This window comes from Phyllostomus discolor, chromosome 9 (genome assembly GCF_004126475.2).
Source record: "Phyllostomus discolor isolate MPI-MPIP mPhyDis1 chromosome 9, mPhyDis1.pri.v3, whole genome shotgun sequence".
Taxonomy (NCBI): domain Eukaryota; kingdom Metazoa; phylum Chordata; class Mammalia; order Chiroptera; family Phyllostomidae; genus Phyllostomus; species Phyllostomus discolor.
In genome coordinates this window covers 267,607-380,448 of record NC_040911.2, presented here as the reverse complement: position 1 = coordinate 380,448, position 112,842 = coordinate 267,607, and the positions used below count along the sequence as shown (strand labels likewise).

At 69.0% G+C, this 112,842-nt stretch overlaps 1 protein-coding gene across 1 annotated transcript; it reads left to right on the top strand.

Moving 5' to 3' along the window:
- Positions 1-4,298: 4,298 nt before the first annotated feature.
- On the top strand, positions 4,299-75,735 carry NFATC1 (nuclear factor of activated T cells 1). The gene is given in 11 exon segments (XM_028524080.2): positions 4,299-4,649; positions 12,116-13,208; positions 23,352-23,511; positions 27,895-28,097; positions 29,104-29,276; positions 30,144-30,284; positions 37,047-37,102; positions 41,120-41,252; positions 49,035-49,397; positions 49,400-49,741; positions 74,762-75,735. Coding segments are annotated over 11 exon segments (2,802 nt in total). The 5' UTR covers positions 4,299-4,561; the 3' UTR covers positions 74,812-75,735.
- The last annotated feature ends 37,107 nt before the right edge of the window (positions 75,736-112,842 follow it).

The following is a 112,842-nucleotide window of genomic DNA, read 5'->3' as shown; positions in this document are numbered from 1 at the left end:
GGCGTGATGTCACGGCAGGGAGGGGGCTCGGGAGCGGCTGGGCGGCGGGAGGCGGGGGAGGTGTTTTCCAGCTTTAAAAAGGCAGGAGGCAGAGCGCGGCCCTGCGTCAGAGTCAGAGCGAGACTTTGAGACTCCCGAGTCTCGGCGAGGGATCCGCCGCCGGCGCGGGCGCACGCCTCCGACCCCGCCACCGCCCCCCGCCACCCCACGCGGGCCCGGCCGCAGCCGTGCCGCCACGCGCGCGCACACGCCCCTCGATGACATTTCTCCGGGGAGCAAGACGCTGAGCCCGGGCAGCGCGCGTCCGCCGGGGAGTCTGCCGCCCCGGAGCCCGACCCCGGCGGTGCCCGCTCCTCCTCCTGCTCCGCGCCGCCGCGGCCGCGTGGATGCCAAGTACCAGTTTTCCAGCCCCTTCCAAGTTTCCACTCGGCGCTCCGGCTGCAGTCTTCGGGAGGGAAGAAACTTTGGGGCCCGCGCCGCCCGCCGGCGGCACCATGAAGTCGGCGGAGGAAGGTAAGCCGGCGGCCACCGCCCCCCTCGCTGCCCCCCAGTTCTGGCCCCCGCGCCCCCAGCCCCCAGCCCACCCGCCACCGCCACGGCCACCGCCTCCCGGGCGCCTGTGCCGCCCGCACGCCCCGGGGGTCCGACCCCAGGACAGCCCAGCTGGCCCCCGGCGTGTGCGCGCGGGGAGGGCGCGTGTCCCCAGCGCGCTGCACAGATTGGGAAGCGGTGTCCCCCTGGTGTTTCCCCGGAGAAGCCCTGATTTCGAGCGCGGCGTCTTGCCAATAGGTGTCTCCTCTCCTCTAGCGCTGAGCGCGCGCGCCCGGCCTTCGCGGGTGCAGCCCCGCGGTGAGTCCCGGCGGTAAAAACTCAGCCCGAAAGCGGACGGTTCGGGGGCTCGGGGAGGTCGGGCGGTCAGAACCACAGAGGACACTTTGGGAGGAAGTGATGTTTGGGAGAGGACCAGGGACGGCCTGGTTTCCAGCGCTGTGGGGCCGGGCCGCCCAGTGGCTTCGAAGACCCGTCAGCGAGGTGTGGGGCCGCGCTCCCCCAGGAGCGCTCTCTCCGGGCACAGGCCCCCAAATCCGCCCCCTCGTCGCTGATCTAGCTCAGGGCTGGCTGGCGCGGGCGATCAGAATTGCTGTCCGAACGCAGCCCCTGACCCTAGCCGTTTTTAATCCTGTAGACACAAGAGTTCCACCGTAGGAAGTGTTTCAGGACAGTTTGGAAAGTGACCCCCGGGTTTCCGGCTGCTTGCTTACAGCCACAGGGTGGCCTGGTGTGGGCTCTGGAGCCGGGCGATGGCGACTCCCCTGCTGACAGCTCCCCACCCTCCGTGGGGCAGTCCCCTGTGTCCCTTAGGAGACCCAGTGTGCCCAAAGCAGCAGGGGCCTCCCCCGGGGAGGCTCCCTCAGGTGTCCGGGGGCCCAGGGACAGGGTGGCCACCAGCCCCTGGAGGCGCCGAGGTGGCCAGCGACACCTTTCCCGAGGCCCCGTCCCACGGAGGCGGTTTCTCCAGATTACTCTGAGAGCGCGGGCGAACCTGCCCGTGTGTCGGGAGCGCTCACACTGTAGAAGGGCGGACATCCTCCGGCAAGCGCTAGAGAGTACAGGCTGCCGTTTCCTGCCTGGTCCCGCCAGTGCCAGGCCTCGGAGCGGCAGCTCCTGCAGCCCGCGGGCCCCGGGCGGGCGCCTCCAGCCGCAGCTCGGCCGCCTGCTCAGCGGGGGCCGGGGGGCCGGGCCTGGCGCCTCCTGCCGTCTCGGGCACAGCCTGAGTCAAGGAAGACGTAGCCAGTGCTTGTTGCCATTTCATCTCCATCTAGAAAAGGTTAAGGTGTGAACGTCAGGAAGTGTTGACAGAGCCAGCTCTTGCTATTAAAAATGTCTTTAAAAATGGTTGAGGTTTTGACTGTCATCCCTTGGACACTGATTTCGAAGTCCCCCCCCCCCCCCCACCACATTTCTTATCACCGCTTCTTGTTCAAACCACAGGCCTCTCAGAGTTGAGATTTTTGCACTTGGGCCGTCAGGGGTCGAGCTGCACCGAAGGCTCTCGCCCCGACGAGAGGAAAACCCGTCGACGGGGCGGTGCTCAGCTCTCCTGCTTCCTCCCCGAGAGAGAGGCGGCGGAGAGCGAGCGCCCGTGCCCTTTGACTAAACAAACATCGGTGTTATTTTGTGAGGAGCACGGAGTGAGGCCAGCCAGAACGTGTGAGCTAATCCTCCCTGCAGACAGGCCCTCCGTCCGACCGTCTGAGGCGGGGTCCCCCCTCCCCCCCATAGGCCAGGGCCCCTGCTGCTGCTGCTGAGGGCTGGGGACATCTGTCCTTCCGTCCTGGAGGCAGGCCCCCCACAGCCTGCGGTGCCACCTCCGAGCCGTCCCCGAGTCCAACAAGCGTCTGGGTGGAAGGCCGCGAGGCACTGGTGTTCCGGGTGCCCCGGCGGGCGCCGGGTGCCGGTCCTCGGCCTGCAGGACGCGGAGAAATGCAGGCCTGTAGGTAGCCGCCCACCCACCCGTTCAGAGGTTGCTCCACACGGAATGCCCCCCGGCTCCCGGAGCAGAACAAAGCCGCCCTGTTCTCCCGCCCCTCCGCTTCTCGGCCTTGCTTCCTCATCCAGCGGAGCAGGGCGCTGCCACCCCTCTGGGTCACCCTCAGGGCCGGGGTGCAGCCCCGGGGAAGCGCCACACTGAACGGGACGTCCCATCCACCCCGGAGTGTGTGCTGAATTGGCAGACGGCCCCCCCTTTCACAAGAGGGAAGCCTCGGGGTGGGTGCAGGCAAGAGGAGTGCTTGGAAACGCTGCCCTGCCCTCCGGTCGCCTGGGTTGGGGATCTGAAAGTGGGTGGGGACCAGCTCCTCCGCCAGAAGCGCGGCCCTGGGCCCTGCAGCCCGCGGGGCCCGGGGACCTGGGGGGACGAGGCGGGCACCGGGGCCAGCCCGCCCTCGCCCGGACGGTGGAGCAGGAAGGTTGAGTCTGAACAGGCGATCGGGACTGTTAGCCGTGTGTCGGTTTTTTGTGGAGGTGAAAAGGTACCTGAAGTTGAAAAAAACCCCGAAGAGAGACAAAATGAGATGTTCCCTTCTCGACAGAGCACAGGACTTCCATCTGCCTGAAGGTCAGCAGAAACAGCAAACTGAAACGAAACAACCCTCCGACGCACGTCGCAAACCGAGAACTATTATTAGAAACCAAATCAGGCCAAAGTGAACTATAGTTTATCGCCGGAGAAAGCCAGCCCTTTGCAAGGGTCACGGGAGACTCACGTTGGGGGTGCGGGAGGGGTCACGCGACTAGCGGGGGTCTCATCTTCCGGAAAGAGCAATGGGGGGCGGGGGGGGGCAGAGGCCCGTCGGGGCGGAAGGGTGGGCCATTAGCAACAGAATTGCGGGCGGGACCTGGCCCCGCCCCTTCTGTCCCCCGACTCCCCCAGCGCGTGCCCCCTGCACCGGAGCCTTCGCCACCGTCCCCGCGGGTGCCGATGCTGGCTCTCCGCGGGGCCAGGACGCTGGGGGCGGTGCGCACGAGCAGCTGGAGGAAGACCGAAGGCGACTGCCGCTGCCCCGGGCTGGCCCGCGGTGCTAGATGCCGGCGGCCCGCGCTGCTCTGCGCCTGCCCGGGGTTCAAGTCCCGGGCCTCCCGCTCCCGCCGCGGAGAGGGGGCTGTTCTGCGCGCACAGGAGCGGGCAGTGCTCTTAGGAGGCTGGGGGTCGGCAGGGAGGTGTGACCGAGGAGAAGAACCGCCCCAGAGGCTCGGGCCCGGGAGTCAGACGCCACCACCGGAGGCGAGGAGGCCGGGGGGCCGGCGCACACGGGGGCTGGGGCGCGAGGGGCGCCGCCGCAGGAGAGCTCCCGGGGCCCCTGCACTTCCTTTCGGTGCCGCCCTGAGCCTCGGGGCCGACGGTGGGGGGCGCTGGGGGTCCAGCCGGGTGGGTCCGGCCTCGTGGGAGAGGAGGGGGGTGGTGGTCGCGCTTTAACAGTCGCAAAGCCGCGGGCGGTCAGTGAGCCCGCCGCCAGTGTCCGGTCACTCCGGGCACGGGCACTGCTCTCCGCGCCGCTTGACGTGACGGAGGAGTCGGCGGGGCCGTGGGAGTCCCGGGAGGAACCGTGTTCCCCGCGCACGTGGACACTGTGGGGGTCTCGCCCGCGGATGGGGCGCCGGGGCGGGGCCGCGAGCGACAGGCGTGCGCTCCGGCTCCGGAGTTTATTTAAAACTCGGGACGCAGCCGCGGAGTCTTGTTTGTGTGAACCCGGAAACGCGGGGGAGGGGCCGGAGCGCGGGCGGGGGAGGGGCGGCCGGAGTCACGTTACCGGGACGGGCCGAGCGCAGGGCGCAGCGAGCCGGGCGGCGACCACAGGTGCCCGCGGCCGGGACCCTGCCCAGCCCGGCCGCCCCCCGCACTCGGGCCCCAGACCCGACCCCGGACCGCGGCCCTGACCCTGGACCTCCGACCCTGGCAGTGACCCCCGATCCCGGACCCGGATCCCGGACCGGCTCCGATCCTGGACCCCGATCCCAGACCCTGGACCCTGACCCCGGACTCCGGACCGGCCCCTCCGTCATGACGGGGCCGGAGGACCAGGAGTTCGACTTTGATTTCCTTTTCGAATTTAACCAGAGCAACGAGGGCGTCCCTGGCGTGGCCCCAGGTGGGTCCCCGCGCGCCGGGGTCAGAGGTGCAAAGGTCCCAGGTGCAGGGGGGGTGCACTGTCCCGGGGTGCAGGGTCCCGGGGTGCAGGGGTCAGAGGCAGAGTGTCCAGGGGCACAAGTCCCTCTGGTGCAGGAGTCCAGGGTAGAGGGTCCAGGGGCTGGGGGGGGTTGGGGGGTGGGAGGAGCCAGCCTGGGTCCCAAGCAGCCCCTCCCCTCCTCTCTGCCCAGGAACACCCCCAGGGGTGCCCCCGGCCCCACCCCCACCCAGGTCAGGTCAAGGCAGCACCCGCAGCATCCCCACCTCCCATGCCCTGCACCCTGGCACAGCCGGTAGAAAGCAGGTCAAGTTCAATGGCCAGTGGGTGGGGAAGCCCCTGTGAGGCCCTGGTGCCGCCGCTTGGGCTCTGGCCAAAGTCACACTCGTGCTGGCCCTGGAGCCTTCCTGCGTGGGGCCTCTGGCTCCAGGCAGCCGCTGCCCGGCCCCGGCCAGGGGACAGGAGTGTCCGAGGCCTGGCGTGAGCAGAGCCTGGGGACCGGGTGAGTGGCCACTGCCAGAGGCCAGGGGAGCCGGGGAGCCCCCCGACCTGTCCCCGCTGGGCCCTGGGGCCTCAGGCTCCTGGCTCCCCTCCCCCGCCCCCCAGAGCACAGTTAGAGTGGAAGTCGCCCGGCCTGGGGGGTGGGGCAGGGCCTTCCCTTCCTTTCGTTTTCTCTGTGGAAGCGAAGGGACCCTGCCCCTCCTCACCCCGAGCAGCAGCTCGTGAGCAAGAGCAGAGCCGCCGAGAAGCCCCGGCCAGGCCGCCTGGGGCGCGGCGGGGGGCGGTGGGAGGAGGTGCCAGGGGCCCCTGCGGTCCCCTTGCTTTCCGTGGGTCCTCGGGGTGCCGCTCCCTGCCCCCCCCCACCCGCGCCCACGTGGCGGCGAGGCGCTGGGGCCGCACACCGCGCACTTGGCACCGGCAGCCGCCGTCCCTGCAACAACTGTATAATATTTTCCATGCCGTGCACGGCTCCCCTCCTGAAGGCCTGAGCGCCCTGGTCGCTGAGAAATGAAGTGAAGCAGACGTCCCGCCCAGGCCCTGGCTGCCCGGCCTCCTCGCCCGCCCTCCCCGGCCGCCGCCTCTCCTCCTCGGCCGCGGGTTTCCAGGCCCCGGCAGCCGCGGGCCCGGCCGATGAGGGCGGGCGAGAGGTGAGGCCTCGCCTGTCCTGCCGAGCCTGGCGGCCTGTGGGCCGTGGGCCGCTCCGTGGGCGCGTCCTGGGCTCGCTCCTCTTCGGCTCCCGGTTCCCGCAGCCGGGGTCGCTGGGGGGCAGGAGCCAGTGCCCGCTGCCGCCGGCCTGTCCGCCGTGCCGACGAGCAGGAGGTCACGGTCGGCGTCGCACGGGCCCAGCCGCGTGCGTCCCTCCCCGTCCCTCCGAGGTGGCCGGTGACCGTCCGCCCGCCCGCTGCACCGTGCACCGTGGCCCACGGGAGGGTGTCCTGGTTCCTCCCGAGTTTGGGCGATTGTGAGGGAAGTCCTCCCCTCTCGTTCTTGCTAGTTTTTACGTTACGTGGGTTAGTTGTTAGATCACCACTTGGTAGGTTGCATTACTGCGTTCCAGCTCCCCTGCTGTGAGAGAGGCCTCGGCAGCCCCCGGGCTGAGCCTGGGTGTGACGGGGGCTGGGGGCGGGGTTGGGGGGGCGACACTGAGATCCCCCCCCGGGAGCTGGGACTCGGAGCTCTCCGGCCCCTGCGGGCGCAGCGCCGGGCTCTCGGCCGCCGGACAGGGCAGCCCGGCCGTGGGCACCGGTGGCTGCCTCGGTCACACCTTCTGACTTGAGAACGTGTTGTCCAGGGTGGGCTGGTCCCCGGGGGACAGGGCTAGGGCAGCCCGGGCCCACCCTGTCACATGGGAGGCCGCCTCCTGCTTCCACTCAGTGTCCCTTTAAGGGAGGGGCTGGGCCCGGGGTTCCCTGAGGGCTCAGCAGGTGCAGACACGGAGCGGGCCCTTGCTGGGAGGGAGAGGAGAGCGTTCCAGGCCGCTGTGCTCTGGGCAGCAGGCGGGTCCTCCGCACCGGCCTTCCCGTCCGCGGCCCCAGCGCCCTCGGCGGCGGCCGGCTGGGCTGGGCGGCTCTGCTCTCGGCTCAGGAAATAGCTGTGGCTGTCAGCTGGGAGGCGGGCGTGGCCCAGCTTCCCGCCAGGGCTCCTGTTTGCTCCCTTATTTTGGCCGGCCCACCGCTGCCAATTCTGTCGCCCCGGCAACTCGGGAGGAACTCGGGCCAGGCCTCCGGGTCTGGCTGGAGTCTCCCTGGCCGGCCGGCCGGCCACCTCCGGCCCAGTGCGGCCCTGTCTGCGCCCCTCCCTGCACAGGGCTGCCTGCCGTGGCTCCGTGCGGAAGGGGCGTCGTCGCTGGAGGCGGTTTCGTTCTCGGGGCGTCCTCCGCGGCGGCGGCGAGGGGGGGGCGTGAGGAGCCCCGGGCCCCCCCCCCCCCCCACACATGAGCAGGCCGGCCCTGCAGCAGACGCCGGGCGGGGATCCTGGCCTGGGATCACTGTCCCCCCCCAGCCCCCGCCCGGGGAGGCCTGGGGAAGTGGGGGGCACTGGCCAGGGGGCCGGGGGCCCGGACCTTCGACGGGGCAGGGCAGGAACCTGTGTCTTTAAGGGAGTGTCCCCACCGCAACTCTCGGGGACGGCCCCAGCGGGGACAGCTGCCCGCGTGCAGGGAGTTTCGGTTCTGGGCCGAGCTTGTCCCAGGGAGGCCAGAGCGAGGGGTGGACGGCTCCACGGTGTCAGCGCCTTAGCAACGGGGACCGAGGGGCGCGGGCCCGGCTGGGTGGCCGGGGGACCCTGAGAGGGCCGCCCGGCCCCGCCCACGGGACGTTCTCCCGCGTGTGTGCCTCGGCGCCGGCCTCTCTGCCGGCCCTTGCGGAGCCTCCTGCCGTGGAGTCGGCCGGGCCAGCGAGGCCCCCAGGGACGGCCTCCGCCCGTCGCCCTGCAGCCCCCACGCCCTCAGGGGGCGGCTCGGGCGGCAGCACAGGGACAGGTTCCAGCTCAGGCCTGCGGCTCCGGCGCGTTTGGGTTTCACTCTGCTTCGCTTGCACTGCCTGCAGGGCCGGGGGCTGGCCGGGCGTCCGGGAGGTTGGGGCCTGGCGGTCACTCAGTGCAGTTCTATTTCTAGCCGCGTGTCCTGCGCCTCGGCCCCAGCAACGCCGGCAGGGACGGGCCTCCCAACGGGAAGCAGACGTCGGCCGGCCGGTCCCGGAGTTTGGGGCGGGGCGAGGGGCTGGGTCGGGGGTCTGGTCGGAGACGCCCGCTTGGGGGACACGCAGCCCCCGAGGGTGCGGACCCCGAGCTGTCGGGCCGGCCCCTGTGGCCGCCACTGCTGCGGGGGGGCGGGGGTGACCCCGACACGGGACTGGGGTCCTGGGCATCCGAACAACCCGGCCGCCGCTGACGTGGACAGGAAGCACGTGGACGGGTTTGGGGGCTGGTCCCGAGGGAAGGCAGTGGAGGCCGGGCTCTGAAACGAAGGGTCTCTCGGGAGGAGACGGAGCGGCCGGGACGGCTCGTCTGCTCCTGGAACTTGCTGAGCGCGGGGCTTGGGGCCGGGCCCCCCTGCGCCCTGCACTGGGCCCGAGTTTGCGCCCAGGGGCTCCCTGCACGGTGAAGGGGGGGTGGTCGCCGGAGAACCGGCCGGTGGGGCGGGGGCGGCAGGCACGGGCGGGAGCCGCAGCCGCCGCAGGGAGCCGACCTGAGCAAGCTCTCCCCGGCGTCTGCTCGGGCGCCTGCCGCCCGGCGCTCACCTGCCTTGTAATTCAATGACCCCTCCTGGGCGGGCGGCCAGGTGCCGAGCGCGGCAGCAGAACATGGCCCTGATGGGTGTCGTCTGCAGTGGCTCCCGGTGCGACGGGGTGAGCCCGACCGTCTTGGGGTCCTTAGGAGAGTGGCCGACAGCGTCCTCACCCCGTGTCCGTGGGGTCCCTTGGAACAGTCAGATAATTCAGATGCGGCTGCGGCGTCGGGTGGTAGTGACCCCGAGAGCCGTGGCGTGGGGGGGGGGGGGGGGGGGTGTGGCCCCGGCAGGCGGGGCTTCCATCCTGTCTCGACGCGGTTCAGGCTGCGGGGGGGGGGGTGCTTCCTTCCAAATTCGCCCGACGGAGGAGAGCCGGGCGTAGGTGCGCCTGGTTTCCCAAGAAGGCTTCCGGGGCTTCTCGTCCTCATCCGCAAACGCCGGGTTCACAGAGGCCCCTCCTGGAACGTTCCGGTTCTCCGTGGACCCCGAGCTCACACAGAGACGCGTCACCCCCCCCCCGCCGCCCCTCCCCCACCTGCCCGTTCACCCGGAAGCTTCCAAGGGGCGCAGTCCTGTGGGGGGCCCCCGGGTTCCCTCTGCTGGCGGCCGGTGCAGGGGTGCGGACGCATCCTCACGGGGGCCACGCCGGCCTGCGGTGGGCCGAGTGTCCTTCCCCCTGCCTGACGGTCACGGAGCAGCCACCTTTGTGCCGCCCCGAAGCTGCTTTGAAGGCGCCCGCGAGGCTGACGCGGCCCCCGCTGGACCTGCCCCCGACACCCCGGGCTGGAATGTGTGTTTCTCGGTTCTGGGACTCGCCTCCCGGCCGCCGGACGGTGGTGCAGCCGCGCCCTCGGCGGCATCTCTTAGGACAAGTCACGGACACGCATGACAACGTTCTCCGCGTCGGGCGGGAAGCGCAGGGGCCTGCCCTCCTCCTCGGCCCCCCGACCTGGGGGCGGGCCGGCTCTGCGTGACGCCCACGCTTCCTGTTTCCGTCATCCCACGGGCCACGTCCCGAGACGGGATTTCTCTCTGACGAGAAGATCCGTTTTCTGTAAACTGTCAGGTCCTCGCTGCGGCTTCCCAGACTCCCGCGCTGCCAACAAGCCGAGGGGCCGGCGTGGGTGGGCGTGCGCGTGGGGCCCGTTCTCACTTTCTCACGTTCCCACGGCGGCCCCCCCCCCCCCCCCCTTCCCTCCGGGGGCGGGGGCCCTTGTCCCCGCCACGGGGACAGCGTCACCGGTCTGGGCGGAGAGACGCCCGTGAGGGTGGCCCGAGGCTGGGGCCCACACGTCCCGTCAGGACGGGTCCCGGGCGAGGCTGCTGGTCGAGGCCCGACCCCGGGTTCCTGCCCTGGTGGGCTGCCGACAGCGACCCCGATCACCACCGGCCCCGGGGGTCTGCGCTCACACCTGCCGGCGGCGGGCACTCGGGTGTCCTCGCTCAGCCGGCAGAGCAGGTGGGACAGGTGGGGGCGTGTGGGGCGGGCCCCGGAGAGGCCGTCTGAGCCCACACGTAGGCTCGTGCACACGGACTTGCACGCGGCTCTGAGGGGTTGTCGTCTCCCGAGGCCGCCTGCAGCCCCCCCCCCCCCCCCCCCCCCCCCGCTGTGGAAGACACGCAGGGTGGCGCCTGGTCCCCCCGGGCTGAGCAGGGTCTCCATCCAGTGCATCCAGGGTCCTGGGCCCGCTGGGCACCCTCACATGCGGGCCTGCCCTCCCTCCCGCCCACAGGCACCCTGGGTCCTGGCCGGGCACCCGGGAAGCAGTGCCCTCACGCCCCCTCCTCCCCGGGGCACCTGACCACCGGGAAGTGCCCGTCCAGGGTTACTAACTTCCTGTTTGATTTCTGCAAGCAGCATAACGAAATTTTGTTTCATTTTTTGAAAGGTTTTATTTATTTATTTTTAGAGAGGGGGGAAGGGAGGGAGAGAAACATCAATGTGCGGTTGCTTCACACGCCCCCTTCTGGGGACCTGGCCCACAACCCAGGCCTGTGCCCTGACTGGGAATCAAACCGGCGACCCTTTGGTTCGCAGGCCAGCACTCAATCCACTGGGCCACACCAGCCAGGGCCAGGTTTTAACACCCAACTTTGGTGTTTTTGAGTAGAAAGTGTCGGCACGGGCAGGCGTTGCCTCGCCCTGGTCCCTGCCTCCTGCCCGCAGACGGGGCGGGGGGGGGGGGGGGGCGCACCCTTCCCTGCCTGGCTGTGCCCCGGTCCCTCCGGCTCCTGGGGAGCCAACCGGGAGACCGGCCCCAGAGATGGCGAGGGCCAGGGGTTTGCAGGACAGTGTCCCGTGGCCGCTTGGCCGCAGCAGCCCAGTGGGCACGCGGCCACCCGAGCGGGAGGCGTCCCTGCCGCCCCGGGGTCTGACTCAGCCTCAGCGTCGTTTTCCCTTCCTCGTCACGGCCCCGGGTCCCCCGGGGGCTTTCTGGGAGCTGGCACCGCCGGGGAGCATCTGGAGCGGCTCCCCGCTCTCTGCAGAGGCCGCCAGCGACGCCCGGGGGGCGGGCTGTGGGCTGTCCCCGGGCCTGGGCCTGGCCCTGGGCAGCAGGGGACGGCGTTGTCCCCGGGGCACAGATGACAGAGACCCGGGCGACCTCCCGCGCGGCTGACCGCGCCTCCGGCAGCGAGCAAGGAGGCCGTGCCCCCGCCCGTCCGGGGCCTCACACCCGTTTCTGGGAGGAAGGGCCACGGTGCAGGCCGGCCCTCTGCGGCCCGGGACGCTCTGGCCTGCACCCCCGGACGCCCCGGGGCCGTGCCTGACACCGAGAGCCCTCCCCGGCCGGCGCCGCCACGGGCCGGGGTCGGGTTTCCCCGCGTGGGTCTCCATTACGTGGCGACCTGGATAGCGGCGGGTCAGACAGCAGCTCCGCACCGGGGGTCACGGCGAGCCTTTTGCACCTGCAAACCCAGGGTGTGGCTTTCCTGACACAGCGGCTAATTACACCAGTAACGATTTTTTAACAAAGGCCGCACCGAGGTGGTAATGAGCATTTAACGATCCCTCAGTCCCGCCGCCGAGCCCCAGACGGCCGTGTCGCTCCGTGGGGGGTGGGGGGGCGTCTGCCCTGCGTCACCAGGTCACCCGAGCGGTTTCCGGGGGGGGGGGATCCGCGTCGGCGCCCACCCGGAGCTCGGGGCCCTGTGTCCGTAGCCGGTGGGCGGGGTGGGCGGGCTGGGGCGGTCAGTCTGTGGGCGCCTCTTCCCCAGTCCCGGTCCCTGCACCTGAGCCCGCCCCCCCCCCCCCCCCCCCGTCTGTCAAACAAGGGGACGCCTCTCGGGGCCGGCGCAGAGCCCGGCTCTGGGGGCTGTGAACCACAGCCAAGGGGGGCGGGCAAAGACCCCCCTCCCCCCCGCGCTCGGGGAGCCAAGGCCGGAGATGGGGGCGAGTGTGGAGGGGGGACCGGAACTGGGGAGGGTGGCTCCGGGATCCGGGGGGGGGGGGCAGGAGGGCGGCCCCTGTGCTCGGAGAGCAGGTGGGCCCGGGGGGGGTGGGCGGTGGGCAGCGGTGAGCACCCTCACGGGAGAGGCTGCATGCCGGAGAGAGAGGGGGAGGGTCCTGCAGCCTCCAGGCCTGACAGGGTGGGCTGTGGCTCCGGGTCCCTGGGGGCAGCAGGGGGGCGAGCACAGGGGCGGGGGGGGTTCGCGTGGCTGCTGAACGGCCCCTCACACCCATCTCCTTTCCCCCCCCCAGAGCACTACGGCTACACGACCTCCACCCTCAGCCCAGGCCTGTCCCTGCCCTCAGCGCACCCGGCCCTGCCCGGCCCCTGCCATGACCTGCAGGCGCCGGCCCCGGGCGTCCCGGCCGCGGCGGGCCACCCCTCGGGGTACGGGGCCCTGCTGGACGGCGGGCCCTCCGGCTACTTCCTGCCTCCCGGCCACGCCCGGCCCAACGGCGCCCCGGCCCTGGAGAGCCCGCGCATCGAGATCACGTCCTACTTGGGGCTGCACCACGGCGGCGGCCCCTTCTTCCAGGACGTGGACGCGGAGGACGTCCTGCCAGGCCCCAAGCGGCCCCCGGCCACGGCCACGCTGAGCCTGCCCGGCCTGGAGGCCTACCGGGACCCCTCGTGCCTGAGCCCAGCCAGCAGCCTGTCCTCCCGCAGCTGCAACTCCGAGGCCTCGTCCTACGAGTCCAACTACTCCTTCCCCTACGCCTCCCCCCAGACGTCGCCCTGGCAGTCGCCCTGCGTGTCCCCCAAGGCCACGGACCCCGAGGAGGCCTTCCCCCGCGGCCTGGGGGCCTGCGGCCTGCTGGGCTCCCCCCGGCACTCGCCGTCCGCCTCGCCCCGCACCAGCGTGACCGAGGAGAGCTGGCTGGGCGCCCGCGGCTCGCGGCCCTCCTCCCCCAGCAACAAGCGGAAGTACGGCCTCAACGGGCGGCAGCCGTCCTGCTCGCCCCACCCCTCGCCCACGCCGTCCCCGCACGGCTCACCCCGCGTCAGCGTCACGGACGACACCTGGCTGGGCAGCGCCACGCAGTACACCAGCTCCGCCATCGTGGCCGCCATCAACGCCCTGAGCACGGACGGCGGCCTGGACCTGGGCGACGGCGTGCCCGTCAAGGCCCGCAGGACGGCCCCCGACCCCGCGCCCTCCGTGGCCCTCAAGGTGGAGCCGGCGGGCGAGGAGCTGGGTGCCACGCCGCCCCCCTCGGACTTCCCGCCCGAGGAGTTCCCGCCCTTCCAGCACATCCGCAGGGGCGCCTTCTGCGACCAGTACCTGGCCGTGCCGCAGCACCCGTACCCCTGGGCCCGGCCCCGGTCCCCCGCGGCCTACACCAGGTGAGCTCGGGGGGAGGGCGAGGCCGGGGTCGGCGTGCGGGGGCCCCCGCTGGCCTCTCCCGCTGCCGGGTTTGGGGGGGGGGTCCCTCGTGTGTAGTAGCACTGTCCCGCCACCTCTGCCCCCCACGCCCTGCGGCCCGCCGGCCACTGGGGTCGCCTCCGCAGGGGTGGGGCCGGGGGACACAGCCCACAGACGCGTGCGCTCAGCCTTGTGTTGCTTCGTGGGGCCCGAGGGTCCCCGTGCCGGTTGTTTTCGCTGCCTCCCCGCCCCTCCCCCTCCCTGGCTAATTGCTGCCAGCGCGGCTGCAGATGGGGCCTCGGCTCAGCAGACCCCCCGGGGACCCCGGCCGCTCCCCCGGCGCCCACGCTGTGTGGAGAACAGCTCAGCCGCCTGCTCCCCGGAGCCAGGCCGGTCCCCGCGGTCTGGTGGCAGGGAGCTTGCGCACGCTCCCAGCCCCGAGTCTCGGGTTGTTGACTTTTCTTCTCAACGGTGTATGGGGCTGCCGGGGCCCCTCCGGGGCCGCCGTCTCAGCCCGGCGCTTTTATTTTTAACCGAACAGCCCTCCACCACAGGCGGGTCGCCGCCAACCTGGGCAGCGTGCTTTCCGCTGCAGGACCGCGGAGGGGCGGGCGGGACGGCGTCCATGCAGGCCTCCCGCACACACGGCGCCACGGGGCACAGGGCTGTGGCCGCCGCCTGCGTGGCCTGCGTGCGGTTCGGGAGACTCGGGCCCCGCGGGGGCGTCTGTGGACAGCAGGGTCACTCACAGGGGACCCTTGGCTCGCTCGGCTGGGGACCGCCGTGGCCCACAGCTGGAGCCCGGGGTGGGGGGGCAGGAGCTGAGCTCTTGGCACCCAGGGACCCAGCTGCGCCTCTGCACCCTTTTCTCTCTCTTCCCTTTGTAAACGGTTTTATTCCGTTAGAGAGGGAGGGAGGGAGAGAGAGAGGGAGACAAACATCGACTGGTTCTTTCTCACACACCCCCAACCGGGGAGCAAACCCACAACCCCCTCACGTGCCCCGACCGGGAATTGAACCCGTGACCTTTCGCTCTGCGGGACGACACCCCGCCCACGGAGCCCCGCCGGCCAGGGCGCCGCGGCCCATCCGGGGTCCAGGGTGAAGAGCCAGTGTGCGGCCCGAGCGCCTCGAAAGCCACCAGCTGGCGATCGTCCTTAGGACTCAGTCCAGACACCGAGAGCCAGCCAGACCGGCTGCTGGTTTTTCTCGACCCGGGGAGGGTGCATCCCCACTTTTCACCATTTAAGTGTCTGCCTTCGGCCCTGTGGTCAGAGGCCGGCGTTTCCAAAGGTGTCACCAGATGGGCCTGGAACCTGGGGCGCAGTCACCCCCGTGGGAACTTGGGAGACCCACCTGGGGGCACTCCCAGCAGACTTCCCCCGTGGGCAGCGGGCCCCACCGTCACCCCAGCTTGTCCGAGGTCGTCCTACCGTGCTGGCTCTGGCCAGGCGTCCCCTGTGATGGCCCCTGGCTGCCCTGCGTCAGGGCCCCCGCGCCTGAGCGAGCCCACACGGAGCCGCGCACTGAGGCCGGGGGTCCGCACCCCGGGGACAGGGGCGGCCCACCTCCCCCATCAAGGCTCCCTGGTGTTTCTGGCCGGGGGTGGGGGGGCATCCGCAGGACCAGGCCTGCCTCTAACTCCTGGTCAGAGAGCAGGCCCCCCCCCCGGCCCGTCTGTGGGGGCTTTGGCGGTCACTCCGCGGCCACCTGCCTGCTCGTTATCTCCGGGCCGCAGGGCCGAGCGCGGCGTGACGCCCGCATTCCTGCGCGCCGACGCAGACAAAGCCCCGGGAAGGCGCCCAGCTGCCCTCCGCGGGGTCCAGGCTGACCTTTCCCCCCGGCCGGCCCCACACCCAAGGTGTTTCCTGCCCACGTGCTTCCACGGGGTCCCGTCGGCCACGGCCCGGGGGCAGCGGGGCCGCGGGGGAGCCGGCGGGGAGGTTGTTTTGCCCTGGAGGGAGGGCGAGCAGGTTTCCTTCCTGAGAGAGGGGCCAGCGCGGGGACGTCAGCAGGACCCCCCGGGCAGCACCGCCTGCCCGGTCTCCGCCCACGGCGGGGCCTGCTGGGAGCAAACCTGCCCCCCCCCCCCCCCCCCGGGCCGCTGTGCGGGCCACGCCGGTCCCTCAGGAGGAGGAGCTCCAGTGATGGGCGTGTCCGAGGCGTACGCCGGGGCATCTGTTCCCCGCTGGGGTCTCCCCCTCCCCATGGCGCTGACGGCCCCCCCTGGCCCCCAGGTTGTCCGGACGCCACGGACGTCCTGCCACGGTGGACCAGACCGTGGAGGAGTGGAGTCTGGTCGCGTCTCACCATCTTGGCGGAGCTCACGCTCACCTCAGGGCTCACCAGGGCTCCTGTCCTTGAAGCTCATAAGGCGCAGACACCGTGGGTGGGGGGGGCTCGTGCGTGAGCCCCGCCGTGAAAAACCCAGAACCCCCGTGTCCGGGTCGGGCCGCCAGCCCCTCGCCGCGGTGCTGACGGTGCCGGCAGCGTCCGCAGACCCAGCGAGTTCCGGGGCCGAGTGGGGGACGGGCGGCCGCCGGGGGCCGGGGGGGCGGGAGGGTTCCACGCCCACGGCAGCGACACGCACCCACATGCACTCGCTTCCAGGCGCCCGTTGGCGGCGGCGCCTGCAGCAGGTGCCACGTTAACCTAAAGGACGGGAGGTTCGCGCACCTGTGGGCCGGTCGGGCGGCACCGACGGGACTGAGCGTCCGTCACCGTGCCGGCACCCCGGGGTGTGGGCACCTTCCCCTCCTCCCAGATCAGGGCGGTGGGACGCCCCGGCTCCGGGGGCGCTGGCGTCTGGGCTGACTGCGCCCCTCAGAGGCTCCCCCTGCGCCCGCCCGGAGAGCGGCAGCCGGGTGAGGAGCGGACGGAGGAGGGACCGAGTTCTCAGGGGCGGGAGGAGCTGGCGGAGCAGCTTTCCCCCGGAGCCCAGGGGCCCAGGGGCCCGAGGGCTGCATTCCCAAGGCCGTGAATTTCGGGCTCTTTGCCTCCTTTGGGTTTCCGCATGTGACGTTGACGACTTGATAACAGTTGTCACTTGGGGGTGTGCAGAAGCATTAGCTCCCGAAACCCATAGAACTGCCAGTCCGGTGGCCTCTGTGGCACATCTGAATGTGTCAGGTTCACCCTAACTCGGAGCGAGGGTGGGTAAACCTGCAGGCGGGCCACCCGTCCAGCCGGCAGGTCACCCAGGAATGTCACCACCGGGAGCCCGGGGGGGGGGGGGGGTCGCAGGAGGCAGCCGGCTGCCTCTGCAGGGGGGGCCCTGGGCACACGCTGGAGTCTGCCCGGCCGGCGGGGACAGGCCAGCCCGGAGTCAGAGCCCCGTGCGGGCGGCGCCGGGACTGCCTGGCCCAGAGCTGCCCCTCGTGGGGCCCCGGCCGCCAGCACCCCCGGCAGGGTCTCTGCCTGCAGGGGCACCTCCGGGGGCAGTCAGGGCCCCAGCGCAGCGCCCCCCTGAGACCCAGAGACGAACCTCGGCCACAGCCTGTCAGGGGGGGCACACACTGGAGTCCGTGGGCAGGAGCTGGGGCGGCCGCCGGCGCCCAGGGTGCGGGAGCCGCGTGGCCCCTGGGCTCGAGGCCGCAGACGGCGGAGCTGGGCCTCCTGGCCCCTTTCGGCGGCTCCCGGCCGGCCACCACGGTGGGGCTGGCCACAGCCCTTTGTCCGAAACACCCCCACTCCTGCAGTTTCTCTGGTTCCACAGACTCCACTGCTGACCCTCAGCGGCGTCTGCCGCCCCGGCCTCTGACCGGAGGGCCTAGCCGGACGGCCGGTCACAGCTGGGACTGGGAGGGGCCGCGTGGGCGGGGCTGCTGCGGCGCCCACCTTCCCAGGGGTGCCCTCGTCTCTCCTTCTGTGGGTCCCGTGGGTGAGTGTCCGCTGTGGGAGGAGGAGGCCCGGATCTTCTGCGTGCTGGTCAGGATGAAACGCCCGGAGTCCTGGTGGCTTTGTGCTCAGGTCTTGAAGCGACGCCGTGGAGGTCGGAACCGTGGCCTCACGGCACAGGGCGACCCCAGCGCCAGACCAGGTGCAGCCGCGAGGCCTGGACGGCCGGCTCCTGTCCGCCGAGGGGGTGCGGGCAGCGGTGGTGCTCCGGCTGGTCCCCCGCCCGGGCACCTTTGGGTGTCCAGTCCCGGCAGCTCCCAGACTGCCCAGAGCCTGCGGGAGGGTGTGCGTCCAAGTGTGGCACGGCAGGCCCTGCACGGACCCTCCCCGGGGGCAGAGGGCGGGAGGGCCTTTTCCTGCCTCGGCTGCGTTGCACCCCGGGGCGACGTGGGCCATCGGCCTGGGGACACCAGGCGGCCCTGCCTGGACGGCTGAACTTTGACCCGGAGGCCGCCAAGGTCGCGCTCACACGGCCTCTCGGGCGGTCCGTGGGACGTGTGGGCCGGTGCTCCCGGTTCCCGAGCAGAGGGCTTCCGTGAACGCCGGGGTGCGCTTTGCCGTTTCATTGGTGCGTCTAAGGTGCCGTCTGGGCTCTGGGCAGACAGGCTCGAGTCACTGGCTTTCGGTCCAGACGGTGATGAGATCTCCCGGGGGGTGGGGTGGGGGCCAGGCTGCTCTGTGCTGAGGCCACCCCACCGAGGGGTGCAGGGGGCAGACCCAGGTCCCAGGAGTGGTCACTGCTCCGAGGGAGGGAAGGGCGGGCCCTCCCGCGGCTGCGCTGGCCTGGCACCCCGAGGACACGGGCGTCCGGGCAGGTCTCAGCCCCGAGGCCACCTGCAGACGCTGGCCCCCGACGGAGGGAGGGGCCGGCTCCGGTCAGTGGGGAGGGGTGCCAGTCCTGGGGCCGCTGGCCACACCGGGTCAAGAGGCGGTGCCTGTGGGCAGCACTCAGGGTTCAGAGGGCAGCGGCTGACCTCTCCGACCTCTCCTGACCTCTCCGACCTCTCCTGACCTCTCCGACCGCGTTGCTGAAAGGCCCGCGGAGGTGGACGGCTGAGGTCTCCTCTCCTCGGGGCCGGGCCCCCTGCACACTCAGCTGCTCCTCCCACAACCCGACGACCCACCTCCGGTGCCGGGCGCCCAGGGAGTGGCCGTGCCCTGGGGGAGGCTCCGAGCCGGCGGAAACGCCCGGCTTCCTCCCGAGAAGGGGGGCGCCCTGCACCGACCCCCGTGCCTCCGGGGCAGCGAGCGGTCGCTGGCAGCAGGCTCCTGAGGTGCCCGGGGTGTCTCGGACGACGCAGACTCTGCCCCCGTCACGGGGGGGTCCGCGCAGAAGCAACCCGGGACCACCTGCCGTGCTGCTCCCCGTGGGGTCCACACCCGCGGGCCTCCCTCCCTCCCTCCCTCCCTCCCCACAGTGGGCACGGGCGGGGCAGGCCCCCTCGGCCTTCGAGGCGCGGCCCCCCGAGTGTCGGAGCGGAGACCAGGCAGCGTCTCCCCGAGTCGGACAGCCCCTCCCCCCCCCCACGTCGGCAGCTCCAGTCCCAGGCAGACGGAGCCCCAGCAGGGGAGCAGTTGGCACCCCCAGACCCGTGTCTGGGACGCGCCCCCTGCCCTGTGGGGAGTGTCTGAGGTCACTAGAGGTGCCAGCTTCCGGCGGGAAGAGCCCTGCCCGCGGGTGTCCTCGGGGCCTGGAGTCCGAGGCTGACGACCTCCTTTAACTTAGAAAATCGAGACAACACGCAGCAAGGACTGGGAGGCCTCCGGCTGCCGCCCTGTGGACCAGTCGGCGGTCCCTCCCTCCCTCCCTCCCGCGGGTCCGACTCCTCCCCCCACCCTGGGGTGCGTCCCGCCGAGGCCAGGGCTGTGGCTGCAGCTGCCACGGCGGCATCAGCACCGACAGAGGCCTTCCCGTGTCCTCCGCCTGGCAGAGACACGCGGCTGCAGCGCTGAGACGGCTCAGCTCCGGGGGGGGGGGGCGGGGCGGGGGGGACTGCGCCCGGACGCCCAGACCGCCCGGCCCCGGGGCCCCTGCCACGCCAGGGGAACTCGCACCCACGGGGGCGCCTCTGGGGTCTCCGCGGCAGCTCCGCCGGCGGGGTGGCCCCCGAGAAAGTCAGTGGCAGGTGACGGGTCGATGGGGTCTTTGCGGGGACGGGGGCCGCGGAAGGGCGCTGGGACCCGCGGGCGCCGCCCGTCTCGGAGCCGGGCCCCCGGACCCGACGGTCACCCTGCCGGGGCCGCCTCTCGGGGAGTTCGCCGCCAGTGGTCGTGTGGGGAGTGCTCTCCGCTGGGGGCTTCCAGAAACACGCGTGAACAGGACGGGCTGCGTGTCTTCCTCGCACACGTGGGGCTGTTCCCGCTGTGGGACACGCGTGTGGCTGCGGGCCCCCCCACCCCGGCCCCAGCCCGCGTGTGGCGTGTGCGGACGCCGTGCCGCCTTGCCCTGAACACGCAGTGGGTCTTCGACGACAGGGCTCGTGTTTGGAACTGGGGGCCCCTCGCCGTCCCATCGGACGCTGACGAGCGACTTACAAAGTGACCGCTCCGGTCGCCGGGCCAGCCCGCGGTCTTGTGCTGGGGCTCGCTGCCTCCCGGCTGCTGACCCCCACGGTTGTCCCCGAGGAGGCCTGGTGCATCCCCCGGACCCCGAGGGCCCCCCTCCCCCACGACCTGCTCTCCTCCCCCCACGCCCGAGCCCTCCCCAGACCGGTGCTGATCAGGGGGCGGGGGGGAGGGGGAGGGTTGCTGGGGCTGGGGCTTCCTGTCGTGGCGAGTGTCCCCGAGAGGCAGGGCCAGTGGTGTCTGCACGGTCACTGACAAAACGGCCTGAAGGGATTTTCAGTTTTAAATCGAGACACTTGGTCGAAGGTCCGGCCTGGGCCCCTCTGCCCCTGGGCCCCCGTCGCCTTGGGGTGCCACGGGAGGGGGCACCGCCGGCCCAGGGGCCCCGAGAGGCGCTGGACGGCTCGTGGGCCGGGAGCATCACGGTCAGCAGGGAGCTGTCACCCGGGGCAGCTGGGTCTGGAGTTCCGGGGACACCTGCAGGTCCCAGGATTTCCCCTGTGGGCGGTGGTGTGCCTGAGCGTCCGGGTCCCCGGGCTGGTGGGGGCGCAGGGGGCGGAGCTGAGGACGCCGCTGCGGGGACCGTGGGGGGTCTCCACGGTGCAGGACGGCGGGCGTCTCCTGGCCAGACGCCCGCACCCGGGCGGCTGGCGGTGGGGGATGGGCCGGCCGTGGGGAGAGGTGTGGCCCCAGGTGTGGGAGCCGCCGGACCCGGAGGGAGGAAGACCCCCCCCCAGCGTTCTGAGACGGGATCGCCGTGCGTGGGTGGTCTCGCTGCTGCAAACCGCGTTACAGAGAGTCCTCCCCCCCTTCCCACGAGAGGAACACGCGGACGCTCGCTGGAAAGCGCGAGGGCCGTGCTCGTGGGAAAGGGCGGTGCGGCCGGCCTGAGGGCAGGGGACTCGGAGGGGGAGGGCACATCTCCCCCCCCCCCCCGGTGCCTCGCCCACGGGCAGCGAGTGGCTCGCTCAGCTCGGGTGGTCACCTGCGGCGACCCCAGCGAGGAGGGCGGGGCCGGCCAGGGCCCCGGCAGACAGGACGGCCCAGCCAGGCTGCTGGCGCTGGTGTCGGAGCTCCGGCCGCCGGGGACAGTGGGGGAGGGGCGGGGGGGCCGCCAGGCACTCAGCCTTGAGCGGTGGGGCCGCGGGGCCGCGGGCCTCCCCAGGAGGCAGTGACAGTGTCACAGTGGGGCGTGCGCTGACCCTGGAGTACCAGGCCCAACAGCGGCGTTGACGATGTCTGTTTTGCGAGAATTCCACGTTCCCCCCGGCTGGTGTGACTCAGAGGGCTGGGCAGCGGCCTGCAAACCAGAAGGTCGTAGGTTCAAGTCCCCGCCAGGGTGCAGGCCTGGGCTGTGGGTTTGCACACAGGAGGCGATTGTGGGTGTTTCTCTCCCTCTCTTCACCCTCTTTCCCTTCTCGCTAAAAGCAATGAGCGTGTCCCCGAGTGAGGGTTTGGGGAAAGAAAAGAATTTCAAGTTGACAGAACGTGGCAGAGAGATCTGTGGGGCTCTCTGCAGAGCCCTGATACCGACCCCGTGGACTCCCGGGCTGGACACGGGCACCGGGCTGCCCCTGGTGCGGGGAGTGGACACAGGTGCCCGGGACGCCTGTGTCCCCGGCTTCGAGACCCTGACCCATTGCCCAGCAGCCAGCTGGGGGGGCAGCCGTCACCCTCATTTCACAAACAAGACGCCTCGGTGAGCTGTTGGGAGGCAGGGGGGGTGGGGAGGGAACGTGGAGTCCCTGGGAGCCGCCCGGCACTGGTCCAGAGCAGGCTGCCCGTGGGGGCTCGCAGGGACGGCCCTCTGGCCACTGCCCTTCCTGGGGGCCCTGCACCCACAACTGTCCCCACGGACGGGTCCTCCCTGCGTGGGCGCCCCGTGATGCTTCACAGGCCTGCCCCCACATGACCCTCACGAGACCGCGTCCCCTGTTCGGGACATCGTCCGGTGTCACGTCACACACAACCGTCGAGGCCAGGGAGGCGGGACTGCTGATCCCCACGGTGGACTCCGTGAGGGTCTGTGACGGTCCCTCCAGAGACCCCACCGGGTGGGCCGTCTGCCGGGCGGGGCCAGCCCCCCCGCCCCCCCCGCCCCTGCACAGGGCAGGAAGTCAGGGCGCCTGGAGTCCAGAGGTTTTCCGGCGTGTTCCTGCAGGTGCTGTGGACACATTTACTCATGTTTAGGGTTCACGTGTGACAGGTATCCCCTGGGGGGGGTGTCCCCAGCACCAGCTGCCCGTGCTCCTCGGGGAGGCTATGACTCTGCCCGAGGAAATGACCGGAAGGACGGCCAGGGTCTCTCCTGGACGTGCAGGTCCCGGGGACCGGCCTCCGCGGTGAGTCCAGCGAGGGGTCCTGGTCGGCCATCCAGGCGGCCGCTGAGAGCCTGTGGGTGCTGTCCCCCCGCCCAGACAACGTGCCCAGACGCCCAAAGCTCGGTCTTTACACTTGAAAGAGCCCCCGCCCCGGGTCACGTGCCCCCTTGAGCCGAGAGGCGCCCCCACGGACAGGCCAGCACCGGCGGAGACGCCCCCAGCCCTGCAGACTCGAGGAGCGAGTGGGTGTGCGGACACGCCGTCGTCACCTCGGTCCGTGCAGCTCGGTGACCCCCCGTGCACACTCGGCCACCGGCCGCGCCCGTGACTCCGGACGACTCCAGGGCAGCTGCAGCTGAGTCCGGGCGCCGCCCGCACTGCTCCCCACGCGGGGCCGTCACTCACAGGGCGGTCGCGGGCGGGACGTGCGTCTGGAGCCGGGCAGAGTGGGCGCTGGGCGAGGCCTGTCCCGGGCCCCCCGCCCCCCCCCCCCAGCTGTGAGAGCCGTCCTGCGTCCTGAACGGTGGCCCCCAGTCTCGCACTGCTGCTGAGAATGATGTCCGTCCTTCCATCTGTCCGTCCATCTGTTTGTGGGGGTCCGGTTGGCGTCTGCGGTTGCCGGCTGTACCTGCAGGCAGACTGCAGGTGTGGCCCCCATTGGCTTTGCCAGGCCCAGGCCCAGGCGCAGTGGGGGGCTCGGCGGTGGGGGCCAGGCCTGGGCCGACGTGGCTGTCTGGGCTCAGGACCCGAAGCACCTTTTGTAGGCTCGGCAGGACCCCGGGGCCCCACGGCCCAGCCCCACGTGGCCTCAGTGTCCTCCTGGGGGGGACCGGCTGCCCGTGTCCTGTCCCGGGCCGGGGGCTCCGAGGACACGCGTCACACTGTCCACTCCCGCTGGCCGGGGCCCAAACGTGCCGAGTCACCGCTGAGCGACACTAAGCAACCAGCTCCCAGACCGGCCCGCGGGCTCCACGGTGGTTTCCCTCCTCCTGCGGCGGGCGGGTCCTCCCCTCGGCCGGAGCGAATCTCGGACCTCGGGGCTGGGCCGCGGGGTCTCGGACCAGCGCGTGCCCGTGACAGGCGGGGGGTTCGGTCGGTCACACAGGCCTGTCGGGAAGGCAGGACGCCGCGGGGAGGCCGGCCGCCGGCAACGTCTCCGTCTTGTTCAGGAGGCTCGTGGCAGAGACTGGCCGCGCCGTGGCAGAGCCAGTGACTTGTGTCGGGGGGGAGGGGGGCCCAGGTGACGGGAAGTCGGGCCCTAAGCTGGTGGAGGTGGGGGCGGGCCGCACCCCGGAGCGAGTGGAGGGCACTGTGCCCCTAACCCCGTGCCATCTCTTGCAGCCCGACTCTGCCCGCCCTGGACTGGCAGCTGCCGTCGCGCTCGGGGCCCTACGAGCTGAGGATCGAGGTGCAGCCCAAGTCCCACCACCGGGCCCACTACGAGACCGAGGGCAGCCGGGGCGCCGTGAAGGCGTCGGCAGGGGGCCACCCCAGCGTGCAGGTACGGGCGGGCGCGGCTGGGCCGGGGGGGGGGGGGGGGGGGGCGGCCTCCTCCTTCCTGCTTCGATTACACCGCCGTCTCCCGACGGCTGAGCTCGCGCTCTGTGACCCCAGCTCTCTTCCCGGCCGCCCGGGGCTGGGGTGGGCGCGCCGGGCGCTCTGGTGTCTGCGGCTCTCGGTCGGCCGTCCTCGCCGTGCCTGAGGCTTGTGTCGAAGTGGGAACTTTTCTCCGTGAAACGCTGCTTCCGGGGGGGCAGACGGCGCCTGGACGCCGAGCCTGGGGACCGTCCCTGTGGCCTGGCCACGGCGGGGAGGACGGAGCGGGTGCTGTTGCTGACCGGTGTCTGTTCCCCTGGGGTGGGGTGGGGGGCGGCTGTGACTTGCAGCGTGTGAGGGGCGGGCTGCTGAGCGTCCTCTGTCCAGGCGGATGCTGTCCCCACGTCCCCAGCCCCATGTCCTCCTGAGCGGCTGCGTTTGACTCAGAAAACGTGGGGAGGGGGAGGTGAGGACCGTGGAGACGCCTGGGCCGGCCGCCGTGAGGACCCAGGTCGCGGCCGGTGCGCTGGGGCGGTGCCTGCACCTCGTTGTAGACTGGGCCCCGTGTCCTAGGAGGGAGAACTTACATGTGACCTTGACATAAAAAGCGTTTATTCTGAGGACCTTTCCGGCAACAAAGCCGCAGAAAGAGGCTGGTGGGACCCAGGGCAGGAGCTCCCCCGGTCCCCACCGCAGGCGGAGCCCTGTGGAACGGGGTCCCCGGCCGCCTCTGCCCCACGTCTGCTCAGAGCTGCCCCAGCCCTGCCGGCCAGGACCCAGGGTGGGCAGGGAGAGCCCTCTGTCCCTCGGGCCGGTGCCCCTGGGTTGTTTGTCCTGAGGCTCCTCGGCGGGCGGGGTGCGGGCCTCGGCCTCTCTGACAGCGCGGCACCCCGGAGCTGGCCGTGTCTCCTGGGCCTCACGGCCGCAGCTCTGCCCAAGGCCGGGTGGGCAGCGCGGGGCACGGACCCCTTCGGAGGAACCACGGAGCTGGAGGCAGCGTTTGGAGCATCTTGGACACCCGTCCTTGGGAGCCACTTCAGTGGGAGCGGCAGCAAGTGGGAGGGGCTGGCTTTGCACTGAAGCAGAAGGAACCCCCCACCCCCCAGCCCCGTCCCCAGACGGAGGACATCGGGTCACCTGCCAGCCACCTCGTCGGCCAGAAACCGCCCACCGGGGCCCCCACCCCTGCGGCCGGGTGCGCTCCCCTCCTCCGCTCGGGCCCCAGGCCAGCCCCTGGGAGGTTGAGGCGTGGGGCTGTGTCCTCGTCGGCCAGTGGACGGCAGTCAGATGGTCGCAGGACTCTTGCAGCCGTGAGACGGATGGAAACAGGACGCTCTGCGGCCCTGACGGCGCGGTGACCGCTGACTCCAGGCCCCCGGCTGCGCCCTCCAGTCCCTCGGACCCGGGTGCGTCCCTGCACCTGGGCCGGCCGCGGTTCTGCTTGGAGCCTCCATCCCCACGGAGCTCGAAGAGGTGCCCACGGACCCAGGAGCTTCCGCTGCTACACGCATGCTGTTCTCTGGGCATGCCCAGCGGCTCCGGCTTCCTCCCACGATTCCCAGCGCTCGTCAGGGGAGGGGGGGAGCCTGCCCCCCCCCCGCCCCCACTCTCCTGCAGGAGGTGACACCCAAGCGCCGGGGCTCGGGGACGTGGTCCTTTCTCTAGCCCCGTGTCGGTCAGCGGGGCCGGCGTCCGGGGGCATCCAGGACCCTTCCCAGACTCTCGGAGTCACCACCGGTCCTGGGGGGGGCGTTCTGGGATGTCTGGGGGTGTCCCCTCCGTCCCCCACCCAGGAGCAGGGCCACCTGGCCGGCCCCCGGTGCCCAGTGGGGACAGCAGGCTGGGCCTGGGCCCCGGGAGGGGCTCTGGGGGAGGGGCGATTTCCACCCCCTCCTCCGGGACAGGGAAGGGGAGGACCCCCACCTCCCCCCCAGGGAGACGTGGGCGCCCGGACCTGTCCCAGCACTTCCACTAATAAACCTGAGAACCGCGTGCCTGGGGGCCCAGGTCTCCTGCCGACGGCGGGGGGGGGGGGGGCAGGGGGCTGACGGGCCACCGGGTCCCCAGTGTTCACACCGTCCTCTGCTCTGTGTCCCCGGGACCCCATCTCCATCACCCTCCTCCGCTGCCTCTGTCCCCGGAGCGCCACTCCCCTGTGCACCTGCTGGGTGGGCGTCTGGGGAGCCTGTCTGGCAAGTCCCGTGTCCCTGCCCTGGGGGGGCACCGGGAGCCCCCTGGGGACGCCGCTGCTGCTGTCCGACCCAGGGGTCAAAGGGTTAAGCTCTGTTTACCACGTCACCAAAGTCGCTCTCTCGATAGCATCTCGCCCGCCACCCAGGCGGCCGCACGTGAATAATTGAAGGGCCACAGAAACACGACACACGGCCCGGGCCGCGTCTGTTCCCGAGCTGCGTGTCCGCCTGCGTCCTGGGCGGTGACCCCCGTCTGTCCACAGGGGGAGACCCTCTGTGGGACCCGGGCCCCCGCCCAGGGCGCCATCCCGGTGGGAGGAAGGGCGGCCGGCACAGTTGTGGGGGCCTCTGTCCCCACGGAGCAGGACAGACACGTTCCCGTCACACGAGACGCCGGGGCCGAAGCCACAGGGCGACCATGCCAGGAGGCAGCACACGCTCTGTCAGGTGGCAGGGGCCGGCCTCCAGGGTCCGGCTGTCACCGCTTTCAGTGGGCAGGGATTAGCGTTTCCCGGGTGGGCCTCGGCCACCTGGCCTCCGAGCTCTGCTCTTCCTCGTCTCCCAGACCGCCCGGCCTCCGTCTTGGCTGCCTCAGGGACCGCGCCGCACAGTGGGTCCGCAGGAGCACGTGGCGCCGGCCCAACCATGCGGCACCGGCCCGAGCACTTGCCCCGGGAGCCAGCGCACCCTGGTTCACAGGTGGCCACTGTGCCCGTCGATGTGCAGCCAGCAGCCGCTCAGGCCCTAACCCCACCGCTCCCTGCACAGGCGCCCACACAGCGCAGACCCCCTCTGAGCTCCCCCGGGGGCGGGGACACGCGGGGCAGGAGGTGGAGCCACGCTCTGAGCAGGGTTCTCCCCAGTGGAGTCGCCCTGGGCGTCGGTGAGGGACGCGGAGTTTACACCTGGGCCGAACGCTGACTCTCTCTCTGTGCCGACGCCGTGCGGGGACTTCCTGACTGAGTGTGTGTGTGTGTGTGTGTGTGTGAGTGAGTGCACGTGTGCTTGCACCAACTCAGGATGGCTGGTTGGACACAGATCCGCCATGTCACATGTCACACATGGATGTGTACACACATGTTCCTGGGGCATGTGTTTGCACACGTGGGTATGTGGGGCGTGCGTGGGGGGGTATGTGTGCTCACGCGTGTGCATGTGAGCGCGTGTGGGAGCTCAGCTGGAGCCTGAGCCCTGGGCTGACTTGGCCCCGACCGCGGCCGGGCCCGCGCCGTGGGTGCTGAGCCCAGCACAGGAGCTAAAAACAAGCATCCGAGCGCGGGGAGCACTCCGCGGCGCGTCCTGGGGACGGGATGGTGCAGGGTGCTGGGCGAAGGGCGGCCGCCGCTGTGACAGGCGGCTTCACAAATGTCATCCTGACAGAGGCTGCCGTGTGCCGCAGGCAGAAAACCGCGCAGTGCGGCACGGAGCATTCAAATCACTTTCCTTAAAACGAACTGCACGCGTTAAATAATGGATGTTCACCTCCCGGGCCGAACCTCACGCGTTCCGACTGTCACTGAGGTGGCGTGTTGGTGAACGGCTGGCGTGGTGCCCGCAGTCCGGCGCTTCCCACACACCGTCTGACCGTCTGCACGGAGGGGCCCGGGGGGCCAACTTGGGGTTCCCAAACCGCCTGATCCGGCGCGGCCCACAGGCCGGCCTCCCGACCCCGGAACCCATCTGGGCCACCACACGAGACGAGGTTTTGGCCGAAGAGCCGTTCGTGGTGCATGTTCTTGCACCGAACCTCACAGAACCCCACACGGAACGGCAGCGCTTGCCTCTCAGTCAGTCCCTGGTCTGACGCCCGCGTTTCCCGTCGCAGAGCACCGGCCCAGTCCAGCGTGGGGCCCCGTTTCCCGGCGAGTTCGCCCAGCCCCCAGCCAGGGCGCGGGAAGGGAGGCCCAGGCCGTGGTTGCAGCCCCGCGTGCGTGTGCACGGGCGTGTGCACTTGCGCAAGGGGCACATGTGTGCATGGGTGTGCATGCATGTGCTGGAACACAGGCACCGAGTGCCCGGGGCTCGGGGGTCCGGCGGCCTCTCCAGGCTCCTGGTGTCGTTGACTCTCAGAAGCAGGGGCTGGAGTGGGGGGAAGGAGGCGGCCCCGGGTTTTCCCCCCCGGGCCGCCTGGTGCTGAGCGGCTCCCCTCCCCCCAGCTCCACGGCTACCTGGAGAACGAGCCCCTCACGCTGCAGCTGTTCATCGGCACCGCGGACGACCGGCTGCTGCGGCCGCACGCCTTCTACCAGGTGCACCGCATCACGGGCAAGACGGTGTCCACCACCAGCCACGAGGCCGTCCTGTCCAACACCAAGGTCCTGGAGATCCCGCTGCTGCCGGAGAACAACATGCGTGCCATGTAAGCCGCCCCCCGGCCCGGCGCCCAGCGCGCTGCCCCCGCAGGGCCCTCCCCCACCGTGCGGCGCTCGCCCCCCGCCCCCAGACGGGACAGCGTATCGGAGGGAGGGACGGTGCCCGTGTAGACGGTGGGCGGGTGGCGAGGACACGGCGTCGGGTCCCGTCTCTCTGAGCCCCGCCGTGCCGTGGGCTCTGGCTCCGGCCCCCTCGCTTGGAGCTGAGTTCCTGGTGCACGGGCCGTCCACACGGGTGTGCTGAGCCCTTGAACTTGACTGGCGCACGCTGTGGGGGTCGCACCCGAGCTGTGCTGGCTGCGGAGAAAGAGAACAGCCGTCCCGCGGGGTCTGCGTGCTGTCGGGGCCCTGGGGGCGTGTGTGGGAGTAGGACCAGCCGGGCCGCACTCCGTGGGACTCGGGGTGGGACTTGGGCGACTTCAGACCTGCCCGTGGAAGGAGAGGAGAGCCCTCTCCCCACGTGGGCCTTTCCCAGTTTGGGGGGATTCACGCACCTCCGAGCGCACGCTCAGCCCTTGGGTTTGCTTGGAGCTGCCGTCAGCTCCCCAGGGACCGTCCAGCCGGGGGTCGGGGGGCCCGGCCGGCGGCGTTGCCTGCGTTGGCTGGGAGCACCCGGCTGCCCCACGTCCGACCGCAGGCCTTCCTGAGAGGAAGAGTGTGGGCTTCCACCCGGCGGGCGGGCTGTCCGCGGCCTGCGCTGCACAAGGCTAGGGTTAGGGCAGCTACACAAAAGTGTAGGGGGCTGCAGAAGGTTCCAGATGGTGAGCTGAGGGGTGGGGCCGCTGCCAGGACCCTGAATAAAGGAGCCACTGGGAGCGCGGCGGACGCTGGGCTCCCAGGCGGGTGGTGGCTCAGGGCTGTGGCCCGTGTCCCCCTCGGCTGGCCGTGCGGCGGCTGGGGAGGGCCTGGGTGGGTGGCAGAGGCGAGGGGGGTGGGCTGTCGGCACGGCAGACAAACCGCCCCCCCCCCCCCCCCCCCCGCTCTGTCCCGCAGCATCGACTGCGCCGGCATCCTGAAGCTCCGGAACTCGGACATCGAGCTGCGCAAGGGGGAGACGGACATCGGCCGCAAGAACACGCGTGTGAGGCTGGTCTTCCGGGTGCACATCCCGCAGCCCGGCGGCCGCACGCTGTCGCTGCAGGTGGCCTCCAACCCCATCGAGTGCTGTGAGTGCCCGCGGCGGCCTCGGTGGGACTGGGCACTGACCGGGCGGGGGTAGAAGTGGAAGGAAGCCGCCCGAGAAGCCCAGGCGTCGGCAGGGGTCACGCCCGCTCCTGTCCCCTCCCCGTTTGGGGACGATGGGGGGGTGTCGCCTGCAAGCCCAGTGCGCCCCGACATTCCTGGTGGGCCAGGTCTCCCGTGGGGCCGGGTCCTCTCCCTTGCAATGAACGTGCTAGTTGCTGTTGGCCGAGGGGGCACCCGCACCCCACAGCCTCTGCCCCGGCCGAGGGCGGGACCCCACACGGGGTCTGTTGGGGTTCCCCCCCCACCAGGAGGCTCTGCAGGCCCAGCCGCTGTCAGAACCGGTCCTTACCCAACAGCCCCTCCTGCTCCCGCCCCCCCGAGTGACCCCGCCCACCCCAGGTGCGGAGTCTCACCTGTCCTCGGGGCTCACCTGTCACCTGTCCCAGCAGGAGTTTGCGTCCTTCGCTGCGACTCCCTGACTCAGGGCCTCCCCCCGCCCTTTCTCGGTGACGCTGGCCCGGCCACGCTGTCCCTGCTCTCCGCCCCGCGTCACCCCGCGCTCTGCCTTGCAGCGCCTGCCCCGCACCCTGTGTCCTTTCTGCAACACAGTCTCCTCAGTGGGCGTGGCGGAGCAGGGGTGGGGGACCCTCGGGACTCTGTGAGGACCCCGGGGCGTGGCTTCTGCCCCTCAGACAGGGTGGCCACTCCCTGAAGCGGGAGGTGCGAGGGCACGCTGTCCCGTCAGGGGTCTCGCCCTGCACGCCGGTCCCCGGGGGGCTGGCTGTCTCGGGGGGAACCAGGGCCGGGAGGTGGTGGGCTCTGCCTCACTGGCCGGCCTGTCCCTGCAGCCCAGCGGTCAGCCCAGGAGCTGCCCCTGGTGGAGAAGCAGAGTGTGGCCAGCTGCCCCGTGCTGGGCGGGAAGAGGATGGTGCTGTCCGGCCACAACTTCCTGCAGGACTCCAAGGTCATCTTCGTGGAGAAAGCGCCAGGTACTGCCCCGGAGACTGCCACCTTGTCATCTCCCGTCTGGGGCACTGCGGGGAGGGTCCTGGGGGCCGAGGCGGGTGGTCTGCGTGTGGGTCCGTGTGTGCCGGGCTCGGGTGGGCCGTGCAGCTGGGGTCACGTGCTTGTGCCCATGCAGGGCTGATCTCGGGAGTGGCCGGGCATACCCTCGAACGCTGCTGCTGCTGTCAGAGGGGCTGCAGCCAGGGGCCGCCTCACAGCCCTGGCCGTGCCCTGGGGTGCCGTGCGGCCTGTGCCCCGGCCGGGCAGGGCACCTCCGGCGTCCACCAGCTCTCTCTGGGAGTCAGACCCCAGGAGACTCCAGGGGGTCCAGGAGCAGAGCGGCCGCAGGCCCCCATAGTGGGACCCGTGCTCAGGTCCATAGGCCTTTCCACGCACCCACCCCCCCCCCGTCAGGTCAGTGCCCACACAGGGCACCTCTCTGGCTGTGGCCAGTGGCCCCCGGGGCCCCCGCCTTCCTGTGCCTGAGCCCGTGCCAACTGTCTGTGCCGGCCAGTGTGGGCCAGTGTGGGCCTGTGTGCGGTGCTGGAAGAGGGGGCTGTGGGCGAGGCCGCGGTGGGAGCTCGGCGAAGACCGTCTGCCCCTGGCATGTGGGGAGCTGGGCGGCGAGCCGGGCGTGCAGGGCGGGCGGGGCAGCGCCGTGGCCCCTGACAGTGACCGGAGCCGCCTGCGCCTGAGGCGGGGCCAGCGGGGCCTGCGGGCCCCCCCCCCCCCCCGCCCGTGGGTGGCCCGGTTCTCCTTTGTCCCGCGCCCCGCCTGGCATTCTCCCGAGCGCCGGGGCAGGACTCGGGCTAATCGCCGGAACGGCGGGGGCATTCAGCCTCCACAATGGGCCTTGATTTCGCGCCGTCCGCCGGAGAACTAAGTGCTTCAATCAGAGTGGGCCGGAGAGTCCCTCCCAGGCACCGGGGTCGGCCTGTGTAGTAATCACGCACGCAATCGGGAAACGCGCCCTCAACCACGGAGGTGGGGCGGCCAGGACGGGAGTTAGAGTTTCCGGAACGCCCTTCTGTGGGGGACGCTAATGTTGAAAGGACTGACCTTTCCCGCCGCAGACGTGCAGGCGTGTGCGGCCGAGGCAGAGCGCGGGGCGGTGAGACCGCACACGGAAGCGCCTCACGGAGGGGCGGGCGGGGGGGCGGCTTCCTCGCCGTGGCCTGCCGGAGGTCGCCGTGCCGCCTCGTGTTGGGGACTGAGGCCTCCCCCCCACCCCCCGAGGGTCTCTGCTGGCCGCGGGAGCCCCGAGCGCTCCTGCTCCCTGCGGCCGCCGGGTGGGCTCGCCGGAGCCCCTTGGAGGTCGGCCACCTGCCCTCCATGCGGGGAGCTCCGCTCAGGACTGTCCAGCGGTCCTCACCCGGGGGCCCCGGGGGCTGCCCTGGATGAGAGCCAGGCTCCTGCTTCACCAGCGTGGGGGGGGGGGCGTCCTCACCACCCCCCTCCCCCGTCTCCTGCAGCAGCTGGGTGCCCATGCGAAGGCGAAAGGCAAACAAGCGGGCGGCCAGCAGACGTGACTTAAACACTCTGCACCTGGGACGTGTGGAAGCAGACGTGGCGGTCACACCTCCGACACGCCGGCGGCCCGTGCGCCCTCACACGTCTGTGCACGTCCTGTGTCTGTCCCGTGTGTGCAGATGGGCCCGGAGTCCACGTTTCTTTCCCGGCTCTGGGTGGGGGCGCCCTGCCCCCTCCCCGCCCCGTCCCCATGCTCCCGGCCGAGTTTCTGGAGGGGCCGCCGAGCCCCGCAGATGAAAACAGGGTGCGCCCCCGGCGCCCGGCAAGGTCGCTCGGCCCGTTGTGCCAAGGCCTGGAAACTGCTGCTGGGGTGGCCGGGCCGTGTGAGCGGTCAACACTGGCTGCCCGTGTGGCTGGCACCGGCATGGGAGCCTCGCCGAGTGGCTCCCACTGGCGTCCCCCCACCCGGGGCGTCCTCCGACCCCGGCAGGGTGGCCCGGCACCCGCAGGGACCCGGGCAGCAGACAGCCCCCTGGCTCCGCCCCTGCTCTGGGGGGTGGGGGGCGGTTCCCTCCGCCCCCAGGGACTCGCCGCAGCCAGTGTCGCTCCCGGGACGGAGTGCCCGGCGCGGTGACGGCGAGGACCCTGACGGAGGACCCCAGGGCCCCCCTGGCGGATGCTGCTCGGACCCCAGGGTCAGCGAGGGGCCGTGGGGACCTCGAGAGAAGTGTCCGGAAGGGGGCGGAGGGCCCGCCCTGGGGCTGCTGCCGCCCTCGCTGGCCCCAGCCGCACGGAGAGCCCCCGCCCGCCCCCTGGGGCCCACCCTCGTCGTCACGCCGCTGCGGCTGCCTGTGGGGAGGCCGGGGCGCGTCCCCAGCGGCGCAGCAGTGCCCCCGAGTGCAAGGAGCGCGGGCGTCACCGTGGGGGCGAGCGCGTGGGGAGGGTGTGCCGTGTGCGGGACAGCCACACGCCGGCGGAGAGGGTGCGTCCGCGGCGGCCAGGTCTCCTGCAGACGTGGCGAGACGTGGCGCCGGCCCAGGCCGGGCCGAGGGCGGCGCGAGGAGGTGCCGTCCTGTCAGGTGTGAGCTGGCGCGGCCCAGGCCTGCGGGTGGCGTCCTGGCCACGGGCACACGTGTGTGGGGGGGCGAGGCCTCGTTGTCGTCTGGGATGCCCGGACCTGCAGGGCCGGCTTGGAGGGAGCCGTGTGTGCCGGGCGCGTGAGATGCGTGTGTGGGTGTGCACGGCTGTGCGTCAGGGCTTGTGAGTGTGAGTGGGCGGGTGAGGGTGTGTGTGTGTGTGTGTGTGTGTGTGTGTGTGAGGACCCCCCACCTCACCGCTTCCCCCTGGGCTACGGCCCTGTGCCCCGGCCTCGCTGTGTGGGCAGTGACCCCTGGCGGCCTGGGTGCGCTCCCCGCCCCCGCCCCCGCCTGGCCTGCTCCTGGCTGGGCCCCGGCCCACTCGGGTCGTGTTTCGCCCGCCCGGGTCATCCAGCTGGCGCTCGGGCGGCGATGACGCAGTCGGGCCGGGGCCTGCCCCTCCTGGGCCTGTCCCGGGCGGGGGCTGGGCAGAGGCTGGGTCTGCATCCTGGCCGTGCGGCCCCTGAAGGACTCGGGGAAACTCCCAGGCCGGTGCCGCGGCTCCCTCGCCGGAAGTCCCGGCTTGGGTGCGGGAGGGGCCCTCTCCTCCCAGACTCTCCTGACGCTGACCCGGGAGAGGGGCAGGCGGCGTCCGTGACCCCGACCGCTGTGGCACCGGGCCTGCCCCCCCATAGCCCGGGCGGGTGCTGCCTGCTGGGACCGCTCCTGCGGCCTGGGTGGGCTCCCGGGGCGAGGGCGTGGGCGGCAGAAACCTGCCTGGGGCTGTTCTGGAGTCTCGCTCGCTTCCAGGGGTGAGAGGCGCAGGGAGCCAGGCCGAGTCCCCCGCGGGCCTCGTCCGTGGTTCCAAGTGAGAGACGGCCTGACAGCTCCAAGGCACCGCCTCCCAGCCGTCTCTTTCTCAGAGGAGGAGCATGCCCGGGGGGGCCGTGCCTGTGGGTCCCAGACCCCTGCTCCCCGGCCCGGTGGCACTCAGGGTCGTGGAGGCCCCGGGGAGGGTCCTCACCCAGCGGGAGGGGCGTGGCTTCAGCCCCACCGAGGGGCCCTCCCTCCCGTAGGGCTGTCCTGTGGGGTCCCGGGCTGGCCTCCAAGGCCGGGTCTGGGAGGGGCGTGGGTGGTGCCGCTGCTGGCCTGGCAGGTGGGCTCAGGGAGGTCTCTGTGCTCTGCGGGCCCTCCCCCAGGGCACGGGGACAGGAGCGCAGGACACCGGTGGCTGGTGCCACTGGCCTGGGGGTGGCGGGAGGGCCTTTCCCCAGGCACCCGCTGGGGTTCCGAGAGCCAGACCAGAGGCCTGGACACTTCCTGGGGTGGACTGTCACGAGCCCTCTCCCCGGGGGCACAGCCTGCCCATCATTCCTTCTGATTTGCCCCAAACCACAGGGCTCTTCCTCGGGGTTCTGCCCCAAGGAAACTCCAGAAGGTGGGTCCTGGCTCCTCCAGGGTGGGGAGGGTCAGTGGGCCCCTGGCTTCCGGTGGGGGGCCCAGCTGGGCACCTGGCCTTCAGCATCTCTCGTCTCCGGGGGTTTCCACAACCCGTGGCCATGCGCCCCGCTGTCCTGCAGGAGGACGTACTTTCCACCGCGGCTCTGAGACACCCTGGCCCTGGGTCCCCGCCGCTCCCGTCTGCACTCCGCGTGGGGGTCACTTGGGGCTCTGCCAGCCTGGCACGGGTTCCAGACCATGTCTGCCACCCCCAGCGAGGGGGCGCAGCCCTGTGGGCAGAACCCATGTGAGAACTGTGCCCTGCGGGGGGGGGGGGGCAGCGCCCCACGGAACGGCGCCGCGTGTCCCAAGTCAGTGGGTGGGTGTTGGGGTGGCGTCCGCTGTCTGTCGTGCTCGGTGCCACCGTGAGCACCGGCGCCCACGTTTCCGTGTGGACAGGCGCATCCCTTCCCGGGCACGGTCCTGGGGCTGCAGCACGTCAGGCCGGGCGTGAGCTTCCGGCCTCGCTCCGTGACGAGGTGACCGCCTGTGTGCTCTTCACACGGCCGCCTTCCCGGGCAGCCAGCTGCTCGGTGACCGTGTGGGGCCCACTCAGCCACACGGGCTGCGCTCGCCGCGTGCCCTGCGTGCAGGCCACACGCGTTGCCTCACAGGCCCCGAGAACAAGTCCGGCGGGCCACCCGGCGGAGGCGGCGTGCCCGTGGCCGAGGGCCTGAGTGGCCTGGGTCCCTGGGAGCGGGTGTCACGCCAGCTAAACCCAGGACTCTCTCTGCCCCGGGCGCTGGGTCGTCTCCGTGCTGGCTCTGCCGCTGGCTGCGTGACGCTCACGGCTCTCCAGTCCTCGCCAGACTCGCGGCATCTTCCCGGCTCGGCCGAACGCCAGTCTCGTGGCCCCAGGAGAAGGCCGGGCCGGGGTCCCAGGACGTTCCGGGGAGGAGGCTGGGGGGGCCCCCCCGCTCAGCCGGGCAGCCGGGGGTGCGGGACAGCCCGCCTGCCGGCCGGGAGGAGGCCGCTCCAGCCCACAGGCCGCCCTGGGAGCCTCCTGGCGGGTGTGGCGGGGAAGCCTTTCCGATGACTCACGCTGCAGGGAATTCCCTAATGACTGGGAATATTTTTACTTCTGGGCTTGTGCGCAGCTTCCTCCCGCAGCCCCTGATAAGGCGGGACACAAAGGCCCATTCAGGCCGGCTTCCCTTCCCAGCGGAGCCGCCGCCGCGCGCACACCCAGGCCTGGCCGGCTCTGCCGGGAGGGCGGTGGGGCTGGGCGTGGAAGTGGGAGCCCAGCCCTGTGGCTCGTTTCCTAAGAGCTCGCGCGCAATTAGCCATCTGCAGCCGGCTCGGTCCTGCCTCCCCCGAACAATGGCCTGTGTAAACAGACACCGTGTTTGAAAGGCAGCGGCTGGTTCAGGACCAGCCCCACCTCATCCTAAACCCCTGGGGCTGTGGATCAGGCACAGGCGGGGAGGTGGAAAGTGGCCCAGAGCCCTGGGCGGGCGGGCAGGAAGGCAGGCGGGCACGGGGCCCGGGGGCCCGGCCGGGAAAGGCGCGTGCACGTCGGGGGTCCCGGGAGCAGGGCTGGGACGTCTCTGGGAGTCCCGCTGTGCCAGCGCGCACTGCCACCCGAGGGACCCGCGTGCGCAGAGGCTGCACCGGGGCGGCCACCCCTTCCTGAAAGCGACGTGCGCGCTGACCCCTGGGCCCCGTCCTGTCCACCAGCGGGTCGCAGGCACCGGGCGGGTGCCCCCAGGGGCTGGGGCCGCCCGTGTGCCCGTGACTCATGACTCATGCTTCCTCTGCGTCTCCCCCTCCGCCCTGCCCCGCAGGTGTGGGGAGGGAGGAATCGGAGAGTCTGTCTGATGTGCTCCTACGTCAGGATCTGAAACGCACGTTTCTTCCTTGAAAACAAACCATAAGTGGAAACTGATGCTGGTGGAAGAGGCGGCTTGAGCGGCGGCAAAGGGGCGGGGCCTCTGGGGGCGTCAGCAGCTCAGAGTCGCTACACGGCCCGCCCACAGGGGCTGCCCGGGGTCCCGCGGCGGGGGGGGGGGGGGGGTGGGGGGGGCCGGCCCAGGCACATAGCCTGTCCACCGCCCCTTCAGGAGGAAACCCCTTATTTTCTATAAACACGTGACCGCGCCCACTGGGTAAGGTCAAACATGCCGAGGGTTTTGCATTTCTGTGTCCTGACGTGGCAAAGGCAGGACTTGCACGTCTGCCCCTAGGACCCTGGCTCCGGGGGTCCTGCTCACTGGGGTAACCCCACCCCCCAGAGGCGAGAGGGCTCGGCAGGCTCAAGGCTGCGCTGCACCCCAGAGCTGGAGCTGGAGGCAGACAGCCGGCACGCAGCCTGGCTCCAGGTCCGAGGAAGCTCCCGCGGTCCTCCGGGGCTCGCGCTCCCTGTAGATGGTGTGTGGAAGCCCTCCCCTGGCTGATTTGAGGGGCGACTCTGGGCAGGGGGTGATTTCTGGGGGGGCCACTGGCCACGAGGCTGCGTCCCACAGACCCAGGTCTTCAGGCTCCACCGGGGTCGCTGCGCCCAAGTTTGGGCGTGAGCCCCCGGCTCCTCCCCTCCAGGCCTGGCGTCTGCTCTCCAGGGCGCAGGGGCCGGGACCCCTGCTGTTGCTGGGTCGCCGCCAGGCAGGGCTGGGCCCCCCACCCAGAGGCTGCGTGGTGGGGGACGCGCTCCCTCGGGCCCCACCCCAGAGTGACTAACGCATGTCCCGCGCCCCTCTCTCCTAGACGGCCACCACATCTGGGAGATGGAGGCGAAGACCGACCGGGACCTGTGCAAGCCGGTGAGTGCCTTGCCGACGTGCTCACGTGGGCGCCGGGCGCGTCCCGGGCTCGCCTTGCCAGAGCCGGTTCCCGCGGAGGCGTCCTTGCAGAGGGACCAATAGGAGAGCAGGGAGGACGAGCACGCGCAGGGGGGAGGGGCGCTGGCGCCGCACCGCGTGCCCCGGAGGCCCTGAGCGGAGGCGGCGCAGGGCGGCCGCGGGGGCCCCGGGCTCCGCGGGGCTTTGACCTCCTCCCCACACGCGTGCGGCAGCTCCCGGCCCCGCGGGCAGGACAGGGGCGCACACGTGCCCCTGGCCCTCCGCCGTCATCGCCCCCGGGGGCCCCCCACACGGCCCGCTGCCCCCCAGGGAGGCCGCCGCTCTGAGCGGCGAGTGGGCGCCGTGCCTGCCCGGGCACGCGGGTGGCGCGGTTCACCTGCGCCCTGGCACAGACGCCTCGCCTGTCCTCCCGAGAACACCCACCGCTCGGCAGGCTTGTCCTCAGCGTGAAATGGCTGCCAGGTGTCCCTCCCATGTGCCGGGTAGCCGGCGGGCCGGGGTCCGGGGGACTCGTGCTGGGGGGGGAGGGGGCGGGGCCGCCCACCTGGGCCTCAGGCCGCGGGAGGCCACACTCAGGCCTTTTTGGTGCCTAGGAAATAGTGACTGTTTCTCTGACCGGTTGGTTATTCGTGGAGAGGGTTTCTCGTCTGAAACCTCGGAGCTCTCACTGGTCCTCAGCCTGGGCTGCCTTTTTCCTCGGTCCCTGCGCTGGGGGTCTGCGAGTCCTGGTTTCAGGAGAGCTCCTGCCGCCCAGGGAGCTCGGTCTGTGTCCCCTGGCGGCCGGCGCTCAGCTCAAAGTGGCGGCCAGCGGCTGCGGTGAGGGCGTGTCTTCCACGCGGTCCCGGAGCAGCGGCCGGAGCCTCGGCCGCCGGGACGCACGCAGCGGCCGCCACGGGCTGGAGGAGGACGCCCACATTCCTCCGACGCCTTAGCGCGCTCCCCGGGGTGGGGGGCGGCAGGACGCCCTCCCCCGAAGGGACTGTGCGGGACGCGGGGGGCACTGCTCAGCGCAGGCACGCTGGCGCTCGGCCCTCGAACGTCGCCCGTCCCAGAAACTGTTGGAGAAGCAGTTTGTTCGAAACCCGAATCTGCTGTGTCTGCCGTCCGAGGGAGACGTGACTCACGCAGGGTTTTCGGGGAGAGAATCGAGACTCGGAGTTGCGTCCGACGCCCGAGATGTTGTTCCGTAGCCACTCGGTCAGAAAGCGAATTGTGGGAGAACCGAGCTTGGACTGCGCTTAATTTGGGGAGCTCCCTGTGGGTCCTGCTCGGTGCCACTCTGTGAGCAGCAGACCTGGACGGTGGGCTCGGCTGAAGCGCTCTGGGTGGCCGCTGGCCGCCCCGTGGTGGGGGTCCCCGTGTCACGACAAGGGGGTCTCACAGCAGTCACGGAGGCGGCGCCACACTGGCGGCTGCTGCTGTGGCTTTGCCGGCACGAAGCATCTTCCCCTGTGACTCAACTGCCTCTTGCACGCCCCACCCACGAAGCGGAGCCTCCCGAGGGCTGTGGGAGGGAGTGGGCCCGCCCGGCCCCAGGGCGGACAGTGTCGGAGTGCTGAGTCCGGGGACTCGCACGTGCTGGCCGGGCTCTGGCAGCTCCCTCCTGCCCGCGCTGGCCAAGGAGCCTGAGGACCGGCTAGGAGCCCGGGGCAGCTCCGCTTCCAGACAGGGGACGCCTGGCCCAGCAGGACCACGAGCTGCAGAGGCGGCGCGGGTGGGCGTGTCAAGAGCAGACGCCTGGCGGCTGCAGAGGCCACCCTGACCCAGCGTGCCCCGCCCCCTCCTCCCGACGCCCCGCCCCCTCCTCCCGACGCCCCGCCCCCTCGCTGCGCCTCCTCCAGCCCCCTCGGCCCCCAGCCGGCCGGCCCGCCCACCCCAGCGGAGACCCGCAGCGTCGTCTCCTAGCGAAGTAAGCCCCGCCCACTTTGCGGGATCAGGTGTTGTGTCGCGGAGGTTTCTTTCCCACGCTGAGTAGTCAGTCGCCTCTGCTGCGGGCGTGTAGCAGGTCACGGGGGTTGGGAAGAATGTTTTCCACGACCCCACCCCCGTCTCCTAAACGCCGGCTGCCTTCGAGACTCTCTCTAACCGGGAGAAGAATGCCTCGCTCCCTGCGGCCATCGGTGTGCGTGTGCACGCACGCACCTCTGCACGCTCCCACGCGCACGCACGCACGCGTTGTCGTGTGTGTGTTTTCAGACGGCGGGGCTGTCTGCGGTTCCTCCGTTCAGACGACGGCTGCTCGTCCAGCGAGCCGCGTGCCGCACGCGCCCCGAGGGCCACGGGTCCCACCCGGTTCTGTCACGGCCTCGCCGCCCTCCGCCGTGGGTCTCGGCCCCGGTGCTTTTCGGAAATGGGCCCGGAGCGTCGAATGGCTCCAAGGGCCCCCATGCCCCTCCCGCTTCTCCCCTTCCCTTCTGCTCTCAGCCTGCAGAGAGCCCTCCCCGCCCCCACCCCGACTTCTCCTGCCGCCCTCTGCGGAGGCCCCACGCCCCCTGCCCGTCCCCCTTCAACACGCGTGAGCCCTCGGGGACAGACCCTGAGGGGCGTCTCTGTCCCGGTCTCGACTTGCTGGGACCCGTGGGAGGCCTGGACTCCGGCGGGCCGGGGCCGGGCTGCAGGTGCCCGCGAGGACTCACTCGGTCAAGGGCCCAGTTCTCGGCCTACGCTGCCTGCCCGGCCCCTCTGGCTCGGGGCTGTTTTTGGTGAAGGGGCGGCAGGCTCGGGCGGGAGACGGGTGCTTTTGTTGCTCCTTCTCAGGGACCGGAGTTTTTAACAGGGCACGAGCACGTAGCCCAGAGCCCGCATGGCCCCGGGTGCCCCCCCCCCCCCGCCCCGCCCCGCACCGCACTGCACCCCCAGCGCAGGCCTCTGGGCCGCAGTCCCTCTGCCTGCGGCAGCGGCAGGAGGAGGCTCAGCCTGGACTGGTCTCGTTTTCCCGTGCAGGGTTCTCGAGGTTCCGTTGTTAGCGCGGCCCAATCAATTTTGCTATTAATCTGGGGAACAAGCTACAATTACTTGAACAGAAAAAGTGATACAATGGATTTTTCTTACACATTTTCCCTGCTCGTTAACTGAAATACAGGACAGAAACGGAAGGAACTTTTTGGGTGTGAAATGTTCCCCCACGCCCCGAAATCCAGAGCAGCTCCCCCCTCCCCCCTGGGCGCTGGCGTGCAGAGCGCATGGCGCCGGACTATTGGGGCCCCCTGGGGCAGCTCACTGTCTGGGGATGTGGGTGCACAACCCCCTCCCCCCACCACACCACATGGCTTCTGCGACCTGCTGTATCGTGTCTGCCCTTGAAAGAGCAGGATGTTGTGGAACTGTGGCTGATTTTTATTTCAAAACACAGAAAGGTGACAGCAGCCCCCAAAACACCTCGTTCCGTGTCAGGCTGCACCTCCCGACGCTGCCAAGCGCCCCGCTGTCCATCTTCCGCAGGGGCGGGTGTCTGGGCACCCGTGACAGGCTCCGGGTCACTGTCGTCACACCCCTGTCCCCAGAGACCTGTCTCCAGGAAGCACCTGCCCTGGGTCTGCATCGCCGGTCACCTGGGCAGGTGCTCCTGGCTCCAGGGACACGTCGGCGCGTGGGGTGGGTGGGAGGTTGTTTTCGCAGGCCCCAGGTCCGCGGCCGGAGGGGGACGGAGCACTGGGGGCCGGCTGCCGCGCAGCCAGTCCGCGCTCGGCGTCTGCGCTGGCTTCTCTCTGTGCCGAGTAGGTGGCTTCTCAGGCGAAGCCCCAGCCTGCTTCCCGTCACACTCCCCTCGGATCCCCCGCCAGCTCCGTCAGGAACCCGCTTCCCCGTAAGCCCCCGTGTGACCGGCAGGCCAGCGGCACACGCGTGTGCCCGTTCACGGGTCGGCTGTGGGGCGCCGTCCCCCCCACGGACGGACACGCTGCGGTGCGACCGCTCTGCCCGCGCGGAGCGCTGACCGACCCCCCCCCCCCCCCCCCCCCGTCTGCCCTCCCACTGCAGCACTCGCTGGTGGTCGAGATCCCGCCGTTCCGCAACCAGAGGGTGGCCAGCCCCGTCCAGGTCAGCTTCTACGTGTGCAACGGGAAGAGGAAGCGCAGCCAGTACCAGCCCTTCACCTACCTGCCCGCCAACGGTAACGCTCTCTTTCTGACCTTGCACGCCGCCGGCGAGCGGGGGGGCTGCCTGTTCTGAGAGACGCGGGCGGGGTGCGGCTGCCGCCGCCGGGAACCCCCGCGGCCGCCGCGCGCCTCTCGGCTGTGCCCCCTTCCTGTTAGCAAGACGTGTCCCCGGTTCCTTAAAAAGGAAACAAACCAGCGACCCTTCCGGAGTATTTTCCTTTATTCCTGGGGGGGGGGGGGGCGGCGTGCTGGGCGACGACTGAACATTTCGCCGGCTGCTTGCAAATGCGTCGCAGCCGGGGGGCGGGGGGGCGCGGGGGGCCGCCCCGTCTTCCGGGCTGAGTGTGCCGCGTGCGCGCGTGTAAATTCTGTGGGTGTTTAAGTCAAGGAGCAAATGGCTGTAATTACTCTGCAGGTCCCTTTAGAAATGAGCCCTTGCTGTTCAGCCTGAAGGCTGCTGCCCGGTGGGGTCGTTAACCCGCATTGATGGCTTCCCGAGCTCCTGCTAGACCCTGCGGGACGTCCCTCCTCGGGTGGGGCATGGCCCCGTGACCCTCAGGCCTCCAGGCCCCAGTGCCCCGCCGGCCGTGCCCTCCTCCTGCTCACTTACACAAATCAGTTTACGCGTCAGCTCCTCAGGCTGTTTTCTTAGAGAAAACATTGTTTATGTTTCCACCCGCCCCGGCACTAGTGGAAAGGGAGGGTGTGTGTGCCGAGCTGCGGCCGCGGTGCCCCGTCCACCGGTCCCTGGAGGCCGGGTTGTGTCCACGGCGGACGGCTGCCCACCCGCCCTGGGTTTGACTGCGTTTCGTGGAAGCTCCTCTCGGGAAAACGGCGTCTTCACGTTCCGGCCTTTGTCCTGCGAGCACTGAGCGAAGAGGGGACTTGTGCCCCAGAGCTAAGCGCAAAGGCCGCCGCCGCCGCCGCCGGGCGGTGCCGTGAAACGCCGACTGCGGAAGGTTCCCGTTTGCTCTGGGTGTGAACCGTCGCTCGCGGTAGCCTGGACCGCGGGGAGCTCTGGAATGTCGGTGTCGCTGTCCAACAGGACGGGCCGTCTCCGGGGCAGCCCCGGGCCGTGCCCCCGAAGGCTTGGAAGAGACGGCGTGCCCGCCGGGAGCTCGCGGGAGCAGGGCCCGGGAGGCGTGTGCGTCCCGCGCTCCACGGCTTCGGGGGTCTCGGCCGCACGGACGCCGCCAGTCCTGTCGTTCTGGGCTGAGGGGCAACAGCTCTGGAAAAGGAAGCATTCGGTCTTTTTTTGTGAAAATGTAACGATTGTCTCCTGATTAAACTTTAAGCATGGCTGACTGAGTATCGGAAGTTTTACAGAAAACCTAAGCCTTGTAAGGAACAGTTTCTTTGTAAAGACATGCAGAAAGGACCTCCGCGGGCCCTGCTCTGAGCTCGCCAGCACCCAGCGCCACTCACACACCGGTGTCAGGGGAGGGGCTGTGGGACGGCGCATCTGTGACAGTGGGGGGAACCGAGGCCCGGCCACCCAGTCTTGCAGCCTCCCGCCCTCAGGGTCCGAGCTGCCTCTGCCCGGCACCCACGGGAGCCCCAGTCCACCAGCACCTCATCTCCATGCCGGGGAGTCGCCCCACCCGGCCCCTCACGCTGGGTGGCACCCCAGTGTCACCCCAGGGCCCGTCCGAGTGACCCACTGGGCTCTCCGTGGCCTGGGCTTCCCGAGTCTTCCGGCAGCATGAGCCCGGCCTCCTCCGTCTCCCCTCCACTGAGTGTCTTGAGATGCGCCCCGGCCGCACGGACCCCGAGGTGCCCACACCGCCCGGCTTCCTGGGCAGGGGCAAGGGGGCCGAGCTCCGTGGGGCTGTCACCGCTCCACACGCCCCCAGCCTGTGCGCTCTCCGAGAGCAGGGACCTCCGCCCGCGTCAAGACGCCGCTCCTGAGTTGGGGGGCCGTCCTCGGGGGGTTTTCGAGAGAAGTAAACGGACGACTGATGAACTGGAGCTCGAGTGGCAGTTCCGGTTGCCGTTTCCCTCGCCACGCACTCGAGCGGGTGCCAGCCCCTGCACCTCGCATCCCGAGCGTCCCCTCACTTAGAGTGCCCCCCACCCAGCTGCATCAGGCCCCCACCCCGACCCCGATTGCCCCTCCCGAGTGCCACAGCCTGTGGACAGGCTCCGTGGTTGGTGTCGGGCGTGACGTCACCGGGGAAGGCCCGCCCCCCCCCCCCCCCCCCCCCCGGCTTCAAGGTCCGCTGGTCCGTCCCCCCTTCCCTCTTGGACGTCAGCTGTGACGGGGCACCACCCCCTCCCGGTCTGGGGGCGCGTGGCCGCGTGCCGGGGGCAGAAACCTGCCTGGGGGGGGGGGTTGCTATGCTTGTACAGAGGGGCAGGCTCTTTCTAAAACGTGCTGTTGAAATGTACTCAACGGTGGAAATAAACCCATTGAACCCTACCTGTGAAGTTCATTTCCGGGGGCAAACTGGTGAGGGCACGCCTCACTCCGGGATCCCTTCAAAGTTGGGGTGAAGGAGACGGCGCGGCTCCAGCCTCCAGGAGGGGGCCTTCGAGAAGGGCCCAGCTCTCACACAGACGCGCTCTCGGGGGGGGGGGGGGGCCTCCCCCCAGCCGGCCGCTGGGTGGGTGTTTCGGGGGCTGGGAGCCCAGGGTGCAGGTGTCTGCCTGTCAGCAAAGGGCCGAGCAGGGCCCACACCTTCCTCACTTCCCGTCCCAGCTCCAGCGTCACCCTCTGGTGACCGCGGGCGAACCTACAGGCCGTAGCCCCTGGGGTGACGCCCGCCTCGACCCCCACCCCCACCCCCACCCCCCCACGCTCAGCTGGCAGGCTGCTGGGGTCAGTGGCGTGGCTGGTCCCCTAGACATTCTGGAACCTTCTTCCCGAGGAGCGAGCTGGCGTTGGGGGTGGGGCCGGCACCCGGCGGAGCATGCTCCGTCTTTGCTGTCTCTTCCCGCCCAAGCCCCCCAGGGCCGAGGGGCTGTTCTTGCTAAATTCCCGGCCGTACTGGCTCCCCTGCCATCCTGCCGTGAAACGAGGCACCCGCGTTTTCATCTCTTCCCACACTGAACCCTCGCGGCACAGAGGGTCCCGGGCACCCGGCGATGCCCCAGGAGGGGAGTGAGTCCCGGCACCGGCCCCCGGGGGCGTGAGGTCCAGGGCGGGCCAGGGCGTGGCAGGGACCGGGGTGGGGAGCCTGCATCTCCACTTGGGGTTCCCTCCACTCGCCTGGGCAGCAGCCGGTTGGACCCTCTGTCTTGGGGTCCGAGGCAGGGCTGGGGGAGCCCCCCGTGTTAAAAGAGGGGAACTGGGACCCGTACCCGAGGGGCTGCCCTGGCCGGAGGGTTGGCCTGCTGACCCCGCACACCCCCGAGCCCGTCCAGGGAGTGGGTCGGAGGCCTGTGCCCAGAGCCCGGGTGGGGGGTGCTCCACACCCAGGGCTCCGTCACAGAACCCAGGCTGCAGCAGCTCCGAGGGGCCTTGGGGGGGGTCTGGTTTAGAGACCGGAGGGCCGCCCCAGACAGAGGGCGTCGGAGGGAGGCCCCAGGCTGGCGTGGACAGGCCCTGACCCAGCTCAGCCTGTCCTGGCGGGGCGGCCCGTCTCCTGGGGAGCCCGTCCCGCGACACCTGCACGGGGCGGGGCGGGGGGGGGTCGAGTCACCGTCACGGCTGCAGGGAGTGTCGTCCCGCCGGCGCTGGGGCCCCGCGCGTCTCCTGGGCCCGGGACCGGAGCCGCAGCCCCGGGCGCGCAGCTGCTTGGAAGTGTGAATCATGCTCCTTCCCACGCGGCGCTGCACTCGCTGGGCGAAACCCGGCCGGTGTGTGTTCTGGCCCGTGTGCCCTGTTTGGGCCCCGGTCTCCCTCTGACTAGTTGGGCCACAGGCGGGGCCCCACGTCACCTGGACCTGGAGAAGCCCGGACGGTGCGCACCTGCGGCCAGGCAGCTGGCACCCCGCCGGGAGGCGCTGGGCCCCGAGGGCGCCCCCCGCCCACCCAGGGGGGGAGGTCCCCCCACCCCGAGCCCCAGGAGTCCCCGGGAGTCCCTGCCGCCTTTGCCAGTCCCCTTATCTCAGACAAGTCCTGCCCCGAGGTGCGCGCCCGGTGTTTGTGCCGCTGGTAAAACTCAGGCTCCCGCGTTTGCCACAAACAGGAGACAGCCTGCTCTTTGTTCCCGGCGTTCAGAACAAAACCCCTTTTGTCCGGGGCTGCCGAGGGGACCTGGTAAAGTGATTCATGCCGAAACAGTCGCGGCCACTCGGAAACGTGCACGTGCAGTGATCGGGGGCGGGAGGGGGGTGGGGTGCAGGGGCCTGCGCCCCGTCCTTGTCCCCGGGTCCCCTTCCGACCTGGTGAGCGGCCGTCCCTGCAGAGGGACGCAGCGGGGACGGGCCGCACGGCACGCCCACTGTCCCCCGCTCAGGGCGCCGCAGCCCCAGGTCGGGGCTGGCAGGGTGGGGACCCCCTCGGGCGCCAGACGCCCCATCTTCGCTGCACGGCCCTGCAGCACATGCACAGTGAGGTCTCCCTCCTGGGTGGGGCCTGGCTGCCCCGGTGGAGGGTGGGCCGGAACCCAGGCCCGTGGTGGGGTTTGGGGGCTGCCCCTAAGCGAGGGGATGGGGCGGCTCCGGGGGCGGGCGGCGCTCCAGCTCCCTGTGCCCGGGCTGCAGGGTGACGGGCATGTTGGTGCTGGCCTGTCCCCCTGTGGCCCAAGGAAGGCGGCCAGTCCATGTGCTCGACAGTCAGTTGGCAGCAAAGGAGGGGAGCCGTGCTCAGCCTGGTGGCCCTCAGGCCGCGGACGGGCGGGCCACCCCGCGTGACGGGTCTCACCCCACGGCCCTTGAGCCCTCGGGAGCAGCCCTGCCCACTCTTGTCATGCAGGGCCTCCCCGGCTGCCCCGTCCAGTTCCTCGATGGAAACAGCCCGTGGTGGCCATTGGCAGGTTCGCCAAGCCCCTGGGGGAGGGGCAGGGTGGCTGTCAGCTGCTGGCCCTGCACCCGGGGCCCCAGGGTGCCTGCTCCACCCCGAGGGTGAGCACTGGGAGGCTCCAGTGGGGTGTGGGCGGGTGGCCAGGGTGGCCGGGCCCCGGTCGGTGGGCCCTGAGGACGGGCCTGGAGCCCCCCACGCGCACACAGAGCTGACCCCAGGGAGTCGGGGGGCCCTGCTCTGGGCACAGAGGCTGTCTGGGGTGGGGCTGCCTCCTTGGAGGATGCCCCCCACCCACCCCTGCCCTGCGAGGCCTGGAATGTTCCAGAACGCTGTTGGGCCCACGTTCTGACGTTGCAGTGGCTGAGAAGACCCCGCTGCCCAGCTCCTGGAGACACCAGTCCCCTCGTTGGGACGGACACCCCCCAGGGCTGGGGGCGGGGGGGGCTCTGATGTCACCGGTCCCAGGACAGAGACCGAGGCACCTTCAGCCAGACGCTGGTGTCAGATGTGCCGCGAGCTTCAGCGCCCCCCGAGGGCCGCGGAGTGCGGCCCGGGAGGGAGGCAGGGGCGGCCTCCTGGTTGGGTCCCCACGCGCTCTGCCCGGTGGGGGGCCCCGCAGGTTGTGTGTGGAGGCTCGGCCAGAAGGAGCCAGTGCCGTGGGCTCTGACAGGCCACGGACGACGCCGTGGCCACCGAGCAGACAGCCGCCCCCCCACCGTGCTCACCTGCCGGGGCCCGGCAGTCCCGGGTCCGGCTTGACAGCCCGGCGGTCGCACACACTGCGGGCGCTGCCGGGCGGCTCGCTGGGGCCGCCCCCGTGGCACCGCTGTCGGGAGCAGAGGAGGTGGGAGGTGGGAGGAGCCCAGGGGACGCGTCCCGGGAGACTCGGTGGCCCTGGTGCCGGCGGCGGGGACTCAGTGGGGGGCCCTCGAGGGCGTTACGTTCGGGTGTTGCCGGTCGGCGCGGGACTCGGCCGGACCCGCGAGGAAGTCACCCGTCGCCGCTCCGGACGCCCGCGTGTCTCGGGGCGGGGGGGGGGGGGGGGGGGGGGCCCTTCCAGCGGGGGACCTTGGCCCCCCCCCGACCACGTGTCTGGGGCCGTTTTAGCAACTGCCCCTCGCCCCCCCCGCGCCCCCCCCCCCAGTGCAGGGTCTCAGGGTCGTTCCGGGAGTCATGACCTGCCGACCGCAGGGGCCGTCCTGAAGGCGACACCGGCCGGCGGGGGGTGGGGGGGACCACGCTGCACGGTGTGGGCTGTCGGCCTGCGGCCCAGCCCTTCGAGGTGCGGGAGCCGGCACGGCCCCCCGACACCGGGCTCTCGGGCGGGCGGGCAGGCGGGCTGCAGCTGCTTCCCATTAGCTGTGAGGACGTCATGCGGTCTTGGCAGCCGGGCCAGCGCCTCCGCTGCCGTCTGTGGATGTGGGACGCGTGGCCGGGAGCTGCAGCCGCGAGGGCGCTCGGGCCCCGCAGGGGCGGGGGGCCCCCAGCTGGGGGGGGTGCTGTTGGAGAGTTAGGGGGGAGACCTTGGGGGGGCTTTCTGAGGAGCCCCCGGATGAAGCCGTGCGTCCTGTCCGCACACGCTCGGGGACACGGGGCCCACGGACACGCCGAGCCCCCGGGGGCCTGGGCCGCGGCACCGGTGGGCCAGCACAGGCTTCCGGACTCGCACGTGCCCCTCCGGAGCCGCGCCCTCCCCCCGGGACGCGCAGCCGCTGGCCCCAGGGGGACCTGCCGCACTGGCCCCAGCGAGACGGGCACAGAACTGACGACACCCCGGGGACGCCCGCCCTCCCCTCCCGCCTGCAGCTCCCGCACCCCCGCCCCCGCCCAGCCAGGGCAGCGCAGACGGCACCTCTGGGGTGGGGGACGCCCCCTCCTCCAGCACCCAGCAGGCGGGTTGGGCCCCGGAGGCGGGTGGCAGCACGCAGTCGCACCGCAGCCGTCGGCGCTGGCAGGGCCTCCGTCGTGGGTCTGTGTGCCGCCGTGGCTGTGCTCGGAATGGTGGCCCTGGCCACCGAGGCCACCCCGTGATGGGCAGCAGGGGCACGAGGTGCCAGCAAGAGAAGGGCACCGAGGAGCGGGCAAGGGCGGGAGGGGCCCGGGGTGCAGACGCAGCCGGGTGGACGCGGCCCACGGGTGACGCCCACTGGTGCAGGACCCGGCGCTGCGGGACCCTCCCCTCCTCCTCCTCCTCCTCCGCCGGCCGCCTGCCTGCGTCCATGGGGGGCCCCTTGCAGGCTCCGCCTGCCTCCCAGGGAGGGCGGACGACAGGGTGGACTCGGGACTGTCCCGCCCGCACGGGGCGGTGGGTCCCTGCCGCCCTCCGGGAGCGAAACCTGGAGGGCGGGAAGGGGAGGTGGTGTTTCCGTTCCTCGTGCTGACGGCGCCCCTCCGGCCGCCGCCGCCGCCGCGGGTCCCTGCCGCCGCCGGGGTTCACTGCCCCCCGAGCGCCCCCCCCCCCCCCCCCCCGCCCAGTCCCGGAACTCGCCGGCCGCCCAGTCACGTACCCAACAGGCGCCGGCCAGTAGCGCACAGAGGCCGCCGTGCGTCCAAGTGCACGTTCTCGCTTTGGCTGCTGCAAACCCGCGGGCCCTGGGGTCCGGGGCTTCCACTGCCGCCTGCAGCTGGACTTTTACGGCACATCGGAGCCGCGGCAGGCTCCAAGGAAAACAGCGCTCGCGGCGGCGTCGGGAGCAGCTGCGGCCCGTGGAGCCGGTGACTCACGCTGCCTCTTTAATTGGGTGGGGGAGCTGGGGGGCGGGGGGGGGGGGGACCCGGGGACCCGGTCAGGACGCCAGTTGTTTTCGGGGGAGGGTGTCCTGGCCCCGGCGCGCCCCTCGGAGGCGTGCTGACCTGACCTCTCCACCCCCCCCCCCCCCCCCCCCCGCAGTCCCGGTCGTGAAGACAGAGCCCGCCGATGACTACGAGCCGGCCCTGACCTGTGGACCCCTGGGCCAAGGCCTGAGCCCGCTGAGCCCGCTGCCGAAGCCCACCTTCAGCCGGCCGCTGGCCCTGCCCCCCGACCCGGGGTCCTGCCTCGGGGCCGGCTTCCCGCCGTGCCCCCAGAGAGGCGCCCTGGTGCCGCCGCCGCCGCCGCCCAGCGCCAGCCCAACGCTGCAGGACCTGTCCTCGGCCGCCTACGGCACAGGCGTGGCCAGCCCCGGCCACGGCCCCCTCGGACTTCAGCGGCCAGCTGGAGGGCTCCTCGCCGGCCCGGAGGCGCCGAGGCCCGCGGGCGCGCACCCCGGCTCCCCCAGCAGCCGCCCCCCGCCCTGCTGCAGCCACAGGTGAGTCCACAGCTGAGCAGCAGCCGTCCCCTGGAGGGCCGGCCGGCACTCTGTCCCCACAGCCCCGCGTCCACACCGCCGCCCGGCGCCCAAGAGCCGCCCTGTCTGCAGCCCCGCAGCCCAGCCCGCCCACCGGGGATGGGCCACCAGCAGCCCCACCTGCCGAAGGTTCCGGAGACGGAGTCCGCCGCCGCCGCCGGCCCTCTGCCGCTGCCCGAGGTGCGTGAGGACAGTAATCAGGGTCTGGCCCCCACCCCCGTGTCGGTCAAGCGAGAGCCTCAGGAGTTGGACCAGCTGTACCTGGACGACGGTGAGTGCCCGCGGCCGCAGGCGCGCGCCGGGCCCGGCGCGGGGCGAGTGCGCGGAGGAGGGGCGTGCGGACCCACTCGGCGGGCAGTGTCCACGGCGGGGCCCGTGGCGCTGCTCCGTCACCTGGGCCACCAGTGCGGCCTGTGCCCATGGCCGTTGACCCGCAGGGAACACCGTCCTGGTGGCTGCAGCCGAACCTCAGACGGCCGACGTGCGGCCAGAGCCAGTGCCGACCGCAGGCCAAGGGCGAGTGGAGCCCCCTGAGGATGGGACCGCCTGCCCCGGGGGCCGGGCAGCCAGGCCTCCAGTGGGGCTGCTCTGGCGAATGGCGTCTGAGGGGCAGAGTGGCCGCAGAGGTGGCTTCTGAGCCTGGGCAGCCGCGCAAGGGGGCCGAGTGCCAGTGAGGGTCTTGCCAGGGGCTTGGGGAGGGGACGGGGCGGCCCTGCAGCCCCACTGGCACGCGGCTCTCACTGCGGAGCCGCCCAGGGTGGCTGGGGAGGCCCGTGCCCTCGGCCCCTCAGGGGGTCCTCACCACGTGGGAGGCGGCGCCAGGCCCGTGGCCGCAGGAAGGACAAGGGCAGCCGTGGCCCTCCCCCCCTCCCCCCTCCCCGTCCCCCTTCCCGGCGGACGCCGGGCTCCAGTCCCGGAGGCCCCACCTCCCAACGCTGCTGACACACCTGCACCCTGTGTCTGCCCCCCTCCCCCGCCTCTCACCTGCCTGGTGGCAGGCGGTGTGTGCGGGTCATCTGGCCTCCGTTCCCCCAGAGACTCTGCTCGTGCGCCCTGGGACTCGGGTCCCCCGCTCAGCACCCCACGTGGCCTCGTCACTCCCCGCCCTCCTGCCTGCAGGCCCCACAGGTGGCCCTGGACCCCCGAGCAGAGGCCCCTCCCCCCACGGGTCCCCTTGTGGTCCCCGCCCGAGACCGGCAACGCTTCCCGGTCGCAGCCCATGCGCGCCCACAGGTGTTCGTTTTGGGGTCGGTATTGGGACCAAGCCCAAGGCTGTCCCGGACAGCCCCAGGCACGTGTCTCCAAGTATGTTTACACACCCCTACACACACACACACACACACACGACACGTGACACGCTGGGGCTTGTTCCTCAGGGCGCCGCCGGCCTGCCCCCGTGGAGAGACCTAACCCCGCCCGGCCCTGCAGAGCTGGTGCTGGTGCGGACGCTGACCGGCCCGGCCCCGGCCCCGCTGGGCCGCCCTTCCCCAGACCCAGGGAGGGCGGCGGGCGCACGGCCGTGTCCCTGGGGCGCAGCTGCACACCCGTGGGGCCGCCCCCAGTGGGGCGCCAGGCCGGAGCGGGCCCGCACGCAGGCCCACTGACGCCGCCCCGTCCTGCAGCGGGAGCCGCACCGCGTCTGGCCCGGGCGCCGTCCCCGTGGGGAAAGCAGATCGAGTGCTGCCTGCAGCCGGAGGGGACACGTCTCCCCGCCCCCACCACAGGCGTCAGGGCGGAGGGCCCCCGCTCTCCCTGGCACCTCCGGGCTGCTGTCGGGTTTGCTGTCGTGCGGCTGGAGGGAGGCTGGTGGCTGCCTGCTGGGAAGTCGGGGCTCACGCAGGGGCCTTGATGCCCGATCTTGGGGTGCCGAGCTCGACTTCTCAGAACCTGGGGCTGCCCCCCTCCCCGAACTCTGAGGGCGGGTGTGGGCAGGCTTGCACTGTGGTTCCTTGCCGTGGACGGTCCGGGAGAGGGGCAGCGGGGCTGGGCGGGGGGGGCTCGGCGGCTTCCGTGAGGGTTGCCCGGGCAGTCGGCGCTGTAACCGGGTGCTTAGCTGGCCCCCCACCTGCTAAGGCTCCGCGTCCCTGAGGTGTCTGAACACCAGCCCCTCCCACGGGGACAGCGGATCATCCGGCTGGTTCTGGGTGGAGGCGGGTTTTTTCCCGAAGCCGCTCGACCCGTCGGTGAACTTCAGCTTGAAAGTGTCCTGTGGGTCAACAGCATCCACGAGGGTCAGGCTCTCGATTCCCACTTCCTCAGCGCGGGGTCCACGAGAGGCCGTTTTTGGAAGATGAGTTTCCCAGACCCGGTGTCACGCGAGACGCAGGTTCTTCTGAGGAGTCACCAGAGCTGCGGCGCCGGAGGCTCCCGTGGGTCGCCGCTGCCACTGCCCTCCCGCGGAGCGAGGGCCCCTCTCAGCCCCGTGCACACACACACGAGCCACTGGTCAGGTGTCCCTCACATGTGCACACGCACACGTGCCACTGGTCAGGTGTCCCTTGCATGTGCATGCCCTGGAAGCATGTCCTAGTGTGTCACCCACAGCGGAGTGCCTTCCGGAACCTCTGTCACCGGACCGTGCTGGGCCGAGACGGACCCCTCCCCCCCCTCCGGCTTCGCGAGCGGAGCCGCGGCTCCCGAGGTGCTGGCGTGTCTGCCGCCCGGCCCCTGTTGTCACCTCGCCACCCGCCCCCGCCGCCCACAATCGGCCCTTTCACTCCTCCGGGAGCCCCGGGGGTTCCAGAGGCTCGATGTCATTAAAACAACACGCAGGTGGGCCCCGCGCCTGGGCCTCGAGCCCCCGCCCCCCTTCCCGAGCTCCGGCTGCTCGGGGGACGACAAAAGGCTCCCCTCACGGAAAGTCTGACTCAGCTGGCGCGGCGCCCGGCTCAGAGGCCACACGCTCCCGGCGGCGAGTGGAAGGCCCGTGCTGGGCGCGGCGAGCACGCGGCTGCGAGGACGTGGGGGGCACACTGCCGCGAGGCGCGGAGCCGAGGGAGCCCGGCCACACGGGGGTCCACCGGGTCCGGCCCGAGTGCGCATGGACGTCTGCACAGCCCCCGCGCCACCCAGAGACGGGCGAAGGGGGGCGGCCGTCAGCACAGGGAGACCCCGCAGGGGGCAGTCCGGGCAGGCGCCGGCCCGGCACGGCTGGCTGTGGGGGGGGCTGGACCCCACCCAGCCCCCCGTCCCGGCGCTGCAAACCTCGAGTGGCCACAGCAGGGCCCCTGCAGGCCTGTGCCCCGATGTCCGGGTGTCTGCACGGAGACCTGGAGCCGAGCTCCCAGGGGTCGGACACGCGTGCAGACACATGTGCAAACACGGGCTTGAACGTGTCCGTGTTTACCCAGGGAAACCTCACGGTCACTGGGCGCCGCCGGCCAGCGGGAGGACGGACGGCCCTGCTCTCCTGGCAGAGGCTGTGCCGAGCGCGGCTCTCCGCGGCGTCTGGGCAGGTGTGTGCGTGCTGGGAGCCCGTCCCCGTGCCCGGGGCAGCGGCCGGTGCTGGGGGAGGAGGGGGGGGAGGGGCGGCCCCTCCGCCGGGGCACCAAGCTCGGCTTCCCCGAACGGGCGCCGTGTCCGGCAGCGTCTGACGTCAGCGTGTTCCTGCCTGCGTGCGGGGGTGGGGCGGCTGCGGGCAGGGTCCGGCTCACAGGACCCTGCGCTTCGGGGCCTGCGAGGTGCCGGGCACCCGGCTCAGCTGACCCGGTGGGTGCACGTGTGAGCGCGGGTGCCTCCAGCCACAGGCCCTCCGTCACCAGAGGCTCCGGCCCCCGCTGCTTTCTCCACACCCGAAAGGCAGCCGGGGGCCGCTTTCAGAGGGTCAGCCCTCTCCGCCCCTCACCGAGAGGCCTTGGCTGGCCCCCTTCGTCAAACTCGGGGCCGTGTGAGGGTGTCACGTGAGGGGAAGGAGCAGGCAGAGCCGGAGGGAGGGAGGGAAGGAGCGGGGGTCTTGAGGGGCTTAGGACGGTGGGCCCCGTGCAGCAGTGTCTGGGCCGGGCTCACGTCACCGAGCAGGGAGGGGGTGGGAGCTGACCCTCAGGTACGGCTGCGGGCGGGCGGGTGGGGGCCTGTGTGCGACTTCCCCTTCGTCATGGGCGAGGGCTGGGGGGGGCTCTGAATGAGGGCACAGTGTCCATGTGCGAGTCCTGCACCACGAGGTGCCAGGGCCACCCACATGCAGACCCTCGCCCTCCTCCTGCACCGAGGTGGGTGCCACCCCAGGAGCCCTCGGGTGGGGGGGTGGGGCTGGTCCTCCTGTCAGATCAGTGTGCGGCGGCGCCGGGGCCCTGCGGGCTCGCTCTCTGGTGCGCGGCGCTCTGGCGGGCGGGCGGGTGGGTGTTCCCCACAGACGCTTCGGTAACCGAGGGCCGGCGAGCGGCACGCGGCACGCCCCGGAGTGCGAAGCCACAGCGCAGGACGTGTGCAGGCGCGGCGGCCACATTCACGGAGCCAGCTGTGGCCGGGCTCACGTCTCGTCGGGGCGGGCGGGGACCAGGGCGGGGAGCAGGGCGGCGCCGGCTCCCACTGCGTCTGTCGGACGGCTGTGTTCTCCCAGGAGCGGACCGGGCCCCGCGCCCGGAGCTGCGGGCCCTCCGGACGCAGCGTGAGTTCTCGCAGTGTGGACCCCTGAGCAGACGCGTCCCCCGGCTCACGGGGTCCGTGGGCGCGGCAGGGAAGGACACGGGACGTCGGCGAGTGTGCCGGTCGTGTCCCCGCCGCAGGCGGAGGGAGAGACTCAGCCACCCCCAGGCCGGGTGCCGTGAGGACGCCGTCCGCGCTGCTGCCAGGCCTCCGGGGCTCCCCAGAGGGACCTGCACGCGTGTTCCCTCCGCCCGAGTGTTCGACCTCGGCGCGGCCTCTGGGGCAGGACGGCCGACGGAGGAAGGAGCCGAGGTTTGGACGGAACTGTCACCGGACTTGCTCCACGGGACCCCAGGTGACGGGTGACAGACCCGGGAACACGGCCGCGACCGGCCGGCTCCAACTCCCACCACGGCCTCCGCTCCACCGCGGCTCCTCGGGGTCGTCGAGTGTCTCCCCGCCAGAGACGCGGTCAGCTGAGACCGCTGCCCAGAGGTGTTCCCGTGTGAGTCCGCCTTCCGGGCGGAGGAGGGGTGTGGCGTTCGCTTTTCCTCACGGAGAGTTTCTGCTCATCAGCTGAGGCGCGCTCAGCGGGCAGCAGGGCGGGACTGTCAGAGGGCTGGCTGGCGAGAGGGCCCCGGTGAATCCCCCCCTCCCCCCCGCCCAGAAACAATGAAACTACAGACAAGACTCCCAAATCAGCGGTCCCGGAACTGGGGACTTGACCGAGGAGGCACGCCAGATGAAAAGAATTTATTCACCGAGAAACGGGACCCCTGAGAGAAGGGGGCTGCGGAGTTTCAGCCCAGGACACCGCTGCCCCCGCCCCAGCTCCGCGGAGTGTGGCGTGAAGAGCACTCGGCGTCACAGACGGGGTGGTGACGGGCCTGCTGGGGGCTCCACTGAAGACCCTGCCCCACAGCGCAGCCGGTGTTGTGACCGGTCCCGAAGCTCCCGGGAGAGCCCCTTCCTCGGGCACCATCAGAAACAGCAGGTGCTGGAGTCTGCTTGTGGGAGCCGCCCCCACCCCTGTCCCCACCCCCCCGGCAGGGCAAGCAGGGACCAGACACGCAAGCGACCACAAGGGAGTCTGCAAAACCCGGGCATGTTCCCGGGGACCCAGGAGGCTACACCCGCGCCCACGGCGTGCGCACACTCAGGAGAGACCTGGGGGAAGAGAGGCTGCCGTCCTTCACCTCGGGCTGACCCCGAGACCCCACACTCACACGGGTGAAGGCCAAGGCCAGCAGGGTTCCCAGCCACACACGGATCACAGCCCCTGGACGGGGCTCAAGGCGCTTGAAGACACTCCCCACCGATGGCCGGTTGACTGTTGAACCACACTCACCCGAGGGTGACCCCAGGGGAGCCAGAGTTACACTGACACAAGAATCATTCAAGGGGGCGGACCGAGAGCATAGTGCCACACGAGGAGTCGCTCGTCCAGTGAGCAGCCACGCGGAGCAGGACAGGCAACAACGGACCCGGCAGAAGGGCCGGTCCTGCCGTGACGTATCATCCGTGACGTCCAGGTTCAACCGAAAAGCCGAGACGTGCAAAGAGAACATCTCTCCGACTCGGGGAAGACGACCAGCCAGCCCTCGGGCGGCTGACTCAGGGTCCCAGGTGGCCCGGGTGTCGGGCTCGGGAGCCGAGGCTTCGAGCAGGCCGCGGCGGGTGCTTCCAGGGCGCCAAGGGGGGTCGCGTGCAAAGAGGTAGGGAGAGCATGACAGCTGAGTCTCGCCAAGTGGAGAACTCCGGTAACGCGGCAGAAGCACGCTATTTTAAAAAGGGCCACGTCGAAACCCTGGAGTTTAGAAACACAACAGATGAAATGAAGAACTCATTTTCGTCTCCGACGGGGTGAGTGGCGTACTGGAGCCGCAGAGGAAGAAACCAGCAACCGGAAGGAAGGTCGACGGACGGCCGAGTCTGGGACAGAAAGGAAAAAGGCAGAAAAACGAACGTGGGGACGCCACGAAGCACACAGACGTCCGAGTCACGGGAACCTGGGGAGAGGGAAGAGAGAACGGGGTAAAAAAAAAGCGTCGGCAGAAATAATGGCCAAAACCGTCTGAGTTTGCCGGGAAACATTGTTTGATGCATCCGAGGAGGCGGACAGGTTTCGGGTGAAGTCCGAGAGTCACACCCGGACGCGCCGTCACCGCACGGGGCAAAGCCGAGAGGACGGGCCGTGCTGGACACAGACGACACACACACACCGGCCGCCACGTGGCCGCCTCCCGCGGGCGCCCAGCCCACGCCCCCGCACCAGGGCCGGGAGGCAGGCGCCGGAGTCGCGGGGCTGAGGAGGGAGGGGGGTCCTGGACCCCGAAGTCTGAGTCTGCAAGACCGGCCGGGAGACGGGACATCCAGCCGTCCCTAGAAAGCAAGGCGCAGCGGGCGTGGCGTCAGCAGGCCCGACCCACAGGAACTACAGGGCCCGCGTCGGGACAGCACGGGGGGTGGGAGGAGGTGTATCAGAACAAGGTGCCTGTTACACATTATTAGAGATAAGTAGGCATTAATCTGAAATTATTTCATGTTAAAATGCACGTTGTAACCTCTAGCACAGAAGTGTCAAACTCATTTTCACCGGGTTCCACATCAGCCTCAAGGTTGCTTTCAAGGGGCCGAAGGTAGTTTCCACTCCTTAACAGTGAAGGAGAAGTTACACGTACACGGTCCTGAAATATTTCGGCCCTTTGAAGGCGACCGCGAGGCCGCTGTGGAACCCGGTGAAAACGAATCTGACACGTTTGCTCTGGAGGAAACGCTAAGGAAATAACTTTAAAAAAACACACAGTAAACAAAGCAAGAGCAAAAAGACATTTAAATGAGACACCAGCAAATACACATTTAACACGAAAGAAAGTGGCCGAGAAAGATCACAGGAACCACAACCACTACAAACAAAAACAAAACCACAAGACGAGAGAAACAGATGCCGAAATGGCAACCGTAGATCCTGCAGGCGGATCCCAGTACATGTAAGCGAGCAGCGCGAGCCGATAAAAAGGCGGAGCTTGCGAGAACAGGCTGGAAAACCCCGCGGGACCCGGTGAGACGCCGTCCACCGAGGGTGCACTTCGGCGTAAAGGCACGAAGGAGTCGAAAGCGAAGGGTGGAAAAGATGGGTCACGCACATGGCGACCAGAGGGACCTGGAGACACTATTCTCACGTCAGGCAGAGTAGAGTTAGCCCCCCCCGCCCCCCCCAGGTGTTGCTGCAGACAAATGCACGTTTTACAACAAGGGAAACAGGAATGGAGCAGAAAGGTGTAGCGACTGTGGATGTATGTTGGCACCTCACAGCAGAGCCCCACAACGCGTGAAACAAGAACTGGTAGAACTGAAGGGACGAACTGAAAGACAGTGAAAAACAACGGCCGGGGACTTCCATAAAGGGTGGAGTCGCCAGACGTGACACCAGCCGGGACGCAGGGCCCGGACCGGCCCTGTCTGCCGGCCGAGCCCCAGAGGCCTCTCGCTGAGCGTGGGCCGGGTGCCTCTCCGGACAGGCCCGGCCCGGCATCCGGCATCCGGCGGGCCCGGCTGAAGGTTACAGATGAGTGCTGGTCACCTGGGAATCACTTATAGAATCCACGTGGCCCCTACCAAAATTTTAGCAGATTTTTTTTTTTCAAAAACTGACCAAAGGATCCTAAGATGTATATAGAATTTCAAAGATCCAGAAGGGCCAGAGCAATTTCAAAGACAAAAAAACAAAAAGCAAAAAACCCCAGAGCTGGGAGCTCACACGTTTCGGTTCAGGCCTCACCGCGGAGCCACGACAACCCGGTGGCCGGCGTGGCTGCAGGACGTGCAGGTCAGCGGGGCAGAGTGAGAGCCCACAAGTGAGCCCTCGTGCTTGTGGAAACTGGTTTCCAGCAGGCGTGCCGAGCCATTTACTTGGGGCGAAGGGTAGACTCTTAAACCAGTGGTCCTGGAACAACGGGACACACAGATACAAAAAAAAGAAAGAAAAGAACTCATATTCTTACCTCACACCATCCCTAAGAAACTAAGTTGGAATTGATCATGGAATCAGACATAGGAGCAAAGCAGTACGACCCAGGAGAGAACACGGGAGGAAACCCTCCCGCCCTTGGGTGGGTTAGGCCACGGTGTGTTAGGCTGCGACCCCGGAGGTGCAGCCCACAGAGTTAAAAGGTGGGTGCGTTGGGCCTCATCAGGTGCAGAGCGTGTGCTCGAGCGGGGCCACTGAGAACACGGGACGGGGCTGCGGGCGGGAGCGTGTGCTTGGCAAACAGGCGTCTGACGCAGGGCCGGGCCGGAAGGCTGCATCTCCACGGCGGACGGAGAGCTCCGTCCAGGGCCTGGCAAGAGGCCTCACCCCGGCCGACGTCTCAGCAGAGAGACACTCGCAGTGTGGCTGTGAGCCCCAGAAGGGAAGGCGTGCTCCCCGTCACGGTCACGGACACGCGTGACATGCCTGCCCATGCAAGGGACGCCGTGCCGCGGCGGGCAGACGGCAGACTTGGAGGAGGAGGAGGAGGAGGAGGGTGTGGGGAAGTGGAAACCCGCACCCGGCTCTTGTCGTTTTGGCAAGGTCTTAAAAGTGAAACAGAGATGGACCCCCCTCCCCCACCCCGCTGTGGGCGTCCGCCCGAGGGAAGTGAGTGCAAACGCCCACACGCCCTCGCACACAGGTGTGCCCGGCGCCACCGGTCACAGCGGCCCAGCGTTTCCACCACACGGACGCCCAGCGCCCGGCGCACTGGGCGGGACTGAGGCGCGGGGGCAGGCCGTGGAGCGGTGCTCAGCCGGACGGCGGGACAGAGCACCGGCTCCTGCTGAGGGGGGCAGGGGGGTGAATCCTGGGGACGCGATGGGAGGCCCAAAGAGGCCGAACACGAGAGGCCGCTGACCGTGCGGCTCCTCCCGGCGGACACGCCCAGAAAAGGCCCATCTCCAGGGGCAGAGACCAGCCCGGGGGCGGTGGGGGGGGGGTCTCTGCGAGGCGGGTCTGGGGCTGCGGCTCCTGAGCCTGAGGCGCGTCTAGGGCTCCCCCGGGTGTGGCCCTCGGCCCCGGGCGCCCGTGAGACGCCAGAGGGGGGCTGCGCCCGCAGAGGTCGGGGCCCGTGTGTGTGCGTCCGGGACAGACGGCCGCGCGGCCCCGGAGCTCCTGTCCGAGGGGGAGAATCCAGACTCTGCGTCCGGGGGCAGGAGCAGCGTGCTGACCGCAGAGCGCCTCTCGGGGAGCGGACTGGGCGTGCACCTCTCGGTCTGTGGCCGTGTCGTCGGACGAAGGGCCGCCTTTGTTTGTTTTTCTTAAAGACTTTACGCATTTATCTTCAAAGGGAGGGAGAGAAACGTCCACGCCTGGTTGCCCCTCACAAGCCCCCTGCCGGGGACCTGGCCCCCTACCGGGGCACGTCGTGCCCTGACTGGGAATCGAACTGGCGACCCTTCGGTCTGCAGGCCGGCGCGGGAGCCACAGCGGCCGGAGCGGGGCGGTCTGGGAAGCGGGGTCAGGTGACGAGGACTTCTCCACCCCCGGCGGGCGGGCTGGAGGGTCTCCGTGTCCTTCTGCAGCTTGGGCACCTGGGACTTGGAGCCCTTTACCTTCCGCAGTTTGAATTTTGGAGCCTGGCTCCTCCTTCCAGACTGCAACGGGAAGAACAAAGACAGCCCGTCCCCCCTCCTGGAACATCCGCCCTTATCAGGCCCCGGGACCCCGCTAATCACAGCCTGATACTGGGCACAATGGGCCGGTCGGGGGGCCCGCCCTCCCCTGCACAGTGACGGCTCCCAGAGCCCGGGGGCTGCTTTTCTTTTGTCTCCGACGTCGGACGGTGCGTCGGACGGTGCAGGCTGCGGTCCCCGAGGAGGGCTGGTGGGCGGTTATCGGCCCCGGCCCATCCTCCCTCCCGCCGGGGGGTGGGGTGGGGGGAGGCCTGCCCTGCGGCCCTATCAGGCCCTCGCAGCTGCTGTTGTTTCAGATACGGCAGGAAGCCGGCCCTGGAAGCCTGGGGCAGCCCGGAGCCCTCAGCCGCACCGAGAAAGTCTGTGATTTACTCGGGGCCCTGGCTGCGCTCCAGCCCGCCGCAGGAGGGGAGGGGAAGGGGCAGCAGAGACGCTGTCTGGCCTCGCAGACGTGGTGGGGGGGAGGGGTGGGGGGGGGACGCTTCGGCATTGCCTTGGGGCCCCCCGGCTGGGCCCTGGGCCGCCCGCTCCCTCTGCCCTGCAGCGGGAACCCTCCGGTGGGCAGCACCCCTGGTCTCCTCGGGGGACGGCCTCCTCCCTCCCCCCTGCCCGTGGGGGGGGCAGGTCTGCAGTGCCGTGCGGGGCGTCCCCCAGACGCAGGCGACTCCCCCAGGGCTGCGCTTCGCACCAAAGGGTGCTCGAGGCTGGAGCAGGTCCCTGCCGACGTGGCGTGCGGGCCCCCTCCTGCTCGGTGCCCCTCCCCCCCAGGCGTGTGCAGGGCGCACGGCCCACCCCTACCCCACCCCCTGTGCACGGGAGACCTGCTGCCTGCCCCACCTCAGGGTCCCCCCACCCCACCGCGAGCGTCACCCCAGGACCCTGCAGAGGGAGGGGCCCGGACAGGACAGGGGCTCCGCCGGGGGGGGGGGGGGGGGGGGCGTTTGCGAGCGTTTATTCAGCGAGAGAAGCCACGCTCGGACCTTTCCTCCCCGTCACGGCTGGGGGAGGGGCCGGGGGGGGGCCGTCCCGGGGTCACGTGTCAGGGGCGGCCGCGTCCCCGTGGGGAGAGCCGCCGGCTGCCGCTCTTGGCGCGGCTCCCGCCCTCGCGGCCGGGCGCACAGTTGCCTTTCTGTGCGCGTCCCGGTTTTTCCACGGTAGCCGCTGCCAGCAGCCGTGAACTACCGTACATCACTCCGACTTAAGAACCCAAACTTTAAAACAAATTAAACTCTTGTTGACGTAATAAAAATCAGAATGGGACCGAGCCGCTCCGCAGACGCACACTCCAGTTATTTCTGTGGATTTAGGGCTGTTTTCGGGGATTCCCAGACTCCCAGCCCCGGCAGGGCTGCTTCCTCCTGCAGACGCCGGAGGCGGCCGGGGGGCCGAGGGGGCGCTGGCCCTGGGCCCGGGGTGGGGGGGGCGTTTCTCTGCCACCTGAGTGCTGGCTCCGGCCCCCGCAGGAGCATCTGCAGCCGCACGTGAGAAACCAGCCACAGGACGGCCGTGGGGGAAGGGGGGGGCACGAGCAGGGTTCTTAACTTGTTCTTGGTGAAGAAACGAGCTCACAAAGTGAGTGTCAGCGCCTGTCGGCCCGGAGGAGCCCTTGCCGGTCACGGCCGCGTCTGCAGCGTGAGCCCGGCCGTCCCCGGAACCGGGACGGAGTGCCCCCCCCCGCCCCCACTTGTCTTCATCGCCGCAGGAGCCCCGAGGTGCCCCAGGACCCCTGAGGTGCCCCAGGGACCCAGGGCCAGCTCCCCACCCGTGTGCAGCTTCCTGCCGCGATCATGCCGACCGAAGCCTCGTGCGGTGGCGGCGGGTGGACGGACAGGCGGACCCTGCTGGGGCTGGGGCTTCTGAGGGAGCTTTCGCTCCGCGGTGCACTGCCGGGCCCTACCCGCCCACGGCTGCCCCTCCGGCAGGCGTCCTGTTTTCTCGGGTCCCAGGGCCCCGCGGCCTCCGGCCGAGTGGGTGTGGTGACCACCGAGCATGCTCCCAACCGGCACTGCCCTCGGCTGTCCCCCTTGCTGGGTGCTCAGCGCCCGGGCCTCCTGGGCGCGTGAGGAGTGGGGTGTGAAGGGGGGCGGCCGTTCCCCTCGGTGCCCCCCCCCACCGGTGAGGGGAGCCCCCCAGTGTGGAGCGAGCTGCCCTCTGCTCTCTGGCCTCGTGGCCCCGCACGTCAGGTCTGTGAACACGCACACGCACACGCATGCACACGGGGGTTTTTTAAGGCACTTGGTCCCTGTGATTAAGTCCAGGGATCTCCGCCCGGCCAGCTCGCTGGACTCGGGGCCTTTGGTAACAGGGGCGTTCCTGCTCCTGACCACGGAACTGGATGCTGAACGTCCCTCGGCTCGTGGGGGTGCAGGGCGGGACCCCAGCTCCCGGACTCTGCCTCGGGGCCCCTCCCACGCCGCCCGGGGCTCCGTCCCTGCCCGGCCCCGGTAGCCTCGGCCCGGCGGCGGCGGGGGGCTCTCGCTGGCCCCCCGCCCGGCGAACGCCGATGGCTCGCAGGTGCCTCCAAGCCGCTCGGTTTCCACAGAGTCAGTCTTTCCTCTGGGGCTTCTTCGGAAAACACACTTAGACAAACCAGCGTAAGAGTTAAAACCACATTTTCCAGACAGGTAGCTCGCGGCCGCCCGGAAGGAAAGACCTGCGGCAGGCAGGCACCACGCAGATTCCCAGGCAGGACCTGGCCCTCCTGCGGGGGGGGGGGGGGGGGGCCGTTCCCGCACAGGGGCGGGCGGGGGCGTCACGCAGCTTCCGCCGCAGCCGCAGAGCAGCCCGGTGTGTGGGTCCTGCGCCGGGCTCCGGCTCCACCGGGTGGTGGTGTGCACACAGAGCAGGCCAGGTCCCCGACCCCTCGGCACCACAGCGGGGCCCAGAGAGTGGGGCCAACACCAGGCAGCGGCCAGAATCTGGGGCACAGTCGAGAGGACAGGGCAGTGCCGCTGTGCATCGAGCGCCCCAGGAGGCGCCGGGGGAACCGTGGGGGCGACGGCGAGAGAGAGCCGGGGGGGGCCGGGGGGGGGGGGTCGGGAGGGACCTGGAGAGGAGTGGAGCCCAGGGCCGGGGCAACAGCTGTCCGCTCTGCCCCTGAGCAGGCTCCTCGGCCCAGGCAGGAACCACGCGCAGTGGGACTGCAGGAGAGGGTCCCCAGCTGTCAGGTGTGGGAGCAGGTGGTGGGCAGAAGTCCCCCCCCGCCGAGCTCGGGAAGGTGTCCCCGGCCGCACCACGGCCCCTGCTCGCGACCCCGGGCATCCTGTCCACACTCTGGAAGGAAACTGCCGCTGGTGGCCCCGCCTGCTCTGTGCAGGGCCGTGGGCCCCCCCGCCCCAGCCCCTGGGCCGACGGGGGGTCTGGGGGTCCCGTGGGGCTGCGGGCCTGGGCGGCCAGCAGGGGCGGGTCCTCACTGTGCGTGCCGGCACTCATGCGTGCGGCCCCGCTGATTCGATCTCGGGGGACGAGAGCCCGCTCGTGTGCGATCACCAGCCCGGAACGGCCTGTGCCCAGGCCGCGCCTCGCATGACAGGAACGCGCTTTGACGAATTGCTGGTTACTCGCGGGGCCGGAACAGCTTCCGTCAAGATTAGTAATCGGATAATCGATTCTGAAATTCAATCTCGGGCGTTCCTTTCCACTCCGGGGTCAATACGTCCTGGAGGTTATGGGACCTGGCTCGTTTGCCTGTGTTTTTCTGACTCACCTCTCTCCTTCCTCCCATTTCCAAATTGGGGGCCTTCAAGGGGGACGGACCGGCCGGGGGGCTGCACACACTTCTCTCCACGCCGCCTCTGGCGTCTCCGCTCTGACCCTCTCGGGGTGCAAGCCCAGGCGCTGTGTCGGTCAGTGCCGTCCACACTCACAGGCACGGTTTTCACGCTCAGGGCGGGCTCCGTCCAGCGGGGGTGTGGACAAGCCCACGGAGCACCGTGCAGCAAGGGTGGGACCCAGCAGACACCTGTGGCCCGGAAGGGGCTCCAGGGGGCCAGGAGAGGTCTCGGGCGTCCTGGGTGCGGCTTCAGGGCCGGGCTGCAGGGCAGGGTGCCGGGCGCGCCTGGATGCCGCCGGGGCAGAGCAGACCCAGGGCGGGGGGAGGTGGGTCTCCCCACGGGGGCCCGGGGGGCTCTCCGGGACAGATGTCTGTCCCCACAGCACTCGCTTGGGCAGCGAGAGGGAAAGAGCGAAGGTTGCCCAGAGCCGAGAGCTGGCGGCTGAGTGGGCTGTGGAGGCAGTGGGCCTGGGACGAGTGGATTCACGTGGCCGTGTGCGGGACCCCCGCTGTGGGGGTGGGCGAGGTCCGGGAGCAGATGCCGGAGGCTAGAGGCAGAGGCAGCCTTGGGAAGTGGGGGCTCCGCACCAGGCGGGGGGCTGTGCGTGGGGGGAGGGCGTGCCCGGTGGGCTGCAGGCCTGTGTGGGGGGCGTCTGCCACAGGGTGAGTCGGCCGCGGTCGGCCCTGGGACCTGCCAGCTGGCGACCCCTGGCCCGCAGGTGAGTGCCCGGCTCTTTGAGACGGAGAGTGGCTGGGGTCCCAGGGCCCAGGTCCCAGGATCACGCAGCCCCCTGCAGCCCCACGGCTGCGCCCCAGCCTGCACGCCACCCCACCCTGCACGCCTTCGTGTTTCTAGGTGATCCTCAAGCCTCAAGCCGATGTCACTTGTAGTGTTATGTTTTCAGTTAAAAAAAAACAAAAAAAGAGCCAGGGCACAGGGCAGAGTTTCTTCTTGAAGACGTGAGCAAGGTTTGGGGCACTTTGAAGGGGGGGGTGAACTGAGGGCAGGTGCTCCTGAGGTACAAAACGGCCCCTCCCTGTGCCCCCCGGCCGCCCCCACTGCCCGCCGACTCTCCGACGTTCGTGTGGGTGCGGCTCCGACCCGGGCTCCGCTCAGATGCCCCAGTTTGGTGGGGCCTGAGAACCCCTGTCCCTCCCAGCTCCACGTGGCGCGGCCGGTCCCCGGGGCCACGAGGAGCAGGGGCAGCCCCGGTGCCCTCCGGGTGTGCTGCGGGTCCAGGTCCAGCACGCCCCTCGCCGTGGCCTCGCCCTGGTGTCCCTGCCTCCCCTGGGTGCCCAGAGAGCCGGCCAGATGTGGTGGGCTCACCGGCCAATCACCGGCTTCCCTTGGGCCCCAGTGCCTCTCTGGAGACAGTGTTGGTTTTTAAGCACGAAAATGTCACACGTCCCCCAGAGTAGCATGAACAGTGTGGTGGGTCTGCATGCCCCCCACCAGACCCAGCGGTGGGTCGGCATGGCGGGGCGCCCCTACTTCATCATGTCCGTCACGGGCGGCCGCCGAGACCCTGAGACCCAGGTCCCAGACCTCCCCCCTCCCCTCCGTCCCCTGCACTCGCACCCCGGAAGCGGCCGTGTCCTCCCCGGGTCACCGTGCAAGGGCCACGCCCGGCAGACTCACTGATGGTTCTGTGCTGAGGTGAGGGTTTGTTCAGGGCCCCCCCGATTAGAGCCCAGAGGTGTGGTTTCACTTCCCGCGAGCTCGGGAGCCGGCCCTTCCCGCCCAGCAGCATCCCCTGGCCCGGCCCTGGCACCTGGGGTGGCCCCGGCTCCCGGCCCGCACCTGGCGGGGCCGAGCGGCCCCCGGGCTGGTGGGCCGTGGCGGCCCTCTGGCAGCCAGATGCAGCGGCTCTTGGCCGTTACCGCCACCTCCCTGCCCCACGAAGAGGACAGGAACACTTGGCTCCGGCCTCTGACCCTGAGTCCCCCCCCCCCCCAGCTCACACATGAACAGTGCAGAGAGAGAACCTCCCCCCCGCCAGTGGCCTGGCGGAGGGGCCCTCCCTGCCCCGACCAGCCCAGCGGTGGCCTCTCCCTCCCCAGACCCGTTTGTTGTTGATGTTGATGTTTTAGTTAAAGGGGGCGTGTGTGATTTTTATTTCTTCGGTTCTGTTAGCTCTGTTCAAGCAGGAACTATGCAGTTTGGGGGACACACTGTGCAGTGTCACGGGGGGACCCTGGAGAAAAGCTCGCTGGCGGGTGAATGACCCCAGCGAGCGGTGGCGGGGCACGCCCGGCACCAGATAAACTGCCGGGCAGGAGAGGAGGCCGGCGCCCGCCCGCCCGCCTGGGCACCCAGCGGAGGGAGGCGAGGCGTCCGGCCCGCGGGAACGCCCGGTCACGTGGCTGCGGTCCCCCCGGGGACGGGGGCCGGAGTTTCCACCCAGGGCGTTCGCGTTATTTGGAGAATTCAGGCTAAATAGGGAAGCAGCACCTCGGAAGGTAGGAAAATTATTCTGGTTTAATGGCTGGCAGTCCCGTGTAACAACAGTGCTCATCAGCCGGCCCCGCGTCCGGGGGGAGGGTCATGTTTTATTAAAACTGTGGCTTATTGTCAGGCAGCCCCGCCGCTGTCCCGCTCGCTCCGCCCAAAATAGCAGGCCCCGTGGCGGTGGCTGATGAGGATTAAAAAGACAGAAATAAGTGGAGGCTGAAGTGGGTCCAGGACACCCGAGGTAACACGAGAGCTCACTTTTTAATGAAACTTGAGAAACTGCATTATTTTCCACTGCTTTGCAAAACACCTTTGAAAAAAAAAAAAAAAGCAGAAAGTGGAAGAGGAGTTTAGTGATGTTGCAACTCTGCACTTTCGGAGTTCCAGTGCTGGCCCTGCCCGCGTGGCCGGGTCCCCCGTTGCTGAGGCCCCGGCCGAGGCGGCGCCCGGTGCAGGACGTGCCGGGGTGGCAGCCCAGGCGGCCGTGGTGGACACGGCCGGCCCCCGGGGGGCTGCTGACCCAGGGCCACGGCGGGGGGCGGGGGGCGGGGGAGAAGGATCAGGTGCCGACGGCAGACTTTCAAGGAGGTCGCCTCTTCTGAAGACGTCAAAACCCGCATGAGAGAGACCACTTCGCCTTCCTTGGCACCCCCCCAGGGGGGGGCCTCCCCCCCACCCCGGGCCAGAGGCACTGTCCCCCCAGAACAAAGGCGTGGGCTCTGCTCCCCCCGCCCCCGCCCTCTGTCGTGTCTGAGTCGTGGCTCTGAGCGGCTGTCCTCGTGGAGTCTTTGTGTCCTCGGCTCACACCGACGGCGGCTCCTTCCACGAGGGCCAGTGGGCACCGTGAGCACGGGCATCCCACAGCCCACCGAAACCACAGACGGTGGGGGGGGGGCCGCTCCCCCCCACCCCAGCCCGGGAGAAAGCCCCAGCTGCCCCAGAGTGGGCGGGCAGGGCGGCCGGCGGCCGGGACGCTTCCCGGAAGCTGCTTCTCAAGGCGGGTTTGCCCGCGATGCCCCTGGCTTCCTGCGTCCCCCTAAATTGCCGTGCTCTTGGGTTACAGTGCTAACTATAGCCGAAGGTGCGTTTTCTGGGAAAGTTGGAAAGGGCTTTTTAAAATTACCTCCTGGTTCTAGGAACGAGAAGGAATGCCTCTCCTGGTTTGTTCTGCTCCTCAGAAAGCTATTTCGGCATCCCCTTAAAAATAGAGACGGTTGCACCTCGGCCCCGCGTGGGGCGGGAGGGCGGAGCCTCCGGGGGGCCGTGTGCCTGTGTCTGCGCTGCCCTCCCCGGCTGCGGGCTTCCGCAGAGCGCGTCCGAGGGCCGGGAGGCAGCCTGGGGAGGGTCCCCCCGTGTGGGCTCCGGAGGGGGTCACCAGGCTCGTTTGCCCCCCGGGTTGCTTTGGTTTGAAGGGCAGCCACGGCCTTTGAGAGAGAGTAGCTCTCCTCACGGAAAACCAGCGCTTTAGCCGGTTCCAAAACCGGAGCCGGGAGACGACGGTGTCCCTGCCGGACTCTCGCGCTCGCGCAGGGGCAGCAGGCAAGCCCTGTCCACGGGTTCAAGTCCTGGTTCAGGGGCTTCCTCCGTGGGGCCGCACGGCCGTCGGAAAAGGGGGGGATGCTGTGAAGTTGCGTGTGGCCAAGCCTGTGGGCACCTGTGGCGACAAATACAGGTTTTAAAAACTGGGAAATGTATTCTTTGCAAAGCATCGTCCTTATCCATCTTAATTCTTTTCTTTTTTTTAAAGCAGGGGTAAAACAATGGCCGGGTTAACACTTGGGAACCCGATTTCTTGTCCTTTAAGCCCAAACCCGGTTCCTGAGGAGCTAGGATCAGTGTCGGGGGGAAACCCCACCTAGAACATTCTAACCCTAACCCTAACCCTCGGCCTCCCCGCCCCACAGCCCGGCCTCTGGCGGGGCCGCAGCACCCGGGGCCCGGCCTGGGGCCTGCCTGCCTGTCACTCCGGGCCGTGTCCGCGAAGGGACCAGCCGCACTGCTGGTCCTGGGGGCAGACACGAGACCCCGCCCGGGCGTCTGTCCGGACGAGCAGAGGGGCACGGGCGCCTGTCGGAGGCGCGGGAACTGGGGTGCAGCGGCCCCCCCGCCCCGGCCGCCATCTTGAGTCTTCGGTGAGAACATGTGTGCCTTGTGGTTGAGCTCAGACTTTGCATTAATTTCAGACCACGGTGACTTTCACTCACGTGCCCGACAATTTTCATCTTTTTCCGACAATCAGTAAACTGAAAGTTTACCAGAAAGTGCTAGGGCGTGCACACAGGTCTTTTCTTGACAGAGGCAGGTGATTGGAGCCTTTGATGGAGCACTTGAGCAACTGCTGTGCCCTTTGGAGAGCAGGCCGGAGGCCGGGGGAGCCGCCAGCCCGCGGCCCCGCCCGCCCTGCTGACATTTGCGGAACCCGACGGCCCCGCATCCCACCCACAGCGGCCCATCCCTCCCCTGACGCGGCTTGCCTGCTCTGTGGCGACTGGCTCGCCTCCTGCCCCCCCCCCCCGACCCTGTCTTCATGACGAGGACAGCGTCCCCCCCCCCAGAGAGCTGGGCGCCAGGCCCTGGAGGCCGAGTGCCCCCCGTCCCCCAGCACGTGGAGCCCTGGTCTGTCTGCTCCTCCGGCGTCAGTGACTGAGAAGCCCCCGATGCAGAGAGCAGGAAGGGGCCTCGGCCAAGCCTGTGTGGTCACGGGTGGGACCCTCGGGCCCCACCCTGCGCGGAGCCTCATCCCTTGGGGCCTCAGCGGCCGGCTGGGAGCGGGGCCTGGTCTCGCAGACGCCCCGTCTCCCGGCAGCGCGTGCCCAGGGTGCAGGGACACCTCGCCGGGGCTTCGGGAGGACGGCCGCAGGCCCCCAGCGCCGGCCGCTGGCGCGCGCGTGTCTGAGTGACAGGTTGGAGGCTGTGCCGTGAACGCAGGCGGATGCAGGCCTGAGGAGCGTGGCGGAATCAGGACCTTCAGGAGTTGGGCCTCAGAGTTCACTCAGAAACGGTCACGTGGCCCGGGCAGCGTCTGGTCCACGGGATGTCGGGCCACCGTTGAGGTCAAGCCCACCCAGATACGCTCTTTGTGGTTGCTGTCACTCTGGGGGGGGGGGTTGCTTTCCCTCCGGGTTCTGTTTATGCGTGAACTCTGGTCACCTAACGTCCTGTGCTTCCGGGGACCTCGGGGACACACCCACCATCAGGGCCGGGCTTTCCTCCTGCAGGTCAAAGTGACACCGTCGTCCCCCATTCCGAGTCCCTCCACACAGAAGCACACTGGGGGAGAGCAGGGGGCAGGCCGGGGGTGACAAAGCCCCGGTCACCGGACGAGGTCATGTGGCTCACTGCCCTCCTCGGAACCCAGCAGATGCGGCTGGGGCCTGGGTCAGGGCCCTGCGGGTCCCAGCCGGCCAGGAGGAGGCCTACAGGGCGGGCGGGTGGCCGCCACCAGCGTGTCCGCTCACGATGGCCGTGTGCCCCGGTGGGAGGGCCTCCACCTGCCTTTCCCATGAGAAACCGTGACCCCGGGGCCTGGCGGCCGGGACCCCTGAAGGGAGCCGTGGTGGCCTGTGGGCAATCCCCAGGCCGAGACCGGCCCCGGGCCCCGGGCTCCCTCGCCCTTTGTGTCAGGGCACAGGAAGTGCTGACGCGTCAAGTGAGTTCTCACAACGCAGCGGAAAACGGGTGATCGGACAGGCCCCACGCGGTTCCTTTGGTCGCGTCCCTGTTTTCCTTTTTCACAAAAACGTGTTTGAAGAAATGACCGAAGAGGAAATGCTCCTGGCTCCGGCAGGACACCACCTGCGCGTGTGCGGTGTCGGCGGTGGGTGTGGGCGGCTTGCTGTTTTGGAGAGAAGCTGCCCCCGACAGGGAGGTGATGGCTGTGCCCTCACCCCCTCCCCTCGCAGGGGGAGCCAGCGGGGGCCAGACGGAGGGACGGTAGCGCTGGACGGAGGCAGGGAGGGGCCAGCAGCAGCCCTGGGTCCGTCCACCCTCCCAGCATCAGCTCAGGGGGGGAGGGGGGGGCGGGCAGCCACGGCTCTCGGGCCCTGCGAGACCTTCCTGGGAAGTAATGGGAAACAACTTGTGTCCACCTGTCCGTTTGCAGCGCGGCCAGCGGGCGCAGTCTGGAAGTGGGCAGACCCGCCGGCTGAGCGGGTGTGGGCCGGCGGCCATGCCCGGGTCCCCGGGTCCCAGCCCCAGCCTGTCCGCCTCTCCGCCGGACCCTCCGTGGTCTCCGCGGGACGGCACTCACAGCCACGGGGCCTGCCCCCCTTCCTCGGAGGAGAGGTCCGGAGCGGAGTCTGTGCAGGCCCCTGGGCTGGAGAAGCGCTTTGCCCAGCCCTGCAGTGGGGTCTCAGACCCTCGGCGGCTTCCGGAAGCCGGGAATTCAGGAGCGTGGGGGCACCTCCCCCGAACGCGGGGCGAAGGCATGAAACGGCGTCCAGACTCGGACGGGACGACTCCCTCCCTCCCGGGCTGTTCTCGGCGGTCCCACGGCGCCCGTGGGCGGGACCAAGAGTGGCCCTGGATGTTCCGCTGCGGCGGGCGGCTCCGGGCCAGCCTTTTCAGAACCGTAATCAAAAGGAAGAAACTCATGTGAAAGTGCAAACATTTCACTTCAAAAAGGACTTTTCACCTTAACTTGCACAATTTGTGAAGAGCTGAGAGATCGTGTCATCCCAGGAAGAATTTAGTTTCTGTTTACAGATACTGTAAGTACAGGTGAAAAAAAAAGCTGTACATTTTGGCTTTTGTATTTAAAAAAAAACGCGATTTCCCTTTCACTGAATTTCAGCTGCGTGTGCAGAGGTGGACTCGGGGTGCATGACACACACATCCTGCATGCGTACCCCCGATTAGAACGAGGCTTCAAACTGCCACAGGAGTTTTAGAAAAAAACAATAGTTTCCACCTTAGGAGCATTTTAGAGAAAAATTAAATACGAGGGAAAAAACCCTTCTTATTAAACCAAACTGTGGTGTAACAGCTCACCACATCCTGCTGAGGGACATCTGACGCGAGGCAGAGCACAGGTTCCGCTTTCGGGCTCTGACGAGCAGCGGGGTCACATGCTACCTGCCGTTCAAAATACCTCTGCAGAGCAGCGACCTGGGCGTCGGTGGAAAAGCTGAATAAGAAGTGGAAACTGTCAGCGGAGGGAAGGCGTTGTGGGAAGGCGTGGGCGGCGCCGACGCGGCCACATCAGAGAGAGAGCCACTCCCGAAATAGCCCCCGTGGAGCCCGGGCGGCCGCGGACTCCTGTGGACCTGGAGCCGTGACCTCATGGAAGGGAGATAGGAAGTTGTGGCCGGGCGAGGAGGAGTGGGGCCAGAGGGGCCCGAGCCTGGTTCTCAGCCCAGCCACCCGGGCAAGCCCTTGGCCTTCCCCAGGCCTTCCTCGGGGGGCTCTCCGTCCGTCTGTGACACGGGAGCCGTCGGGGCTTGCCCGACTGGGCCGTAGCCCGGACGCCCCCACGGACGAGAGTGTGGCTCTGCGGGTGTCCGTCCCCGGCTGTGTGGACGGCCGGGTGGGGTGCCGTCCACCGTGCAGTGTGCGGTTGTCCGTCTGGGCTCGCTGCCTCGCAGGCCCAGGCCTGTGGAGGCCTCAGGGCCGGTCCTGAGGGTGTCCGCGCGTCTGTGACCCCAGCTTGGCGTTTCTGGGCTTGGACGGGACAGGACCCGGTGACCGGCCCTTCCAGCCGACACGTCGCTGGGAGGGGGGCGGGGGCAGTTGCTCATCAGAAACCACCCGACCGCGATGACAGACGGGGAACTTTGCTCACTCGGTGGTCCCTTCCGGCCCCCCGGTTCTCCTGATGGCCCCAGCGGGGTCAGACAGGAGGGCCGGCACCGGTGTAGCCACGCAGCGGCGGGAACCAGGGCCCTGGACCGCTCAGGACACGCTGGGTGGTTTCTCCACTCCCACCCACGGCGAGCGCTCCCGCCAGGTTCAGGTGCCCCCGTGGGCACTAGGGGAAGCCCACTTCTGAAGTTCCTTCCCCTTTCATCTCGTCAAACAGATGTTATTTTCCTGCGGTCTGCGTAAACTTGAGGAACTAGAAGATTCTAGCTTCGTCGCTGACTGCCTGCCCTCCGTTCTCCATCGTGATGACACTCAGGATCCCCCCTCTGGGTCCCCATCATGATTGTGACCCCCCGGACTCCCTCCCCAGGACACATCTTCGCTGCACCAGACCCCTCCTCAGTCCCCGACACCGTTGCCCTTCAGACCCCCGATCAGTCCCCATCGTTACCCCCCACTCCTCGGGGCACCCTGTCATTGCACACCCTCCAGCCCCCCTCCCGCCTCCCGGACCGTTACACCGTGGCCACCCACCATGGTCACCCCCCAGGCCAGCCTGCCGTTCCCCGTGATCACCACCCCTCTGGCCTCCCTCCGTGTTCACGCCATCATTTCTCCCCGGGAACCCCCTCTTCAGTTCCCACAGTGAGTAAACTCCAGGTGCCTTCCCATTCCCAGAATTATCACCCCTCAGGCCTTTGTTCTCAGCCTCAGCCTCATCAGGACCACCCACCAGGGGTCCCCTCGACAAGCGCCCTGCTCCAGCTCAGGCCACCGCCTGCTCCGCGTGGTGGCTCACGTTCCGGGCCCCCCCTCCAGTGCACGCCACTCCCTGCCCGGCTTCCATCCCAGTCCCCATTCCGACGGCCCCTCAGGCTGCCTTCCGTCACGATGGCCCCTGGGAACCCTGGTCCGTCCGATCATTGTGACCCATCGGGCCTCCCTTGGCTTTTCCATTGTTATTCCACCGTGCACACCCACTTTCCGATGCATCACGGGTCAGACCTCGCGTTCATTTCCATCATCATTCTCCCCCAGTCTCCCTCCTTTTGCCCACCATCACTTCACCCGAACCTTTCTCTCGCTGTCCATCATCGTCAGCTTAAAGCCTCCCTCCTCTTGTCCGTCATCGTTACTTCCCCTCAGCCTCCCTCCTCTCCGCCACCCTTACGTGGCAGGATGGCTGACCGTGGGGTTGCCCCCGGGCCCCACCCCTGCTGTGCCCGCGGCTGAGGGTCGGCTGTGGGAGCGGAGGGGACGGTGGCCAGGGAGGTGGCGGTGGAGCCCCCGGGGACAGCTGCAGAGGCAGACTCGGGGCGCTGTGTGCACCGGGGGGGGGGGGGGGGGGTCACCGGTCCCTGTCCCCGCGGTCCCCGCGCCCGAGGACGACTCTGTCTGCTCACAGGCTCTGTCCCCCTGAGTGCGTTCCACCCGCGGGCTCGGGGGGAGCTGCCCTTGGTGCGGGGAGCCTTTCGCTCCCCAAGACGTGGCATTGTAGAAACTCAGGATTTCTGATTTTTTTGTTGTTAAAATGGTGTTTGATGTGGCCACGTTCTGCCACACACAACCCGTACGCGTGCCTCTTAAACGAGCGAGAGTGTAACCGGCGGGATGGGGGAGGAGGGCACCCTCCCCGCGTGTGCCCCGCACCCGCCTGTGTGTCAGGAGGGAGCGCGGCCGGAGGCCTGGGGCGGCAGACGCCGGGAGGACGAGGGAGAATGCGCCCGAGGCCGGTGGCGAGGACACTGTCCCGGGGCCGTTCGGGGGGAAGCCGCCTGCATGCTGCCGAGGGGTCCCCCCGAGCTCACTCCCGAGCAGGCGCTGCCCTGAGGCCCGGTCTGGGCCCCGGGCGTCGTCACGCCCCCGGCAGCTGTGAGGAGCCCCCAGAGGAGGGGGAGTCCCCCCAGCCCTCCCTTCGCCACCTGCGGGGAAGGTGGCTGCGTGTCAGGTGACTGCACGTCACTCCCGAGTCTCAGGCAGGGTCGCAGCCTGTCCTCTGCGGGCGGGAGGGCCGGGGCAGCAGGAGGGCCGGTGGGCGGACGCCGCGGCCCTGGGTCCGGGCCAGGCCGCGCCTTCGGGAAGAGCCGGGGCTCGGGGACGGCAACTCGGGCTCCTGCCTGTGAACTGGTGCCAGGGAGCTGTGTTATCAGGTCCCATGACACAGTTCCTGGCTCCCCCGACGGCGTTTTATTGTTGTTACCCTTGGAAACAGTGGGGGGTGGACGTTGAAAGGCAATTTAGGGAGGGGAGTGGAGGGACGAAGAGCACACCGGCTGATTGCTCAGGAAGCCGCCCCGGGCAGGCCGGGGCCTCCGCAGAGACCCTCGGCGTTTATCTGGGCGGCGGAGGGAAGCCCAGCCATTCCGTGACGCGAGCATGCGCTCCCCACCCCCGACCTCCGTCAGGAAAGGGACCGTGGGGACGCCTCCCGGGTGACATTTCCCCTATCTGGATGCCCATCGGGGACGGAGGGAGGGGGCACTGTGCAGCCGCTCACGGTGGCCTTTGCTCATTTCCTCCCCGGCTGCCAAAACTCACAGGCCGACAGCGGCCACGGAAACAGAGACGAAGGAAGAGCCGCGACCGAGGGGCGGTCGCTGGGGGGGGGGGGGGGCCCCCCCGGGGGGGCTTCCATGTGGGTGCCAGCTGCTGGTCGTGGGACCCCACACACGGCTCAGTGGTGCTCCCCTGCCTGGAGAAGATGCACCCAGGACCCTGGGGAACCCCCGGGGGAGCACCAGGATGGCGGGGGCCGGCTCCCAGTCGTGTTGCTGGCCAGGGCAGCGACGGCACGGCCACCAGCGCCTCAGGCACAGCGGCCAGCTCCCGGGCCGCCCGGCCGCTGGCTCAGGACGCCCCGAGGACTGGGCTGGAGGCAGGAAGGAAGCTGGTTCCCTTCACAGGCCACGTGCAACGTCCTGAAGGCACGGCCGGCGGAATCTCTGGTTGCTTACCTGCGGTTCTGTGCAGAGCCCTGCCTCCCTAACGCTCTCCCTGTGTTTGTTTTCTTGCAGTAAACGAAATCATACGGAACGACCTCTCCAGCACCCACACCCACTCGTAGCTGGCGGCGTGGGAGCCCACTCGGAGGCTGCGTGGTGTCAGCCCCGCGAGTGGCAGCGGAGGTCCAGCGTGCAGACTGGGGACTGAGTAGACCGAACCGCGTGGCACCACTCAGAACTCCCGACCCGCCGGAGACTCGTTACACGTACAGAGAAGGAGCCCTTGAACCGGAAGGCAGGCTGGGAAGAAGGAAGGACGGACGGACAGAAGGACGGAAGGAAGGAAGGACCGCTCCGTCTTCCGAAGGAAAAGTCATCTCCAGGAGAAATCCGTGAAGGGGTGCGGTGGGGTGAGGGCAGGAGGCAGACCGGCCGAGGGCACAGCCCCGCCCGGCAGCCCGACGCCTCCGCACCCTGCGGCGCCCTGGGTTCCGGTGCTGGCAGTGCCGTACGTAACCCCAGCCTCCGCGTCAGGGCATCGCAGGGCTAAGCATTAAACTTGCTGCCAGAGAAGTATTCGTAGGAGCAAAGCTATAAACACATTTATCACGAGGCTTTGTCAGACTTTGTATGAACAAAGAGAAGGCCAGCGAGCTAGGCGTCGGGAGGAAACCCTAACACGTCTCCTGCGTTTTCCCGACTTCTCCTGGGTGGCCGTGATGTACGGTTCTGTGGCCTCACTCGGTGCGTTTCAGACATCTTCCAGTTCGTCATCTCAGCTCCCTGCCATCTCCCCTCCCCGGTGTCACTGAAGCCATGGGACTGTTCACCGTAGCATGCTGGAGTTTTGTTTTTTAATCGGGCTTTGCACCTAGCACAAGTAGGCCGACCAGCACAAGAGAGGCTCCTGGACAAGAAAAGAAGTCTGTCCGTCACAGGGCAGGTGCTGCGTTTGCATGTGTGTACATATATAGACACGTATTTATGTAGAACAGTAACAGGTGGCCTCCGGTCTTCGCCCAGCGAGGGCTCCCGGGCCAGCGGTAAGCAGCCTCCGTCTGGGGAGGCGCAGCCGGGGTCCAGGCCCGGCTCTGCAGCGGCTCCCCCGGGGGCCCGTCCCCCGTCCCCCCCCCCCCCCCCCGACAGGTCTGCTGGTCTCGTCTCGTGCAGATGACCGAGCGCTTCGGGAGCGGAAGGAGGTGTGCTCAGAGCACCCCGCGTCACCAAAGGGCGAAATGGGAGAGTGACTGTGAACGACTTTCGGAGGGAGTGCACTGTGTGTGCAGCTGTCGGATGATCATTTCACAGGAGCCTTACAACCCTGCTTCGTGTGAGAAGACGGTTACCAAAAAGCGACGCTGTGACGTGCGGCGACTGGAGCGGGTTTCGGATGAGCTCCTGTTAACAGATAGGGTAGTGTAGGCTTTACTGCTGCATTTTGTACCATTAACGGCTTCCCACGCGCAACCGGAAAAAGCATGGTGGAGCTGAAACACGTGTAACCCGATCCTGGTGCCTTGGGAGGCCCCGCCCCCTGCTGGAGGCGGCCTGAACTGCAGCCGCGGGTGCAGGTCCTGGGCGGGAGAGCTCGCCCCCCGGGGGAAGGGCTCTGAAAACGTTCTTCTGGGTGAGCGCGTCTCACCTTTTTAGCTCACAGAAAAGAAACAAACCCCCGAAAGCCATACTGTCACTTTAGCACGCGCCCGTGAGGAGCGGAAGCGGCATGGCTGCTGCGGGCACGGACGGCCCCGCTCCCCGCGGGCGCCCCTCCCGCCGGCGACCCCCGCGCCGGCCGTGCGTCTCGGCCCTCGACCTGCATGAGCATCTCTGACGGACGCCCCGCGGGGAGGGGACGTGTGACGTCTGCGTCGGCGCTCTCTGTAGTTAGGAACTAGATGCAATAAAGCAGCACTCGCTTGCCGGACGCTCTGGGCTGGGAGTGAGTCATTCCCGCGGGGGCGGGCGGCCGGGGCGGGGGGCGAGCCTGCCGCTGCGCTGACACGGCCGCCGGCCCGGGGTGGGGCGTCTTCCGTCCACGCTCTGGGGGAGCCCGTGGTGGACGTGGGCGCAGCGCCCAGGCCCGTGGGGGCGGAGCACTCGCCTGTGCCTAACACCTCTGCCGGGGGGGGGGGGGGGGGGGGGCGCCAGGGCGGGGCCTGGGCCACACGCGCCCCGGCGTGTGCCTGCACCCCTCCTCGGGTAACCGCGTCTCCTTCCCCTCGCTCCCGAGGCCGCGCCCCTCCCACCCGAATGTCCCGTTGGGCGCTGCTGGGGGGGAAGATGTTCCCGGTCCCTCGTAAGCCAAGTGTGAAACCTGGGACTGCCGGTGAATCCCGCCCCGAGTTGTCAGAAACAGTGTTTCCATGCAGGGCGTGGCTCACGCAGGCATTCCTGCGTCCTTTGCCCAGAGCTTTGCAGAGCGGGACCGGTCCTGGGGGACCCTCAGGGTTCCCAGACACTGCGTCTGTCTGGCCGGGTTTCTGCGCTGTGCCTGGAGGGGGCCACACAGCCCCCTGGGACGAGGGAGTCGCACAGGAGGGTTTGGTGGTCCCTGGGGGGCGGGGCGGGAGAGGGCCCAGGTGCTCACAAGCCCTGGGACACGGCCATGTCACAGACTTGGAAGGCTGGGCCCCACAGGGCACCCGCGAGCCCCCGATACAGAGGGGCCTGCAGCCCCGAGGCCCCTGCGGAGAGCATGCCAGCTGGGCTGGGAGGACCAGGCTTGTCTCCGAAGGAGACACTGGAAGCTATTTGTTCCAAAAAGAGTCTTTATGAGCCCGTTTCCCCAGACATGAAAATACGAATCTGTAGTGATGGATGGTTTCTGCCAACGAGGCTGGGCTCCCGGGAATATACATTCACTCCGTTCCACCTCTTCGAGGTTGGTCTCGGGTTGCAAGGAAACACGTCCAGGCACCAGGGTGTGTCTCCCCAGGGAGGCGGTGGGTCTTGCCCTCAGACTAGGACCGAGTTTTTCTGGGGAGCTGAGACAGGTGTCGGCTCACCTGAAGCCGGCCGACCCTCTGGAGTGCTGGGGTGCAGCGACCGCCTCCCGTGGTGTCCTCGGTGACAGAGACCACGCAGGAACGCTGGGACAGGCCCCTCCTCCCGGGCTGGGGGCCGCGTGCTGGGGGGCACACGTGCCTGACGCCGCTTCTCCCTCGCTCAGCCCCGAGACCCCGGCCCTTCCCCAGTCAGACACGCGGGGTCTGAGGAAGCCTCTGACAAACACCAAGTTTCTCTCGCAGCCACGTGCAGCCTGAGCACCTCTGTGGACACTTGAGCACAAAACCGCCGGCCTCAAGGGTGTCTCCTCGCCTGAGCCGAGTCCCCAGCTCGTGGGCCGGCCGGCCGGCCGCAGCCCCCACCCCTGCCTCGGGGAGGGTCCCCACCGTGATCAGCTGCTTCTGCCAACCCCGGAGCGTTGCCTCGCGGTGTCCCCACCGGCCGTGTCACGGGGAGGCCGTCTGTGCGGCTCTAATTAAGTGTTTCTCTAGAGCCGTGTTTTGTGTTGGCATGCACAGACCGTGTTTGGTCCGTGTGTTTGGAGAGGAGACAAGTCAGGAAAGAGGACGGGAGAGGCTGACGCTGAGGCAAGGGGCCTCTTTGTAAGAGGAGTCTTTGCTTGTGTTTTGTTTTTTCAGTTAGGGTGAAGTTCGCAGGAGATGAAGTTAACGAGTCTGAAGTAGACAGTTCAGCCGCGTGCAGCACACTCACTGTGCTGTAGGACCCCCACCCCTCGGTGGTCTCCTTGTGAAATATTTTCACCCCCCCCCGCCCCCCTGCAGAGGCAAAGCCTGTACCTCCCCTCCCCACCCCGCCCCCGTACCCACTGTGCCTTGCGTCTCTGTAGCTTCGTGTTCTATGTGTTTCACACGCGTGGAATCCACCAAGCATCACGGCTCCGGGTGTGTCCATATCATAGGATTTATCGGAAGTTTGTTTCTCTTACGGCCGAATACACTCCCCCCCTCCCCCCCGCAGGACAGCCCACGGTCTACCCCCTCGACGTCCAGGGACGCCCGGGTGGCGTCCCTGCGGGTCTGCTGTGAGCTGTCCTGTGCCGGTCTCTGTTCGAGCCCCTGTGCTCCGGTCCCCGGGGCCTCCCTCCGGGCGGGGCCGCTGTGTGTGTGACTTCTCCAGGAGCTGTTTCTTCCTCGTCCGCTGTTTAAATCATGCAGCCCGGAGACAGACGCGGGACCGCTAACCTAATTTGGGATCACACATGGGCAGCACATCACACGTGTAATTCTTCATGCCGGAAGAATTAGGTTAGCGACCGGATGACTGAGGGCTCCTCTGCACCGGGCACAGTGCAGACCTCGCTGGGTCCGCCCCCACGCGGGGGCCGCGGCCCACGCGGCCGGCCGACCCGCGCCAACAGAGCCCGGTCACACAGCCTTACTTCCCACGCGCAAGTTAAACCAGCGGGCGAGGGGCCGGCGAAGACCCTCCCTGCTGCGCGTCCTGGGCGCAGGGAGCCGGTCGGGGGGCGGGGCCACGTGGGCTGCGCCACCTCCGCGGGGGGGGGGGGGTGCGGGCGGGGCCGGGGTGCAGCTGGGCTCCCGACGGGTCCGCGCAGGACACCGCGACGCCGCCACCTTCACGCGGTGGCCGTTTCCACCTGCCCGCTCGGCCTGTGGCCCAGCACCGCGGCCTCCGGACAGGGCAGGGTCGGAGCGGGGCTACGCCTCCCGAAAAGAGCGGAACCGCCAGAGCCCTCCTGTCCCCGGCAGCTGCTCGTCTCTTCCCCCCGAAAAGGGAGAAAAAGCGCCGACGAGACTGTCTGGAGGGAAAAGAAGGTCGCGGCGGGAGGAGGGGACTGGGCGAGCGGAGCTGCTCTGAGGTTCCCTCGGCCACTCCCGAGGTTGCCGCTGCGTCCCGGCCCGGGAGCAGACGTGTCCTCACGGCCGGTCTCCCTGCCCTTCTCGCTCCGAAGTCTGCCCCGGCCCGCACGCCCCGCCCGCAGCCGCCTCCGGATTCGGTCCGCAGGGCCTGCGGGCTCGCACGCTTCCCCCTCTGCTCCCGCCGCGGCGCGCGGTCCCACCAGGGAACGTCGCCCTTCCCCGGCTCTCACGCTGTGGTCACGGTGCTTTGAAGAGTGACTCGTCTCACAGGAGGTTTAAACGAGGCGGTTACGAACGTCCCACGTTCCCCGCGCAGCGCAGCGCGCCCCCAGCGCCGGCCGCACCGCAGGGGTCAGGACCTCCTGCCGCACCTGCGGCCGTGCAGCGCTGGCGGCAGGAGTTGTCTCAGCTTCTGCGTGTGTGAAAATGCTTTTATTTCGTCGTTTTTTAACTTGTATTTTAAAATAATCAGAGAGTCACTACAAGTTGCCCCAAAAATTGTACACGAGGCCGCAGTGGACCCTCACGTCCCCCACACACGGGAAATGGACTCTGGTGCAATGTATAAGCGTCTTTCGGGTTCCGTGTGTTTGACCTGCACATATGTGTGGACACGTGTGTGTGTGTTTCCGTACAGTGACCTCAGTGTGGATTCGCGTGTCCGGCACCAGCATGGAGACAGAAGCGCTCCGTCGTGCTGCCGGGGACACGCCGTGGCCCCCGCCCCACACTCGGGGCCCCCACGGCTCCAGTGTGGCTACTTCTCACGAGTGGACCCGCACGGCCCGGGGCCACGCAGCGAGCCCCACCGAGGGTCACGGTGTGTGGGGTGCACCCCCGCTCACTCCTGCCCTTGCTCCGCTGGGCCCCGCATGAGACTGGACTTCAGTCTGTGGGACCCTTCACCCCCTGAAGGACGCCTGGGGTCCCCCCCCCCCCGTTTGTTTTGTTTGTTTTGTTTTTGCTGCAAAAGCTTCATTGTTTCTCCTTGGTCCTGGCCTGGGAGAGGCGCAGGCCGGTTGAAGGGCTGCCCAGTGGCTGCAGGGGGAGGCCCAGGCAGCAGCCAGACCCCGGGGCGGGGGGCAGGGGGCCCCTCGAAGGCCTCCGAGCCCAACAGACTCCTGGTCGTGCCTCAGGGGGAGCCTGTCGAAGACACACCTGCCCGGCCTGGCACCTGGGCGCCGAGGCCGGCGTCGCCTGTCTTCCTGGTGAGCTTCACCTGCTCGCCCGGAGGCAGCTCTCCAGGAAGACGCGGAGCCGGGGGCTGGGCGGGCAGGACGGGGGTTGCAGGTCCACCGGGCCCGGGTCAGGTTCTCCTCCGGGACCCAGCGGCTTCTCCAGTGTTCCGAGAGTCACCCCCTCCTCCTGAGGCGGCTCCCACACACCGTGGGAGAGAACCCGGCCGCGTGCGCTGGGATTGCCGCTTTAAGACCCGCCAGATGCCCCTGACCTTCTTCTCCACCCCCTCTGGGAAGACGCAGCCCGGCCCGGCAGAGCCCCAGGGCCCCTGTCCTCCAAGGAAGAGCCCAGAGGGAGGTAGGCGTGCGTGCGAGGCCTCGGGCGCGGGTGCGGGTGCGGGCTGGCCAGGCAGTCCTCGGGGCCTGCCCCTGGGTGGCGTGGCTCTGGCGAACCTGGGAGCTCACGGTTGCTCAGCAGTGAGCTGTTCTGGTCCAGAAACGGCGTTGGCAGGTCTCGGAGGCCGAGGACGGTCGGGGGGCGTCTGAGGTGGTGGCTGGAGGGAGGTCAGAGGCTGGAAGGGGGACGTCCCTGGGCCTGTGCCACCGCCCAAACCCTGCTGACGCAGGGGGCAGACCCGGGGACTGCCAAGGGCGCTGCATCCCCCAGGTTTTTGGCTGCTGTGAAGGATGCTGCCATGAACATTGCACACGTAGGTTGTCCTCTTGCGTTTTGGTGAATGTAAGTTTCCGTTTCTCTGTAATCGAGGCCAAGAAGGCATTGCTGGGTCATGTGGTAAGTGAATACGTTGTTTTCTGAAACGCCCACCTCTCCCTGAGTTGCTCCACCATGGTGCACTTTGGCTGGCAGTGCACGAACAGCCACTTTCTCCACTTGGGCCGTTCCGACAGGTGGGTAGCTGTGTTGTATCTCGGTTCACGTCCCCTGCCGGCCACGGTGCTGGGCATTCACGTGCTGGGCATGGGTGCAAGGTCTCTTCCCATGTTTGCCCATTTTCCAAAGGGTTGTTTTGTCTGGTCTTTCTGTCTTCCATCAGCTTCCAAGAGTTCTTTATATGTTCTTTTTTAAAATGTGTTTTATTGGTTATGCTATTACAGTTGTCCCGTTTCCCCCCTTCACTCCCCCCTTCACTCCCCTCCACCCCGCACAGCCCCTCCCACTCACATCCCCCCGTTTAGCTCATGTCCGTGTGTCATACATCTTCATATGTTCTTGAAGTCCCCTGTCAGATGTGTGGTGTGCAAACATTTCCTCCCAGTCAGTGGCTTATCGGCCGAGGAACAGGATCTTTGGGGAAGAAAAGCCGATTTTGATGAGGCCCAGTCTGTCGGTCTGTTGTTTCATAGGCTGTGCTCCGGCGGGTCCAGCCTAAGCACTTTGCCCAGCCCTAGTCTGGAGGAGTTCCTTCTGAGCTTTTCCTAAATGTTTTTTAGGTTTGTGTTTTGCCATTTAAGCCACGATCCATTCTGAGTAAACGTTTTATCTGAGGCGTGAGACTCGGGTCCGGCTTCACCCCCAGCCCGGCCCCGTGCATCCCGTGGCCCCCAGCACCCCGTGTCCTCTCCAAGCCCCCGGGGGGGGCCCCACCGGCCCACGCTGCCCCGGTGCCACGTCCGAGGGTCCTGACGTCGTCTCCAGTGGGCCTTCTCACCGTGCTCGTCTTCTCCCAAACCGTGTGGCTGCTCTGGACCTTGTCCCCCCACGTGAAGTTCAGAACACACGTGTGCATCCGTGAGAAGCCGGGCGGGGGTGCTGGTAGGGACGCTCCTGAGCCTGCGGATCAGTGTGGGGAGGGAGCACGGGCACGTTCGTTCTGTCGGATCTCCAATCCACACACGAGGTGTGTTTCTCACACCCTTTTCCATTCTTCTTTACCCTTATCGAGACTTTTATTTCTTTCATCTGCGTTTTTCGTTTTCAGCTTCACTGGGTTTCAGCCTGGTATTTAACCCTCTCTGCGTCGGCAGTAGATGGTGTTATGCTCTCACCTCCTTTCCCACCGGGTGGTTGTTGGTGTAGGACGCGGCCCATCGTGTGTGTTGACCTTCACCCCCGACCTCGGTGACTTCACTCATCAGTTCTAGGAGGATTTTTGTGGGTGCCTCGGGAGTTTCTAGGTGGGTAATTATGGCATCTGCAAGTAGGGACCTTTTCACTTCTTCCTTTCCAGTGTGTATGCCTTTTATTCCCCTTTCTCGCTCGACTGCGCTGGGGAGAGCCCCAGGGCTCTGTGATCAAGAGGGGCGAGGGGGCGCCTGGGCCTGCTCCCAGTCTGGGAGGGAGAACCCCCCCTGCCCCCGTTAAGTGTGCGGTGGCAGCGGGATTCGGCAGATGTCCCCCCCCCCCCCCCCCCCCCGCTGAGGACATTCCCCTCAGACAGGTGACAGGTTTTGTCCGTGCGTGGATGTAACCTGATTTTTCTTCTTTAGCCTGAGATATGGTTTACATTCATTTTCACTTTTTTAAAAACTTAATGCTTTTTTCCAAAAGAGAGTTTATGACTCACTTTTAGAGAGAGGGAGGGAGAAGAAAGAGGGAGAGAAGCGTTGATGTGAGAGAGACACTGGTCTGCTGCCCCTCTTGTGCATGCACCCCAGCCAGGGACCGAACCCACAGCCCAGGCACGTGCCCCGACCGGGAATGGAACCCACAGTCTCTGGGTTCACAGGACGCTGCTCCGACCGACCGAGCCACACCAGGCAGGGCCAGTGCCGTTTTTGGAAGATGTCTCTACAGCTGTAGAATTCTCGGTGCACACCTTTTCCCTTTGGGTGCTGCTGCAAAGATGTTCCACCGTCTGCCGGTTGGCGCTGCTTCTGATACGAATCCTGCCGCCCCCCTGCCCTGTTCTCCCACATGTAACACGGGCTTTTCCGACGGCCGGTAACAGCCGCCTCCCCATCACTTGTCTGAAGCAATTTGGTCGTGTGGTTTGTGCGATGCTCCTCGTGTCTCGGGAGGTTTGCTGAGCCTCCGGGGCCCGAGGGTGTGTGACATCCGTCCGATGTGGAAACCTGGAGCCGTGGCTCTCTCCCCTGTTTCTGCCGCTTCTGCAGGGACGGGCTGCACACGCGGGGGGGGGGCAGAGCGGGGCCCAGGGCCGGCCGGCAGCCGCGGCCCGTGAACCAGAGGCGGTTCTCGCACTGTCCCTCGTTAGCTGTCCGGTTCCTTTCCATGTGGACGCCGCGACCCCCCTCCTGCCCCGCCCGCCCTGCGCGTCAGGCCCTGCGCCCCCGAGCTCTGTCATTTCAGACCGTCCTGCTGTGCTGTTTTCCGCAGTTTCTCGAGCTGCGCGTCCGAGTTCCATGATCTTTCTTTTCCGCGGCGAGAAATCTGCTATTAATCTGGAGGGCTCCGGCGCTGGAGCTGTCGGCCGGGAGGTTTGGCTTGGCTTTGTTTTTAAATAGTGTCTTGTGTTCCGCCTCCCCCGACTCCTTCAGTGTGCAGAGCAGAAGTGCAGGAACCGTTTCAACAGCCACGTTGGCTATTTTGTCATCCAGTTAATCGCAGGAGATTCGGGTGGGTTTATTTTTTTGTTGCGCTGTGGGTCGTCTCCTGCTGCTCTTCGGCACGCCCGTGAACGCTTGGCCGGATGTCAGACACCGTGCCTTTCGCCTCCCCGGGGCGGGCGGCGGGTCTGCCCGTGACCTCGTGACCTCGTCCAGGTGTGGGCGTGGTTCTGGGGCGCAGCTGAGCCCCTCGGGAAGTGTTCCACCCGTCGGGCCGTCCTAGCTTTCAGGTTTCGTCGGTGAGAAACAGCGCAGCGTTCAGGCTCGGACCGAGTTTTCCCACTCTGCTCCCTCCTGAGCCCACGACCGGCTGCCCCTCTGGGTGGGCCTTTCACGGGGTCCAGCTGTTGGTCCCTCCAGCCCTTTCCAGCAGCCCTTTGCCAGCCGTGCGGGGCCTCCCCGGGCATGTGGCACCGGCACTCAGCAGCAGCAGCCCCTGCCGACCCCCAAGCTCTCCCTCCGGGCGCTTGGTCCTGCGATAATGGCCCTGACGCTTCCGGCCGCCCGGCCGCCCTGTGCTCCTGGCTGTGCTGGGCCACCCCGGGCTCTGCCCGCTGCCACCCCTCTGCACGGGCCCCTGGACCCCCCCCACCCGCCCACAGAGGCCACGAGGGGCCACGGCCACGGCGCTCACCTTGTTCGTTCCCCCTCTCAGGGGTCACGGTTCTTTGTGCCTGCAGTGTCACGTCTGACACGTGTTTTATGGGTTTTTTTCCCATTTTCACTAGTTTTGGTAGGAGGGTGGATCTGGTCCCTGTTAGTTGGCTCTGGCAGAAGCCCTGGTGCTGGATGCTGGCGGGCTGCGTCGGGAGGCCGGGCCGCAGCCGCAGCCGGAGCAGCAGTCCCCCGCTCGCCGGCACTCGGGATCACACAACAATGACGCTATTCACGGGGAGGCCGCCGTCTGGCCCGGAGAGCGCTTGCGATCCCCAGCTGTGCCCTGGGGCCCCGTATAGCTTCAGTCGGAAGGGAGAGCATCAAACAGAGGCTGCAAAACAGCTTCGGCTGCCAAACACGCTTTTTCACCTGGAGACAGAACAAGAGAGTCCTGGGGAAGAGACAGGTTTTCACAGTTTCTCCGACAGCGCCAGAGAGCAAACCCACGTCTGTCCGGGCGGCTCTGCCGTCACGTTGTCCCCGGGACGGGAAGTCCGCGCCCAGCCCCTCGCGGTGGCGCCCACTGGCCTCTGCCCCTCGCCGGGCTGCGTGGGTGCCATCGGGACCGGCTCGGAGATGCCAGGCTCACGGCCACGGCCCCTCAGCGGCGCAGCAGCCGCGCAGGGACGGCACTGGGACCTCGCACGGGGCCCCTGGGCCGAGACTCACGGGGACTGGGCGCGGAGAGTGAGCACGGCTGAAGGTCGTGGGGGTGCCTGCCTCGCGTGTCTCCTGTCCCTGGGGCAGCCGTCGGGGCCCGGACGACCTTCACCGGGAACTGGACGTGACCGACGTGGATGACCCGTGCCAGGTTCAAGTTCACTCTCGGGCGTCCTCGCGAGAAAGGTGTCGTCGGGAAGCCACCAGCGAGAACGCCCGTGGCGGAGCAGCTCTGAGGACTCGCTCGGACGTCTCGCCCAACGGCTGGCCGATCGCGCAGCCCCGTCCCTGCTGGGCGGCCGAGTGCACCCCGACGCGGCCCGGCCTCCGGGCTCGGGGTCCGGGGGGGGCCTCCCCAGCAGGTCTGCCCAGGGCTCGGTCCTGCCCCGACACCACCACGGACGTGACACAGACAGCCGGCCGAGGCCACGCCGGCCGGGGGGCCCAGTGTGAGCGGCGAGGCCTGAGCTGTGGAGTGGGGGGCCCGGGGTGGCCAGGATTGGGGGGTGGGGGTTTGGCCACCTCGGGTGGCCCTGGTCCCTGCCCTTGCCCCCCCAGGCTCCCCGGCTGCAGGGGCCCCGGAGTCCACACTGCACCCCCAACACCTCACGCCCTCCCGGGCTCCACGACCCTCTTTGCTGGGGGCCAGGGCCCCTGCCGAGGGCCCGGGTGCAGGTGGCCTCCCATCTGTCAGCTGCGGTTTCCTGGAGGAAGGGGACCTGGGCCAGGGCAGCAGGTTGGGCCCACGGCTGCCCCCTCCCTCAGCCACGTCCCTTTCATCGGCCCCTCCCCGGCTGCCCCTCCCCTCCTGGACGCTGGCGGCAGATGGCCCAGTGTTCCCCTCGGCACGGGCTTCCTCGTTACTCTTGGAGTCACAGCAAAGCAGCGATGGAGGCGGCACCCGTGGGTGCGGCTGAGCCCGTGGCCCCTGCCCAGAGCTTCTGTGTGGCCAGAGCTGGCCGGGGGCGGGGGGGCCGGGGATGGCTCTGGTGTGCAGGGGGCACGGTGCCAGCTGAGGGGACAGGGTCGGGGTGAGCAGGGAGGAAACCGAGCAGACCCAGCCCCTGTTATCTCGCATTCCAGGCTTCTGGGCTGAGCCACCAGCTGTGGCCTTGCCCTGTTTTCTGAGTTTTCAGTGTCGTCCTGGTTGACCTCACAACGACCCAAAGCCGCGCTGGGCACGGGCCCCGAGAGGCGTCTGTGCTGTGCTGGAGGCCGTCCGGTGTGGGGCTTGGGGAGGGATCCCCGAGTGCAGACGGTGGAGCGTTTCTCAGGCGTTGGCCCCGCGCCTGAGCCCCGGCTACTCCACCCCCAGCATCTGTCAGCCTGTGACCCCCCCCCCATGTCACCTCCCCACACCAGGGAGGGGGAGGCAGGCGGGGCTGGGGCCTCTCCGTCCCGTCTGGGCCCTGACAGACCCCCCGCCCGCCCACCAGGCCAGCCGAGAGGAGACAGTGGGGAGCCCACTCAGCACCCACACCTGTGCTGGGGCGAGGCGGCGGTGGGTCTAGCCCAGGCCTCCGCACACACCACGCGTGGACACCACCGTGCCAACGCCGGCTGCACAGTCAGCTCCCAGCCGCCCGGGCCCCTGGCGCCGGGCCTGTGGGGGCAGGAGGCCTGGGGTGGTCTCGGGTGGGAGCCAGTCTCCTGGAGCCACAGGGAAGAAAGGGGGGGCACCAGGGTGAGGGCGTGTGGGGCCACGCGGTGGAGCGGTGTGTGAGGACGGGGCGCAGTGCCCCCGCCATGCCCAGCTCCACCCTCGGCCTCGACCAGACGGCCCGACAGCCGGCCCCGGGCCCAAGCCCCCTCCGTCGCCTTCTGCGGAGTGGCTGCACGTCACCAGGCGCGGCCCCTCATGGGGGCAGCTCACTCATGAGCTGGGGAGGGGGACGGGGGGCTCCCGGAGAGGGTGGGGCAGAGGAGCGGCCCCTGGGGCACCGAGGGCCGTGCTGCGGCTGCAACAGACGCCGGCGGGGAGGCCCTCAGCAGAGCTCGGCCCGGCTGGGACTCTGGTGCTGACACGGAGGCCACCCCGTGCAGAAGAGACCGGCCCGTGGGTCCCGGCACGGCAGCTTGCTGCCCAGGCCGCCCTCCCACGCCACACCCCGGCCTGGGCTCCGGGCTCCGGGTTCCTGAAGAGCGGCCTCCTCTCCAACTCTGGGTCTCCCTGCCCAGCTCCCGCCAGGAGTCCTGGCGTCCACCCAGAGGACGGGCATCATTTACCTGACGGACTTCGGGCTCTGCCCCACCTGTTCCTGGTCGCCTGAACTTCCGGGGTCTTCCAGCACCTCCTGTTGGGGCCTGCCAGGGAACCTGGGCAGATGGGCTCCCATCAGCATGACGGTGACCCCCTCCCCCCATCGTGGGTACACGGGCCCCCTTCCCTCCTTGCCCCACCACCAGGGCCTCGCAGGCTATGAAGGGCCGTGGAGAAAAGAAGGAAAGTGGCAGAAGACGGGAAGATGGAGGGATTCGTTTGCCACATTCTGGGGGTGCCATAGGCCAGTCCCCTCCCTTGCGTCGCCAAGCCCTACCTCCCCCTCCATGCGGCCTCCCCCCCCCTCCCCGCCATGCCCGTCTTTAAACCTTCCCCTCGTACAAGGACGGTGCCGCTCTGGACGAGGCCCCTCGACTCCTGCTTGAGGTCGCCCTCACCGACGACTCCTGCAGCAGCCGGCCCGAGCTCCCGGGGCTCCTGGGGCTCCTGGGGCCCTGGGGTGGGGCCGCAGCCTTTGCATTTGAGGGATACCACTCGACCCTTGGCAGAGGCCTGAGGTCAGCTTGCTGGACCTGCTCCCCATACCACGCCAGTCGGTCACACGCAAGACGCCAGGCTGGCCCGTGGCCACTCCGGGAGGCCTGGCCTGTGGCTGGTTCCCTGTCCCTCTGGCCGGGAGCTGCACCCAGGAGCCTGCTGGCCCATCCACACAGGGTAGTGCCAGCTGCAGCCTTCTCTCCCGCCGGCCGGCTTCCTTCTGTTTACGTTTCTCGGTGACCGTTGAGACTTCATTCGCGGTGTTGTAGATGGACCTTCCTTTAAAACCCTCACTGAATCCCAGAACGGTGAGCAGCTGGGCAGGACTGCTCTGGGGACTTACAGACTTACAGAGGTGAAAGCTGGCCCTCTGGTGGCTGCCTCAGCTTCGGTCCCCGGATGCCGCCTGGCCTGGGGCCTGCACCCCGGCCACCCTCGAGGAGCTGGAGGGTTTGGAGGCAGAGCCCACTGGGGGACCGGCCATCCGGGCTCTGGCTCTGAGCTGCGTTGGACTGGGACCCTGCAGGCTCCGGATCGAGTACTGGGAACCGGCCCTTCCCCAGTGGCCCGAGGCTCAGTGGCATGAGGGACCCTGTGATTTTGCTTTAAACCCCCTCATGTGCTTCCCCTGGAAGACGCTGCCCACTGTGTCCACGCCCCCAGGTGGACCTGCCCGTCCACGGCTTCCCAGGAGCCCGAGAGCACAGGCCTCTGCCCAGCTGCCAGAGCCCCCTGGCCGGGACCTTGAGACCTCAGACCGGCTTCCCACGTGATACAGCCCAGTAGCGAGTGGCGTGTGCAGGCAATGGTGTCGTCCACGGTGCCCCGAGCCTGGACCGCAGGCCGCCGCCCTGAGGAGCGGTTCCCGTGACTCGGTGGGGAGGAACCCGTTGCTTGGCAGTGCTCCCGAGAGCCGGGCTGGCGCCTGCATCCGGAGCCGTCCCACCTGTGTGTGTGCTGTGGCCGGGCAGGCTGCTGCTGCCCCCTGCCTCGGGGAGAGGGCGGTGAGCAGGGAGGAGGGGCCGGGAGCCTCCCCGGGGGTCAGGCATAGCGGGCAGCCCTGAGCGGTCCTCAGGGGCTCTCGGAGGACGTGTGGCCACAGCAGCAGCAGCAGCAGCACCTGGGAGGCTGGCAGGAGCCACAAGGAAACGCGAGGTCAGTTCCCCAGAGGTGGCTCAGGCCTCGTCCTGTCCATGTGCGGCCACAGGAATGATGCCCCACAGCTGCCCGCTGCCCGGTGGGGGCACGTTCCTGTGGGTCACACGCCCACCCGGGAGCCCCCTGGCGGCGGGGCCGGCGCACCTGGGCGTCAGCTCGGTGACTCAGGGGAGGGCACCGCCTCCTGAGTCACCGTGTCCGCGCCCTGCACCTGCCCAGCCTGGGAACCGCTCTCCCAGGGCGGCCCCGCCCGGGCGGCGTCCCTCGGAGACACAAAGGGACACAGAAGTGGCCGCGGAGGTTGGCTGAGGTTTCTGGCGGAGGTTCCCGGCCTCCACGGCAAAGGCTCGTCGCCTAATTAAACGCGTCAGGCACCCCGATCGCCGAGACGATGAGTGAACAGATGAATAAACCAACAGGTGAGCGGATCCGTACCTGAGAAAGGAGGGCGGCAGAGGCCCCGCCCTCAGCCCACGCCCGAGTGGCCGGGCCAGGACAGCCGGGCCCTCCGCGTGGGCCAGGGGACCCGGCCAGCGCTGCTCCAGCACCTCGTCCCCACAAGGGCCCGAGTCCTGAGCGCCGCGGCCGGTCGGTCGCGCCCAAAGGCCACGTCTGGCCCCTCCTGCGGCTCCGGTGCCCCGTGGCCTCCCTGTCATACTGTCCCCGCTGGGCCACAGGGGGGCACACGGGACTCCCAGCTCAAGTGTCACAGCTGCGAGGAGTCACTGGCCGCCCGCTCCCACGCCCACGGGGGACCCCACTCAGCGCTTGTGACCGCAGCACACTGGCCCACAGAGCCCAGCCGACCCCGACCCGCCAGGCAGCACACAGAATAGGCCTCTGTCCGTCTGCCCGGGGCCCGGGGCTCGGGGCTCAGGGACGCTCAAGACGGGGTTTCGGGCTTAGCCGGAGCAGAGGGGACATGGGGTAGCCCAGCCTCCTAGGAGTCGAGGGTCACGTGGCCCTGCGGGGGGCTCTGTCCTGGGAGTGCCCCGAGGACCCACGGACTCACGTGGCGGCTCCCCGGCTACGATCTGGCCCCTTAGCCGCCTGGGGCATCGGCCTCCTCGCTCAGTGAGAGGAGAGGCCGGGCGGAGGATACAAGGCCATTACGTCCCTGGCGGTTCTCCCTCAGACCCGAGAGCCGGCACAGCACAGCGACTCCACGCGCCCAGCGAGAAGTCAGCCTGCGCCCCAAGTGTGGCCACCGTGACCCTCCGAGCCTGGGGGCCGGCCAGGCCGCGGGTAGAGCCTTCCTGACACTTTCAAAGGCGGCTGGGGCGGCCTCGGAGCGTAGGCCGGCCTCCCCGCTGAGGGGCCTGGAGTGCCAAGGGCCAGGGCCCACCCTCCCCGGGCAGTTCCGGCCGGGGCTTCGAGCTCCGCCCTCGGAAGCTCTCCCGGGGCCCCGGGGCATTAAAAATCGCTCTTCAAACCACACCTTGTTCATCTTCCTCTTGCTAAGGCGTGGACGGAATGCGCGTCTCAGACCCTTGGCCTTCCCACAGACTCGGCCGCGTTCTTGACCTGGGTCCAGCTTTGGGACCGACCGCCCGCCTGGAGCCGCCGTGAGACGGGGTCGCACCGGGGTGGGGGGTGAGGGGGTGGGGGCTTCCACACGGAGCCCCTCCATCCAGCCCCAGACACCAGCCCTTCCCCTTCCCTCCTCCTCCCCCTCCCCCTCCTCTCTCCTTCTTTCCCCTTTTTTGTGCAAGAAAAAACTGTATTGTTTCCACTTGGTGCACGGTGGAGGGAGAGGCTCAGGCCCGGGCGAGGCCCTGGGCTGGGAGGTCGCCCAGCCCAGCCCAGCCCAGCGCACGAGTGTGGTCTTTAGGGCGCGTCTGACCTCCCGGCTCAGGGGCGGTCCCAGCGGGCCGTGGTGGGGGGGCTGCGCGGGCAGGATGCAGGCCAGCCAGCCCTGGCATCCTGCGGCCCTGCGCCTCCTGGGCCAGCTCATGGGAGGACGGCCCGCACCCCCTGCACACCCATGAGGGACCCAGGCCCGGAGAAAGGTGGGCGAGGAGGCCACAGATGCAGGCAGACCGGGCGGCCGACAGCAGGCTTCCCCACCGCAGAGGATGAGTCTCGGGGACCTGGGGGCTCACAGGCAGGGAAAACAAGCCTCCAGCCACACCGAGGCTGTCAGCTGGCCCTAGAGGCAGGGGGCAGCTGTGTCAGGAGGGGTGACCCAGCCCCGGGGGCCTGCGCCTCCCACCGCCACACAAGCAGGAGACAGGCCAGCGTGGCCACCGGGCACAGCGGCAGGTGACCTCGAGACCTTCTCCTCTGCCCGGTGGCGCTGGAGGCCGCCACCCTTGCCTGCCGCCGATCCTGTGGGGCCGGTGGAGTGTCCACCCCCCCTGCCCGTGACTGACCCCGGGGCCCCCGCGTCCCTGCGACCCCGGCTGACCCCTCGAGCAAGGTTGGATCAGACCGGCCGGTTTCCTCCACACTTGGGTGCGGCTGAGCCCTTCCCTGCCTGCCGTGACTCAGGGCCGTCTGGAAACGTCGACCCTTTATTTCACATTTTTAAAACCTGCGAACACCGTAGAGCTCCCTAAGAAGTTAACTGGAAGTGTGTGGACCATCAAAGTGCAACTCAGTAGAGCACAGTTTTACCCAAATGAGTGGGGTCAGGGGTTCAGCTCAGTTGCATTTTCTGGTTGACTCAGGCTTGACTAGGAAAACCCTTTTCTTTTTTACCTTGTTTTAAAATCTTAGCAAAATTATGTGCGTGTGTGTGTATATATGTGTGTGTGTGTGTGTGTGTGTGTGTGTATCGGTCGTCTTAGGAAGCAGACAAAAGCAACAAAGCAGAAATGCTCTTGTCCATCAGATGGCTGGACACTGTAGCCTGGACCCCCCCCAACCCCCCAGCAGGGCCCAGGACAGAGGGGCTGCGGCCAGACAGCAGGGGGCGCTCCGGGGCTGGGGACTGGAGGACAGGGAGGCCGTGCTGTGACCTCACGACACTGTGGCGCCAGTCAGCCCCGCGGCACACGGCTCACACGGCAACCCTGGCTCGTCTCGCCGCTTCGGCTCGGGAAGCCCCGTGGCTCGGCTGGGCTTCTCCCGGGCCGCGTCCGCTCTCCCCAGACTGGACAGGCAGCACCAGCGCCCAGGCTGCTCAGTGGCACACGGGCCCCCTCCGTCCCTGCTGCCAGGGGACGGGAGCCTCCGTGTCCTGCCACCCGGGTCTCTCCAGGGGGCAGACCACGGTGTGGCTGCTGCCGGCACTGCGGGCAGAGCAAGAGGGAGGGAGCAGCGCCCGAGGGGACGTCACACTTTGCAGCCTGAGCCCCGAGTGACACGCTGACCCTTGGGCTCCAGGGCGTCCGTGAGAAGGAGGGAGAAGGAGGGACCCCGGGGGCCTGTCCTCGACGGCTCTGACCTCCCCGTGATGTCGTCGGAAGGGCCTAGACGGAGACGGACGTGCAATGCTGAGCGTCCCCAGGACTGGCCCAGCTGGACTTCCTCTTCCTCCCCCTGGGCGCTCCCCCCTGGGCACTCCCCCCTCGCTCCCGGGGGACGCCCGCCCACCCACTCCTCTTCTCTCTCTTTCATCGCTTGTGTCTCCCGCCTCTTGCTGGGCACCGACCCACCGCCCTCCGTGTTTCCTTTCCATCTGCTTCCACGACGCCACAACTGGCCCGACGGGGAGGGAGGCCCCACGCTGACCACGCGGTGCTGACCAGGGGGCCCTGGACGGCCCGGCCCTGTCAACCAGTGTCCCCGCGGCCAGGACCGCCCGTGTGTGTCAGCCGCGATCACTGCCCAACCTGCGCCGCCCGGTCCTTCCCACCGTCCGGGACAGGGGTGCCGGCCAGGACATCGGCAGCCGGCGTCGCATCTCGACCCACCTAGACTGAAGCCGGAAGTTGCCGGGGGAGACGTGGAGAAGGCGGGCAGCCCACTGGGCGAGGACACCGTCCCCGAGCGCCAAGGCCCGGGCGGCCGCACCCAGAACAGCCTCCGGGGTCCCAGGAAAGTCCGCAGACGCGGGCGGGCGGGCGTGACTGCGTCCGGGCTGCTGCTCCTCGGCGGAGACCCTGCACCGGCAGAGGCAGGAGCCGCTCGGGAGGGCCGAGCCCTCGAGACCTGCTGGGGGCGCCCCAGCTCTCTGCGGCCTCCTCCTGAAGCTCCGCCGACATGACCCCGAGGACGAAGGAGCCGGGGAGGAGGTGGCCGGCGACAGGAAGGAGGCCGGCGGGGGAGGCGGCGGTCTGGGCTCCGCCGAAGGGCCGGGAGCCCCGCACAGAAGGGTTGCAGAGGGGTGTCCCCAAACCTGAAGCCAGAGGACGCTCAGTGTGTCTCCCTGCCCCGAGGGGGGGGGGTGACAGGGGCCCGGTCCTCCCTCTCGGTGCTCAGCCACCCTACCATGCAGCGCTCACCTCACAGCCCAACGTGGCTGCTTCAGCACCTGCCATCAAGCCCACTCTCCCATCTCGGGTCCTACCAGGAGGTTGCATGCTTCATGCCCACTCAGGTGCACAGGTCGTGGTACAAAGGAGCCTGGGAAATGTACACCCTCCTCCACCCGGGTCTTGGGGACACGTTGGAGGAAGTGGGGGCTAGAGGACAACAAGGCATGATGACGATTCTTTGGTGACGCTAAAAAGGACAGAAACCCTCCTCCTAAGAGGCGCACGCTGAAGTGTGTGTGGGGGAAATGGCTCGTGTCACCCGTGCAGTTAAAATGTCAGTAAAAACGTCATCGAATTTCTGCCCCGCCCTCGGGGGAAGGAGAGAGGCCCCAGTGTCAGCCCAGGGCGTCGGCGCAGATGGCACAACGCCGCCCGCACCGTCACCCTCCGCGGCAGGAGGTCCGCAGAGACACGCACGTGGTCACGACCGGAGGGGAAGCCGAAAGAAGGCTGGAGACTCGACGGTGAAGGACGGGCGGCCTGGGGGTGCGGGGGCCGAGAATGCTCTGTTGGGGGGGTGGCGTTGAGTATAAAAACACGTCCAAGTTATGCAAAGTGTCGCTTTAATGAAAATAAAAACGAAGGAAAACAGTAAAGCAGCAGGAAAAGCTGTGCAGAGGGCAGGTCGGGGGCCGCTGGGTGCTCAGGGCAGAGAAACGAACAAGCGCAGGGCCCCGTGAGCCCCCAGCCCCCGCCGGGGTGGGCCTCCCTCGGCCGGGCACCCGGCCCCGCACTCGGCCGGGGGTCTGGAGGGCCCGCGGCCCCACCCGGCTGGGCGGCCGCCCCAGACCGGCGGCACAGCGCTCCTGGACATTCGACACCTCGGGAGCGGGAAGGAGGCCGAGAGCTTGGACCCCTAAGTGCTCACGGTTTTAAAGCGGGGTCTGGCAAAGGATTAAACTGGGTTTCAGACCTAATTGCTTTCACTTAAAATAACACTAAAGCAAACGTGAGACGGTGTTTGCCTTGGAGGAACACCGCCTTCAGCCGCACGGCTCCGCCCGGTGCCTCACCGGGAGGCTCACCCTGCCGACTGCCCGCACGAGACTCCCGGGAGGCGAGGCCGTGGTGTCTGTGGACGCTGGCCTGTTGTTTTCACATGGAGCCCTTGGCTACTTCGGGGAACGGTTCGCCCCGATCTCTGCCTCCAGCCCCAGAAGCCACCCACGCTGCTGGGAGAGGGAAGAGTGGGGGGTGCTCCCACGTTGTCCAAGTGGCCCCAGGCCCCGGGAGCGGTGGGTCGGGGTCCCCGTGGGGCCCGGGGCTCCGGGGGCCGGAGATGGAAACTGTGACTCAGAGGGGCCTCCGGCCCCGGGCGCCGCTCCAGGCGGCGGCGGCAGCGGCAGTGGGCGTCTCTGCAGGGGCCTGCGGCGGCCGGGCAGGCGCTGCGTGTGTTGCTGGGCACGGAGCGGGCTCTGGGACGCCTGGAGCAGCGGCTGTGCCGGGCCCAGCGGTCGAGATGGAGAAGCGCCCCCTAGAACAGCCCGCGGCCACGGTGCGAGCCGCCGCGTGGGCCACCTGGGCAGGAGCTGGAGCAGAGAAGCGGGGACGGACGCAGCCGCCCCTCCCCCAGGGGTTCACGACCAAACGGATCTCTGCTCGGAGTCCCCAGAACAGCTGCTCACACGGCAAGGGCGGGGCTCCAGGGGCCTGCACCCCCTCCCGGCCCCACCGCCCGCCACCCCGCTCCCCTCCGTGAGCGGCCGGGGCAGGGGACGGAGGGACAGCTCTGGTCGGCCCCACGTGCAGGCCCTCTGCCCCTTGTCTCGGAGTCCCCGCCGGGAGGGAGAAAAGAGAGAGAGAGATGAAAACACATGGTCATAAATCTGGGCTCTGTTTTTATTGGTGTTTCTATTTCAGAGTCTCGGTTTGGAAAACGACGTTTTATGCCTTCCAGGCTACCTCTGTGGTGGTGGGGAGACCGTGATAAACGCAAAAGTGGAGGGAAAAAAAGAAAGTCCTTTTCGGATCCAGGAAAACACAGCCTGGTGCCCAGCCGCTGGCCCCAGGCCCCTCGTCCCGCCCGAGCCCACCCCCCCCCACCGGTCCCATCTCCGTGCCGCTCCCCGGGGTCCCTGGGCCATGACACCTGCTCCCGGGGTTCCCCTCAGACGCGGCCGGAGGCTCCGGCGGGGAAGCCGCTGGGCGGAGAATGGTCAGGTGGGCGTCTCACGTGAACCGGAGTGGAAAGCGTGCAAGTGAGACAGCCTGCAGGGTGCCCTAGGCAACAGGGGGAGACCCAGGGGCCCACATCTGCCTGGATCCGCCGTGTCCTCCTGCACGAGCCCTGCCGTGCAGGGGCGGTGGGGGGGGGGGACACAGGGTCCGCAGGCCAGATCCGCGTGGACCCAGCCGACGCGGGGCGGCCTCCCGCCTGGCCACGAAGACAGGGCTTCCCTCGAGCCACGTGTGCCCGCCCGTGTGCACGGCGGGGATGCTCTGCCCCGGCTGCCAAGAGGAGGAGGTGGGTTAATCTGCTCCAGCTGTGCCCGCGACGGGGGTTCGGTGGGGGCCCCCCAGCAGCTGCAAGCAGGTCCGAGCGTAAACCGAGCACAAACGAGGGAGGGAGACCCAGCTGTGCTCGCTCGCTCCACAGCCCAAACACAGCACCTCCCTGGGCCTGGCCGGCTGACAGGGGAGACGGGAGGGACTGCTCTGAGCCCCAGGTACTCTGCGAGCTGGAGGCCGGCAGAGGGGGAGGCGGGGCGCGGGCGCCAGCAACACCTCCGACTGGCAGGCGCCCCTGGCAGCCACGTCCCCAGGACGACGCCCTGGTGGGCAGGCTGCACCCAGGGGCCCTGGACTCAGCGGCCGCCCCCAAGGAAACCATGGCCGGGAGGGAGCCCAGCCCCTGGCACCACCCAGCCCCACATGCCGGGTGCCCAGGCTCTCCCACCGCGGGGCCTCAGCCTCCCGCCCGCTGCAGCGACCAGGAAGGGCAGGTTCTGCTGACAGCAGGAGGCAGCCAGGCAGGGAAGGGGCGGAGGGAGCAGGCTGGCGGCCCAGAGTGTCCAGGGGAGGTGAGAGCCCAGAGGGCCCGGGGCGTCCCCGCTGAGGGGGCACTTCCCAGGGGTTCTGCTGGCGCTCTCTGCCGAAAATTGTTCCGGCCATTCCGCTCGGACACTTGGCCACGGGCTGCCAGGCTCCTCCGGGAGGGGGGGCCAGAGGCCAGACTGGAAGCTGGGGCCACAGCCCCCCTTGTCCACCAGAGTGTGTGGAGCTCAGTGTGGCGGGGCACACGCAGGTGCTCCGTGCACGTTTGCTGAGCGGAGGAGGCGAACGCCCCCCCCCCCCCACGGGGCGGCTGAGGGTGGAGCGGGACCGGGCGGCCCGGCACGGGGAGACCAGGGGCTGCGGGAAGGGGGAGGCGGGGACGGCGCCCAGGGTGCAGCCACTCTTCAGAAGAGGCCGGACAGGCTGGGCCGGGGGGCGGCACTGGGAGCCTGCGGCTCGCCCCGCCCTGGGCACAGCCCCCAGTTCTCCCCAGAAATGCGAGGCAGGACCGGAGGCGAGAGGCCCCGTGCCCCCAGCGCCTCGTCCGTTGGCCCTCGCTGTCTCGCTCGGCCGCCGGCAGCCCGGCGAGTGCGTCCCGTCTGTGGACCCGGCGCCCGGGGCACAGAGGGGCTCGTCCCCGGCCGACAGCTGTGCTGGCTGCGGAACCAGCAGGCCCCGGGGCCCCGGGTTCGCTCCCTCGGTCCCCGAGGGCCAGGCGTCCACACGGACATGGCCCTGCCCTGGGTTCGGGCCTCAGCCGGGCCCGGGCCGTGGGAAGGTCCTGACCCCGAGGTCCCCGCCCCCTGCGCCTGCCTGCTGCCTCCTCCCCGGGGGGCCCCGGTCACACCGTGACCCCCTCGCTCCACACCGCTCACCAGAGGGCCCCTCGCTCCCAAGGCGCCCCTGACTGACAGCAAAGGCCCGGCCCGGGGCCGCCGCCCGGTCAGCGCAGTCACAGGGAGACACCGGCCCCACCCCTGCCCCCGCCGACAGGCACTTCTCCACCAGGTTTCTCACAAGGAGCGGCCCTCGGCCAAGGCCGTCAGCCGGGTCCTGCCGAAACCTGCAGGAACGGGGAGGGTCGCACACCTGTCTGCCCGCCCCGCCCGTGGGGACTGGCCACCCAGGGTGGCGCCCGGCGGCCCCCTGGGCCCCGAACCCCAGAAGACGGAGCGCAGGGCGTTCGAGGCCGAGCCGGCAGCCCGGCTGGTGCCCTGGACTCTGAAGAGCTGACGGGAGAGGGGAGTGTGACGGGTCTGTCCGTTCCTCACGCCGATCACAGCGCCACACGGCAGTGTTTCTGACAGACGGGCGGGGTTAGAGGAAATGCAGCGCGAAAACCACGCCTCCGTGCTTTCACCCCTTTCATGTGGCCGCCAGACACCCGCGTCGCCCATGTGGTTCCCATCAGACTCCCGTCCGACAGCGTCTGTCTGGGAGCCGCCGTAAAAGTCTCCACCTCCCGCCGGGTTTATGGGGCCCGTGCACAGTCCACACGTGTGCACACGTGGTCTGGGCCGTGCGTGCCCTGCACGACGAGCGTCTGGGGGAAGCGGGTCTGATTCCCGTGTTCCCGGCCTCGGGTTTCCCTGCTGCACACGGCTGAGTGGGGACGGGCGGCCGAGAGGCAGCACGTGGTCTGGGGTTACCTTTCTGCCCAGATGCGGGACTGACCGCTGGTGACGGCAGAGGCCCACGGGACACGCCTGTGGGCCGCAGGCAGAGACGCACGGAGCAGGACAGCGGCCGGGCCCACACGCAGTCCTTTCAGACGGGTGTGTTGCCTCAACACGGACACATCACGCCCCACACCGTGTGATGCCACACGGGAACACGGGCCACGTGCGTTGTAGCGGCAGGAGCCCGGGTGCCCCGAGGGCCCAGGGCTGACGGAGGCGGCCCCCCAGTTTCTGTCCGGGCTGCTGGGCCTCCTGCCCGCGCTGGGTCACAGTGAGGAGAGAGGCAGGTTCCTCCCTGCACACCGGGCCAGCACCCCTCCTGCAGTCCCCAGGGGACTCTGGAGAAAGAGAGGGCTCCCCGCCACGCCCACCCAGCCCCCCTTGCTCGCCTGAGCCCCAGCTGTTCCCCCCCTCCCCAGCAACCTCCACCCCGCCGACTGGGGCTGTGGCATCTCCAGCCGGCGACAGCTGTGGCGGAGGACGTGCTTTTATTTGGGTGGCCACCCTGACCCCCACCAGGTGCCCCTGGGTCACATGACCGGCCCCAGCCCCCTCCCCAGCCTTGGTTCTGGCTCAGGTCGGGCAGCCCGGCCCCGGTGACCCTCCGGGGAGGGGCTGGGGCCCCTGTGGAGGAGCCATCCAGACCAGGTCTGGGGTCCCCCACGGTGCCAGGCCTGCCGGAGGAGGCAGAGGGGGTGGCACAGGCCTGCACTGGGGGCTCCAGGCAGGGGGTGGAAGGGTGGGTAGAGGCCGGGCTGCAAGGCCCCGTCTACCCAGATGCACTCCCTGAGCCGCCGTCATGCTGGCTCTGAGTTCCGCGTCCCTGACCATCTCCGAGAGCCCTGGGAGGGCCCCGGCCCCGCGGTCCCAGAACGAAGGCCGCAGTGGGTTTGCACGTGGGGAGCAGGGGTGGCTGGGAGCTGGGGCCTCTCGGGCTGATGGGACTGACTCTGTTCCCCCAAAGCCGCTCCCTGGATTTCCACGTAAACTGGGGGCTGCAGCCACTGGGAGGTCGATTCGGTTCTAACAGGATCCCGGTGCGAAACTCAAACGCACGTGCAGCGTGGAAAGGCCATCAGCCATCCACACATTAGTGCGAATAAGCCCAGGGCTGCTTCTGTCCCGACCTACACTTCAGCTGCTGAACTGCTGTGGAGCTCTGAAGAGGTCAAGGGCCGAGGGCAAGGGCCAAGGGGTCAGGCAGGCCCCGTGCGCCCTGTCCTCCCGCCCGAGGACCCGCTGTGGGAAGCCCCCCTGGTGCAGCAGGCCCCTCGGGGTGGACCGAGTTCTGAGTAGCCGGAGAGGTTTGGAACCCGGAAGCCTGTCTCGTCGGAGAGCTTCCTGTTCCTCTTTGGAAACTTCCTGCCGGAGCCAAGCACTTCCGAAGAGCAGTGTCCGCGAGACGCGGCGGTGAGCCCAGCGGTCACGAGCACGCAGGGCTCCGGAGCGCGCCATGCCGGTCTGTGTGCCGATGTCCTGGGCGGCCCCAACGAGTGTCCTGAGCTGGGGCTTAAACATCCTCCCAGTCCTGGGGACCGGGCGTCTGAGGTCAAGGGGTCGCAGGGCCAGGCGCGCTCCCAGGCTCCAGGGGAGGGCCCGTCCTGCCTTGTCCTTCTGGGGTTCCCAGCGTCCCTGGGCCCTGTCCCCTGTCCCCCTTCCTTCAGTCCCGCAGGGAGGAGCCACGGCTGCCCCCACGCTCCCCGACGAGGAACCTGAGGCTCCGCGCCCCCGGTCCTCCTCACAGGTGCAGACCCTCCCCTGGGATCCGGGGGCCGGTGAGGACCGCCAGACCCAGGCCCCCGCAGAGGCCCCGGCAGCAGAGGCCTCCCACCCGGGGGGCCGAGAGTCTGCCTCCCCCCCACCTTTGGAAAGTTAAATCCCGGGGTTGCCAGTCCCCACAAAGGGCACCTACGTCCCCGGGGACCCAGCAGGGACCTGCCTGGCCTGCGTGACCAGCAGACGGACACGCCAGGGGAGAAAGCCAACCGGGAGACAGTCCGGACTGCGGCGCAGAGCCCGGCAGCCCGGCACCTCGGCAGACGCATCTGCGAGGGGACCTCCCGGGGGTGGGCGGCGGCCAGCTCTGGACACCGTCACTGCGGTGCCCGGGTGCTGAGCGCGGCGGGAGGCGGGGCCGGCTCTGCTGTCTTCCTGTGACTCCCCGTCCCTCGTCGGCTGAGGAGTCCCGGGCCTCGCTGCTCCCTTGGGCTCTGCCTGGCGTGGGCCCTCCCATTGGGACAGGCCTGTGTCCTGGAGTGCGGTCACACCACCGCCTCGGGCACTCCCCTGTCCTGGGGGTGAGTGCGGCTGCCTCCCGGGGGGGGGCACAGCAGAGGGGAGGGGGGACGGCAGTGCCCGTGGTCCCCCTCTGTGAGAAGTCGCCCCTGCCTTGTCTCCTGGGGGGAGGAAGTTGGACGCACAGGATGTCCCCGGGACACTGGACACCAGGGCCACGAGGCCTGGGGAGTCTGGTGCCCCTCGAGAGTGGGGTCTCGGACAACCAGCGGGACGGAGCGTGTAACTGGACCCGGTGCGTCCTCACCCCCGTGACCAGCACACGGTGCTGGCGCCTCAGTGCGGCGTGCGTCCCCAGGCCTGCGCCTCGCACTGGGGCCGCCGAGTGTCCCCCTCTCCGGCCGGGGAGGCACCGAGCACACAGCTTGTCGCTCCCGGACACGAGTCTGCCTGGTGCCGTCGGAGCACCGGCCGCCCAAGCAGCCCCATGTCCCCCGAGGGGGGGCCCCCAGACAGCTCTGCCCAGGGCCCCCAAGCGGTGCTCGACAGCCACGAGAAGCCCCAAGGAGACCGCCGCCTTGCCGTCCTCGGGGACACCTTTCCTGTAAACACCCCAAACCATCCCCTGTCACTAGGAGCCTCCGCACACCGCACCGTGACGGCGCCGCCTCGGGACCTCGCGTCCCAGGACACGTGGCCTCAGGCCTGGCCACTCTCGGCCCCCGCAGGCCCCGACAACCGCTGCAGACCGACTCCTGGACACGGCCAGCCGCCTCCGGGCCCGAGAGGGCGAGGCCCGGTGAGACCTGCCTCCCCTGGGGACGGTGCACAGCGCCTGGCCGGTGGGTGTGAGCTCTCAGGCGCAGGGCCCCCTCGCTCCGAGGTGCCAGCGTCCTCCTGGCAGCGGGGTGAGCCTCCCGTCCAGCACGGCAGGCCCGCCCTGCTCTCTCCTTCCCAGTGCTAAGGCCACACGCACATCCCAGAGGCACAGCCCCAGCCCCGGCGTTTCAAGTGTCCGCAGCGCTGATGAGGCCTTGGGGCCGTGTCCACAGCCGGGCCGTGTCTCCCCGTGGCCCCCAGATGCCTGCCGTGGGCTGTGCCCACGTCTGTCCCACCCCGCAGAGCCACCTGCACCCCAGCCTGCGAGTGCCCCTCGCCCCACACCCAGAGCACCGGGGTCGGGGGGACAAACCCACCCCCCACCCCGTCCCACCATGTGGGGTGTGTACGTTCAGAGCACAGGTGCCTGCTGGTGCCGGAGCTGCCGCACAGGCTGCTCGTGAGACGCGGCGGCCAGCCCTGCGGGGGGTGCTGGTGCGGGGCCGGTGTCAGCACCCCGGACCCTCAGCGCAGGCCCAGCCAGCGGGCCCGGCGCTGCTCTTGGGAGCCGTGGGGTCCCCCCACGGAAGGGGAGCCCCACTCTGCGGCAGCCCTGCGCCTCTGGACTCGACAGAGTTGACGTGAGTTCCCGGCGACCCAGACGCGTCGCGGCCAGCAGCCGCACGGGACGGGACGGGGTCGGCGGTGGGGAGCCGCCGGGCGTCGCGGGCGCAGACAGGCTGAAATTTACGGCGCTGACCTGGGCCTCGCCGGCCCCGTGACAGGGTGTCGAGTGAACGGTGCTTAGTCACCGCACGCCGGGCCAGGCCGGGCGGGTGAGGAAACACTCGAAAGGTCAGACAGTAGGAGTTTGTCTAGACGCTCTGTTTTGGATCCCACGCGGGTGTCTCCGTGGCAACCCTCGCAAACACCACTGTTTCGGCTGCGGCGTGAAGGGCGTCCTTCTCCGTCACGGGCCGGAGCCTCTGCCCCTGGCCCCGTCCGGCCCCCGGGGCCCCGGCCTGGAGGCGCAGGGAGCGCCCTGGGGAGGCCCGGCCCCTCGGGGCCCCTCTGGCGACGCCCGGGCCTGGGAAGGACGCTGGCGTGGGAGGGAGGCCAGGCCCTCGAGAAGTTTGTCCCAGGTCCTCGGGAGACGTGCCCAGAGGCAGAAGTGGCTCGTTTCCCCCTGGGCCCGGCGGAGAGGCGGGTGTGTGGCCCGTCTCTCCGTCACTTGTCCTGGGTTTGGAGCAGACCCTCTGGGAGCTGAGGAGGGGACGTCACGCATGGGACTGAGGTGTCCCTGCCTGGGTGCTGCCAGGGACTGAGGGGACCCGGGGGCCGGAGAGAGTGTGGGGCCGGGGGCTGGAGAGGGGGAGGTCCCCGAGGCCTCTCGTCCCCTGCCCGGTGGCTCCCAGCGTCCGGGGCGGCTGCCTGCCAGTGGGTGGAGGTCAGGGCGTGCCCCGCACCCCCAGCCACAGGACACCCACCGCTGACCATCCAGCCAGATGTCAGCAGCTCGGCTGACCTGCTCCGCAGAATGGGGCCGAGCAACAAGAGAAAACAGCCCCACAAGCGACACGGCCCTGCAGGGCTGGCTGCATCTCTGACGTTTCACTGTTGCTGTTTTTACTGCTCCCAGACTCCCCCCGCGCCGCGCCCCCCTTGGACGCCGTCCACACCGGCCTGCGTTGGACGCCTTCCTGTGGGCGCCTGGGGCGGTCAGCCGGCTCGCCACCTGCCCACTCGAGAGCCAGTGGGCCCCCGAGCCACCCGCCCCGCTGGCTCGATGCATGAGCGAGCTCGGGGGACACGGGTGCCAGGGCACCCGGGGAAGCCGTCTGCATGCCGCCCTCGGGAGCCCCAAACAAAAAGCCGGGGCCCGCCCCACCCCCCATGCTCCGTGCTGGCAGAGAGCTCAGAGACCCGGTCCCAGTTAGTGACTGTCCCTCGTCACAGCCTGGGGCTCCCTGCACGTGGCCAGCTGCCCCCCCACCCCCGTGTCCACACTGGGCAGGGATGCGGCGGGAAAGGAAAACCACAGGCCACCGTCCCTGGGGAGCACAGACCAAAAGCCCCCACACGTGCACGTACGGGCAAACCACGTTCCACAGGTCACTCACTGTCAGGAGCAGAGGACACGACCTCATGGGGTCGACTCCGGGGGTGCAGGGAGGGGCAGCTGCGGCCAGCCAGTCACGCGACTCGCCCCATCAGCAGGGTCAGCGGCGCCGGGGAGCACGGGACGAACCCCAGCGCCCGCTCCTGAGAAGCGCTCAGCAGCTGTGCAGGTGCACTCGGGGGAGCCGCCTCCGCCCATGGAGGCCGCCGGCGAGGAGCCCACCGCTGACGCCGTTTCCCTAGCAACCCGCCACAGCCTTTCCTGTACGGTCGCCTGCCGTCACCAGCTATTCAGCACCGTCCTGGAGTCCGGAGAAGCCGCCACCTCCGCGGCAGGTCACGGGGCCACCCCGGGCTCGCTGGGCAGGCTGCCCACGCACACGGGACTCGGGTCTCGGACACTTGGCCGCCTGCAGTGACAGCCGCCTCCGCTGGTGGTCTGTTCCACTGGCCTTGAAAACACTTTGTTTCTCCTTCATCTGGGGACAGGCCCGAGGAGGCCGGCCTCCCGGCGGCAGAGAGATGCCCACCCGCGTCCTGACTCGCGGTCTGCCTGCCCCCCGCGGCGGGGCAGCTGCGCGGCAGCACGGGCGCCGGAGGGGCCCTGGACGTGGGCACCTCGGGCTCTTCCGGCCTCCCCCCATCCAGGAGCCGAGGCCTGCCCTTCCTCTCCTCCCCCCGCCTGCCCGGTCCCCCTCCCGGCCTGGCTCCCGGCGTCTCTCGGTGGGCGGGCTGTCGGGGAGGGACGAGCCCACCGGGGCTAGGTGTCCCCTCTCTGTCGGCTGTAAGACGCCGAGCTGGTGTTCGGATCCTGAGTCCAGGCCCAGGCCTCCCGCCCTCGAGCCTCCGCCTCTGCCTCCGGGCCGGGGCCTGCTCAGCAGGGAGCTGGGCTCGGCCACCTCCACTGGCTGCGGTGGAGCCTGCGCTTCCGAGGACCCTTCACCCCGATCCGGGACACGTGGGGCCGACACGCACGCAGCTGAGCCTGACGAAGAGGAGCCCGTGGGGACCTGCCGTCCGCCTCGGCTGCAGGAGGCCCAGGCCTGCGGCGGCCCTGACGCTGGCCCGCCCGGGAGGCCGTGAGGGACAGGGCCAGTCCCCGCAGGGAGCCCTGCCTTCGGAGCCGCCTCCTGCATGCAGCGCACTCCCCGGGGTGGGGGGTCCAGCGAGTTCAGTCCCGTCTCCGCCCTCGGAGTCTGGGCTCCCACCTGTCCCCTGGCGGTCAGGACAAGGGGGAGGGGCTGCTTTTACAAGTTCACAGCCCAGACGCAGGGAAGGCTGCCCTGGACGGACAGACGGACACTCTGTCCTGGTGGACCCTGTGCTGCATGAGGCGGAGGCAGGCCCTCAGCCACCGCCCACCCTTAGGACCAGGGGCCCCTGCCTCCTGTGACGCCCCCTCCCCCTGCTGGTTTTCCGACCCCTCGTCCGCTGGGGGGTGGAGCCCCCGCCCGAGCCCATCCTCCCAGCTGCGGCAAAGGAGACCAGGTTTCCATTTCACACCATGCACTGAAGAGACAGGCGGTGGGGGGGGGGGGGGCACAGTGCAGAGACCCTGAGCGCCAGGGTGCCGGCCAGTGCTCGGGGCCCTGCAGGGAGGGGGCCAGCAGGGAGAGCCGGAGTGGCCCGTGAGGGGGGCACCCGCATGTGCATGTGGTGTGTGCACCCCTTCCCCGCACAAAGGCCCAGCTGGGGCTGCTGGCTCCACCGAGGTCTGGCCCGTCCACCCCCCATCCTCCCCCCTCCCGTGCTGTTGGGCAGCCTCCGTCCTGAGACCCCAGAGCTCTGGCACCCCCCTGGGGGCCACCCTCGATCTCTGCATCCCTGAGGCGAGAAACACTGCCCAGCAGGTCCCGGGGGCCCTGCCCACTTAGTCACAAAGACCCTGGGGGCTTCCCCATGTTGGCCCCACCCATACCCCCACAGGCTCCCCTGCCAGGACTCGGAAGCCTCTGCAGCGCCCCCCCCCACCCCGTTCCCCTGCGAGGGCCCTTGGGCTGAAGGATGGGGCTCTCTGCAGAGGCCACCCCCACCCAGCGGGGGGCCGGGCGGGAGGCAGGAACGTGGGAGGAGGTGGGACCTGCCGAGACGCGGCCCGGCCCTCGGCACCAGGCCCGGCCCTGCCTCTGCCGTGGGAGGCAGTGTCGTAATGGAACCACCGCCGCTCAGCCACTAATTAGCAGTGACCTTGGCAACATCCCCGGCCTCAGTTTCCTTCCATAAAAGGAGGGCGGGGGAGGGGGAGGTGGTGACTGGCTGAGGGAGAAGCCAAGCGTGGGGCGGGCGTCACCACCCAGAGAAAGGGAGCCCGGCGGGAACAGCGACGTGTTTGCGCAGCAAACTCCAGGCAGACCTTGGCCCGTGTGTGAGCCGTGGCCCCCGCGGGCCGTGGGTCCTGGGGCCCTGGGGGCTGGCAAGCCTGCCGACACCCCGCCGAACCCCCCCCCTCCCCCGCCCCCCGAGCTGGGCGTGGACGCCTGCCCCACTGCAGTCAGCCCTCGGACCCCGGGGCCAAGCCCTCCTCCTCCCGATGGCCCGGACAGGAGCCTGGAGGTGGGGGGTCTGCTCACAACCGCCTGGCACCCCTTCTTTGCCCCAGAAAACAGTGCCACAGGCTGGCGAGGGGCCGGGAGGCCCGGCACAGGCTGCTGTGGACCCCGCTGGCCACGGCCCGCCAGGAGTCTCTGCGTGGGACAGTGCAGCCCACGCGGGTGGCGCGTCCCTGCCACTGGGACAGAGCTGGGGCGAGGGCGTCCCTCGCTGGGCAGGGCCGGGCCCAGGGCCCCACAGGCTGCGGGTCCCGCCTTCCACCCACCCTCAGACCGGGGCCTGGGCTGCGCAGGGCTCCGGGACGGCCCGGCCACGTGGCTCCCACACCCCCCCCCTCCTTCCCACGGTGGGGACGTCCAGGAGCACATCCAGGGGGAACGGTCCTGGGGGTCCTTCCGGGAGAGCTCGGGGTCGGAGCGGGACAGCATTCCCACGAGACCTCGGGCCTTGCTGCGTGACGTCAGCGCCTCCCTGGGGGGCACTCGGCGCCTCCTTCTCTGACCCGACTGCTCCCCCCGAGAAGGAAAAGGACCCCAGAGCCTGCCTCATGCAGCACTGACCCGGGCGCAGGTCCTAGCCAGACCCACCCTCCCTGGCCCCCAGCATCCTGACTGGCCGCTGCCCCTCCCCCAGCACCCAGCACCCTCCGGCCCCGCCCCTGCGCAGCCGGGAGGCCCCGCAGGGTGAGCCGGCGCATGCGCAGTGGGTGAGCCGGCGCCTGCACGGCGGTGTCCACCCGGGGCGCTCGGCCTCGTCTGGGGCATCACCTTGTCGGCCAGCTCCCTCCTTCCCGTCCGCCCTCCTTAGATGGGGCTCGCCCAGCACCTCAGGGCCACGTGTCCCCAAGGAGCTGAGCGGACGCTGGCCTGTCACCGAGGGAGTGCGGGGTGCGGGGCTCACCCGGCGGGCTCGCATGCACCTGGTGGGTGGACGTGGGGGTGCGGGCAGGCGGCTGGTCTGCGGTTCAGCTCTGCGGGGACGGGGACGGCCTGGGGACGCAGGGTGCACAGGGCGGCAGAAACGGGGACAAAGGGGATCTGCCCAGGGGCCGAATCTTTTAAATCAGGTTTGTAAAAAACCGGGAGCCCACAGCAAATGTGATGCAACCGGCCCAGCAAGGAAGGGGTGCCCGAGGCTGAGCCGCCTTCACGGTATCTGCTGCAACCCTCGTCCCCCCGGGGAAACTGAGCCCCCGGCAGCCGAGCCCCGTGCGCAGGCGGGAAGAGCAGGGCTCCCTCCGGGGGTGAAAGGTCGGTGGTAACACCAGGCCACTGCCTGGCTCCTTCCTCCTTAGTTCCAGTTCGTTTTAAACGCCCACTGGTGAGCGGGGGCTGCTGCTCTCTGGCCCTCGGACCGCATCACAAAGCAGCTCGTGAGAGGCGACCCCTCTTCGGGGGGCCTGGGCAGGCGGTGGGGACCCCCCTCCCAGGAGGGAGTCCCCCTCCCTATCCCTGTCCGGACACACCCTCACGGCAGGAGAGCAGCCCCAGCTCCCACCTCCAGGGGGAGCCAGAGAGCGGGTGGAGTTTGCATTATTTTGTGGGATTTTTTTTACCTATTGGGAAGTTTCTAAGGTGAAGCTGGGAAGTCCCAACAGCCCGAGTGAGCCCTACGCGATGCCGGAATGTTCCCTCTGATGGATGTACCAGGAGGAACCTGTTGAATATAAAACTAGAGATCCCACAGCCATTTCCATAATTGGCCGGGAAAACCAACCCCGGGGAGGGCAAAGTTTTGTTTGAACTGCGCCTGATTCCACAAGAATCTCACCAGGGCAATTGCAGTTTAATGAACGCGGCCGGTGCGGACGGCCCCGTGTTTCGCAATGGGCCGTGTGTGCCTCGGCAATTAGCAGCCTGCAAACGAGCCGGGGGCCGGCTGCGGGGGATGCGGCGTCTTCATTAAGGAGTTACAAATAAGGAGTCACCAATAATCTGTTCATCTCCTTCCGAACACCCGGCAACACGCACGCATTCCTCCCCGAGGGGCCGGGGCCCGGAGGCGCTTCCAGGGGACGGAGCACCTGCAGGAGGCGGCCTGCCGGTGTGTGACTGACTCCCACGCGGGCGCCACCGAAGCGCCCGTGTGCCGTGCAGGTCTTCACCCACCCCGGGGCCGGTGCCGCACTATCGCCAGCTCCGCTGCTCGAGGCTGGCCCTGGCCGGGACGGTCTGCCTGCCCCAGCCCCGCCTTCCACGGAGGCCTCGGTCCAGGTTCACCCTGACCCTGCAGCGGCCCCCACGCCGGCCTGGGACCCCCAGAGACCGGAAGAGGCCCCTCCTGGGGACGACGCCCCAGCATTTGTTTAACGAAGGACCTTCCCCGAGGGCGGGTAAAGCAGATCAAAGCGCAGCTGGCGTCTCCTCTGGCCTGCCCTTCGTCTTCCTCAGCAGTAACGCCGTGTGATCTCGGTGGACTGCCGTCGGAGGGGAACACAGGCCCGGCCGAACTGGTGACGTGGGGAAGACGCTCCAACAGCCCAAACCGGCAGGAAGAAAGGGAGCCGAGCCCGGGAAGACTGCAGCAGACTGACTGTGCGTCACAGCTCCCAGCTGGCTGATGGCGTCCCCGGGCCCGGGACCCTCCTGTTACTTTGTGCTGGTCAGCATACTTTGGCCCTGATACAACTGTTTAAAAGATACGTAAATTTGTAGTGGACGTTTTAATACAAAAAGCTTACAGAATCCGCTTGGGATTGAAAGCTAGGGCTGAGGGGTAGAGCGAGACTAGGGGTAAGGAGTCCAGGCACCGAGCCAGCAGGTGCCCCTGGGGCGGCTGCTGCCCTGAGGAGCCCGCTGTCAGGGGGTGGACAGGGGTGGGGAAGAAGGAGCGCCCAGCTGGACATGACCTGGAGGGCGTTCTCTGTGTGATGTCAGAAGGAGCCTCCTGCAGATGCGCCTGCATTGGGAGCAGCTGGCCGCCAGGAATGCTGAGCCTCATTTCGTGGCTGCGGGTCCTTTTTGCCTTGTCTGCTGGGAAGCTCAGCATCAAAGTCCCGATCACCCCTCTCTGGATTTTGTAGCACTTGCTCTCTGCAGTGTGTCCCCCTCCCACGGTCTGTGCTTCCTTTCTCATACACAACCTCGGATTCCTTCTGGAGACAGACGGGTGATAACGCAGCCTCCCGGGAGACGCCCCTCCCCGCGCACACGCACCACACCCTGGGCCTTCTGCAACTGACCTGCCGCGCCCTGTACCCACGGACCCTCCTCGGGGAAGGGACTGCGCATGTGTGGCGTCCACAGGTGGTTCCCTCCGGGCGCCTGTGGGACGGCGACATGCTCTTTCCCAGCCGCACACCCAGCAGCAAAGCCGGCGGCAGCTCTGAGGGGGCCCGGGACCCTGACTCCGACACAGGCGGGCAGCACTCAGGGTGCCCACCTGCTGCTGCTGATAGTGAGTGCGCGCACACGGCCCAAACTCGCAGCGCTGGACACTCCGAGTCCCCCTCTCAACTCCAACCCCACCGTGCGGAGCCCCGGCTCTCAGCCACGTGGGGCCCTGGGGGCCTCGCCCGCAGGACGCTCAGCGGAAGCCTGTAACCTCCCCACCCCAAGCCCCGCCCCCGTCACGTGCTCCCTGCCCGGCCCACCAGGGCGTGTGGAGGGGGCTCCAACCCTAACCCTGCAGGGGGCGCAGTGGAGCCCGAGCCCCGGACGCCCCGGCGAGGCCCTGGCCGCCCGGCTCCCGCTCACTCTCTGCGTCCCGAGCACACGTCTGGAATCAGGGTGTCCCCGGGCGGTTCCTGGAGGACCTGGGGGTCCTCCTGCCGCCTCCAGCCCCTGGCAGTGCCGGCCCCTGGCTTGCGGCTGTGTCACCCCAGCTTCCGCTTCACCGTGATCACCGGGGCACCCGAGAGAGAGGGAGGCTCGGTCTCGGGACTCCCGGGGCCCGAGGGCTCCTTCGCGGCCCCCGCAGCAGGGCGCCGCCTGGTGGGCCTTGGCTTTCAAGGCCGGAGCCCGGGAGCCCGGAGAAGTTCACGAGGGGTCAGCGCTGCGCGGGGAGGGCCAGGGCCGTAATCTAATATCTCCCGCTGACTGCGCCGTGGCACGCGAGGCCGCTCTCCCTCCAGCAGGCTCGCCTGCCAGACCCCGCCAGCCGCGCACTGTGCAGGCATGTGGCGCTTTCCAAATTAGCTTTGAACCTCGGCATAATGAGACAGCGAGAGGCGCGCTAATTCACTTACCGGGAGCTCGGAGAGCGCGTCTGCAGGCTGCCAGGTTTTTTTCAGAGGGAGCCCGCGTGGTTGCACCGGGAGGCTGCCCCCCGCCCCCCCCCTCGCCCGGTGGGCTGCGGTTCCCTCCCCCTGGGTCAGCTGCAAGGCGCAGTCTGCGGCCCAGAACAACGTGAAGGTCCTTCCCCCGGGTCCCCTCACATCTGTTCAAGTGTCCGAATGCGTGAGAAACGGAGCCTTAGAATCCGCGGCTCCAGGTCGCGAGGTCGGCACCCCAGGCCGCGCCCTGCCGCTGTGGCTGTGACTGGCCCCTCCCCCACCCCTGAGTCCCCCCTGCCGCCTTCCTCGCCTGGTCCCACACTGTCAGCGCTTCTGCCGGAAAGATCGGTTCCTGAGTAGTCGGTCGCTCCTCTTGGTCCCAAAGAAACGCTCGTCGCCTCTCGCCTTCAGGCCTTTTCCTCTCGGGGGAACCTACCACTGAGGACAAAGGGGCCTGCAGGGCCTCACCTTCGAAGGCCGTGTCCCTGGGGCCGAGGTGTGGCTGCTGCAGAGTCTGTCCGGGCTCATGAGCCCACCGACAGCTGTCCCCTCCACCCTGAGGCCCTCTTAGGTGCTGGGAGAAGCCACAGAGCAGGGCAGCCCTGGCCCCTGTGCCCCTCAGCTTGCTGGACTGTGGGGGACAGGGGCTGAGGCAAGTCAGGGACACTCAGGGAGCTCTGGCCTCAGCTGGCTCTCCAGGACACTCCTGCGGGGGAGGCAAAGCAACCTCCCTCGCCCACGTGGGTCTCTGCACCGTGGCTGGGGCAGACATGTGGGCCTGTCTGTCCTCAGACTTGGTCACCAGTCCTGTCCTCCTCTGGCCCACAGGCCAGAGGCAGAACTGCATCCGTCGTATTAAAAAGAAGAAAGAAAGAAAATGGAAAGAATTGCTCTAAAATGTCTGTGTGCATGCCCATGCACGCACCTTAGGTCTTCAAACAGAATCCACGTTTCATCACGTGCACTCAAACCCATGTCACTTGCACATAACGGTGTGCATCCTGCACACACGTGAGGAGGTGACGGCCGTGCGTGAACCCACCTCCCTTCAGGGCAGGTCTCCAGCTGAGCATCTTCACCTGGGGGGGCTGTAAGTCACTGGGAGCCCCAAGTGACAAACGCCAAACCAGGGCTTCAGGGGACACACAGGGTCGGTGCCGGGAGCCTCCACCCTCATTTCCATCAGCCTAGACGCACAGACACTTCTGTCTGAGGAGGCCAGTGGGTGTGCACACCGTGGACTTGGTGACCTCAACCCCACACCGGCTGCATGCAGGCTCCCGCTGCAATGCACACTCAGGAGCGACCGCCCAGCCCCCTGCAGCTCGGGTTTCCATCATTTCGGGGCGCTCCATTTCCCCACGTTAAAGGCTTAGAACTGACATAATATCCACTCAGCGTTTACTTCTGTTTAAGCATCCGGAGTCAGAGCGCTTTTTCCGCGTTTCCCGAGGCGGCGCTGTGTCGTCGCCGACACTCAGAGCACCGCGGGCAGCACCCTCACCTCCCGCACCAACTCGCAGGTGTTGGTCCAGACCAGAGCTTGCAGGGCAGGCTGGGCCCGGGGACACTCGGCGTCCAGGAACTCCAACCCTCCCCTGTGCCCCCCACACCCCCTGCACGGCCAGCCAGAAGCTCTGGGTGGGGCGATACGCAGGGCGGCCCTCCTGATCTGTGATGCAGACACCGGCCCGCGGTGTCCGGGCGTTGTGGGTGAGACACGAGACACATTCACACGGACCAGCGAGTCCTGTGGAGGAACAGGGTCGGCACGGCCACTCTCTCAAGGGGAGAGCACCCCGTCCCCTGCCTGGACAGGCTTTTATTGCTTTTCTGGGCACATTACATGGAGGATGGCCCTCATTTACTGTGCACAGGTTCGCTTTAGGTGGTTAACTTTTACAGAAAACAAAGGAGAGGATGTTGCTAATTACATCAGAAATGAAGGGTATTTGCAAATATAGAGGGAAAAGTGGTTGAACTGGTTACACTCGTCCTTGGAAGGTTTAGCACAGATTTTAGGAAGTTACTGTAAAGAAACGCAGTAAACGTTTGCTGCCTCAATTCAGGGTGAGGGAGTTTTAGCAAAAAGCAGGTCTCAAAGTGGCCTAGGTACAATGCAGGCCTGATTCCCCACGGGAGAACCCATCCGTGGGTGTGGGTCCTGTGTACCGGACCTCAGTTCCCACTGGCCTTTCCCAGTGGGTGCTGGGCCCATGCCACACCAAACAGTCTCCTACAGATCTGGTCTCCGGTGCTAGAACAGGGAGACCCTCACTGTCATGGCCCGGGCGCTGCCACTGACCCCTTGTGATGGCACGTAGAATCAGCCTCAGGA